The 138594-nt window shown below is 39.8% G+C and overlaps 2 protein-coding genes, 1 long non-coding RNA gene and 1 other non-coding gene across 5 annotated transcripts; 2 read left to right on the forward strand and 2 right to left on the reverse strand.

Annotated features, from left to right (window-relative positions):
- Positions 1-6170: 6170 nt before the first annotated feature.
- Positions 6171-48420, reverse strand: ATP6V0D2 (ATPase H+ transporting V0 subunit d2). 2 transcript variants are annotated; one of them, XM_045806031.2, is made up of 8 exons: positions 48120-48417; positions 36843-37014; positions 18772-18950; positions 17470-17549; positions 15750-15827; positions 9416-9592; positions 8161-8238; positions 6171-6653 (listed from the first exon to the last, which is right to left on the reverse strand). In XM_045806031.2, the coding sequence occupies exons 1-8, from the start codon at positions 48247-48249 to the stop codon at positions 6492-6494; spliced, it is 1056 nt and encodes a 351-aa protein (XP_045661987.2). In that variant the 5' UTR covers positions 48250-48417; the 3' UTR covers positions 6171-6491. The 2 variants fall into 2 exon arrangements, with proteins under 2 accessions (XP_045661987.2, XP_045661988.2); XM_045806032.2 differs by lacking the exon at positions 15750-15827 and having other exon boundaries at positions 48120-48420.
- Positions 34179-34251, reverse strand: TRNAW-CCA (transfer RNA tryptophan (anticodon CCA)). The gene has a single exon. It is a non-coding gene; the product is annotated as a tRNA-Trp (tRNA).
- Positions 48421-56615: 8195 nt separating the features above from the next.
- On the forward strand, positions 56616-65142 carry LOC123797915 (uncharacterized). Its single transcript, XR_015725803.1, has 2 exons — positions 56616-61253; positions 62621-65142. It is a non-coding gene; the product is annotated as an uncharacterized LOC123797915 (long non-coding RNA).
- Positions 65143-68055: 2913 nt separating this feature from the next.
- On the forward strand, positions 68056-99370 carry PSKH2 (protein serine kinase H2). The gene is made up of 3 exons (XM_045806035.2): positions 68056-68586; positions 72760-73426; positions 87020-99370. The coding sequence occupies exons 1-3, from the start codon at positions 68402-68404 to the stop codon at positions 87323-87325; spliced, it is 1158 nt and encodes a 385-aa protein (XP_045661991.1). The 5' UTR covers positions 68056-68401; the 3' UTR covers positions 87326-99370.
- Positions 99371-138594: the final 39224 nt, after the last annotated feature.

Here is a 138594-nt window from a genome sequence, read left to right on the forward strand (position 1 = left end):
GTGACAGCACATGGGGAAGACAAAAGGACAATTCTTAATGAAATCTTTGACGACCTGGGTCTGGTTCCATGAGCAATTCAAATTCCCAATGCCACGAGGCAATATGTTTCCTTTTTGGATTTCAAGCTGGTTTGATAGGATTTCTATCATTTTTTTAAAGTTTATTTATAGTTTTTAGTAATCTCTACACCCAGTGTGGGACTCAGACTCACAACCCCGAGATCAAGAGTTGCATACTCTTCCAACTGAGCCAGCCAGGCACACTGGATTTCTGTTTTCACAAAATGTATTTGGACCAGACAAGGACCTTAGTCTTAAACTGAAGGCTATAACTTAAGGAGAAAATAAAAAATGAAACCACCACAAAGAAAGTAGATTACACACACACACACACACACACACACACACACACACATGAAATGGAAGAGTCAGGACACTTGAAATCTAGTTTTGATTCATTTCCTCTTAGCCCTTCTGATTATGGTGCCCTTATTTGGAAAACTAGTGTCCATTCTGTTTCTGAAATTCTGTTTCTTGGTACCGATTTTAGTATTTCAGTATCCAGCTTAAATCATCTATCTTATTTCTTGGTCTTTTTTAGGATAGACACATCAGTGAGGAAATAAAAATGTGTTCCTTAGATGGCTGTATTGAATAAGGAAGGAAACAAAAGAATATTCACCCTAATGTACTAAAGTGGTCAGATTAGGATATAACCATTAAAGTAGAGAATTTACTGTAAAAAATTAGTGTATCATACATATATGTCAATTTTTTTATGGAAATGTGTTGATATATAGTTTGAATTTGTGCTGTAAGACAAAGACTCAGCTGCAGAGAATGGAGAATGCTAATCTCTTGGAAACATATAAATCAAATTGTGCTGACCAGGGGTTCTCAGGCCCATAAACGGTATCATAAAAATATAAAAATGGGCTCTGCTAGTCTTGCTTCTATCTCTTCGGAGGTACCACGGGTTACTCATCTGTTATCTTACTTGGTTTCTTTTCATATCATTGTGTACACATAAAATGATAGCATTTGTTTGGCATTTGGGGCAAGCAGCAAAGACTGCTGTGGATCAGAGGAGACTGGAGACCATGGGCACCCCAAGGCTACTGGAATCACCATCTCTACGCCATCACCCATGCGAGGCATAGCTGTGTGCTTTGACATCCTGGCTGAGAAACTCTGGTTTAAAAAATATATGTGACTTGGGGTGCCTGGGTGGCACAGCGGTTAAGCGTCTGCCTTCGGCTCAGGGCGTGATCCCGGCGTTCCGGGATTGAGTCCCTCATCAGGCTCCTCCGCTATGAGCCTGCTTCTTCCTCTCCCACTCCCCCTGCTTGTGTTCCCTCTCTCGCTGGCTGTCTCTATCTCTGTCGAATAAATAAATAAAATCTTAAAAAAAAAAAAAATATATATATATATATATATATGTGACTTAACATGTCCCCACTGTTACTACTTTTCTTAATAAGTGTTCAAGGACCTCTTTTCTTAAATTCTTGCTCTGGGCTTACATCAGGTATAGTATCAGGGGTCCCTAAAACAGTTTAACGGGGATGTTAGCACTTCACAATCTTGAAAAGAAAGACCCTCAGTTTGCATCAGATTTATACAATAAGCAGACTCTATTGTAACGTCTGCTTAATAAAAAGGGAGCTTTTCCTTTATATCTACAACCACATTCACAGAATGCCAGAGGCGGGGGGGGGGGTCACTTTCTATTAACCACTTGCTGATTTTGAGATAAGCCTTCATAAGCTGTGTGTAGAGCACTTAAGTAGCTATTAGGGAGGTCCTTTGGATGCTCAACAAAAGATGTCATACTGACTTACCTTGGTCTCTGAGAGGTTAAGCCCTCTTGTTTCCATTGTGCCTGTGAGTTATATTTGAAATCAGCACTTATTTTCTTGTTCTGAGCCTATGATTTCCTAATTAATTTAGTGTTTATAATCGTTCTATCTTACTGGGAAAATATGTAGGGAAAATCTAAAAGGACTAAGGGGGAAAAAAGGTTAAAGCAGAATTTGACTTAAAAAGTATAAGCTCCTCATTCAATATTCACGACATTTACTTTTACTTATTTTTCCTCGGTTAAGTTATCTCTCAAAGGAGTCTATTCTCATGGCTTCAATGGAGAACTGATTTTGAAAGAAGTCATTTCTCTGGGGGCACCTGGGTGTCTCAGTTGTTAAGCGTCTGTCTTCGGCTCAGGGCGTGATCCCGGCGTTCTGGGATCGAGCCCCACGTCAGGCTCTCCCGCTATGAGCCTGCTTCTTCCTCTCCCACTCCCCCTGCTTGTGTTCCCTCTCTCGCTGGCTGTCTCTCTCTCTGTCAAATAAATAAATAAAATCTTTAAAAAAAAAAAAAAAAGAAGTCATTTCTCTGAATTGAGTGCTGACCTTTGCTTTATTTTTACAGAGGCATCCCTACTCTCCTTGCTACTGCCTTTCTGTATTTTACAATTACTCCTGTCTTAAGTCGATTTATGCTTTCCATGTGGCTCAGGAGGGGATAAGCCCATGCCCAGCTGTTTTGGATTTATATACAACCCGTGTCTCTGAAGTCTCATCAATGCAGGATAGTGCAGGCTACTTCCTGAACATAAAGATATACATTTCCTTCTAGGAAATACAACGATTTAAATTACCCCCAGGTCTTCCCGGATTTATAATACTTACCAAGGAGGTTATGCATCTATCCTGCCCACTCCTTACTATTCCACTTGATTTACTTTTATTTGGTTTTAAGCAATAAAAGGTGACTGAGAAGATAGAAATTATTCATTCCTAGGTGCCGTGAGGAAATGTGAGAGCACAATTTTCTTCTATTTCACCAAAGATGAAGGCTTAAAAGTAATTTTTCCCATTTGATCATTCAATCCTGAGGATAAGCTTCAGGAAATATCAGCTGGTCAGAATTTATTTTTGAAGACTTTAGAGCAGTTTTAGGTTTACAATAAAATTGAGAAGGAGGTACAGAGATTTCCAATTTACCCCCTGCTCCCACTCATGCATGGATGGCCTCCCGGCTATCAGCATCGCTCACCAGAGTGGTACATTTTTTTTCCTTTTTAACCAACGGTGAACTTATACTAACACATCATATCCCCCAATTCCATAGTTCACCTTGAAATTTATTCTTGGTGTTGTATATGACAGGCGTGGGGACAAATGTGTAATTGGCATGTATCTATTATTATAATATCATACGGAGTATTTCCACTGCCCTGAAAAGCCTCTGTTTTGCCTATTCATCTCCTCCCCCAATCCCCTCCACCTCTGGTAACCACTAATTTTTTTATTGTCTCGATATTTTTTTTCAAAATGTCATATAGTTGAAATTAGACAATATGTGGCCTTTTCAGATTGTCTTATTTCACTTAGCAATACACATTTAAGGTTTCTCTATGTCTTTTAATGGCTGGATAGCTCTTTTCCTTTTAGCGCTGAATAATATTCCATTGTCTGGATGTACCACTGTTTATCCATTTATCTAGTAAAGGACTTTTAGTTGCTTCTAAGTTTTGGCAATTATGAAAAAAGATGCTATAAAGATTCATGTGCAGGTTTTTGTGTGGACCTAAGTTTCAACTCCTTCCTACCAACAATGAGTAAGAGTTCCTGTTGCTTCATATCCTTACCAGCTTTGGGAGTTGCCCATGTTCTGAACTTTGGCCATTCTAATAGGTGTGTAATAGTACCTTATTGCTGTTTTAATTTGTATTTCCCTGATGACACATGACATGGAACATTTTTTCATATGTTTCTTTGCTACCTGTATATCTTCATTGTTGCGGTGTCTGTTAAGGTCTTTGGCTCATTTATTAATCAGGTTGCTTGCTTTCTTACTATTGAATTTTAAGAGTTTTTTAAAAATATTTTTTGGATAACATTGTTTTATCAAATGTTTCTTTTGCAAATATTTTCTCCTAGTCTATAGCTTGTCTTGTAATTCTCTTGATATTGTCTTTTGCACAGCAGAAAAATTTAATTTTAACAAAGTCTAGCTTATTCTTTCTTTCCTGGATTGTGTCTTTGGTGTTGTATCAAAAAAGGCATCACCATACCCAAGGGCATTTAAGTTTTCTCTTATGTTATCTTCTAGGAGCATTATAGTTCCATGTTTTATACTTAGGTCATTATATAGGTCATATTTCTAAATCATAAGCCATTTGAGTTATTTTTGTGATGGGTGTAAGGTGTCTAGTGTCTTTTTTTTTTTTTTTTGCATATGGATGCCCAGTTGTTCCAGTACCATTTGCTGAAGGGGCTATCTTTGGTCTATTGTATTGCTTTTGCTTCTTTGTCAAAGATCGGTTGACTATATTTATAGATCAGCATTTATTTTTAACCAATCCACAAAGTTTTCACCTACTCTTCTTGCAAAAAATAGTAACATTGGTTAATGTGTTGGAAGGATATGAACATCAGTAGTTTCAAAAAGTAGAGCTGGATGCTTTGGGGTGCCTGGGTGGCTCAGCCGTTAAGCGTCTGCCTTTGGTTCAGGTCATGATCCCAGGGTCCTCGAATCGAGCCCTGGATCGGGCTCCCTGCTTGGCGGGAAGCCTGCTTCTCCCTCTCACAATCCCCTTGCTTGTGTTCCCTCTCTTGCTGTCTCTGTCAAATAAATAAATAAAATCTTAAAAAAAAAAAAAAAAAGTGCCTGGGTGGCTCAGTCGTTAAGCCTCTGCCTTCAGCTCAGGGCATGATCCCGGGCGTTATGGGATTGAGCCCCGCATCAGGCTCCTCCCCTGGGAACCTGCTTCTTCCTCTCCCACTCCCCTTGCTTGTGTTCCCTCTCTCACTGGCTGTCTCTCTGTCAAATAAATAAATAAAATCTTAAAAAAAAAAAAGGTAGAGTTGTATGCTTGGGATCATAATTTCAATTTAGTATGACAGCAAACTGATTGTGACCTCTGTCCCTCCATCACCTCCATGATTGACATGACTGACCTCACTGGCCAGGTGAAGAGGCCTTTCTACCAAAGCCATCCTGAAAATGCTTGCTCAGCTCAACAGGGTGCCTTTCCAAGAGATGGAAGGGTATATGAGTACTTATATTTTATTTCTTAAATCCTTTCTCATCCATGGCTTTCTACCATGTTGTTTTTTTTTTTTTATTCCTTGGCCTATGCAATGGAGGTTTTTAACCTGGAGTCTGTGGACCTCTAGGTTGAACATGAATGAATTTTAGAGGATCCACAGTCTTTTCAAAAACTATGCAAAATTTTGGATGAATGTGCAGATGTCTATTTTCCTGAGGGAAGGTGACCATAGTGCTCATCAGATTCTTAAAAAGTATATGAAACCAAATGATTAAAGCCACTGTTAACCACTCCAGTTAAATTCTACGGCTTAGATAATCTTGATATCTCACAGAATCATATCTAGCACAAGGAACAATTAAGCTGTGAAGTATTAATTCTCTATAATATGATTTATGTTCACGTATTTGCATGTGTGGATATTACATAACTTTCCTCTGATCATTCTACTGAAAAGCCTTTGAGGCTTTGAAAGTTTTATTCGATATAAATCACTGTCATCACACCACCAAGGTGAATCCTTGTGTACAACCGCATGATCTGGACACTGAGAGCTGAGAATCATGATCATCTACTCTTCCATGCCTCCATAAATCGTAAGAAAAATATTATTGAATTTAAAACATCTAATTATAAAGATTATTAAAATCTTAGCTACACATTTCCCTTTTAATGTTCACTTATATGTGGAATCTCAAAAAAGGAAAAAAATTTAACTCCTAGAAGCAGCTAGTAGAAAAGTGGTTGCCAGAGGCTGGGGGAATGGGGAAATATGGTGGGGTTAGTAAAAGAGGACAAACTTTCAGTTATAAGATAAATAAGGTTTGAGGATCTAATGTATAACATGGTGACTATAGTTGATAACGCTACTGAATAACTGAAATTTGCCAAGAGAGTAGAACTTAAACGTTCTCATGGGGGGTGGGGAGGAAAGGCAACTATGTGAAGTGATGGATGACTTGATGGGGGGAATCTTTTCACAATGTATAAGCATATCAAATCATCACACTGTATACTTTAAATATCTTTGGTCTCACACAACCCCAGGTTCTTGTGGACCTAGAAGAGGGAAAAGTAAAGCAGACAGTATTTGGACCTGTGGAGAACCAAGGGAAAGTGAGAGTAAAACACTTTAATTAGATCTGATTGTTAATACAACCAAACAAGAATAGGAAAAGTACCATAGGGTTAATTAGACTTAATATCTAAGGTCTGGGAAAAGAGTGAGGCATAAATGCGGAAACAAAATTTAAGGCTGCTAGAAAAAAAATCACTTTGTTTCTGTTGGTTTACTATGTTCTAGTGGGTCTGCAACTCGTGAAGGTGCGGGGTAAATTATTTTTGTGTAACCCAGATAATATAACACAATTCTTTTTATTTTCCTTGGAACCTCTTCTTCATATTTAAAGATGTTCCACATCGGAGGCCCCATACTGGGTTATACAATTGGAATGTAACTGTTAATTTTAGTTCGATGTCTTTGTGAAATGCATTCTGCTATCCACACAATATTTCTCATTTCTTGTTCCTTCAGCTTTGTGTATGCGTAAAACACGCCATAGTGGAATTGCCTGTTGAATGCCAGCACGTTCATTTGTACCTGAGGAAGGAAAAAAAACCAATACAGACCATCACTTATCGGGAATGTACTACATCTATGAGATAATATTAAACTACAGACTGGTTTGTGTTTGTACAGTGCTTATTTGTATTTATATAAGCAATGTCCAAATTGGGCCAAATAGAGGAAAACGGTAGCAACTCATCAAGTTCTAAAGGGAACTTTAGTGTCACTCTACAGATAAAGACAGAAAATAGTAGTTTAAAAAGTAAGCTTATTAAAAAATAAATAAAATAAAGTAGGTTTATAGAATCACTGGACAAACTCCAAATCTTCTCAGCACTGCTAGCACAAAGATTCCTGGGAAAATCTTGGTGTTTGGGTGTGTATATGTATGTGCGGAACTTTGTAGTAGTACATATAGCTGGCTTCTAGATAGCGGGCTTGTCTCATTTAGGTAAACTAAATTTTTAAAAAATTGTTTAACTGAGGTAAAGTCTGAAATGGAACAATTCTTTTATTCTTTTCCACTTTGAAAAAAGGATGAGAGGTACTGAGTCCCTCACGCAGTTCTGAAAATGTCAAGCTAAGTGTTCAGGAAGTGGAGGTCCTTGTTTTCAGGAACAGACGCTTCTTTTTCCTGCCAAGGGCAGCTTTCTTAATAGCCTTCTTTGAAGCAGTTGTGCAATAGTGTGGAATTTTAAAAACATCCCTAATATATGGGATAACTTGCATTGTTTTTACTTCTTTCTGTGACAGGCACTAGAGAGCTGTTGGGAAATGTCTGGAGTATAGGAAGGGGCCCGAACTGCTTTCTGGTGCCAGTCCTACCCTAAAATTTGGATAAATTTCAGGGCTGTCTGTCAATCAATTGAAAGGGAAGGGCCAGTGGTCTTAGAGAAATGAATAAAATACACTAGAAAAATTCTCTAGATTTGAGAGACCTTATCTGGTATCCCCATCCCCCTCAAAAAAAGCCCTTTCGTTGAATAGTTCAGTAGCCCAAGAATTGACTATAAATGGATTAAGTACTCTTCTGTTTTTCAGGGAAAGAGAATAATCTAGATTCTCCAGATAGATGTCCATACAAATAATTCCTATGTGTTATAATTGTGTTCTTAAATTATATTATAACCATAGACATATCCTTCTTAAGAAAGGGATGGTTTAGAGAGTGAGATGCACTTAACAGAGTGTACACCATGAGGATAGTCAATATATGATCATGAGAATGTCCGAGCTCTGATTCTCTAGTTAATTGTGCAATAGCTGCCCTCTTTCCAGAGCTTCACTATGTGTACTGGATAGAAAACACTGTGTTTCTGGATAGGAAAATTCAATGGGAATCCATCATATGTGAACCACTGGGCCTCTAAGGCGGAGATACTAATACCCATCTGGTTGTCAAATTGTGAATACGCTTCATCAACTGAACTGATCAACTGTAAAAAGAAGGCCCCCAAAAGAAAACCGAAAGTAAGAAAAAGTCTAAAACTGAGAGAGAAAAAGCATACATAAGCTAATAGCATTTCCATTTATATCATACCTCACGCTCATAAAACACATCCTCCAATGTCTTTCCTCCACTGCCATCACCCACAGCCTCAAACAAAGGCTTGTATACCTAAAAAACAGAGGCTATTTTTAAACATTATTTCTTATAAATATGTATGAAGATATTTTCCTAGCAATACAGAAATGATGTATCTGTTCTAAAAAATCTATCCAGAAAGACTGAATGTTTTTTGTAGGACCTTTGGCCTCCCGAAAAAATACCAAAAAATCCACATAAAAAGAATATGGATGGATTTCTAGCCTATTGGCTTATTAAGGCCTACAGGGCAAGAGCAATTCTACCCTCAATATACCTTGAATGAGCTAATCTCTGCATTAGGTTCTTAGGGCTAGTTGGACACATTATAGAGGATAAATAAATGCTTGTGGTTTAACCAGCGTGGATTCATGGGTTCTTTGAAATGACAGGTGATAAAATTCACATGGAATTTCAAGTGTGGAAGGGGTGGAAACTGGGGAGAAGCTCAAAATTTAATATTATGCTAAAAAGCCTCCTGTGATGACATGAGCTACTATAAAGGTTTATTGCAGTTTGCTGACTTCTCTTTCCTGGAATGTTTCAGAAACGGTAAGAGCGTCATTCCAGTTCTGGAAAAGTTAACTAGAGGGCATTATGTTACCATAAGTCAGAAGGAATGGAATCGGGATGAGCTGAAAAGCTGCAGGCTCTTAAGGAACATTTGGATGTGGAGTAAGGGAAGGACATAGCAGCCCTCCTTCCATTCCCTATTTCTGGCCACTGATTAAAGGGAATGGCAGAAACCAATATGTTCATATTCTCCCCTGTATTTCAAGTAGACATTCTGTACCTAAGCCTGTTTACCCAATGGTAAAGGACTGCTGGGTCAGGCTATTGTATATAACTTGGACATAAGCTCGCATATCCAGAACACTGCACCAGTCCCTTGGGGAACTCGCTTTATCAAGCACTTCAAAAGACATGCTCAAATGACTGCTCCTTGGAGATTTAAACAAGTACTTGCTTGGCAGGAACCTCAAAAAAACAACAACGACAACAACAACAAACCAACCCACCCAAAACAAAAAACAACCCACGTGGCTTAGAAACTTGAAGTACTTCTTTGAGAGTGACAGTTCTAGAATGACATTGCTTTCTACCTTACAAACATAACTGCTTTAGAGAAGACATGTAAATTTGACGTGTGAACTTCTAAGTACAGGTGGTGACATGTAAGACATTCAGGGTGCCTGGTGTGGTTACGTACTCCATAATGGTCCGCTACCCTCCTCATCTGCTCGAAGTCTTCCGCTTGAGCCAACAGGCACAATCCTTCTGGATAGAGCTTGCCACAAGTCGGGTAGAGGGTCTCCCGGTCGTCTTTGCTCAGTTCCGTGCCAAAGGAGTTAAGAGTGATGATAAAAGCACGTCTGTCAGCCTCAAACTGAATTTGCAAAACACAAAATCAGTGAATTCTAACCATGTTCTAAATGCTATAAACAGAACCCTAAGTAGACAAATTCATTTCCAGAATGATCTGCTTTCCTTTCCAGATTTATGTCTAATTATAATACAAACACGTGTTATTAATGTTCCCTTAGCCTCTTTTTTTTTGAAGATTTTATTTATTTTGACAGAGAGAGAAAGTATGAGGAGGAGCAGCAGCAGAGGGAGGAGAAGCAGGCTCTCCCACTGAGCAGGGAGCCCAACGTGGGGCTTGATACCAGGACCCTGGGATCATGACTTGAGCCGAAGGCTGATGCTTAACCGACTGAGACACCCAAATGCCCTAACCCTTAGCCTCTTCTTATAATGGAGTAATTTTGCTTGCCAGAGAAGGATCACACAGTGATAAGGGCCCATGACTCTTGAGACCCCACTGAACTTTGGTTTCCAGGCACTCTGAAATTAGTTACTCGTCTCTGTCACATAGGTCACTAAGGTCTCAAATGTCTCTTCCACAAAAATGGGAATAGTACCTACTTGTTGGGGTCTGTTCAGGGATAGGACAAAATAACGTAAAGGGAAATGCCTGGCAGGGTGTTTGGAACAAAGAGTGTGTGTCGTAAATGTTAACATCTCTTTCTGGTTCTTGATGTCAGTGTGATTTTCTTTTTACCTAATGAAACTTTATGCTTACCATTGGTTTGTACTTGGATGGTTTGGGTTTTCTTCTTGAAAAGTCCTAGGTTGGATATCAATCAGTCTAACTGTGTAGCTCAGGATTACGTGGCTCAAGACAAGTTACCTTCCTCTCAGGCCTGTTTCCTCACTTACAAGATGATAGGGTTAGACCTCATGATCTTTCGGGTGGGTCACATATTCTCATGTCCTGTCTTTGTGCTGAACACCACCAGGCACCTAAGCAAACAGCTTCGAGTCAGGCCAATCTCTTCCAACCTCTCAGTGTTTCTTGAAATTTACTATTCCTTTGGTTTCCATGTTTCTTCTATCTCTTGGTTCTCCTGCTACCTCCTCCAAACATTCTGTCTCAGCCTGTCCTTCATGGGATCCTCTCTGCCTACCGTGGGAGTTTGTCATAGTGTCCTTGAGCTGAGAAACTCTTCTCTATACACCTGAAATACCCTGCACTTACATTATTTTAAAATCTGAAAACTATTTTTCTCCCTACTACACTGTAAAATCTTTAAGGGAAATCATGTCGCTCTTGTTTCTTGTCTATTTTTTAATAACCAGTGCCTGACACGTAGGAAGATAAAAACTGTTTACTGAATCCAACAGAATGGTCTGTGATTCTACTACTTTCAAAATTCTCCAATATTCTCTACAGTGTTGCTACTCTAAGTGTGTTTCTTGGGTCAGTAGTTTTGATGTGACCTAGAAGCTTATTAGAAACACAGAGTCTTGGGGCGCCTACGTGGCTTAGTTGGTTAAGCATCCTACTCTTGTTTTCGGCTCAGGTCATGAAAAAAATGCAGAGTCTCAGGGAATAGTCCAGCCCTACTAAAACAGGGCTTGCATTTTAACAAGATTTCAAGGTTATTTGTATGCTCACAATAGCTGAAATAATTGCTCTACAATATCCTTTGATCAGCTTACTTTTGACGAATTAACAAATCCAGACTTGCAATAGATTTTACTGGAACTCTTTTGTTAGAACAGGTGTTTCCTACCAGGAGGGTGAGAGTTAGTTCCTTCTGATCCTTTTGACTGACCTCACGGAAAGTATGGGTGACCCAGAAGCAGGGAGTGGCCTCATTTGGAAGCAAAGGCAGCTGCCTCTGGCTACTGAATGTAATTGTCAGGAATTTTAGACCTTCCATGGACAGAAGAAACGCAAGAGGGAGATTTCATGGCCATCAGAAACCTTGAAATAAAAATGAGAGCAGGAGGAGCAACAATAGAGTTAATTGTCCCACATGCCCTTGAATGTGCTTTCTAGTTCTAAGATGTTAGAAGGGGTTTTTTTTTTTTCACTTTTTTCCCCCAGTTTTATACAGAAATAATTGACATAGATTGCTGTAGAAGATGTTAGGATTTTCAGGAGAGAAGTAAGGTGGGATAAGCAGCCTTGCAGACATGCCTGGCAGCAGAGGCCGTTCTGGAGGAGGAAGATGCATGAAGTTATAAAGCACGACAGTTTGGAGGAATGGTCATGGCTCAAGCGCTGGGAAAGAAGGTGAAGTAGTAGGCTGGACAGGCAGCTGGGAAGAGAACAGGAAAGGCTTCACAGGCCATGCCAAGAGAGGATTTGATTGATACAATAGGTTCTCTGAACACTCCAACTTATTGTTCTTGTAAATATCTCTTCCCTTTGCCTACAGTGTGTGTACTTCATTCCAGAATGCTCCACGTTGAAATCTTACCTGCATTGGAGGGTCCCATCAGATGCTATTTTTTTTTTTACAAGAAGGCCGCTATTTCCTCCCCAATTGGATATGATTTCCTTTGATTCCCTATTATACTTTAATTTCCCTTTTATTATAACTGCTTGTATATCTACCTTAGTGCCTTTTTCTAGTCTAGAGTTTCTTTGTGTGTGAGTGTGAGTATTGTTAGTGAAAAGAACTATAATCTTGAAATTGTAAAAGGGCTTTCTTGTGTTTGACCATCCCTAAGCAGACAGTTTGACACAACATCTGATTATGGAGGAGAGTAAATGGGGTGGTATTAGATTTCACTTAAGTCCTCTCTATCATTTATGGATGGTTGGCTTCTTGTGTGGCACAGAAGACACCAGATGTCCTATGTCCTTTCACTCTTCCTTACGCGCATTTTAAAGTCATACCTTATTATTTGTTGTTATTGCAAAAGTATACCGTTGACTTATTCAAAATCATTATCAGTTGCACATGACAGAGTTGGGCTGATCAGGTCACACATTCTTGCTGGTTCATTATCAGAGGACAGGAATACCTTGTGGGGGCAGTGGATCGAGGGGTCGATGGCAGTGGAAAAGGGTTACATGTACTGGAATCGAGCCCAGCCTTGCGAGCTTGGGAAGATGAAACACACTTATTCTGTGCTTGTTTTTCATTGTCTTATTAAACATATAGGTTGTCAGAAGAGCAACGACAAATAATAAAAGGCATAAAGGCAAACAATATGCTGCAGTACATTTGCCTTGAAAATAAGTTCAGTTCTTTTTTTTTTCCCATATGAAGTCACAATCTCGTAATTAGGTCAAATTTTTGCATGCAAGGCCAGGTTAATGCTCTCTTTTACCACATTAAGTCTTTTGAAGTCTCCTGTCAAATGAGATTAAATAAGAACATATATGGAAGAACTTTATAACTGGAAGTGCTCTGTTGTTGCACAAATAAAATGGGGGGTAATTACATGAACTGACATATTTATATATCAATTTATATAAATCTGACAAATCTCTTCTGATCATATCATTAGAAGCGTTATAATTGCATGCTATGTATAACTAATACTTCTACGTAATGTATAAAGATAGTTAAATGGACTTTTATTTTTAACACAGCTTGAAAAAACCTAATCTAATGTGGTAGTATCATGGGAATAGGAAAGGGATAATGGGAACACTGGGTATATAGTAGTCTGATCAAACCCTTACAGAGATAAGGATTCTTGTAATACTATGCTGTCCTTTCTGCATTACTGAGGACTACAGAGACATAATTCTTATCTATTTCCGATTTTTATAGCACACGCAATATGATCTTGATTATGAATTAGCACTTACTTTTTTAAAAAAAGATTTTATTTATTTATTTGAGAGAGAGCACAAGCAGGGGGAGTGGCAGAGGGAGAGGGAGAAGCAGGCTTCCCACTGAGCCAGGGCCCAACTCAGGGCTGGATCCCAGAATCCCGGGATCCTGACCGGAGGGGAAGGCAGACGCTTAACGGCCACCGGGTGCCCTGAATTAGCACTTACTTTTATATAAGAATTGCGGATGGTGAATTTAATGTAGAGGTAATATAGTGGATAAACACAGAGGATCCAGAACTAGGCTACCCGGCTTCAAATTCTGACGTTGCCACTTATTATCTGTGTGTCATCAGGCAAGTTACAGTTGCCCGTTCTGAAAAATAGATAGTAAACTCCCATGTTGTTGTGCTGTAGTTTTATTTTCATTGTGCTCGTTTTGTTTTTTGTTTTTTGTTTTAGATTTTTTATTTATTCATTTCAGAGCGAGAGCATGGAGGGGGAGGGCAGGGAGGGTCAGAAGGAGAGGGAGAAGCAGACTCCCCACTGACAGGGGGCTTGATCCCAGGACCCCGGGGATCGTGACCTGAGCCGAAGGCAGACGCTTAACCAACTGAGCCACCCAGGCGCCCCTCACTGTGCTGTTTTGAAGTTCAAGTGAATTCAAGTATATAAAGCACTTAGGGTAGTTATCTGGTGCATTATAAATGTTAACTATTAGTAGTGTCATTGCATATCTTTTGTAAGGTTATGAGTTTTGCCATAGCTCTTATTTCACATATTTTGTGGGTATAAAGCACACAAGCCATTTCTTTACGCCAGTAGAAATTACACTTTCGAGCCACAGATAATGTGGCTTCTTATAGTGTGGCTAGTAGTTAAAAATTTATGACAAGAAAGGGGAGTGCTTCATAGGGCCAGCAGGTTACTTATGTTATGTGATCAGAATGTCTGAAAGAGACTAGCTTACTTTCTGACATTTAGTATACCATAAAAAAATGTTATTTTATTTACCAATGCCTATTTCTTGTGTAACATAGCTAAAGGCAAAAGAGATTTCTTGGCATTGTCCAGGAATAAATTTTGCTTCAAGGACTGGTTTTGCTTGAGGAGTTTCAACAGGGGATAGCAAAATATCTTTAACTGTAAAATTTTAATTTTAGATGTTTTGAGGGGAACTAATTTATCATATGCAGTTTCAGAACATTAGGTTAAAATACATGTGGATGAAGTTATTCAGGTTTTTTGTTTTTTCCCTTTTTTGCCTAAAGGGCAGTTCTTATCAAGCTTTTCTTGAAATCAGAAGTCATCGAACTATTTAATCTACCTACCAATGAAGTTACTGTGACAGATAATCTAATGATTAAAGATATTCTTTAGACAAAACTTAGTTTCACCAGGCAAAGCAAAGGGCTTTTCTAAGTCTAGAATGGTATCTGCCCACCCCCCTCTTATTCAAGTGAAACCAGGAAAAGAGATCTATATGAAACACAATACAAACTATGCCCAGGATATCCCCAGATCCTTCTGATCTTTGGCCTGAATCTCTGAGATCAACACATGCACGCAAGATGATCTCTAAACACAGATGAAAACTGTGATGATAAAGAGGAATTAAAAGGATTAAAGCATCAATTAGAGAGGTAGAAAGCAGTGGTGACATTTGACACATAATTTAGTGAGCACACCAACTGTGAATCACTGAACCCAGAGTCTTCCTACCCAGAGCTGGAATGTTTGTGGATTGTTTGAGTGTCCTTTATTTTAGGATTTATATAAGGAACAAGGCCCATTGTGGACTTTGGTTCCACATTGTGAGAATTCCCAGCTTGCCCAATATTCCTTGTTGGAGGGAAGTTGGGTTATTATTACAAGTATTCATAGTCTACCAATTCCTCATAGTATACCAAATTTTTAACTAATTATAATCTACTTTGTTCATATTACATCAAAATGAATCATGACCAAACTTTTATAGGCATTATTCTTTTCTAATTCCAAAATAACTCTGCTATGTAGAAAACTTGGAAAATACCACTCCTTTCTAATTCCAAAATAATTCATCTATGTAGAAAACTTGGAAAATACCACTCTTAACTGAAGACATCAAATGATATATATGATAAAATACGTTGTTCATATTATTTTTAGATAAAGGAGTTTTTTTTTAAGTTTTTATTTATTTGAGAGAGAGAGAGACAGAGAACATGAGAGCGAGTGAGCATGAGCACGGGGGTGGAGGGAGAGGGAGAATTTGGTTTCCTGCTGAGCAAGGAGCCCAATGTGGGGCTTAATCCCAGGACCCAGAATCATGACCTGAGCTGAAGGCAGATGCTTAACTGACAGCCACCCAGGCACCTGGAGATAAAGTAGCTTCTAACATAAATAAATGTAAATAGGATTATATAAATGAAAAGTGTGTAAGCACATTATCTGGCATAAAGAAATTCAAGGATTTTCTTACCTCAAGAATGGGACACATGATTTCTGCTGTGACATCACCATGATTCTTACAGAATTTATAGAATGCCTCGAGGTAAGACTTAAAAAAGAAGAAAGATCATAAAGCAATAAAATGAAGATATTTTCCTCTGGAAATTTCTAGATCAGCTTTTCATGGCTTATTAAATACTTTAATGGAGGTTGAATTACTTGTCCCGTAGGGCGATATTTTATTAAAAACTTGATACAAATGTTCACAATGAAGCATGTTGCACAACTTTAAAAAAAAAAACAAAATTGTACCTATCGTACCTTATGATTCCTTAACAAGCACTTTTTTTGCATGGTTCTTGGGTTTAGTTCACATGGTTAAATTTTGGTACTCTAATAAGAGCGCCAAACTCTTTTTTTTTTTTAAAGATTTTATTTATTTATTCGACAGAGATAGAGACAGCCAGGGAGAGAGGGAACACAAGCAGGGGGAGTGGGAGAGGAAGAAGCAGGCTTCTAGCAGAGGAGCCTGATGTGGGGCTCGATCCCATAACGCCAGGATCACGCCCTGAGCCGAAGGCAGACGCTTAACCGCTGTGCCACCCAGGCGCCCCAAGAGTGCCAAACTCTTTGATGAGCTCAACAAATAGTTCTAAATTTGGTCATGTGCTGACATTTAATCACTCTTGGTGCTCAGGAGACATGTCTGGATGGCTTGTGTCATGGAGGACACATTGGGAAGGCAGAGTCTGGCTGAATAGTTAGACTGACTGTGTTTGCATCCCAACTCAATTACTTACTAGCTAACTGACTTTTGCCAAGTAAATCTTACCTCTCCATGTCTCCGTTTTCTCATCTGAGAAATGGGGATAGCACATAGTTTTGCTGGCTAGATTAAGTGAATTAATGCCTATAATTTGCTTAGAACAGTGCCTGCTGTTAGCTATAGTTCAAGGATGCCTCCTCTAAGTCCATACATTTCTTTCTAAAGAGGAAATGGCCTGCAACACAGTGCTTTTGAAGGGACCATATGTTTTAGCATAACCAGCTGTATATATGGCATGACAGCATATACTCCTTCAGTTACTGTGTGAGATTGTCCAAAGATGCTATGGTTGTATGAGTGAAAATGGACAGATTTTGCTCAGTCCATAGGACATAAACCACTCAAATGATGGCAGCATAGTCCAGACAGACAGCTGGCCAGGTTATGCAAGGTAAGACTCAAGGACAGAGATGGATACTACATAACACAAGGATCACTATGTATGCTGGTTGTTTAATTTTTTTAAAACTTTTATTAAGATTTTTAAGTAATCTCTACACCCAACACAGTTCTTCAACCTACAACCCTGAGATCAAGGGTTGCAGGCTCCACCAACTGAACCAGCCAGGCACCCCTGTATGCTGGTCGTTTTAAAGTGGATATGGTTCACTTTACTCATCCGTCCACCCACCCACCATCCATCAATCCAATCGCTACTTTTTATGTCCCAGGCACACCAGGCAAGGAGCTAGGAATGCAGAGACGAAGGGGGTGTGTAACTTCCTCTCAAGAACCTCGCTGCTTCACAGGAAGCTGACATGTATGCATTGAACCAGAAGACCAGAACTGTAAAAGCTGTATTACAAGTATGCAAAGCTTCCTAATTGCAAAAGTTGGCTAATGGGCAAAGTAACCTTTAATAAAGAACTCTGGTTAAGATGTATTATGTCGTAAGGAAAAACATAGTATTTTGGGAAACACTTACTTTGTATAGTTTATTGCGCAGTAATTCAATATTCAGTTCATCAAGGGTATTTTCAGACATGCAGTCTTGAAAGAATGGAGCTGAAAGCAGAAATTACCACACAAAATAAATTAATCCAAAGCATGATTATAAACTGTAGAAAAGATTTCCTGAGCACATCACCTTGGGCTCACTCCTGACTAGGACACTGTGCAGTGACAAGCCACAGACTGGATCAAACTACCAGTAATGACGGCAGTAAGAGTGATTACTTACTAAGTGTTCACTGCGTGCAAGCTGTTCACTAAACACTGCATATATTTTACCTTATCTGATCTTCACGACACCTTGGGGCAAGTCACTTTACGGCTTACTTTCTGAAGCCCCCCTCACCCCTATCTTATAGTAGTATTTATCACTTGCAACCTTACTATGTGCTAAGCATTGAGTTGTACTAAACTGTGTTGTATTTAGTTTTCAAAGCTCTGTTATACTAAGATACTATTATTTTTAAAATGAGGAAACTGAGGGGAACTGCACTGCCCCAAGTCACCGAGATGGGACCAGGCAGAGACTGGAATCAAATATCCATGATTATGGACTTACCCTCTTTCCACCACGCTCCCTTAGCATCACACATTTAATCATGGCCCATTTTTTTGTCTTTTTGAAATTTCTGTTTTCAACAGCAACTATTTTGACACACGATCAACAGCAAATTGCTATGAATTGCTACTCTCCAGTTTTCCTGACACTAACGTATATAAAATTATCCCATTAGCATTTTGAATGCTAGAACTATTATCAGTGCTAAATTATGATGAAATTAGCATTTATTTCATCATTGCTTCAGGTCATTTGACAGGCGCCCCTGAGCATCTCAGAAAAATGGCATTCCTAAACTTCCTAAAACAAAATGCTGCCTAGATACAGCCTTATTTAGACAGAAGTTTAAAACAAAAAGATGAGGAATTAATCATATAACACCCGGCTAGAAAATTAATTTTTTTAAAAAAATTACAAGTTCTATCATTTATTTACTATGATCTGGTACAACGTACAAAGTTTTGGAGGTTGGGTGATGAGCCCCAGCTCCTACTTGGCTACAAATGGTTCTTATGTGACTCTGGGACGGTTACTTTCAATTGTTGTCATCTGAAGAATGAGGGAGCTGGACTAAACGATTTCTTAATGTCCCTTCCACATCTAGGAATCGTATAGCATGACACTGGATTCATGGAGAAAACTATGACTTGAACGTACATTTTCTGATGACTATGGTAACATGCACAGGGAGCAATAGGATTGCTTACACATTCCTACCTAATGGTGTTTCCACCAGAACAGCATTAAAGAGATCAGAAGGTGTCTCCGCAATGTTGACTGCTTCCATTTCCGTGAAACGGCCCAATGGGTGGCACTTGACCAGAATTTCTTTCACAGATTTTTTTTGCAATGCACCGTTCATCAGTAGAATCACATTGTCTATCATGTAACTGCATCTGGTTTAGAAGAAGGCTCAATCATTAGGAAAGGAACTGTATGAGAATAAGCAGCATACCATAAGTAAGAAAGAAAAATATAGTTCAGGCACAAACTCTTGCATTAAAGAAATATAGAAGTCTTTTTTTTATTTTAAACTCTGGGGTTTGAGAGATGTGAGTGGGGTAAAATATCTGACTCTCTCGGGATATCACAGTTTGAAAATCAATGTCGTAATAACTAAATAAAGCTAAATAAAACGTAGGCTGGTGGGAATAGGCAGAAAACGACCCCAACATTGTAATTGTCAAATGTGGTAGGGTGAGGATGAGTGTGAAATTGTGTGGTTTCTCAGAACAGACTATGGGCTTAAAAAGTTGAGAAACACAGACCTGGAGCATTTCACTCTACCTTAAAAACTGACTTTTTAAATCTGCAATATAAAGCCCATCGTTGATTCAAAATTTAAAATATTTTAAAATAAATAAAATACTTACTAAATTTAATATTAAAATATTTAATATTTTATTTATTAAAAAGTTAAAATATTCTGTATTCTTTTCTTCCTATGAGACCAGGTGGTGAACTTTCTAGCTGTTTTCTTCCCAGGTCTCCAAGAGTCCCTAGGTTCACATTTTATATGATTATGTTGCTCAATATCAGCTCTGCCCGGGATATCCTGGGTGCATATGCTTGTTCACTCATGTGCTCAGCACCCAGGATATTCCAAGCAATGAGGCTGAGATGTAAGAGAGAGTTCCTCACTTCACAGAGAATATAGTGTGAGGGCGGAACTGGACAAAGAATCCATTACAGTAAATTGTAACAAAGCATGGATGCTAGGCAAATTACAGGGCGGTGTGGAGATTCAGAGCAGGGCACCAAAGCAGTCTGGGATCAGACTTCCTAGGGAGCAATATTCAGGCTGAAACTTGCAGAATGAGTAGGAGCTGTCCAGGCAAAAGTGGCTGGGAACTGAGGGAGCAAAGTCTTCAAGGCAGAAGGAAGAGCATGCAAAAAAAGCCCCAGAGAAGAAAATACAAGGATTTTTTTTCTGCCCAGCACTGGGCAGTGGAGGTAGGGCCAAGGCTGAGCATGCAGGGTTTTGACAGACAAAATAGGAATTTGGGGTGGAGGGCGATGGAAGATACCGAATGCCTTTAAGCAGAAGCGGGTGTTATGATCCAAGCAGAATGATGATTAAAACAGGAGAAGGGGTAAACAGACAGATAGTGAGGTGCTTTACAAAAGTTATTTTAATTAATCGGGATAACAACACTGTGATGATAGTAGGTGCCGCTCTTCTCTCCACTTTATAGACGAGGAACCAGAGGGACCCAGAGAGGTGAAAATCTCACTCATGATGACACAGCTAACAAATGAGACAGCTGAGACACTCAAACAGTCTGCTTCTGGAGTCTCTTAGCCCTTATACTATGCTGTGTTTAACTGTCAAGGATGATACACAGGTTTCTAGGTTTAACAGACTGTGGAGCCACTGGTTGAGACGAGAGCATTGGAGGAAGAGCAGGTTGTAGTGGGAGAGGATGCTTTGGACAGAAGGAGTTTAGATGCCTGGGAGATATCCTAGAGGAGATGCTAAGTAGTCTTCAGAAGTCCGAGTCCTGAAGACAGTCAGGACCAGACATTTGGGGGGTTTAGTGGAGGAAGTTTAATGGTGGAAGCAGAAGTCTTGGGGATGACTGGGATCACGTCCTAGAGTGCACATCAAGAGTTCTGCCCTGAGAACCCTGGAGAACCTCAACATTTGAGGACCTTTTTGTAACCTGAGAAGGAATGACCGGATAGTAGGAGGAAAACCGGGGAGGGGGGAGTTCTAGAAGTTCTAGGAAGAAGGGGTCAGAGCATCAAAGGCCACGAGAAAGTCAAGAAAGACACTGAAGTGTCCATAAAAGGCAGCAACTAACAGGTCATATGACAACAGTGAAAACACTTCCAGGTGAGTTTATTAGTGGAAGGGAAAGGGGAGAAAGTGGCAGAAATGTGACCTCGTGTGTTTAAAGTGAGTGGAAATAAAGAGATCTAAAAAGAAAAAAGAGTTCAAACTACAAGTTGACCTTAAAAGAAGGGGAAGATAGCTCTATGGAGACCCAGGGGCCAAGGGGCTGTGGACTTCAGTCTTTGTTTTTTTTTTTAAGATGGGAGAGAAGAGAACATTTTCTAGGGCTGAGAAGGAGGGAGCTGAGAGGGCGAGGTTTCAGATCAGGACAGTGAAGGGGCAGCCAACTGAAGAGCTGAGGTCCCCCAGGTCTGACAGTGATGGGACAAACCGCGGCCACAATTCAGGCTTGAAAAACAACTGGATAAGAATTAGCCAAGCCACTTAGAAGCAGTGTCACTGGAGTCTGGCTGCATGGGTCACAAACGTCATGTGCAAGAGAGCATTTCCAGCTGCAAGAGTCTCCTTCACTGTGGACCTTCTACAATTTACTCCAATAAAAATTCTATCTGAAGAAGTTTAGAAGCAGGCAATTATCCTTTATAAAAGGCACATGACTCTAAAGTTTCTTCACCTCCCAAACAGCAGTACCAAATTTAGACATTATAGAATTTTAGACTCCTTTTTATCTCTTGAAAATGATATTAAAATGGAAGTGCTTATTTAACTGTCCCTTTATGGCTCAAAATCTATTACCTGAGAGGGGAATAGCTAGCACTTAATAATCCTTAGCAGGCTCCAGACATTTAATTGTTCCCCACAGCACCTCTGTAATGTAAAAGCATATGAGCTGCCAACACTCCCAACTTGCAGAGGACTATTAGACCAATGCGGACGGGCAACCAATGTCAATGCTTAAGGATTTAGCCCACATGTCACACTCAAGCCTATGTCCGTGCAGCGTGTGCATGTGGGTGTGCACATGTCTGTATTGAGTTAAAAATTCTTTTTAGGGGCGTCTGGCTCAGTTGGTAGGGCATGAGACTCTGATCTCAGGGTCTTGAATCACGTTGGGGGTAGAGTTTACTTAAAGAATAAAAGAAAATAAAATTAAAAAAAAATTTTTTTTTACTAATAGTCTGGGCCCTATAGTATAAAAAGCAAGGACCAAAGCAACTGGATTCTCTATTAGTTCAACTCACTATTTAACTGCTCTGTTTTTAAGATGGCGCAATAACACCAGTTCTAATAGTGTGTTCAGGAAATGGAGTGAAGACCCAGGGCTTAGCCCATGGCAGGAGGCAGAAGGGAGGGTGTCTCTTTCCTGTCCCCTCCCTCATCCCTATCACACACATGCACTGGGTGTATAATTATCGTTGGCTTTCTGGGGTGGCAGGGGGATGACGTGCCCAGAAACAGTTTCCTTTCTTCAGCCTATAATCTTTATAGATCCTCAGGGCCACACATAGAGTGGTTAGGAATAAAATCACTGCTGATATTGCTTGACTAATTTTTGAGCTCAAAGACACCAGGGTGTTCATCGAGTTCAAAGTGCTCATGTTTTAGATAATTGTGTTCATATGTAGTGACAGAGCTAGGTTGAGCTAGGTTAACTTTTCTCTAGTGGTCCAGCAAACATTCTCATGTATAGCCCCTGCTAAATATTTTATTCTATAACTCTAATACTGGCACCTGTGAAAATCATGAAGTCACCTAAAATTGTAATAGAGTGAGTGACTTAATTTTCAAAATTTTAGGTTGTAAAAATTATAATCTTTAAAACACCAGACCTCTTTGAGGTTTTTCCTGTGTGTCGGGCATTACATGCGTGTTCTCACTCAAGCCTCACGATTCAATGCTGTAAGGACCATTATTACCACTTTACTTAAATACCGCGTCCAAGGTCACACTGCTAGGAAGAGGCAGAGTTGGCACCCCAAAGCCAAAACTCTGGCTCCTATTAGATTTGGAGAAAAAACAGCTTGAGGCAGATGATATTTTTAACATTTCCTTTTGGTCTTAGTGCTAGTCTTTCTCTTTTTGCTCCCGAACGTATTTAAGGATCTTGAAGCTAACTAAAATCCATTTCCTGTACGTTAACTATTCAGTTCTGGGCTGATACAACAGCTGCCGAATGGTCAGACAACGCAGAGCCATCATTTGGTGAGTTGGAGGAATCATTCTGCAGTTCGAGTCAAAATCTCTCTGCCCAGCCTCAGACCCTCACTCTTTTACCCCCTTTTTGTGGCTATGATTGCCTGGTTTTCTCATAGACGCCTCAGTCACATTATCTCAAAACCTGAATGCCCCCAGGGTTTCTCCTTCTTCTATAATCTCTATCTCTGTCAGCAACATCACAACTCTTATTCCTAAAAATCTGTCAATGCCTTCCCTTTGCCTCTAGAATAAAGCAGAAATTTCTCATCATTGTATGCAAAGCTCTTTATTACCTGGCTTTTCTGATTACTTCTCCAGCTATGGATGTAAATAATATCATAAAAAAAAAGTATGCATTTTAGAAAAGTGAATAGAACAGACCCCCCCACACACACACCGCAAAAAGCTCTTAAGGGGCAAGATTTTGCAAGGCAGGCTGAGGAAGGGCCAGAATGGGGAAAGGAGCACAAAGAGAAAGTGTCCTCACAGAATGCATGGGCCAAAACCATCAACAACTGAATACCACAGCAAGCTGTGAAAGGGCTGAAAATATATCCCTTGGATCTAGCAACTAGAATGGTTTGGGGGGCACAATGAGGTAGGAACCAAGACTGAAGTGGTTTGAGTACACAAGTGAGAAAACAGATGAGTATAGACCATCCTTTTTAAGAAGTTTAGCATCAAGGTGTGGGAAAGGGTAGAACACCACTTTCTTCATACGGTCATTGTGTAAACTAAATCAAATCATACATGTAACAACATTTTATAAATTGTGAAGTTGTCACAGTAGAAGAGGCCCAGGCTTTGAAACAGAGAAGCCTAACTCTAAGCCTAACTCTGTCACGTAAAAACCAGTTTAGCAAGAGCTCCATTTTCTCAGGCTTAAAATGGAAGTACTTGTTCGGCTTTGAATGGTTGGCATTTGGATTAGTGACACATATGAAAGCACCAGTAGTGCCTTGGATAAAGAAAGAGGATGTGATCACACACTCTCAGGAGATCATAAACCAGACTTTGGAGGAAGGGGAACAGGAAATTATAAGCCACATAATTTTTGATATAAAAAACTTACAATGTTTTAATTCTTCTATTGTCTGAGATTTCTACATCTCTAGTTTTACACTTAGTTCTAGCCAACAGAATCTTTTCTAAATTTACCCATTGCTTTTATTTTATTTTTTTAAAGATTTTATTTATTTATTTGACAGAGAGGGAGACAGCCAGCGAGAGAGAGGGAACACAAGCAGGGGGAGTGGGAGAGGAAGAAGCAGGCTCCTAGCGGAGAAGCCTGATGTGGGGCTCGATCCCAGAACACCGGGATCACAGACGCTTAACGACTGCGCCACCCAGGCGCCCCTACCCATTGCTTTCAAAAGATAAGAGGTTATCAACCCTTTTGTGGTGTAGAGACAAGGAACTGAGTGGAAGATTGGATCATCTACAAGACCATAAATTATGTTATTTGCTGGGATATTAAATATTAAATCTGGCTTATACCTATTTTAGAAAACCTGTTATCATCCTGTTCTGCATCACATTACCCTAGAATGACCCTTGTGTGGTCATTACTTCATGATGTTTCCTTTAAGATACCGGAACTTCAGTTTCATGTTTATCTTTTGGGAATGTAATCATTAATCTCAAAACAATGCCTGTTAACTAGTTGTCATAAATGATAACTGCTTTTATATATTAAAAGGCCTGAATTCCTTTGTTAGATGGAGGCTCTTCAAGAATCAGCCTGAACTACTCCACTTGGGTGCGACTGGATGGTAACTAACTTGGTGAACTTGTGATTATAGGAGATTCCGTATCTGAAAGCACTGTGACTTCAGTGTGGCTTCATTGCAAGAGCCCCCTCCTGATATCAGGACTTGATTTGCTACAGGTTCCTTTCTACCAAGAGGCTGGGTCAGCATCCTTTCATCTGCAACACATAATACATAGCATTGTTGATGACGACGATTCTGTTTTAGGTGACCAGAACTGTGATATGTTTGCTAGGCCACATTTGTACATGAGGAATATACAGGGACATGAAATGCATAAAGAGTGATTGTTCACGGCAAGGATTGGGCTGTGTGTGAAATACACTTGGTGTACTCTAAGTTATTTCACTCTCATGAAAGGTGCTGATCCACCCTGAGGAGGCCCAACATATTTATCATGACATGAACGATAGGGCCATGCTGGAAGTATTTTCCAATATATTAATTTTCAAATGAAAGTTTCCTCGATCACATTGGTAAACATTTCTGTGACTGCAGATTCATGTAATCCGATGCTAACTCTAACTCCTCACAGGGGGGCAGTTCTGTTTAGTCTGACTTGTTAAGTAGACTGCTGAGATTTAGAATATCCCCCATAAACATCTGCTCCCTCTTGAAATTTGACTTTTTTGGGTAGCATTTCTTACTTCCCTAAAGTTTCCCTTTTTTAAATAGAAGAAGTGAAAATTAAAATAATTTTAAAAAGCAATTAATTTTGCTGTCACACTCATTTTTCCTTCTCACAAAACAAAATGCTGAAAAATTGCTCAGAAGTCAGCATTGCCTATAATAGCATATTTTAGAACAAGAATGCTGATCACTATGCATTTCCCAAACCCTTGGTAGCTCTGGAATCTTTAGAAAACTCTTTCTCCAGTACTTCTCTAGTATCTTGGTTTAACCCATCTGTTCGGATTTAAAAATTCCTCAAACTTATTTGTCCTTTTCTACATCAGTGTCTTTGTTCTTATTATTCTCTAGATATATAAAACCTTCCTTCCCCACCAACTGCTAGAAAGCAAAATCCTTCCCATTCTTTAAGGTCATATTCAAATACCACATTTTTCATTAAGCTTTTAAAATATCTCCAGCTAGAAGTGATATTTTTTTCCTCTCTCTAAATTTTTGTATTTATATTTATCCTGGGGTAAAATTAATTTTCAATATATATTGGTAGTATCACTGGTGAACATGATTAGTTAACTCATTCATTCACAAATATTTATTGCATATCTGAGGAAATAAGACCTGGACTGTAATACTAATTTTGCCACTATTCAACTGTGTGCTTTTAAGTAAGTCATTTTACATATTCATTTCAAATATAGTTATTTGCAGATATTCTTACCAATCTTTATTAGTTATAGGAATTTGTTCATTACATTTTTTTGTGGCCTCCAAGAAGCCTGAACCTCATACTTGTACAGAATAGGGACACGATAATGATTTTTTAAGATCAAATCAATGAGTAAATTTTTCTTTATGTTCATTTAATTACATTAACTCTGATACCGGGGAAATAGAAGTGAAGGAGATAACTGGCTACCTGGTATCTTAGCCTGAGCTCCCTTTCTAGGGGTCATAGCTGCCTATTCCTTGCTTTTTCTATACTTTTCCATTGAGGAGAATTATAATACTAGGGAAATTACTCCACTGTCACCCCTTTGTTGGCCATGCATGTAAATATTATGGTCATTCACAAGAAAACACCAGTGGAGTGATTTTTCTTGCCAGTTAGATGGGTTTAAATAAGCTGTGTCTATCATAGCCTGTTTTTGTTTGTTTGTATTTTGGGGTTTTTTGGTCAAGAACAGTTAACAGGTGGATCTCATCTTTATTATATTCAAAACACCAGTTACAATAGATGTTGGGGAATCTCATATCTTCTGATGACGAAAGAAAAGAAAAATAGCAGAGAGACTAAGAAAGGAAGAAAACGTTCATATATTGTTGAAGTATGAGAGAGCAATCTGCTAATGTGTATCACAATCTAAGACCTGCACATCTATTGACAATTTCACTTCTGGGAATCCATGTTAAAGAAATTCTGGCGTAAGAAAGCACAGATATGTACAATGATGTTTGTTGCAGCATTACTTGGGATAGCAAAGAAATGAAACAACGTAGATGAAAAAAAGGGGAATGGTTAAATAAATGACAGTGGATGCAACACAATGGGATACAATATGTGCTTTAAATAAGGTAGACTTTGTGTGCTTATGTAGAAAATTGACTAGATTATGTTAAAAAAGGCAAAGTATAGATAATACATGTAATATGATCTTACTGTTCTAAAACAAACAATAAAACCAACTATGTATATTTATATTTGTTTACATATAAACATTTGCATACATATAAAACTTTTTTCACATAGAAAAAAATTATGCATCAAACTAATGAGGGCTGGGGCTCCTGGCTGGCTCAGTCAGTAGAGCATGCAACTCCTGATCTTAGGGTTGAAGGCTGGAGCCCCACCTTGGGTGTAGAGATTACTTAAAAATAAAATCTAAAAAAAAAAAAAAGAAGAAAGAAAGAAAAATAATAAAAATAAAAACAAGAACAAGAAACACTTATGAGGGTATGTCTGGGCTTTGGGAAATGCATTCGGAAATAGTCTCTACTTAATGTTTCCTTATTTCTAAAACGCAAATATTAGTGCTACCCATGCGGATGTCATGAGAATTAAATGAATTTAATACATGCAAAGTAATTATAGAAGTGCTGGCTTTCAGTGAGCACTAAATAAAATTTAATAAAAAACACAGGCACGAGCTTTTTTTTCAATTAAAACGAAGAAGAAGAAGAAGAAGAAGAAGAAGAAGAAGAAGAAGAAGAAGAAGAAGAAAAATAAACACGATAAAATACAACTAAGGCAGTGGATATCTGGATCAGTACCAGGGTGGATTTCAGTCCTTCCAGGTTATGAGGCAGTCTCAAATTTATTTTACCGAACAACTGTTGGGGAAGGAGCAATAGAACAGGCTACCGGGATCAATCATGCCCCCTGGTGGTTGATTATTACCCCACCTGGAATGTAGACGAAGAACGAAGGAAAAAAACACGTCTACCTTTGCCCTGATTTGTTTCCCCTTCAGGGAGAACTGTTGTAGGGATGGTATCCTAAGGTCTTTTATCTCCATTACCTTAACATCCCTAACGGTCAGACGCTAATTTTGCGGGTGGCACGTGGCACGGGCAACGCAACAGTAGTACTGAGGAAGCCGGCCACGTTTCTGCGCGCGCTGCCTCCTCCCAGCCACATCCGCGTGCAAGCACGGTCTCACCCTTCACGTCTTCAGCTTTGGCATCACCTCCTCTCTGCGGTCTTTTCTCGTTTTCACCCGTGATTATAACTCTAATGCAAAAAATTAGCTGCATTTGTTTTTGAGTATGTGCATGTGGATATGGTGTAAGTGTGGATATATTCATATATTGTGTAGGGACACTCAGGCAGTTACGTGGGCGTGCAACCCGTGTAGTCACACAGGGCCCAACACTTGGTTTAATTCTCTGCTGTTGCTCTCTTGAAATTACTATATATGTATGTTTTATTTCTTTATTTATTTTTAACAAGGGCCTTGTATGTTCATTTGCACCAGGCCTCGCAAAATACACAGCTGGCCCTGTTTTCAGATTACACTCACAATTCTAAATTGAATATGATTATTACTATTCTAGATGAGGAAACCAAGGCTTTGAATGACAAAGGAACTTTTTTTTCAAGATCCCACAACTGGCGTATTGTAGACTCAGGTTAGAGTCTACCAAATGGTTCCAAGAATTTCTCTCTTGCAACAGGGTCACCTAGACGGCTGATTAGAAGCGCAGATTCACAGGACGCATTCCAGGACCTAATAAAACATAATTTTTAGAGGCATGGTCTTGGAATCTGCACCTTAAGTAACTACTCCACTGACTTAGAGAACAAGTTTACGTTCAATTCACCTCTAATTTTAGAACCTAGGGCCTTCACTGCTGGCAGTCACTTAGTATATGGTACGCTGATTAAGTGAATGTCATTCAGTTCCAGACAGATCAAGTACTGCTATTGCAGGATAGCAGAAGGGTTTTGCAATTCTCAAAGTGCTGAGAGTTTTAAATGCTGGAGGCCTTATCAGCAGCTACAGTTGAGACATTTTTGCCCCATGGAACATCCCCATGGGATCGCTGGATATAAAATCTTTAAGATGTTGCAGTCCTTAAGATTTCAGAAGGACTTTTCCGGCCAGAGATTCAGAATTACAAATGCAAAGTGGTGTCAAATGGTCAATCTCATAATGTTATTGGGAACTTGATTACTGAAATCAAAATTTAATAAATTAAATACGGTGGGGACTTGGAGGTAAGACACAGAACTCAGCCCTTTAAAACGTTCATGATCAGATGGAAGGCTATATAATCATTTACAAGTATTAGAAAAAATTTTGACATAGAAAAAAATGCTGATAGTATATATAGAAAAGTTAAGATTCAAAATTGTATTTCGAGTGATTTTAGTTCTTTTAAAATGTATGAAAAAAAAAGAATATGAAAGTAATGCCAAATGATGGTGAGGTTAAGGGTATTTTATTTGTATAATTGTCTCTAATTTACAGTGGGCTTCCTATTCTTTTTGATTAGAAATAAAACCAAAATCCTTTATCTCACTTGCAGATTCTCTTTCCTTAGCTTAGAATTCGCAGGAATTATTGCCTGTTTTCTCTCACTGATCATAAATCAAGATGCTAAATTCTGTTATGTCTATCTCCCAAATGTATCTAAGCACTGTCCCCTCCTTTCTATCTCAGCTGCTATTTCTAGTCTAAACTTTTAAAATATCTCCCTCTTTCTTCTCTAATTCCAGTTCCATCCCTTCAGTGCATCTTTCGCAATTCCAACAGAATCATCTTTCTAAAATACACGTAAGATCAGTCCCCTCACTTTTCAAGGCAGTGTTAAGTGTTGTGTAAAGTAAAAACAAATGAACAAACAAAGAAGAGAAAGTAGCACCTTTAGAATGCTATCAGGAGTGACCTGATGTCACATCTCAGCTTCTCTACTACCCGCCACAAGGGCCTTACGTATCCCCAGGAAATGGGCATAATAATAACAATTACCAATTACTGAACAAACACTAAGTACACAATAAGAACAGAGACTTTCCCATTGGTTAGAGGAGAAAACTAATGCCATGTTATATTGCCTTAGGCAGGGGAGCTGTAAGTGTTCAAAGGCTCTTCCAAATGGCTTCCCAGCAGAATACACCCCACCTTACAAGGTGGTGACCATTCAGTGAGGGTACAGTCAATAGCACATAGGAAGCATGCCAATAGTGGAACCCTTTCTGAAAAGCCTTCCTTTATTGACTTTTACTCATAGACACTTAGGGTCGGAGCCCTTAATCTGGCCAGACTCTTCATTCTCTTTTCCCAGCCCATGCTCCTGCTCTTGTCTAGGCTCCAGCCACATCCGAGATGACTGTCATTTCCAAATACAAAATTTTCTCATGCCTCACTAATACATAAGTTATTCCTTCAACTTAATGCCCATTTCAAATTTTGGTTCAAATTCGATTTTTTTCTGCAAATCTTTTTTTTAATACAGATTTTATTTACTTATTTGGGAGAGAATGAGAAAGAGCACGAGCAAGGGGAAGAGGGAGAAAGAGGCTCCCTGCTGAGCTGGGAGCCCGATGTGGGGCTCCATCCCAGGACCCTGAGATTATGACCTGAGCTGAAGGCAGATGCTTAACCAACTGAGCCACCCAGGCATCCCAAATCTTTTAAAATCATAATAAGTTATTCCATCCCCTAGCCTCCTCCAACTGAATGTTCAGGCCTCTATTATAGCCGTTGCTTAATTCTGTCTTACTTTTTCACCATTTGCGAATACATCAGGTGCTCCGTTAGAATGTAAGAATGTAAGTGACCTAGCATTATATTATTTGTTTTGTGACTAACAAGTGATAGGGCAACCAATTCATCCGGTTGGCTAAGGACTTTCCTGGTTTTAGCAGGAAGCCTTAGAAAACCCTGAGAAACCCCTCCAGGCAAACGAAGGTGTATAGCCTCCTAACGTATAGTGCAGTGAAAAGCCTGTAGAAGGTTTATAATACATCATCAGAATAGTCAAGAACTTTGATTAGCCTTTATGAATAAATCTTTAAAGATTTTTTTCAATGTGTGGTCCTTAGCCTACAGTTCTTGGCTAATAATAGTCCAAGTACTTAAAACTACATTTGATCTTGCTCTTCCTTGTTCCTCCTATATTCAGAAAATGTATATCCCCTGAGGTGGAGTATTTTGAACATTAAAGATTATTTTTAAAAGATGGCTAATCTCAAAAGGGATGAGAAGTTGAAATGCTGCCAGAAAGTTGAGTAGGAGGAAAGAAAAATAAAACAATCCAGTCCTATATTAAATAGTCTCTTCATTAAAATGCTATGGATTCATTCCTTTGTTTCACACAACTGTGTATAATTATAGTATACAAAACCCCCAGATCTTCCTGCTATTAAGCATTTAAAAATATCCATTCCAGATTTTCAAAATAAGTTTCACATATACAGTAATTATATCACACAAATGTGCAATGCTTAGATTGTATTTATGATAACAACTTAAATTTAGACCATCTCTATTAGGGTTGACTTCACATTTTCAAAAGAATGCCCTGGGCACTTCCTGACAAAACAGGAAGTAATCCTGTTTGATGGAAGTTCGTGGGTGCTAGACACCTGACTTCACAAAACATTCTAGAAGAGAAATAAGAAAAGTAGTTTTATAACTCTTTTTCATATGTACACCTTTTTTTATAGTAACACATGTCAGGTTCTGCACAGGGCAGCTGGATGCTGCCTGGGCTGGCACTCACAGGATTTGGTGGGATAAATCATGGACCGAGATTTAGAAGACCTAGGTTGTGGTGCAGTTGAGCTATCTGGTCTCTGACAAGGAGATAATGCTGTCTGTGCAGATAACTATGAAGAGAAACTCATGAGAGTAATTGTGAAAGTGACTTCCAGGTCATAAAGTTGAGGCACCAAGATGAGACATATTTAATCAGAGGTCCACATCAGAATAACCTAGGTGTCTTCCAAAAGGGTGTCTGCCCCACTCCAAGGCCAACAAGCTCAGAACTTCCTAGAATAGGGATCAGGAATAGACTTACTGGGGCGCCTGGGTGGCACAGCGGTTAAGCGTCTGCCTTCAGCTCAGGGCGTGATCCTGGCATTCTGGGATCGAGCCCCACATCGGGCTCCTCTGCTATGAGCCTGCTTCTTCCTCTCCCACTCCCCCTGCTTGTGTTCCCTCTCTCGCTGGCTGTCTCTCTGTCACATAAATAAATAAAATCTTTAAAAAAAAAAAAAAAAAAAGGAATAGACTTACTTTTTAAAGGCCCACAGATAATTCTGAATTACTTGCCTTTTTATACTACCAGGGCAGTGCAAGATCTTTACCTTTCCAGACTGATGGACCTGGAATCAAATCCCTTCCAATCTCTTAATAATGTTGTGACTTTAGAAAATTTATTAATTTATTGACCTTCAGTTTCTCTAGCTTAAAAAAATGGAGATATAAACAGCTTCTTTACAGGGCTCTTGAGTGGAGATGTAAATAAACATTTAAGTGAGAATAAATATCTTCAGGGATCTAATAAGCAACCTAAGATCACAAGACACAAGGCAGATCAGAGAGAATGTTAGAGACTGTGGCTAATTGAAGAACGTAAGCCTCAACTAAATATACATTTTTTAAATTATTTTAAACACTGACCTTGTCATACAAAATGTATCTGCTGGCATGACATTTGGTTTTTACCCTAACATATTGGCCAATAAATAACCAATATTCAAGTGTTACATAAAATATAAAATCCTGAGTAGTCTGCAAGTATTTTCTAGCTCTGTGAAAGGTGCTGATAAATACAAGATTTTCTATTGATTCAACAAATATTCAGTGCCCATTACATACTAGCAAGTACAGATAGGGATACTAAAAGAACTAATTCAAAGAATTTACAGCCGAGAGAGAGAGAGAGAGAGAGAGTAGATAAATTAAAACATGTCCATCACTAATACCACTAACAATACTGATACTGCCCAACTACTTTTCCACTTTCAATTTTGCATTAATATTCTATGCAGGGCTTTGTGACCACCTGTATTCTTATATGTAATTTTTAAACATTGTTCATGACTAGAAATATTTGGAATTTTAAGTAATTTTGTTTTAGAAACAGAGTACATTTTGCTTTTTAAATTGTATTTATTTTTTCTAAGTGGAGTACAATACGGGGCCTGAACTCACGACGCTGAGATCAAGACCTGAGCTGAAATCAAGAGTTGGATTCTTAGGGGGTGCGGGGTGACTTAGCACCTTCCTGCTCAGCAGGAAGCCTCCTTCTCCCTCTCCCACTCCCCCTGCTTGTGTTCCCTCTCTCTCTGTCAAATAAATAAAATCTTAAAAAAAAAAAAAAAAAGAGTTGGATGCTTACTGGAGTGAGCCACCAGGAGCCCCTAGAAACAGAGTACGTTTTCACTAGATCAACATGGTTGTTTTCTGTGAAATAAGTATGCTCGCTTAATTAATGCTAAGGCTTCTCCCAGGTTTAAGATTCTGCAGTTAGGAAACACTAAAGTGTGGAGTCATCACATAAGAGGAAACATTGACCAAGTGACTCAGAGTCATTCTTAGAGCAAAAGTACTTCCTAATATATATTGAACAAGTTTCTGTCATGTGAGACCTGTCTCTCAACGCAAAAAGTACAAAACCTAGCAGCTTTCTGACTCCATTAAAATTGGTCTGTCCTCTGTCACTATCATGGGTCAGATTTTCTGAACTCATCTAAAACCTAAACAAAATATGTTTATAAAACCTACTGCCAACATTTACCTTATTTTTACTTTAAAGCATGACTTCTCCATTTGTTGATCCGTGACCCGGGCAAGTTACTGCACTTAACTTTTAGTTTCCTCATCCTTAAGATGGTGAGGGTAAGAACTAAGATTTGTCAGGTTTAAAGAAGACAATGGTTGCAAAGCACTTGGCAGAGCCCTGACATACAGTAATATTCCATAAATATTGTGAAGCTTTTTGACTGTCATTTCTACTTCCACACAGATAGGACCATTTTGTCTTTCTGCTGAGAAATCTTTAATGATGTCTCCATAACTACCCTGGTCAGACATATTTGCTGGAGGCATCGCTGCTTGGAAAGCCTCTCTCCCAAGCAGCTACTGAAGATTAGGTATGAACCTGGAGCTGACTCAGTCCAAGCCCAAGCACTTTGTTCTTCACCCCAACCATGATGAGGAAGTAGGAGTCCTAAGAGCAAACCTGGCCTTTTCTTTGGTCTCTTTTACATTTTTGGTTTCTGCTTTGGCTTTTTATTTCTTTATTTTTTTAAATGCTTTATTTTATATTTTGAGTAGGCACCACACCCAACATGGGGCTTGAACTCATGACCCCAAGATCTGGAGTCACAAGCTCTACCGACTGAGCCAGCCAGGCACCCCTTCAGATTTTTATTTTTAAGGAAGGGTCTTGCAGATACCAACACACACACGAAAAATACTCTCCAATGTGATAAAGCCCAACTTTCTTAGCCTGCCATTGAAGATAGGGCATAATCCAGCTGAATTTACTTTTCTAACCTTCCTTCTCCATTGCTCCCCCCCGCCTTTTGGCACAACCCACTCCTGCCCAAACTGTCCCCTTATTCATCATGCATGCTGTGTCCTTCCCATCTACATGCTTCAATCCTAGATGCTCAGCCTTCTCCCTCATCTCCAAATTCCACCCTATTTCCAGGTTCAGCAGCAATGTCAGATCTCCGGAAGGCTTCCCAAAATCCTTCTCAGAGAAAGTGCTTGGGCTTTGGACTGAGTCAGACCCAAGTTCACACATAATTTTCATCTCTAACTAGCAGTGTATTTGTGGATTCTTTAAAAAATCAGCACCTGGGATCTTGCCTATAAATAAAATCTTAACCTATAGCACTGATAAGAGATCTAATTCCACAAACAAGGTATATAGGCACTAATCACATATCTCAGGTATACCGACGATTACTTCCTGCCTCAAACCGTGGTCATCTCTTCTACTTGCTTATTTTTGGACATGGTGTAAGAACAACTGGATAGTGATTGGGGGAAAACAATTTGAGCTGCATCCCTAGTCTCATTCCCTATACAAAAATAAATTCTAGAAGAACCAAGGTTTTAAATGTAAAAAATGAAACATTAAAAAAAAAGGAAAGAAAAAGAAAAAAGAAACATCAACAATAAAGAATGAATGAAATAAGAGGTAAATTTACCATAACTTTGGAGTGGAGAAGAAATTTCTAAGCAGGATACAACAATCAGAAGTCAACAAATGAAAGGATTGATGGTTATAGCTAATGAAAAAAAGTCAATGTTTCTACAGGGGAAAAAAGCTATAAAAATGAAATTATATCCCGCTGAGAAAATAATTTTGCAACATATATTACGAAGGCTAAATTTCTTAATTTACAAAGAGTCCTTCCATATCAAGAAAAACTGCTGAATACTCCAATAAAAAAAAAAAGACAAAGTATTTGGTCAGGTAGCAAACACACATGATTAATAAATGCACAATGATGTTCAAATTTGCTAATAAAGAAATATAAATGAAAGCAAAAGATACAGTTTTTAACCTATCGATAGGCAAAAACTGAAAAGATAATAGTCAATGTTGGTAACGGTGTAAGGACACAGGCCTTCTCATGCACTGTTCTGAGGGTGCAAATTGGTCTACTTTTGTTGAGTACAACTCAGCAAAATTCACAAAAATGAAAAGGACATTCCTTTGATTCACTACTGCCATTGCTAAAAATTTATCTTAAAAATAAATTCAAGACCTACACAGTAATAAACTAGTTGCAAAACTTTTTGCACTGGAAAAAAAATTAGTTATTTGTTAATAGATGCCCCTGGTAAACTGAGTCATGATACATATAAAACATGGAATCCTAGGCAGTTATAAAAAGAATGATGTTGACAAGGATATTTCTAAGAAATATTAGGTGGGAAAAAAGTACAGAAGGAATATGATTCCATTTGCACAAATCTGAAGTGTGGAAGTGGGGTAGGTTGAGTGTGCATCAATAAACATACTCAACTCTAATTATTTTTCTAGAAAATACATATGAAATGGAGAAGCATTTACTTTTGGGAAAAGGAACCGAGTGGGGAAGAAGGGGACACACAGAATAGAGGAATATTTTTATTTTATGCCTTTCTAATCCAGTCTAGGGCCTGGGTTTAGTATTCATTATTGTGTATATTACACTGAAATGGTATATACATAATAATCAGCTCATCTACTGTGGACGTTTGTTCCCAGCTTATCTGTTAGAACAACTGGAGAAGCCCAAAGTTTTGAGCACTGGATAGGATTTATTAACTGGATTAACAAAAGTATAATTTATTATCATGTGGAAATTCGAGCATTTTTTAGAATGAAAGTCCTTCACAGTGAAAGACTGGAACTACCGGTGATGGAAAGGGATAAAAATAAGACATATATGACTACGATGGGAACGACTTCTGCTGTTGCAAGGAGAATCAGGAAAGGGTAGACGGGCCTTTACCAACAACTTGGGATGTTATAGCTCCAGCCTGACAAGTGATCCAAAAATGTCACATAGTATTTACCCTCAGTATCAGCAGCCACAACCCTTTAAACATCAGCCACTTACCATTTTTCTTAAAATGAAAACTGAAAACACAGCTTTTTTCCTTTCTTTTCTTTTTTAAGCTAAACTTTACGCCCGATGTGGGGCTTGAACTCATGACCCTGAGATCAAAGCGAGCCAGGCAGCCCTGAAAACATGACTTTATGTGGAGGCTGCCACCACCTACATAATCATGTTTATAAATAAATGAAATCTATCTTCTAACAGTGAATACGTGGCTCTGTAAGCTTATCAGTTGCTAAAATTTGAATACAGTCAAACTTACAAACAAGAGATAAAGGTTTTTAAGCTTCATGCCGCCTAATGCCCCCCCCCCCCCCGCAACTATTAGGGATCATTTGCACAATCACATGGGGGACTAACAGGGCTTCCTGCTACCACTTACGTCATGTATGTAAAAAATGTGCTCAGGGGTTCCAGGGAATGATTCCGGAAATATTCAAATTCTCTGCATAGCTTTTTCCTCATCTCCGTGTCAATTTTGGAAACAGTAAGAGGATTTGTTTGATTAGCCAAGAAGTTGCCATAATCAGTGGTCTGGAGATGAATTTTCACATCTGAAAATGGAATGAAACCTCAAATCAGATTAAAGTTTGAACATGCATAAATAGCTTTTACAACATTAATTGAATTTATTGTGACTTTACAATAAACGCATATTAAATTATTATTACCTTATTAGATATGTATGTCTAGGTATGATTTAGCCTTGAGTGTTACTCTCTAAAGCAATAAAAAATTCAATGTTAGGACAGATATTCTAGTACAACAACAAAAAATTCAATGATCTAAACACTCTAGAATTATTTAACACAGATGAAAAGAACATTAACAACCACCTGGTCCTAAGTTTACCTGAGCCAGTTATAGTCATTTGGAAATAGCTGCTCAGAAAACTGTTGAGCAGGATACTAAAGCTTCATTTAAGCTTGATGAAAACGAGAAATTTATTAGTAATATTTAGCGTGGGTATGGGAGGTGGAATGGGCAGTCATCAATAATAATCCTTTTATTATAGAGGAAGAAATTGAGTCTCAATGGGGCTAAGCGGTGGAGTTCTAGAGTAGTAAGGCTCGAATTAGGAGATGGATCTCCCTACTCTTTTTTTTTTTTTTAAAGATTTTATTTATTTATTCGACAGAGAGAGACAGCCAGCGAGAGAGGGAACACAAGCAGGGGGAGTGGGAGAGGAAGAAGCAGACTCCTAGCGGAAGAGCCTGATGTGGGACTCGATCCCGTAACACCGGGATCACGCCCTGGGCCGAAGGCAGACACTTAACCGCTGTGCAACCCAGGCGCCCCTGGATCTCCCTACTCTTTTTATTTTTTTAAAGATTTTATTTATTTATTTGACAGAGATAGAGACAGCCAGCGAGAGAGGGAACACAAGCAGGGGGAGTGGGAGAGGAAGAAGCAGGCTCATAGCAGAGGAGCCCGATGTGGGGCTCGATCCCATAACGCCGGGATCACGCCCTGAGCCAAAGGCAGACGCCCAACCGCTTGCACTGGAAATATTCTTTATCTAACTGCAGAATTTATTTGCTCAATTACCTATTTAATTAACTTAATTTTTTAAAATTATACTTTTTTTTGGCCATATCTTATTTGGCTTTTATTTTGGCAGTTCCGATTTTTATACAATTTGACAGTTTGCATCCTCAGCACTGAGGAATATTTGCCAACAGAAGAAACACAAATGTTATTTCTTTCAAAACCATGATATTTTGCTCAGGCGGCATATGTTTCTCTTAAGCAAAATAACTTCCAAACCTTTCAGCTGCCAGCGAGATCCTGAAATTCAACGTCTCAAGTGTTTCAGACCCCACAGGAATCGTGTAATACTGTAGTCAATGGAGAGGCAAATGAAATAGAAGGAACTTTTTTTCCCAGCACCAAAACAATCCAAAGGACACCTGCACTGAGGGTCTAAGAAAATCTCAAAATCTGAAATGTTTGCTCTGCAATGATAATAGACTGCTAATAATATCAACAGTGCTTATAGTTTGATACTTTTCAAAACGGGCTCACATAATTTTTCCTCTGCATTTCCCCAAGTGCTTATTTAAATAGGTATGTAATAAAAAGGACTTTGTGGTCAAATAAATTTGGAATAAACAGGCTTCTTAGCTGTAGGAATTGAAAGCCTTTAACACATTACTTTGAGTGATTTTTGCAAAGAGTATGGTTCAGAACCTCCCAAGCCACTAGAAAACAACAGAGCCACCCACAGAGCACGCTTCAGAAAATTACACTGCTTCTTCATCCAGTGAAGTGACTTTTTTTTTTTTTTTAATTCAAATGAGGAAATGGAATGTTTTCCAAACTGGGATCACTACCAACTAAATCAATTTAATAGGTCCCAACAGCAAAGAATAAAAGTATTAGATTAGGCTATTGTAACAAATATGAGCATATAAGGCAGAGTAGCATATACACATGTGTGCACACAGGGGCATCACGTAAAAATGTGGCTTCCATGGGTGGCAGTCACTGGGATCAGTGAATTTTCAGATCACTTGGCTAGTGAGGCAGGATGATGATCTGGGACACCCCAATTATCTTCTATTAATTTGTTGGTCAGATCAGTTTTAGAAAATGATAATTTTTTTTTCCTGTGCAGCTTCCTGTTTGGGGCTCTCTGTAAAAGTGAATGTCCACAACTTTCACATTCCAGGTAGGTTTTATGCAAAGGAAGCACTTTCAAGAGGTACCCACAGAGAGTGCTTTCCTTGAGCCATGGCCCTTTTCCCTACACTCTGCTGGCGCTGAACTTAAGAAGTTATCTGACTTTTCTTTTTTTTCTTTTTAAAAAGATTTTATTTATTTATTTGACAGAGAGACAGCCAGCGAGAGAGGGAACACAAGCAGGGGGAGTGGGAGAGGAAGAAGCAGGCTCCCAGCGAAGCAGGAAGCCCGATGCGGGGCTCGATCCCAGAATGCTGGGATCACGCCCTGAGCCGAAGGCAGATGCTTACCGACTGAGCCACCGAGGTGCCCCAGTTATCTGACTTTTCTGAACTCAGTTTCTTCACCTACAGAATGGATATAGAATCCATGCTTTCGGGTGGTTGTGGGGATTAAACAAGAGGATGGAGGTGAACAGCCAGCAATACTCCACAATATATATATTTTTTTCTCCTCACTGGTACCCACCTACTTCAGCGATAATTTGATTCAGTTGACTAAAGACTTCGATACTTATTCTCTAAATCAGAATATTCTCAGCCAATATATTGGCATTGACCATCAGGTCTTAAAATTACTCAGATTTTAATACATATACCAGTATCTATAAACCTGGAACTTCTCCCTCCAGTTTTACTAATTTACTGCCATTCTTACGGCGATAAAACTTCAAGTCCTTTCTGGTGCTTTCTTACTCCAAATCCCTTGCACTGTTCGTTAGTGTCTTCTCTGGTACTCCGAGTACCCCTGGTTTAGAGTGGCCACCTGACAGCAAGATTACTGCTCTGAGCTCTTAAAATGATTCTCCCAAGCTCATTTCTCCTCATGGACTCCCTGCCTCAAATTTAATCTTTCTTAAGAATTATTTTGAGTTTGTAAGGACCCTATAAGAATCTTGGAAACACTGACAGTTGTAGGCAAATTAAATAGGACTTTCCTAATATTTGTAGTGTTTTACCACTGACGGAATGGCTCTAATGGACATCATCTCTCAACCTTACCAAATATTCCCATTTCATAGATGAGGAAACTGAAGCTCAGAGAAATAACATGTTCATGTTTTCTATGCTTGCAAGTATTTGACCAAAGATTCAGACATGCATCTTGTCCTCATTCATTTTCCTAAAGCTCCATAATCAGATCTCCAAGGTCCTTCAAGATTTTTCTCAGTCTAAATTCCAGCCTTATCCCAGCTATTGTAGTATTGCGGTCAAACTGGTTTACTCCTCACCCAGACACTTTTATTTAAATACAGGAATCTGTAGTTCATTAATTTTCCCTCCTGGCCCAGAACACCCAGCCACCTCAACACTGCTTGCTCCCATCTCACGGGCATTCTCCTAGCCTATAGCCCTGCAGATCTGCTCTGCTTTTGAATATATCTGTGATCTATAGGTTTAACTTGTTCTTGTAATTTAAAATTTGGTTGTTTTTACTTATTTGTGATATCTTCTCAACTAGAGAACCGTTTAGGGAGTGAATAATATCTTACTGTTTATCATATTCTCTACATCACCTAATACAATTTTTATCACATAGATGAGCTTCAAATATTAGTAGATTTAATTTCTGATTAAAACCTAGGACCTCAGGGCGCCTGAGTGGCTCAGTCGGTAAGCATCTGCCTTCAGCTCAGGTTCATGATCCCAGGGTCCTGGGATGCAGCCTCAAGTAGGGCTCTCTGCTCAGCAGGGAGTCTGCTTCTCCCTCTCCTTTGCCCCTCCCCCTGCTTGTGCTCTGTCTCTCTCTCACTCTCTCTCAAATCAATAAATAAAATCTTAAACAACAACAACAACAAAACACCTAGGGCCATACAGCACTTCATTATGTAATTCCATGCATGTTACCAGGACTGAAACTTCTCATTTTGGTTCTTACTCACCAAACTGGTGCTCTCCGAAGAACACAATCAGCTACATAGAACCACATACAAAACACCATTGATCCTAACCACGAGATGGGAAGAATTATTTCAGGAATTCAAAAGTCCAGCAAAAGAGGGAAAACTAGTTCTTGTTGTATACACACTGTCGTTCAGAGAGGTGCTTATGATTTCTCAGGAATTCTTATGATTAACAGTTTACAAAACATTTTCAGAAATTTCTGATGCTCCTGATAACTGGGAGTTAGGCCAGGGGCAGATTATCTAAGTGTCAGATAAGAAAGCCCCATGTTAAAAGTTAAGCAGTCTGGCTTAATATCCTAGAGCCAGAGAGTGGAAGTGCCAGGACTTGAACCCAAACACGCACACATTTCTAACGTGAATTTTCAGATTCTTACTATGTGCAAAACACAGCCTTAGGCTAGGGAACTAGGACAGTAAAGTATATAGTCTCTACCCCTTTGTAAAAAAATGGATATTTCTTTTTAAAATTTCGGCTTTATTGACGTGCAACTGACAAAACTAAGGTATTTAAAGAGCACATTCGATACACATTATAAAAGTATCTCCCCCATCTGACACCTCAGTGGTCTCACATATTGATACTTTGTGCCCTGAAGAAGCTTAGGGTATAGGAGGAGATAGACTCATTTATTCGTTGATGAGTTAAGCCCTTAACTGTCCTCATGTTAATTCACGGGGATAGTCAAGCGAGACAAAAGTCCGCCCCTGGCGTGATTCATCGATGCAAATGTCACAGAATTAGGTGCATTACAAGGTACAATCGAATACAAAGTTAAGGCTTGTCCATTGTACCCCAACACGGCTGCAGCAGGAAAAGATTTACAGAGGAAGTACCTTGAGTGGAGTCTTGAAAGAGCGATGAGTGTTCTCCGGGCAAACATGACAGAGAATGGAATTTGTGACTGAAGGAATAACTTTACAAAAGATAAGAGGGTTTTGAGGAAATGGTTGCAAGGTCAAAGATCAGCAAGACGGCTCCAGCCTTTTGAACCAAGTGTGAAGTTGATCTTCCCTGATAAAAGCCATTGAAGTATTTTTTTTATAAGATTTTATTTATTTATGTGACAGAGAGACAGCCAGCGAGAGAGGGAGCACAGCAGGGGGAGTGGGAGAGGAAGAAGCAGCCTCATAGCAGAGGAGCCCAATGTGGGACTCGATCCCGGAACGCCAGGATCATGCCCTGAGCCAAAGGCAGACGCTCAATGACTGCGCCACCCAGGCGCCCCACCATTGAAGTATTTTTGAACAGGAGAGTGATGGCATTGGTTATGCATTTTTAATACAAGGTGGAAAAAGTTAGTGCTATAATTAGAGGTACAAGTAGTATTGAAGGGAGCATGAAGAAAGCCCTTTGAACTAAGTCTTCCTCCCAGAAATATATTTTTTTCATTTAAAAATAGGTAGTAGGTATAAATATAGGTAAAAAGTGAAAGGTCACCTAAACTTGTCATCCACCACCGCCGCCCAGCCACTCCTAGATGCAGGTAACAACTATTTTTAGTTTCTGTTAGATCCTTTCAGTCTCTTTGGATCTAGACCATCATATAGAAAATATATTTTTAAACTTACCTGCCTTTTTACTAAAGAGTACTATGCCACACATAGTTCTTCCCGTTGCTTTCCTCCCTTAATAGATCTTGGTGATCTTTCCATATCTGTCCTCTGAAAGGGGTGTCCTCATGCCTTTTTTTTTTTTTTTAATAGCTGCAGAATATTCTGTTATGTGAATGTTACATAGTTTGTTTAATCAGCTCCCTGCAGATGGACATTTGATTTGCTTCCATCTTTTGCTATTCTAAACAATGCACATGAAGTCCCAGGCCAAGTATCGACGCATTTGGAATTTTGATAGGTACTGCCCAGTTGCTCCCATTAAAAGTTCTTATTTTTCTATATTTTTATTCTCCAGACTGGGAGCCCTTTTAGGGCAGGGACTATATTTTATTTAGTTTTACTTTCTTGACTCTAGCCAGAAATGCTTAATATGTTGTTGTTAAATTAATTCCTATTGGAAAGGAAAGATGGTCATGTCCCCTAAAAGGGACATAATTGTTAGTAATATAGAATCAGATTTCCTCATTCCCTTTTAAAAAAATATGGCAGGGAGGACAAAGGAAAGGTTCAATGCACAGAGGCAGTGGACGCTGCTCACCATATATTTTAGAAAAGATCAAGTATTAAATTCTAGAGCTCTAAAGTATTAATTATTATCAATTATTAATTAATTATTAAAGTATTAATTTTACCACCTTGTCTTTTTTGAAGAGGAAAGAATATTTACAAATTTGTAATTTAAAAAATTCTAATGAAAATAGCAGTTTTGCCATGAAAAGAAATGGAGAAAACTTAAATGCATGTTATTAAGTGAGAGAAGCCAATCTGGAAAGGCTGCATACTGTACAATTCTAACTACATTACATTCTGGAAAAGGCAAAACTATGAGAGACCAAAAAGATTGGTGATTGCCAGAAGTGGAGCTGGGGGGAGAGGAATGCACAGGTCCAACGGAGGATTTTTAAGGCAGTGAAATGACTTTGTATGATACCTTAATGATGGATACATGTCATGATGTATCTGTCCAAACCCGCAGTGTACAACACCAAGAGTGAACCCTAATGTAAACTATGGACTCCGGGTGTTAAGATGTGTCAGTGTAGGTTCATCAACTGTAACACGTACACCACAGGCTGTGCTGGGGAATGCTGACAATGGTGAGGCTGTGTGTGTGTGTGGAAGCAGGGGGTATATGTGAAATCTCTGTACTTTCTCAATTTTGCTGTTAACTTAAAAGCTGCTCTAAAAAAAAAAACAGTCTTAATTTTTAAAAAGTGTTAATTCTTTAAAAGAACATTTCCTGTCCCTTTAGCATCACTATTTTGTGGCAAAGTCACTTTTAAAGGTTTTAAAGTTTCCATGTGGTACAGCCTTCCAGCACTACCAGTGGGACAGGCCATGTGAACCAGCTTCGCTCCTTTGTCCCTGGGAAGGACTGAGTCACAGAGCGTCCTAGCAAGTGACTCAGGTCACTGTTAGTCAGGGGCAGACCTTGGAACAGATGAGTATTTCTGATCACACTGGCACAATTACATACGCAGTTAAGGACAAGTATGAATTCTAGGACGTTTCAAAGCTTTTCTAGACAATCTTCATTTTCTCTTCTAAATTTACCTGAAATCTCATGTGTTCCTTCTAAGTAATTCTAAAATAATTCGTTGGTCTCAGAACACTTGAAGTCTAGAGAACTTGAAAAGACTAAAGGAAAATTTAATCTTTGCCAAGTTAGCTTTTCTTTTACAGAAAGTGTCTGTGTCAACACGGACTACCACAATGACAGTTTCACCTACTCTTCTTCATCCAGTATTGGGACAGGGCATATTTTGTGCAAATGTAAACAGAAATCCCAAAGTCCTTAACATCTATCCCAACAGATAACCTTGATTTCTTCTCTTCAACTCTTTTTTTTTTTAAGATTTTATTTTTAAGTGATCTCTACATCCAACATGGGGCTCGAACTTGCAACCCCAAGATCAAGAGTCACATGCTGTAGTGATTTAGCCGGTCCGGCGCCCCTCTTCTCAACTCTTAATCCAGCTCAGAAGATGGCTGGGTTTCTCTCAGTGCATTTGCAGGTGCGACAGTTGCATTGCTTTTCACAAGTTATTTCCCAACGTCCTATGGAATAATCAGATAGGGCAGACCTTGTGATTTTCTGTATCAACATGGAGCTGGGGTGCCTGGGTGGCTTAGTCAGATAAGCGTCTGTCTTTGGCTCAGGTCATGATCCCGGGGTCTTGGGCTCCCCGTTCAGCGGGGAGTCTGCTTCTCCCTGTCCCTCTGCCTGCTACTCCCCCTGCCTGTGCTCTCTCTGTCAAATAAATAAATAAAATCTTAAAAAACAAATGGAGCTGGCAGCAACATGGACAGTAATCATTTATCTTCAATTCATGCTCAGCAGGCACGGACATTTCAACGGAAAAAGAGATGTGGATATGCCTATACTCCCTGACTAGAATGTCAGCTCAGACACAGCCAGGGAAGCCTCAGTATCCTCAACTGTTACCTGCAGACATGAAATCCTTATTTAGATTTACTTTTCTCAGCATCCATTATAACCCGCAGCTAATGACTCACACTTGATATTCCTGGGAGTCTCCAAACAGATTGGCACACAGATTCAAACACAGTTGTGAAATGAATGGTTGAAAAAATATATATATTATTAGGAGGAAAGAAAGATAGAAAGCTGAGGTAGGACGACAATAAAGCAATGGTGCGTGTGCCAGGGTTTCTTAAGCAGGATGCAGGGATGGCTTTGGGTGGCCCATGACCCCTGATATTACATAGAAAATTCTGTACCTATGCACCTGTATTTTTCTAAGATTCTTCATTCAGGTCTTCAAAAGGGTCTGAAACCCTTTTTCTCTCTCCCAAATTGAAGCCGAGAGTGGTTTCTCTCTGAATTCTTTAGTGAGCTGGCTAAACCTGATTTCGTATCACATTTTAGGCATTTTATGTATTGTTTGTGTTAAAATTTGCACTGCTTAGCTCATTGAAAAGCTTGGCTGGGGACGCCTAACTGGCTCAGTAGGAGCATGGACTCTTGACCTTGGGGTTGTGAGTTCAAGCCCCACATTGGGTGTAGAGATCAGGTAAATAACCTTTAAAAAATAAAAAAAAATAAAAAAAGCTTGACTGAAAACTAAGTACAATTCATTCAAGTGGCTTCTGTTAAAAACACCCATTCTTGGGGCACCTGGGTGGCTCAGTCGTTAAGCGTCTGCCTTTGGCTCAGGGCGTGATCCCAGCGTTCTGGGATCGAGTCCCGCATCAGGCTCCTCCGCTATGAGCCTGCTTCTTCCTCTCCCACTCCCCCTGCTTGTGTTCCCTCTCTCGCTGGCTGTCTCTCTCTCTGTCAAATAAATAAATAAAATCTTTAAAAATAATAAAAATTAAAAAAAACACCCATTCTTCCCTGCGTTCGTTCACTTTTTCTACTTCAATTTAAGTACATTTTCTCTTTGTATTCAAGTATAGTGGACATATATTAGTTTCAGGTATATGACACACTGATTCACCAATGATACACCTTACGTAATGTTCACCACAGTAAATGTAGTTAGCACCTATCACTCTACAAACTTATCCCGATATTTGTGCAGATGTTCTGTACACGATTAACACTCTCCAGTCACCTAACTCCTCATTTAATATGCTGACGTGATTTAGTATTTGGGATTATATTGTGATTATTTGTAGCTCACAGAATTGTTTATCATCTGAAAGATTTTTCCAGTTGTCCTCATTGCTAAGGAAAGGAAAGCATCTATCTCAAATCGACCAGCTCCGCCTTAACTCTGCTTTAACTAGTCAGAACCACAAACAAGTGACCCAGGACCCTCAGCCTCAGCCAAGTCACCTTCAGGTTTTTTGTCTTGTTTTTGCTTTCAACACCTTTCCTAGCAGTTTCGATCCTATTGCTTTCCTATTTTTTCTAGAATAATCTGGAGGTTTTAAAGCACCTTATTATTGACATGTTGATTTTATAAGGACATTTCAAAATGAACTAGCGTAGTTGTTTTTATAATAAAAATACTGTATTATAGATGTGAAATCTTTGGTAAAGTTTTGAAAATATTGTAGCTTAAAGATAATTTCCAGAGTAAAGGGAGAAATGGGGATGTGTAAGTCAATGGGTACAAAGTTTTAGAAACACAAGATAAATAAGTCCTAGAGATCTCCTGTACGGCATGGATAAAGTAGTTAAAACACACACACGAATAATAATAGAGGGCAGGAAGAAACTTTTGGAGGTAATGGATAGATCTATGGCATAGATTATGGTGATGATTTCACGGAGTCATACTTACCTCTAATCTCATCCAGGTGTATGCATGAAATATATACAGTTTTATGTATGTCAATCATACCTCAATGAAGTGCTTTAAAAAAAGGTATTTTCCATTTCCACAGTGCTTCATGGTTTCTCATGTACCTCCCAGGTGTTACTTCATTTATTTCTCCAAACAAAGCAGGCAAAGCAGGCATTACCATTGCATTTTACAAATGGGGACTCTGAGGCTCAGAGGCAGTGAGGCTTAGGCCACCTACCTAGGCCTGGCAGAGGTCAAAGTTAGCACTTTTGAATCCAGGGCTGGCCTCACCACCCAGCCATCTCTTGGCTTTTTTCTTAAGCTTCAGTTAAAGGTAAACCTCAAATAAATCTCGTATCAATACATACTGAGAAACTGGGTATAGACTAAAATTCTCTAGACCAAGTTTCTTAGCATTTGACGGGGGGCGGGGGGTGGAGGGGACGGGGGGTGGAGGGGTGCATTCATCCCTGGGCAGTTTGATGAAGTCCTTCTCCAAATATTATTTATAAATACATAAAATGAAAATACATAGGATTACAGAGTAAACAAAATATGTTAAAGTATAGTTATCAAGATGTTTTAAAATGTGTAACACTGTGGGGTGCCTGGGTGGCTCAGTGGTTTGAGCGTCCCACTCTTATTTCGGCTCAGGTCCTGATCTCAGGGTGGTGAAATCGAGCCCTACCCAGAGTCTGCTTAAGATGCTCTCCCTCTCCCTCTGTCCCTCCCCTACTCTTGCACACGTGCTCGCTCTCAAAAAAATTTTAAAAATAAAAAAAAGTGTAAATCTGTACTTCTGTATTAAGACATTAAACACCAAGATTAAAGAATAAGTGCAAAACCTAGTATACTTGTGTAATCATGAAAATATAAAAGATATTTCAAAGTATCTGCAAGAATTGTATAGGGATATGAAAATATTGAATTTTTATGGTTTGTTGACAAAGTGCTAACCACTGTGATTTGTTGCCTACATTCATGGATACCAGGAAATGCTAAATTTTACTTAGAGAAAACTGAAAAGAAAGATGTAATTTTTTTCCTCATCCAAGTTCGTGGACCCCTGAAATCCGGACCCTGGGAATAAGAACCTGTCCTGGACTCTCGGGCCCCGGGAACACAGTCCCTTCTCCACGCTTCCAGTGGGCAGCATCACTTCCTTTTTCCCTTTGTAAATGGTGAGAAGAGCAGCACCTACCTTCCAGGGTCTCGCACTGGACCAGGTTGATGTAGTCCTGCTGGGTCAGGAGGCTGGCCTTGCACCCTCGCACCAGGCCTTCCAGGTAGCCATGGTCCACGTTAAAGTAGAACTCGGCGCCCTCAAGCATGGGGAAAGAGATCACAGCCAATTTGGGCTGAAACAGCTCCGGATCCTTGTCCGCTCCTGAAGATTGGCTCTAGTCTGGAAAAAAGCACTAACAGTTATCAGGAAGAAATCTATCAGCTGATAGTCAGGGTTTTCATGACTAGTTTCCTCTGGTTTCTGTGGCTTTCAACAGCATGCTCAGCCTTGTTTTCACAGCAACAGTGAATCAGCGAGATAAGCCAAGTAAACCCAGGAGCAAACCGCCAGCGGGAGAAGCGGAGTAGGAGAAAGGGAGGGTCAGGCCTCTGCTCTTTCCCTCCCAGGGCGACTGGCCCCCTCCCAGCTTTTGCCTTTGGAAGTCCTGAAACGCCTGAAGGTTTTGTGAACATTCCTCCCTCCATGTGAGCTTCTGAGCTCTCCATTGTGAATTGCATTTGTCCTAAATTTCTTGAGGACTATTAATATGAAAAAACGGAGGGCTTTTTTCTTTTTTAAAAATATATGTTTTGTAAATAGATCAGTTGGGAGCAGGCAGTTTGAAGAATCCTGAGAAGCTAATTCAGCAATGCAGTGGTTTGTAAAACAAATGATTAGAAATGTCTTAACACTGCAAAGACTGATAGCTGTTTACCCCCACGCCTCCACCCTCCCTGCCCCCTGCCCCCTTACCCCCCTGCCCCCAGCCCCAAGTCTGGGAGCAGAGCCCAGAAAGCAATCCTGGAGGCAAATACATAGAGCTGTGATTCTGTAATAAGCCACTACCTTTTTTAAATTGGACCGTTTATAAGGCATTCTTTATTTTCTTTTTCCCATTTAAATCTCACAATCACTGGAACACATATCTGGGCAGATAGTATTATTACCCAAATCACAGATAAGAAACCAGATCTCAGAAACTGTGAGATAGCTCAAAATGCACAGGTGGTAATACAGCACGTACTTAATTAAGCCAGGGCTTAATTATTGAGTTTCATGCTCCAAAAAGGAGTGCTTGTTCTCTCCTATACTTAGCTCAAAAATTGTGTCAAATACCCTGAAAACTACTTTACCTATGTAGTATTTCACTTTCATATATATTGTGTCCAATTCTTAACTGAATTTAAAGTGTCAGAAATTCTCCAGTCTCTGTCTCAGTATTTTCAAGCTGGGAGAAAGAGTGAATCACAAGAAACTCTGCTTTAGTTGTTGAAAATCAGAGAGAGCCACACTTGGTTTAGCCCAGTGTCCAGCACTTTGAAAGCATTTAATAAAAAGTAGAGGTTCTTTTGATTATTGATGAGGGAACAGAAGGCTGGCTGAGGACAAAGCAGAAACTGACACCCCGCAACCCCCCCCCCCCCCCCCCCCCGCCATGGGATGTACGTGACCTTCCTCAGGCGCTCCTGGCTGCCCTTAAGGGCAAAGAAATAGTTAACCTATAGATACCACAATCCTGCAAGACTTAAGTCTCCCTCAGTTTACAAATGTCTTAGCAGTTTACAAGTACGAAGCATTTCTATCAATAACCCAGCTTCCGGAAGGGAACAGTAGATACAATTAAACGTCCTTATAATCTGCAGCCTCCAGGAAGTTCCCAACCATCTTAATGTTAACGCCTTGCTAGAGGGAAAAACAACCTTAACTTGACAATGGCAAGGCCTCCGGTATCCTGTGAATCTTCTTTAACATATGAAAGTATTTTCTCAACCTCCCTTTTTCCTTACCTCCCCCAACCCCATGGTATATAACAGCCACCTCTCAGAATCCGGGGGCAGCAGTTCTTTCTACCCATGGGTCATGTCCCTGTGCTTTAATAAACCACCAGTTTTGCACCAAAGACGCCTCAAGAATTCTTTCTTGGTCGTCAGCTCTGGGCTTCCACCCCAGTGAACCTCACCTATATTCCCCAACCTCATCAATTATCATCATTATTATCCAACCCTCCCCAATAATTCCACCATCTCCAAACTCCCTGAGGATCTTTTAGGTTGAATCATATGAACTTACAACTTTTGTAGACCAAAAAATGGTTGCCTATCAGTAATTTTATACAGTTCAATTTAATACAAGCCTACAATTAAATAAATTATAAAACAAATTCATCATTCCCTAATCATTTTAGTATATTACTATTACTTATGCACTTGAGGTTACGTCTACTGTACATACAGGATAGATATTCTGTATAATGGCTTGTTACCACACATCTCTTTTCAAGTAAGGGTTTAATGATTTCATTATTGTAGCTTGAAGTTGACCATGGTGGGAGTGCTTAAAATGGGGAAGTAGGCAAATGGTACAAATCAGGGCTTGATCTATTAGTTGGTTGTTTGTCCAGACTTGAGAAAACGTTAATAATGCAAATTAAACTTAAAAGTATGTGGTATCTCTAGCCATTACATTGTAAATTGCAAATTTTGGAGAAATAGTCTTTCCACACTCAAAAACCACGATCTGATTCAGCAAAGATAGCATTCACTAATAAGGGACAAGTGAAGTTCTGATAGATATCTTTATTGTTTCAATTTCATTCTACTCTTTAGTGTAAATAAAAATATCAACCACCGTTCATCTTGGAACTACATTTATTTGTTGTTTGAAACAAAATTTGGCTATAGATACTAGAGTTGAACAAAGATTAATGAAAGATTTCTGTTAAAATTGATGAACTATGTGGAATTTACAATATGGAGTATTATTTTGTTGTTATTTGTAAATTGGATGGTACATATCTTTTATAATAGTAAAATTTACAATAAACCTATGCACACATATTCTGGGGGGAGAGCCAGTTGTGAAACACTTACAGCACAACACGCAATCCTCAGTTTTGCCCAGAGCAGGCTTTCCATGTCAACAGGCTCAGAAAAGAATTTTGTGTATGTGTGTGCAAAAAGACTCTTTAATATCCCATCTTTTACATTTCTATGCAGAGCCAAGTTCCAATATTTCTTTAAAATAATAGATACGGGGGCTCCTGGCTGGCTCAGCCTGTAGAGCATCGGACTCTTGATCTCAGGGTCGTGAGTTCAAGCCCCATGTTGGGTGTAGAGGTTACTTAAAAATTTTTTCTTAAAAGACTACAAAATAATAATAATAAAAAAAAGATAGATACCAACTTCCTCTGCGATTATAAAAATTCATGAAAGAGGCAGGCCAAGTACTTCTCTTCACATAATCCTTCAAACTTGGCACAAACAAAAATGTCTCATTCCTGCTAAAGGTACTTGTCAGAGATGAGACCCAACTCGTGAGAGATGAGAGGAAATCCAGTGCATTGACATGTATCTGGAGCTTCTTTCTAAATGCGTCCTCAGGGTGCCAGCAAAAGAAAAATGTTCATTTCAGTGTTTAAACTACCAACGATGTTTAGGAGAGCAGATTGGACTATGGCAGAGTATGGGTTTAAGTCACTTCCTCTCTAAGCACCGGTGGCTTCCATGTGTAAAATGAGGATAATAATGCTTACCTTATAGTTGATTTAAAGATTAAGTGAGGTAAAATCCTCAGAATGGTTAACTCATGTAGGCCTGTGTACTAAGTCCGTAATAAAAGAAAACTGCTGCCATGGCTTCTTCTCTTCCTCCTGTGAGCACCACCCACTGCAGTCCTAATCCTCTCACACTAGATCGTTCGGGCCAGAGCAGGGTCTCACTCATCTTTCTGTCTCTCAGCTGCTTAGTAGCTCACCTTGAGGGGAGCTGTTTGTTGGAGGAACCAGACTGGACTTCTAAAACGACCTAACTTGCATTTACAATCCTTAGCTCTGCATTTGTCTAGGAAACCCTGTATTTGGTAAGTGCATTTGAGGAATGAGGTTATTTTGGGGGTTTTGCAGCATGATACATACATGTGTGTATGTATAAGATATGTATCTATAAGATATATAGGCTGTATGGTAACTTTGTCTCAATTCTGAGAGCTTTCAAGTGTCATTAGCTTCATAGTATTAGAGGATCAACTTATTTTCCCAAGAAATAGAGCTACAGTGTCTGTTATCCTGTTATTCTAGACATGGTAGGCTCTTCAAAGGACAGTGCAGAAGCAGAGGAGATCCAGAATGCTTCCTGCGAACAGTCTTCTGGACGTTTTTGTTTTTGTTTTGTTTTTAAAGATCTTATTTATTTATTTGTCAGAGAGAGCTGGAGCATAAGCAGGGAGAGCAGCAGGCAGAACAAGAAGACGGAGAAGCAGGCTCCCTGCTGAGCAGGGAGCTCGAGGCGGGGCTCAATCCCAGGATCCTGGGATCATGACCTGAGCCGAAGGCAGATGCTTAACAGACGAGCCACCCAGGTGTCCCTGAAGGTTTTGATGCAGCGGACTAAGGCAGGCCAAGGCCTTGCTAAGCTCTGAGGTAGTTCTCAAGGTGGACAGCCACACCACTTTTGAACAGTCCCTGGGAGTGTCTTTAGAGGTAGAGTATTGGGTAGGAATCACCTTGGAGTGGAACGAGGATGCCATCCTCAATGATAAAGTCAAAGCCTTTTCCTAAAGCTGTACCTACTGGTTGGTTGGTTTAGATTTTAAAACATTACATGTCCCATAACACTATCTATAACCGCCATGTAAGCATCACCCAGCTTCACTCACAATCCACTCATAGCCAATTTTGATTTAGCTGTACCAGGTGTCAGCAAGCTTTCTCTGCATAGGGCAAGATAGCAAATATTTTAGACATTGTGGGCCATATTGTTTCTGCCACAACTACTCAACTCTGCCATTGTTGCAGGAAAGCAGCCATAGACCACACATCAATAAAGGAGCATGACTGGCTTCTGATAAACTTCATTTGCAAAAACAGGAGATGGGCCGGTTTTGGCCTCTGGGCCATAGTTTGTCACCCCCTGATCTGTAATGTTGCCCACTTGCTCCTCACCCTGAATTATTTTCAAGTAAACCCGATTTATCATTTTATTTTACGCACAAATTTCAGTATCTTATCTAGAAGATAAGGACCCTTTTACAATATAATTCTATTATGTACCAAAGTTATTTGTTAATATTAAATATCCAGTGCTCAAATTTTCTGAGCATTTTTTTTTTAATTTGGTTTGTTTGAATGACAAACCAAGTGGTTTATATGTCTCTTGACTTTCTTGTAGGTATACTTTCCCTCCCACTAGTGCTATTTTTTTGTTTAAGAAACTGGGTCACATGTTCTATAGAGGTTTCCACCGTTTGGAATTTGGTGATTGCTCCTGAGGTGTCATTTAACTTGTTGCTCTGTCTCCTGTAATTCCTATAAATTGGCAGTTAGATCTGGAAGCTAGATCACTCTTACTTTAGATTGTTTTGTAAGAACACTTCATGGCGGTATTGAATATTTCCATGAGGATAAAGGTAACATCTCTCCCTTCTTTTTTTTAAAGATTTTTTCTTCTTTTTAAGTAATCTTTATGCCCAACGTGGGACTTGAACTTAAAACCCTGAGGTTAAGCATTGCATGCTCTACCAGCTGAGCCAGCCAGGCACCCCATGTCTCACTTTAAAAAATGTCAGCAGCTATTTGTGATTACCACCTAGGTCCACTATTTCATTTGGAGTAACAAAATGATTATTTTTTAGTTTATCATTCTGTCTTCATTTATTAGCTGGAATACTTCTATTTAAAAAAAAAAACTTGTACTATCAATTATTGGTTACCATAACTTATAGTTCTTTTTTTTTTTTTTTTTAAGATTTTATTTATTTGACAGAGAGCCAGGGAGAGAGAGAACACAAGCAGGGGGAGTGGGAGAGGAAGAAGCAGGCTCCCAGCGGAGGAGCCCGATGCGGGGCTCAATCCCAGAACGCCCGGGATCATGCCCTGAGCCAAAGGCAGACGCTTAACCGCTGTGCCACCCAGGCGCCCCTTACAGTTCTTTTTTTAAAAAGATTTTATTTATTTATTTTAGAGAGAGAGTGCTCAAGTGGGGAGAGGGGCAAAGGGAAAGGGGCAGAGGGAGAGGGGCAAAGGGAGAGGAGGAGAGGGAGAGAGAGAAAATCTCAACCAGACTCCCCGCTGAGTGCAGAGCCCTAAGCAGGGCTCAATCTCAGGACCCTGAGATCATGACCTGAGCTGAAATCAGGAGTTGGGTGCTTAGCAGACTGGGTCACCCAGGTGCCCCTAACTTACAGTTCTTATATAGAAAGGCAGGATAAATGCTTAATTAACTACTTTGTTCCACTTTTCCAAGTAATGAGTTTGTTCCCTAGCATCCTCCAAAAGTCACCAATAAGAGTTTTATTTTTATTAAAAAAATAGTATTTTTAATTTATGGATTTAAATATAGCATGTTCTTTTGCCATAACGCTGGTCATCTTTGACAGCTTCCTTGCTTTCTGTAATGACAGGACGTTCCATGCTCATTTTGTACAGTTTTTGCCCAGACCTGGAATCAGCCCTTTCTCCCAAAGCTCAGGTTTAACGTTGCGTCCAGAAAAAGGCAAGAGTCTGCAGTGTAGTGGGTGGGACAGCAGGTGGTGTGATGACCCCACGCTGTTCACTGGAAGCTAAGGTCAGTAACCAGGGGTGGAGGATTTCGCAGAGCACATGTGCTCCGTAGAGACAGTGCTTTTGTAGATGGGTTTGCTATTACCTTTCCTTAACATTCCCCCTGCAGTACTTCAGCTGTTCTAATTAGAACTTGTCAAAACAAAGCAAACCTCCCATGTCAGCCCAAGAAAAATACCATCCTGAAAAAAATGAGTTTTAAAGGCACATGAACTGAACTCCTGTGTATGTTCTTCAAAAATCTCAACATGATTACCGTGGATTATGGTGAGAAAAAAAAATAGAGAGCATGTGACTGAATTCTGAATTCAGCGCAGGAACACTGCAGGCAAACCAAGATTGCTCCGAGGGCGTTGATTCAGAACAGCCGTGGTGTTACCAAGCGCGAGCGCACTTCGGGCTTCACTTGCCTCTTATAAACAGGAGAATTTGCGAACTGTCATCAGAACCATTGACTTCTCTGAGCTATTTTATGTTTGAGATTAGAAGTGGAACTATGGGGGCGCCTGGGTGGCTCAATCCTTTGGGAGTCTGCCTTCCCAGGATCGAACCCGGCATCAGGCTCCCTGCTTGGCGGGGAGTCTGCTTCTCCCTGTCTTCCCCGGTTGCACTCTCTGTCGCTATCTCTGTCTCTCTCTCTCAAATAAGTAAAATCTTAAAAAAAGGATTAGAAGAAGAAGAAGAAGAAAAGAAGAAGAAGAAGGAGAAGAAGAAGAAGAAGAAGAAGAAGAAGAAGAAGAAGAAGAAGAAGAAGAAGAAGAAGAAGAAGAGGAAGAAGGGAAACTATCTACACTTTGTTGATTTGGGATAATCCAAAGTGTTGTTTTTTTTTTTAAAAGATTTTATTTATTTATTCGACAGAGATAGAGACAGCCAGCGAGAGAGGGAACACAAGCAGGGGAAGTGGGAGAGGAAGAAGCAGGCTCATAGCGGAGGAGCCTGATGTGGGGCTCAATCCCATATCGCTGGGATCACGCCCTGAGCTGAAGGCAGATGCTTAACCGCTGTGCCACCCAGGCGCCCCTAAGGGTATTTTAATACTTTCTTCTTCCTGAAGAGAAAACTACAAGTATTTCAGGTGTCGGCTGGCTGGCTATGGAACCTGTTCTGTCAGTGGTTCGCAATGTGCTGTCTGCCCTAATGATTCACTTTTTGTACTTTAACAAAATAATATTTTTGCTTTCATATATTAATTAAACCTGGCCCTAATACAGTATATGCCTTCCTTCATAATATCTCATTGTTCTTCAGTGGTCCTATTTCATTTCTTATTATAAAATCTGCTCTATGGCAAAAATTCTTAATCTGATTAGAAAAGAACAAAAATCAATCATCACTCATAATAATACCCAGATGCAATATTTACACAGGTATAACTATGCAAAGTTAAAAAGTTCAAAATCTTAGAATGGCTGCTTGTTTCCAAAGTTCGTGGACCTTAACTAGTACTTTAATCCAAATTCTATATTCTGAATGATTACCTGAGAAAAATGATTGTTTCCTCTTATATTTTATATGTTGTTCTTTTTGTTTTCTTTTCTGTTCAGCAAAGCAATGCGTACTTTTTGCCAAACTTCAATCATTACAGAAATACATGAGATGAAATTTCCTCAAACACCACTCTGAAGAGATAACCACTGCAGACAGTTTGGGTGGACGTGGGAAAATGTTATTTAAGCTCCAAAATGCTTTCTGCTGCGGCGCCAGACTTAATTTTTCAAGGAGAGGGTCATTTTGGTTTTGAACCACAAGAGGTCACCATAACATTATAGTAAGCCTCTTTTCATTTGATTGACCTTACCTGTAAATCATTTCATTTGAAAAATGTCACATCAAAGTCTAAACAAGAGACTTCCAGTTGTTCATGTTAAAAGATTGCTTTTAGGGGCGCCTGGATGGCACAGCGGTTGAGCGTCTGCCTTCGGCTCAGGGCGTGATCCCGGCGATCTGGGATCGAGCCCCACATCAGGCTCCTCTGCTGTGAGCCTGCTTCTTCCTCTCCCACTCCCCCTGCTTGTGTTCCCTCTCTCGCTGGCTGTCTCTATATCTGTCGAATAAATAAATTAAATCTTTAAAAAAAAAAAAAAGATTGCTTTTAGACATCTCACTAAGTTCAAGGAATCCTGTCATGACCTGTCTCTTATTCCATTACCCAAGCCATCATTGGTCTTCATAAATGCAAGCCCTTCTTTTCTTCTTTCTAGACTACAAATTATTATTATTATTTTTTTTACCTTTTCATCTGTTATTTCACAAACTGGTTTTATTTACCCTTTATGTTCACCACAATTTATTTTGTTTTCTTTTTCTTTTTTTTTTTTTTTAAGATTTTATTTATTTATTCGACAGAGATAGAGACAGCAAGCGAGAGAGGGAACACAAGCAGGGGGAGTGGGAGAGGAAGAAGCAGGCACATAGCCAAGGAGCCTGATGTGGGGCTTGATCCCATAACGCCGGGATCACGCCCTGAGCTGAAGGCAGACGCTTAACGACTGCACCACCCAGGCGCCCCTATTTTGTTTTCAGCATCCCTGAGAGATGTTCTGGGGGAGGGAGGGGAAGGAAATCTCTGTGGACAAGTGGGTTTGAGAAATGCAATAGATAAGTATATCCCACCTTGGACAAAGTGCATATTGACATAAAAAGTCTCTGAGAAGTGCTTTGGTGATTAAAGCTGCTTAACTTGAAAACATCATTTTTCAAACAATTGGTTGGACAAGGGCTCCCTTTCTTCAGGTAATTTATGCCTTTAACAACCAGAAGTAGTATTCTTTGGAACATTTGGGAAATCCTGATTTATAACATTAATTATTTTTAAATGTTATAAAACTCATATTGTACTATTGTATAAACAATCTGTAACTTGAAGAAATTATATATTTTTTTGAATTCACATGCATTTTAAAATGTAACAACCTTGCAATGTTTTCTTCTCTCCTATAAGTATTTACCATTTTTAAATTTTTTCTATCTTGATGGCAGAAATCCCAGGACCTGTCTTGCTTCAGCAGTAAGCTCATATGGTAATTACATGAATTAATGATGGAAAATTCACCACTAGGTATAATAAATGGCATTATTATGCCAAGAACACTATTTCTATGAGAAAGTATGAACTAAGAAAAATAAATTATTATAGATAGAAAGGTCATTATTTTACGTTATTATAAGGCTAGAAAAATGTCAGAGAAGAAAGATTTATAATCAGAAAAGATTTTGTACTAATAAACCTTACAATCAGAATAGGATGGAACCTTGGATGTCATTTGACATAATGTCACACCAACTGCAGAAATAGGGAGGAACTAATGGTTTTTTGAGGCTAATCATTAAATTTTCAGATATTTCCTAGTATTAAAAAAATCAATTTCCTAGTAAAGAAAAGCATGCTTCCATAGAACTCCACTACACTAGTTCTATTTCAGCAAGATAGATTTTTTATTTTTAAAGATTATTTGGTTCACCAAATTCTCTTAAAAATTATTACAAAATGGCTTTTAAAAAACATTTGAAATAATTTTTTTTTCTGGAAAAGAAACCTCTTGACGTAAGAGTGCTTGAAATGCCACGTGGAATAGAAGTATAAAACATATAGGGAAATGACAGAGAAGTTGGGAACATAAAAAACATCCTTCTCATCTTCAAGAAAGGGAAACAGCTTCAAAAGATTTGAGGATTGTTTTTTAAACAGACACGAGAAATCAATAACGGCAGAGAACTGGGGATAGAACAAAGATATTCTGGCTCCGGGTTTATGATTCATTCCACTATTTTAAAAGTGATTTATAAACCGTTCATAATTTTACACAAATATGAGTTTATTATTCAGGTGTCCTTAGAGCTATATTCTGAAATGGAGTTACTGTTCTGGGGGGAAAATCTTATACTTCTCTATTTACACCACTAGATGGCAGGTTACTGAACGACCCACAATACGCACAGGACCTCCTATAGGTTAGGGTGGTAAGTAGGGTCATTGAAGAGTGGTGAATCGCAAAGTCACAAAAGATAGGAAGTCGTAAAGATTTAGGTGAATGGGATTTGCTTGCAGAGTAAGGTCATCATTTCCCCCACTTCACTTTCCTGGGAAAGCAGTGAGAGCCAGTTCCAATGACTCTTGAGCTCTGAGATACAATTTGCTTTGGTGATCTCACATCTGTGTGGTGAGTAGAAAATGAGAAAGTTTAATCGAAAATACTGAGACTGATTACACAGTGCATTTTAGCATCAGAATGTTTCCACCGTAGAAGACCTTTCTGAGTACAATGCAAAAGGCAGAAACAATAAAGGAAAAAACTGAAAAGACTTCTACGCAAATATTTAATATACCTATGTAATGGGGCGCCTGGCTGGCTCAGTCCCTAGAGCAGGAGACTTTTGATCTCAGGCTTAGTACTTACCCGCCCCCCCCAAAACCCAAAAACAGAAATCCTGTGTGTTGAAGGGGATGATGGTAGCACATTCCAGTGTCCTCTACAAAGTGGGACTAAATATCCAATAACAAAGGAATGCTTAATAACATTGTGGAGTATGTACATGATGGAATGCTGGTCAGCCATTTGAAATCATCCTTTAGAGGCACTCCTGGGTGTCTCAGCCGGTTAAGCATCTGCCTTCAGCTCAGATCATGATCCCAGGGTCCTGGGATCACACCCCGCAGTTAGGGAGCCTGCTTCTCCCTCTCCTCCCCGCTCGTGCTTTCTGTCGCTATTTTTGTCTCTCTCTCCAAATAAATAAATAAAATCTTTAAAATAAATGAATAATTTAAATAAATAAATTTAAATTAAATTAAAAAATTATCCTTTAGGTAAACGTGTATTTTTTTGACATGGGAAAATAAGGGTACTGATAAGAGAAAAATGTTACTTTACATGATATTTTTAATAAATAATAAGATACAAACATGGAAATGAATGACGTTCGTATACATCTATAAGTTAAAGTTGTTTCTCTCTCCCCACTCTTCTCCACCCCCATCCTGTGGCGGCTGCCTCATATCCCCATTTCCCTAGATAGAAGGCATTTGGGGTCTAGGAATTAACTGTTTAGATGGCCAGTTCTGCCATTTAAGAGTTATAACACTGAGTATGGCTGCGCATCTTTTTTTGGGGCCATGAATCTTTGGTTTACATTTTAATGACTTTCAAATTTGAATGTCTAAAATAGTATTTTCAAATTGTGGTTTGTAGAGCATTTGCATTGGGTTAAAAATGCAGATTCTTGGGCTCTTTCCCAGGGTCAATGAATCTGAAATTTGGGGAATGGCATTCTGGAATTTGCATTTTAAACTAGCTCCCTGAGTTATTTTTATGCACAATGAAGTTTGAGAACCATTGGTAATGGCTAGGATCAAGGGTGAGAAAAATGAGAGCAAAAATATTTGAACTAATGAATGATTTTAAACACTGTATTTTATTTATTAGACTTCTCGTCTGAACTATTTTTCTGGCAAGTGGTTATATACTCAACATTTTAAAAGGCACAAACATACAGGGACAAACCAGTGATGTAATTTTAATAACCTGAGATCTTCCCACCACCCACCCCAGAAATTTACTACTTCATTAAAGCACCAGCATGATTTGGAAATTGAAGTGAATAAACCATGAAAGAATGTCTTGAAAAACAAAATAAAACAAAACAGCATTTCAGAAATAAAGCTTCATATAATGGAGGAATAAAATCTGAACTTAAACATTCTCTGCTATTCCTGCAACCCAGCAGCACCTGACACATTTGGACACCAGAAGAGTTGATAATAGAGTGAAGAAAATTAGTCTTGAAAGCTTTCACAGCTGGCTTCAGCTTGACCAGGGCTCCTCTTGGGCAGAAGGTCTTTGTCCTACATTCTGAGACTAATGTTTGGAAGGAAACTGTGACCTCCAATTTCAATCCACAGCAGGTTTCTCCAAAATGTTGGCGTGAAAACATTGGTCACAGACTAACAGTTGGAAAGAAAAGTATTGCCAAGAATGCAGTGGATGATGTTCTAGGAAGAGAAAGCTATTTCCCTGGAGAGAAAGGCTTGTGTGAGAATTGTATCTTGTACTTGTGGAAATGCCTCGAAACCACAAGTCAATCAAGAACCAAGGTTCTTTTCCCTGTTAACTTCTTTTAAAGAGTTTGGTTTGGCTTAAATATTACAGCAAGGAAATCCAGGGCATGTTTCAGTACATAGTAACAAAACGTTGGTTTATTTAAGTTAGAAATCAGTCTCTAAGCGACTGGTGTTTGAAATATTTATGAAAACTTTACAAAAATTCTTTGAATACAAGTTTTGATTTTTGTTAAAATGCTCATCTGAAAATAGGTCGTCTGGGTAATTCAAACACTGCTTTCTTTTCCTAATAATTGTATTGATAGTTGTTGGTATCTAAGGCAGCAGTGAGAACTGCACCTTGAGAACCTCTCACTTCCGGGAACGTGACTGAGGTCCCGCCTCTGCGCTTTGAAATCCACAGCTGCATCTGTGCAGAGGCCACCTGCTCCCCCAACATCAGCGTGGCAGGAATACTAAGACCTGTTTCCGGCAGATGGGGGACTCTTTTTCTCAGGTGACTCTGGCTCAAGGACTCCCTGATGACACTCTGCATGGCACTTTAGGACTCAACCTTTTTTAATGGCTCTTTTAGTCTTTTTGGGCTGCCTCCCTCTTTCCTTCACACAAGCATTTCACTGAATAAAATTCTTGCACATTTAGGGGCGCCTGGGTGGCTCAGTCGTTAAGCATCTGCCTTTGGCTCAGGGCGTGATCCCGGGCGTTCTGGGATCGAGCCCCGCATCGGGCTCCTCTGCTGGGAGCCTGCTTCTTCCTCTCCCACTCCCCCTGCTTGTGTTCCCTCTCCCGCTGGCTGTCTCTCTGTCACATAAATAAATAAAATCTTAAAAAAAAAAAAAAAAGAATTGCATTCTGATGGGAGGTTAAAGTGGTTGAATTTGAAGTGTAGGCGTACACGTGCATTTTTTTTTTCATAAAGGAAGAACATGGAGCTAGAGTCTAGACCTCAGGGATGGAAAATTACAAAATGTCATACTCTGCTGAGATGCCACTGGTAGTCATTTATCCCCTTTGTATTTCCATTCTCCTCTTAAATATCTTTGATCCTTTTTGACATTTTTATTTTTTAAAAATATTTTATTTATTTATTTATTTGAAAGAGAGAGAGTGAGAGAGAGAGAGAGCATGAGCACGGAGAGGGGGAGAAGCAGACTCCCCTGCTGAGCAGGGAGCCTGATGTGGGCTTGATCTCAGGACCCTGAGATCATGACCTGAGCTGAAGGCAGTTGCTTAACCGACTAAGCCACTCGGACGCCCCTGAAATTTTTATTTCTCTATCTCCTAGCAACTGCACATTTTCCTTGCAAGGGGTTTTATTTGAAATTATGTGAGTTTGTAGTTATCCCAGCTTAATTTTTTTATTATTGCCATAGTTATCTCAGACCTTTGAAAAGTTTATAAAATGGAGTCCTAGAGAAATGCAACAGTAGTGAATATAAAGGGGTGCTTGGGTGGCTCAGTTGGTTAAGCGTCTGCCTTAGGCTCAGGTCGTGATCTTGGGGTCCTGGGATCCAGCACAGCGTTGGCTCCCTGCTCAGCAGGGAGTCTGCTTCTCCCTCTCCTTTGGTCCCTCCCCCTTTGCTCATGTTCTCTCTCTCTCTCACTCTCTCTCTCTCTCTCCCCCTCTCAAATAAATAAATAAATAAATCTTAAAAAAAAAAAAAAGAAGTGACTATAAAGGATTTACCATGGCAAAATCAAAGCATTTGATTACAAAGGTATGGATATAAATATATATTAAAATGTATAAACATACAGATGTGCATACATTCATTTTGATTCAGTCTGTTAACAGTTTTAATGTCTATTTGCTACGGACTGACTTAACAAGAATTTATAAAGATCTTCTCTTTTTTTCAACAGCTGGATGGACACAGTGGTCCTGGTCCTCAAGAGACTTATTATCTAGTTATGATTAGACTTGACCACATGGAAGATCACAGAAACCCAGGCTTGGAAGAGGTTTGAATATTCATCAAGTCCAATCACTTTGAATATTCTCTTCCCCAACAAGGCCAAGTGCTTGCAAGACTAACTCCAGTGAGGGAAAGAACCTGCAATTTCATCTCTACCTATTTTTGACTTTCAAAATTCCTCTTTATAATGAAGTTTCCCTCTCTGGTCTGAGTTCTACCTCTGAGGAAGCCAGTTTTCAAGATGGCCCCCTCAAATGCCCACCTCCTGGTAGTCATAGCCTTGCATGGCTCCTGCCCACACGATACCAGAGTTGCTGTGTGACCAAGAACAAATGGCAAAGGTGATGGGATGTCACTTCTGAGATGGAGTTATAAGAGAATGCAGCTTCTGTTTTGAGTGCTCTCTTCCTCCTTCACTTGTGCATGCTTGCTTGTTCTCTTTCCCTGTTGTTGGGGAAGCTAGCTGCTGTGTGGAGAGGACATTCAGGCAACCTGTGGAGAAGTGCGTGTGATGAGGCTCTTTGTCCAACAGCCAGCAGGAAACTGAGACCTGCTAATAGTTACAGACATAAAATTGGAAGGGCATTCAGGCTCAGTGTAGCCATGAGATGCCTGCAGCCTCATTAGACAGCTTGACGGTAACTTCCTGAGACCCTGAGCCAGATGCACCCAGCTAGGGCGCACCCCTCCTAGATACCCCGTCTTCAGAGCTGGGAAAAAATAAATGCTTGTTGTTTGAAAGCTGCTAAATTTGGGGGAAACTTGTTACATAATAATAGATAACTCATATCCCTTGAAGTCATTTGCTTATATTTGTTTTTAATGTAACGTAGAGTAATTATATATAATATGTAACAATAATGATATTTATTGCGCATCTATACTCTTCCAGGTACTAAGTGCTTTACATGAGTTAAGTTATTCACAACGACCCTATGACATTTATATTTTTATTATTTCAGGTTCCTAGATGAGAAAAATTGCGGGGGGTGCCTCAAAGGTTAAGTAACCTTCCTAAGGTCACCGAGCTGGTAGAGAGTGTCACTGGGACTTGAACGTGGGAGTTCTATTTTCTGAGCCAAGCTCTCAGGAGGTGGCCTTAAGCTGTAGGCTGGGGCTCTAGCCATCTCAAGGCTCAGTGGGGGTTGCAGAATCTGTTCCCAAGTTCGCTCACATGGTTGTCAGCAGGCCTAATTCCTTACTGTTTATCAGCCAGAGGCTTCCGTCCTCGCCACAGGAATTTATCTCATTAGTGAGTTTAAAAATGAGATCACACCATATAGGGCTTTCTTTTTTTCTGCCCACCAACATATTGTAAATATTTTTCGATGTAACTCAACATTTCTAACCATCATTTTTTAAAGACTTTGGATTCAAATTGCCACCTTGAAAAGACAGAATTTCTTTAGGCAACTCAGAAGAGTGAAAGACTCCCCACTTCAGCTGATGCACTAAAACAGGGAAACTTCATTCACCGTGACGGCTGTCCACCTCTCTGGTTCACTACCATAAAAAAGCTGAAATTTGTGTTTTTACTTGGGCGGAAGAGCTCTTACCTACAGTATAATACTATATATACTAATAATTTGTCTTCTTTTTTGTAATTATAAGATGAAGAATGTTTAAAATTAGAAATTCTACAAAAGCTAAGTACTCTTTATTTAGTGCCAAATGCAGAGATATTCAAGTTAGCATGAATAATTCATTACTGTAGTGAAGGAAAAACATTTTCAGTCATTGAAAATTTCTCCTGACTTGTCCGGATTCTGGTCTTTTTTTTTTTCTTCTTCTTTCTTTTTTGGTAAGGTGTCGTGAGAGTGAGAAAGGGTCTGCCAAGGGAAGCAGGAAAGTTTCTCCCGGCTCTGACTTTCACACAAAGGCATCCTACTTTGAGACTCTTTTATTATTTGTTCATGGGAACAAAGCTCAGCGAGCAGCTTGGCGCTCTTGCCATCATGCAGTCGCGTCGCTGTGTCTGTGAAATTGGCTTAGAAGAGCCCCATGCGAGTTGTCATTACCAACACAAATCCTACACCTTGGGAAAAAGGAAGTCAATCAGATGAGCACCTTCAAACTGATGTTTCAGGCGTGAGATCACTTGAGGGAAAATGGATCCCAGCAGGAAGGCTCTAAAGAGAAGTAAGACTTGAGACACAACCACAACCAAATTGCAGTTGTTCCAGGAGGATCTAATTCTAAATGAAACAAATTCTTCATGTTATCTGTTTAAAATGCCTTTTGTTTTTATATATATATAGATATTGTTTTTAAGATACAGGAGGGTATAGAATTGTAGGGCTTCCCAGTGTTTTGCTCCTTGCAATACCCCTAATTTCTTGTTTTGCTCTCCTTTACTGAAATGTCCTGAAGATCGACAGTAGACTAGAATACAAAATGTTTATAATTTTTTTCATGGTTTCCACCAATCTTGCTCATGTAAGAGTTAAATAAATTCTCTCTAAATGATAATCTGAGTCTTTAATGGGTTTTGATTTGGCATAATTCCTTCCATGCTCTCAGTGGACTACTCTTTAAGAGTTGGATTATAACTCATGGGGTATAGCTCTCACGGGTCAAGTTACATAAATCCATTTATGAAATATAAGCCAGAGGGTTATTTTAGAAAGTTTCTATGGGTTCGGAATCTGTATTGCCCAGAACAGTTTTTAGGATTTATCCCCATTTTTCAGGATTTAACTTCTAACTCTGATTTTTTTTTTAAGATTTTATTTATATATTCGACCGAGAGAGAGGCAGCGAGAGAAGGAACACAAGCAGGGGGAGTGGGAGAGGGAGAAGCAGGCTTCCTGCTGAGCAGGGAGCCCAATGCGGGGCTCAATCCCATGACCCTGGGATCATGACGTGAGCTGAAGGCAGACGCTTAACAACTGAGGCATTCAGGCACCCCTCTAACTCTGATTTTTAAAAAACTAGTTATAGGATGGAACCTGGCACAGTGATTGGAGCAATATTTACATATTGTTATAAATGTTATGGCTGACCATTTCATAAGAATTTGTGACTTTTGGGCAATGAAGGGAAGTTGAGAATGAGGTAAGATTTTTTTCTTCGGAAGCTGGAGGTTCAATTCATTTAACACTCTTCAGAAAACAGCACTGGAGTAAAGTTTAGCCCAGAACCAGATGCTAAACACCATTTCCATTTATTCAGCTGGTATGAGTGTTATAGGGAGCCACTCATAGGTGTGAAACACTTGATATAAAAATAAAAATTCATTTAAAACTGGCCTTAAGTCTAAAGCTCATTTTAACAATTTTATTACTTCAACTAAGATAAAATGTGTAATTTAAATAACTATAAATAGTTAATTCATGTATAAGTAGCACGTATCCCAAGCAATGTTTGAGAGGTCTCCCAAATAATGAAGCAATTATGCACAATAAAGAGTAAGACACGTAGGAGCTTGTGTAGTAGGTAAGGTATTACTCCACATGTTACTCTAGGTATCACCCTGTCTCGAGGGTTACTTGGGCTAAAAGAACATACTTAACGATGTGACTTTGACATTTCAACATTTCAAAACTTGGTGAAAGCTTTAAAAGTAACAGTGTGAATGCATTAAGTAGTTAATTTTTTCTCCAGGCACGAGATTTATTTTACCAGTAACACTTCTAGTTAATAGTTGGTGCTTTCCCCAAAGAGAACGAATCAATGGTTTCTATTACTGTTTTCATTTTAAAAGGCTTTAAAATCAGTGACTGTATTAGCCAATTTTCAAGGAATGTGGTTCAGGCTGAGTGAGAGGCTCTTGACAAAGCTTTTCCTGCTGTGCAGCCAGCTGTGGCCAGGACACCAGAGCTCTGTGCAGCCTGGGGAACCCAGACACACAGAAGGGCTGCCTCCTAACTCCTGGATGCCTTCCCTGCTGCCCAGGCTCAGGATTTAGAGGGCATGCGTCCCAGTTGCTGGGCCACAGGTATCCAAACCACCCATTCACTAGGGCTTTCTGAGTAATAAACATTGTTCTTTGAGCAGCACCTTGACAGTTTATTTCTGTCCCTTTGTGTCCCCCCCCCCAGCCTTTTTTTCTTTTCCATTTTGCTTTATATTGTTTACTCTGCGAATTATTTCAAAAGCTTGAGACACCAGCACCAGCTTACAACCTGCTTAAAACCGATCTCCTCTCTTTGTTCCTAGCACTCGGAGGATTCTGGGGGCTCTTTATCAGGAAAAGTTCATTACTTAGTGATTCAGCTCCCTTTGCAGGATAAGCTCATTTTTCTCTCAGCGACCCCCAAGTCCTATTTCAAATTTTCCTTCAAAATACAGTTCTTCTGGGCAAATCCATGACTAATTGACTCATCACAGGTATTGTGTTAAATCAAACCAAGAATTAAATTAAATTATAAAAGAAATGGCACAACTGAAAGCACACCCCCCTGGACGTTTCCAGACTGGCCTCCAGTTCTGCTTCTGCAACTTGCTAGGGGTGCCTAATCTTGATTTGCTTTGGTCTTGACGGAATTTCACTTTCCACACATCATTTACTTAAAATTTAGCAATGTAAATTATATATAATCAATATATTGATATCTAATCAATACATAAAATACAACTTATCAAAAAGAAATATTTATCAGATATATAAAATATGCATATTCAGACATATATGGATACGGTGAATGCAAAGATGAAATATATAAAGCATAAGATTATATATGTATAATTATAATTAATATAATAATGATATATTATATATTATCTGATAAGATTACACAATCTCTATATAATAGAGATTATGTAATTTTCTTATTATTTTCTTCTTCTTCTTCTTTCTTATTCTTCTTCTTATTATTTTTACATATTTTATTCTTGTAACTGCATAGCCTGTTAAGCTGGGTTCTAGACATCTGGTTTTCTCCCAGTCTTTCTTTTTTTTTTTTTTTTTAACTTTTAAAAAAGATTTTATTTATTTATTTGAGAGAGAGAGAGTGAGAGAAAGAGCAAGAGAAGAGCACAAGCCAACGGGAAAGGCAGAGGGAGAAGCAGACTCCCCGCCAAGCAGGGGGCTTGATGTGGAGCTGGATCCCAGGACCCTGGGATCATGACCTGAGCAGAAGGCAGACCCTTACCCGACTGAACCACCCAGGCGCACCTCTCCTAGTCTTTCTATTTCAGGTGAATCATCCAGAGGCAAGGCTCTTCCAGCTGTAGGAGAGTTAGTGGAGTACCAGAAACAGACTAGTGTGTTTAATTAATGCAATAGAGTACAATAATATTACATACTTTAAATAGTATAAGCTCTTAGAGTTTAAAATATATATATATATATATATATATATATATATATATATATATATATATATATATATATATATATAATGTTTATGTCATCTGGATATGAGCTCAGCTTTGGAGACATAAAGATCGTTTACAGAGATGATATCCTTTATTGACTCATAATTTTTTATGATCACATCTTCACTTTTCAGATGAGAAAACTGAGGCCCAGAGAATTAAGCCGAGGCTCCTGTCCCCTTTGCTTTTACCCTGTCAAACATTACATACAGATAAGTGGTCAGTGACCATCAAGGCAGCCTCAGGGCTGCGGGACCTTTTGAAAGTTATTTTCCTAACAAAGACCCGCAGCGGGGGTTTCTTTCCAAGCCGGCCCTGAGGGCGGACCTGTCCCGCCCCCGCTCGACTGCTCTGGGGATAAACGCGCAGCCCCACCTAGAGCTCCCGGCCTCTCTGCAGCCCGAGAGGCATGGGTTGCGGCGCGAGCACCAAGGTGGTCCCAGAGCCACTTGTGCTGGCCCCGGTCAAGCAGGAGGGTCAAGCCCAGGGCAGCTCCAGAGGCATAGGTCCCGGGCCCGAGGAGGTGGCCGAGGCGGCTCGGAGGATGCAGGTGGCCCGCTTCCGCGCCAGGTTCGACGCCCGGGTCCTTGCCAGGTAAAGAGCCAGGGGAAGCACTGGCAGAGGGGCTGGCCTGGGACTGCGTTGAGGAGGATAAACCAAGCACCCATCAAGATGGCCTTAACGTTCCCTTCAGCTTGATTAAACCTTAGACAGCCTTCTTTCAGATGACAGGCCTCTGAGGTCCCTAAATTCTTTCTCTGCCTCTTTGAGATGTAAGTCTTCCAGAACCCAAGAATGTCTTTCTCAGGGACAAAGGTGCCATCCCTTTGAAGTGTCATCAGGAGGCCACTTTCTCCCAGTCTCTGTGGGAAGGCAGGAGCCCAACTTCAGTAAGCACCAATTAGCAAACACAGGTGGCCCAGTCACGTGGACACCCCCCCCCCCACTAAGGTCCTCTAGGACTTTTCTACTAGCTTGCCTGCCCAGTGTTGGAGACGCTCTTGCCTTTTGTTTCAACAGAGTTGAAGTCAGTCTCTCTCCCCTACTGCAATAGTTGTGACTCCAGTGGTAATAGTCTGGAATAAAATCTTCACTGTTTTTAACAAGTGTCTGGGGCAAATTCTCTTTGGCACCTCTGAGCAGGGAGGGCAGAGGATTGGGAAAATTCCAGACTGAAAGTAGAGGAGGAACAGGAGCAAGGAAAGGGAGGGAATCCCTGACCTCAGAGCTGGGGAAGGAGGAAGGCCTCCTAACCCCTGCAGGGCTGATGGGGGGGCCTTGCCACAAATGTGCTGGGGCTGGGTCCAGAAAGGCCTGTTTGTGAAGGATCTTTACCACATTCTGGAAGAGGAGACCATAGATCATGGAATAGAAACAAGTCTTTGAATCAGCGAGGCTTGAGATCTACTCTTGTGTCTTTTATCATGTGTGACTGAGAATGTTCCTTAGCCTTGCTCCTTCTTCAGTTTTTGCCTCAGTAAAGTGGGGATAATAATAATATCTACCCCATACGAATGTTGTCAGGATAACTAAAGTAATATATGCAAATTGTGGTGTGCAGTGCATGACACAAGTCTTCATTGAGATATTAGTGCAGTGCTTAGTATTGCCTTCATAAAGCACCATAAGACCTAGCTGACTCCCTGCAAGAAATGAGCAAGGATGACAGGTTGGCTGGACCTGAAAAATAACTTCTTCAGAGTGTACCATGTTGGACATATAGAGGAAGAAAATCCTGAAATCCTCGTCCACTCTGCAGAGGTTGGTGGGACACAGTGGTGTGTGGCTTGTCTGGCTTCTCAGGGACATTTCTAGCCCTCTAATTGTATGCTCACTCATTGCAGTGCTGTGAACAGTCTATGCAGAGCCACTTCCTGGCTTACTTGGGAACTTCTTTTTTTTTTTTTTTTTTAAGATTTTATTTATTTATTCGACAGAGATAGAGACAGTCAGCGAGAGAGGGAACACAAGCAGGGGGAGTGGGAGAGGAAGAAGCAGGCTCATAGCGGAGGAGCCTGATGTGGGGCTCGATCCCGTAACGCCGGGATCACACCCTGAGCCGAAGGCAGACGCTTAACCGCTGTGCCACCCTTGCACCCCTACTTGGGAACTTCTAATACAAGGAACCTTGTGGATTAGTCCAGTAGCTGCTAAGCTCAGACACCAAGTTCACTGATCCAATGGAACTTGAATCAGAATGGACATGGGATCTTATCATGCCCGAATTGGTTAGATGGCATCTCGGTCATCTGTAGCCAGAGAAATGAGGCTGCTGTGGGCCAGTCTTACCCACTCTCATAGCCTCCACCTGCAGGGTAGTCCCAGTCCTTCAGAGTGTGAAGGGGTCATAGAGATGGAGGGTCACAACATTGTAAGGGCTCTAGTGACTAACTCAAGGCTCTTTCCCTGATGAGGAGTTAAGCCCCAGAAGATTAAGTGACTTGTCCAAGTTAGTGGCAGAACTGAGTCTAGAATACAGTTGTCTTTCTTCTGCATTGTGATTCCACTTATAACTCTTGCAGAATAGAGACGACAGAATTTAAATCTGACTCTATGCACTTTCTCAATTGCTTCTATCAAATAAGTTGTGATGGTATTATTGTTTCTGGGTTTCATTTTTTAATACATATTAAAAAAATTCCCAGTTTGTAGCAGCTGAAGTGAAAGTAATCATTTCAGTTTCGAGGATGATGTAAAATTGCACCACCTACAAAATTAACTTTGAGGCTGCTCTGTTGGGCGGTGGGTAGGAGTGGAGGAGTGGAAGGATACGAAATGGAATGGCCTTGTAAATACCTTCTCCGATGCTTGATTCGATCCTTAATGTTTTCAGAATATATGCGATCATTTGGAAATAATATGTATTCAGTGAATGATTCTTTCATTCAACATTTATTGCTGTACCCTCTGTGCCAGGCACTGCAGAAGACATAGCCACTCAAGTCATAAAAATAGTCACCATTCATGGCCATCAAGGGCTCACAAGCAAGGCTGCTGTTACAGGAATTTGTTATGGGACATTTGTTATTCAATCTGAAGCCATTTATCTCCACTACTCTACATTTTGGCTTAAAGCCTACTGTTCCCTTCACTGCCAAATTAGTAGCATTTTTTTTTTTCAAATATTTGGTATATGAAGGCCCCTTAGCAGTATTGAATAAAGCTCCTTTTCTTTAAACAAAAGAGTGTAGTTCCTCAGAGATGGTAAATCATCTGATATCTGATGATTAATTCCGTGAGCAAATGAATTTGCCTGCAGTTTTGAAGGCATAGTGATAAATTAGTATTTGCAAAGTGCTTTCATCCACATTAGAGGTAAATGTAAATTTTGGTTGGTCTGCAAAGCAATAGAGTTTGAAATGCCTGTGATTATCTTCAAAATCAACCTGGAAGTGCATGTGAATAAAAAAGCAAAGTTGGAAAGAGAAGAGGCGACAGAATCTATTTAAGATGAGTAAATTGCTATCTGTTTTGATAAAGTAATTGGCCAGAAAATTAAATGCACTGCAGAGAACAAAGGTGATTTCTGTAAGCTGGTACAGCCAAGTGCCATTTTTCTTCAGGAAGCACAGGAATACAAGGAACAGATAGGTACGGGGACAATTACTGGAAGAATAAACTCAGCAAAAAGAAGTAAGGCTATTTAGAGCCCAGATTGACATTTGCATTTGAATCTCTGTTACTGAGTACGCAACTGAAAGCATTACTTTTCCCTACATACTCCCTGAGCACATTCCATCCGCCGGCATCCTTTCCTGGGAGAAGTTTTAGTAATTTGGAAGAGCAGCAAATTACAATAAAAGTAAGGCAACCTGGGTTCTCATCCTCACTCTAGAACTTAAACAACCAATCTGCTAACCTGATCTTCAAATTTCCTCATTTGTAAAATGAGGGGTTGGATTAAGTCATTCTCTAATATTCTTTCCAGCTGTAAAACCATGATTCTAAGTGGAGCACCTTCTCAACATTTCTTAAACAGAGGTTTAAACTTGATAGAATTCTTAAATTGACATAGACTAAGTTTACACAGATAATTCAAGTTTAAGATCGCCAGGCTTTGAAATCCTAGCTGACTTCTTGGTCTTTCCCAGAGAAAGAGAGAAAGAGAGAGAGAGAGAGAGAGAGAATATAACTTTATGCATTAACATATATGCCATGTTAAAATTCTGTTTCTTGTGTAGAAATTGCAAGTGTGGGGAGTAGCTGGGAGGAAACTGTGGCTGTATCACCGTCTGCACCAGATGTGTTTATTTGATCAGTGTTCATCTATCAGGGTGCTGTCCGGGGCCAAGATGGGGCATGTGTGCTCACTAGGTCAAATGCATTTGAAGGGGTTGGATTTAAATCCTATCCATTTCAACTACAATCTGTGTGGCCTTGGGAAATCACTTAACTTTTGTGATTCTTAATTTCCTTATCTGAAAAAGGGGGATAGTATTATGTTAGCCAATAAGGATATTGCAAGAATTTTTTTCAAAAAACAAATTTTCTGGCACACAATAAATGTATAATAAATGGTAGCTGCTGTTATTAAGACTGTTGTCTTAACAGTCATCTTGCCACCAACTAATTACTTTTATGTCACTTACCTCCATTTTAAAGAAGAATCTGGGGAGGCTTTCAAAAATAAATACAATTAAGCAACAACAAGCAAGGGGATTGGATGGGGGATGTAAAGATAAAAAGAGATGATATAAAACCCCAACCTAGATAATTTTAAGAATCTTCAGTTCAGAGGATAACAGATTTGGCTTTTCTTCCCGATAGATACGACATCAAGGCTCTTATTGGGACAGGAAGTTTCAGCAAGGTTGTCAGGGTGGAGCAGAAGACCACCAAGAAACCTTTTGCAATGAAAGTGATGGAAACCAGAGTGAGGGAAGGCCGGGAAGCGTGTGAATCCGAGCTCACCATCCTGAGGCGGGTTAGCCACCGCTACATTGTTCAGCTCGTGGAGATCTTTGAGGCCCAGGATCGAGTTTACATGGTGATGGAGTTGGCTACAGGAGGAGAGCTCTTTGACCGACTCATGACTCAGGGATCCTTTACAGAGCAGGACGCTGTCAGAATTCTGCAGATGGTTGCTGATGGCATCAGGTATCTGCATGCATTGCGAATAACCCACAGGGACCTAAAGCCTGAAAATCTCTTGTATTATCATCCAGGTGCTGAGTCGAAAATTTTAATCACAGATTTTGGTTTGGCACACTCTGGGAACAAACGTGGAGACTGGACAATGAGGACACTTTGTGGGACCCCAGAGTACATAGCCCCTGAGATCTTGCTAAGGAAACCTTATACCAGTGCAGTGGACATGTGGGCTCTTGGCGTAATCACATATGTTTTACTTAGCGGAGTCCTGCCTTTTGATGATGAAAGCCATACAAGACTTTACAGGAAGATTCTGAAGGGCAGATATAATTATACAGGAGAGGTAAGAAATAATTTTACTCCTATTGAGTGTAGTTTCTCAACCTCAGCACTATTGACATTAAGGGTTGGATGATTCTTTTTTTTTTTTTTTTTAACTTTGAACAAAAATGAGATTTATTAATTTATTACTCTCAAGTCCTGGAGGATACGTGGCATGCCCAGAGTCACACAGCGAGGTTGTGTGGGGGGCAGGAGAGACAGGGCTGGATGATTCTTTATGGGGCGTGGGGAGGAAGGGGATGGGAGTGGGGCTGTCCTGTGCCTTGCAGGATGCTCAGCAGCACGCTTGGCCTCTACTCCACCCTCCATACGCTCCTGGTAGATACTGGCAGGTACTGGACATCTAGTAAACACGTTAGATTCAACACCTTCCTCAAGTTGTGACAACAAAAGTTGTCTCCAGACATTGTTAAATGTCCCCTGCGGGGCAGAATCACCCCTGGCTGAGAGCCATTGGTCTCAAGGTAGCAAGGGCCTGATTACTGACTTCTCTGTGGTTAGCACATGACATTGATAATTAAGTAGGCAAGTGAGTTTGTAGTTTTTCTTTCATCAGCTGAGAGGGCTAATGTGTACTCAGAGGCTCGGCGTGACGCTTGGGTGTTTGGTGAGATTTTCTGCCTTGAATCTAGGTGATTCAAGCCTTTTTTGTAATACAGTGTTTCCTCAGTGAAATGTTTAATCTCATAGCTTGTGTAAAATATTTATCCACCGCTTAAACTTGGAACTCCCAGCGTTTCCGAATGTGTTCACTTGTTATTTCTGGATAGAGAAGGAAAGTTGCCAGTGCTTGCGTGTAGGAAGCCTGACAAAAGGGGAAATCCATTTCATGTTCAGCAAGTGATCAAATATATGTTTAACTATGAAAGGGTTCTTTTTCTCATGAAGAAAAATATTGATAGTTTGATTTTTATCTACCTAAGGCATAACATCTATATGTATATCATCTTAAGCAAAAATCAAAAGCTAAACAACTAATTTTAATATTATATTTTCTATTCTTTGACAAAGCTTTAATATTTTATTGTACATGTGTACATTTTTAAAAAACTCATCCAAACTGGTAATTGAGAACTAAGACTTACATGGGAAAGTAGGAAAAGATGGGGACAGTTCACAGAAAATATGATACCATTGATTATTTAAAGTTTAAAAGATGTCCAGCCTCACTAATAACCAAAAAATACAAATGAAAACAAAGTCTTTTTTTTTTCAATTTTTCAAATCAATAAAGATTAAAAAAAACCCACTTCAACTCTACTCATTGCTGTTGAGAGTACTAAGAGATCAACCATCTCATTCACTGCTGGTAGAGGGCAAATTTTACAGATTTCTTGGGATGCAGTTTGAAAATATGCGTCTAGAACTTATGGAAGTTTTTAAATTTTGATCTGGTAATTCCACTTCTAATAATCTAAGGAACTAATACCAGATGCAGCAAAGTTTTCAGTATAAAGATGCTCATCTGAGCTATAGTTATAGAAGTGGAAAATTGAAAAAAACCCTAAAAGAAAGTTTGAATAAATTATGGGACATCCATATGATAGAGTATGCTAGTCCCTAAATTATGAATGCTTAAAAATTGCACGGACGTTGGCAAATGTTCACAGCATGCTACCAAGTGAAAAGAAAAAGGCGGAATGCAAACTGTGTACAGCATGATCACGATCATGTGGAAAAATGTATTCATAGAGAAAAGGCTTAAAAGAAATACGGTATGTTAACAGAACTTATTCCCTGTTTGGGGATTATGGCTTGTTTTGGATTTTTTTCTTTATAATTTGATATCTTTCTGTTTCTGCTGTTCTTTTGTTTACAAAGAATACATATTTCTGTTTTGGTTGTAGCTCGGTGACTCTTCTGTCCTACATGATGTTGGGAGGAACTGCCATCATGGGGGCTTGACTGGGATGGAATGTCCATGATGGTCCCTCAAATGTCTGACATTGTAGTGGGGATGGCGGGAAATCTGGGGTCAGCTAGGTCACTAGAACCATGAGGCCTTATTCACCTTCCTCTCTCAATGCTTCATAGGGCCTTCTCTTCATGGGGCATTCTCCATGGCATCTTCCCAGCAGGGTAGTCAGACTTTTTACATGGTAGTTTAGGCCTTCCCAAAAGGAGTATTCCAAGAGGGAGACAGTGGAATTTGCCAGTGCTTTTCAAGCCTGGGCTTGGAAATGACACAGCATTACCTCTCCCTCATTCTATTGAGTTCTGTGAGTCTTAGGCTAGCCCAGATTCAATGTGGAAAGAGTCCACATACAGTCTGATTACTGGGGGTGTGGTTTATTGGGCCATGTTTAGACTAGATATCACTATTACTTTTTTAATGTGCAAAAATAATAAGCAATATATTGTTTAAAAAGTCTTTTTGTCAGATTTAATTCAGAGGGTTTCTAGGGTTGGATTCCCCAAAAAGCTAAGAAACCCCTGAGAAGACAATTCATGTTCAAGTGACTAAGTAAGGGAAGACTTCCAAGAAGACAGCTAAGGGAGTGGGACAAAGAGGGGAGAGAAGATGAGGAGGCCAGAGCCATAAGGGTCAGCCTCATCTTGCAGGGAAGACTTCTTCAGCATTCTTCCAACCTGAGGCAGGCTAGCTGGGTTTCCACACCTACCGCTCTCTGTTAGCCAATAGGGGTGATGGTGGTGGGGAGCTAGTGGTAAATTTTTACATTCTCTGGGGACCAAAGACAAGTGGCTCCAGGAGCCCCAGGCTAGTCACTGAGGAAAAACAACAACAAGGTGTTGGCTTTTAGAAGGAAAGCACTCCAAAGGAAGGGGGTGTGTGTACGTACAGAAAAAAGGGGCTCAGGGGCACTGACATTGTCTGCATGGTGGCACTCTCTACTTCTTGAGGAAATGCCTGTTTGTAGCTTCAGACAACATGCAACACAGAGTAGGATTGTGGCTGCTTGTAATACTGGGTTTATATCCCCTTGGCTTTCTTTCCTGTGTTTGTCAGGCACCCATGTCCATCATATTCACATTCTCTTATAATATTACCAAGTGTCTTAGTCATCTCAAGCTGCCGTAACATAATACCACAGAATGGATGACTTAAACAATAGAAACTTATTCCTCACAGTTCTAGGGGCTGAGAAGTCCAAGATCACGATGCCAACAAGGTAGGTTTCATTATGAGGACTCTTATCTTGGCTTGTAGGCAGCTGCCTCTCGTGGGGTGCTCACGTGACCTCTTCTTTGTGTGTGTGGCCAGAGAGATGGCGTAGGGAGAAGCAGAGAGGGAGAGAGGGAGAGAGGGAGAGAGGGAGGGAACTCTGGTGTCTCTTCTTTTTTTTTTTTTTTAAGATTTTATTTATTTATTTGACAGAGATAGAGACAGCCAGCGAGAGAGGGAACACAAGCAGGGGGAGTGGGAGAGGAAGAAGCAGGCTCATAGCAGAGGAGCCTGATGTGGGGCTCGATCCCAGGACTCCAGGATCACGCCCTGAGCCGAAGGCAGACGCTTAACCGCTGTGCCACCCAGGAGCCCCTCTGGTGTCTCTTCTTAAAAGGCCACTAATGAATCATGGAACATTGCATCAAAAACTGGGGATGTACTGTATGGTGACTAATATAACAAAATAAAAATTATATAAAAAAAATAAAAAATAAAAGGCCACTAATCCTATCAGATCAGGACCCCACCCTTATGACCTCATGTAAAATTTTAATTACCTCCTTGGAGGCCTCATCTCTAAATATAACAATACTAGGGATTAGGGTTTCAACAGGTGAATTTCAGAGGGACACAAACATTCATTCCATAATATCAAGGAAACACAGATTGATAGCCCTAGAAAAGCGTGTCATCATGTTTTCTCTGTCATCATATTATTGTATACCTGCCATTTATCAGCAAGCATAGTAATTTCTAAATGCACCAATTTTATTTAAATACGAGGGTGACCATCAATTCTGGAAGCATAGGTGCTTCCCCAAAGAATAACTCCCCAAAGATGTCCCTACTCGAATACCCAGAATCTGTAGATGTGCCATCTTATGTGGCAAAAAAGAATTTGCAGACGTGACTAAATTAAGGATCTTGAGATGGGGAGATTACCCTGGATTATCTGGGTGAACTCAATGTGATCACAAGGGTCCTTACAGTAGGAAGGTGGGAGGGTCAAAGGTAGAGGAGACGTGAGGAAGGAGGAAGGAGTCGTGCACCAGGGAACGTGTGCGGTCTCTAGAACGGGAAAAGGCAAGGAAGGAACTCTCCCCTGCAGCAGCTCTGCTGATACCTTGATTTTAGGGTTTAAGACCCATTTGGACCTGCAGAACTGTAAGATAATAAATGTGGAAATGTGGGTTGTTTTTTACTTTAAATTTTTTTAAAAGATTTTATTTATTTATTTGTCAGAGAATGAGCACAAGCAGGGGGAGTGACAGGCAGAGGGAGAGCAGGCTCCCACTGAGCAAGGAGCCCAGTGCAGGACTCTGATCTCAGGACCTGGGATTATGACCTGAGCTGAACGCAGATGCTTAACAGACTGATCCACCCAGGGATCTCAGTGTGGGTTGTTTTATAAAGTCCTTTTGTCTATGACAAAAATTCCAAGTATGACACATTGTGTGAATCACTTCTTTTCTCTAGAAGTCAGGTGGAGAAGTGCAATAAATAGGACAAATACCAGAGATTAAAGTGTTGTATCTCTTATGATGAAGATGAATGATGTGCTTAATATTTATACCAAGTATTTTGTAGACACCTGGCAGATATATAATCTGACTCCATCCATGTATAAGCAAAAAATTGGCTATAATATTAATGTTTAATTCTTCTTGATTTTGATGTGAAATATATTCCTTTTCATGGAGCTTTGATGACCATTCCACTAGTGTTATTCTTTCCTTTTTCTGAATAGTGTTTAGGATTATAATAAATTTCTTATTTTTTTTTTTTAAAGATTTTATTTATTCATTTGACAGAGAGAGAGACAGCCAGCGAGAGAGGGAACACAGGCAGGGGGAGTGGGAGAGGAAGAAGCAGGCTCCCAGTGGAGGAGCCTGATGTGGGGCTCGATCCCAGGACTCCAGGATCACGCCCTGAGCCGAAAGCAGACGCTTAACTACCGAGCCACTCAGGCGCCCCGAAATTTCTTATGTTTTGACATTTAATCTGTATGTCTTCTTTCTAAGACATTGTTGGTTCTTTGAAGGTTGGGACTGTACCATATTCCCCCCCTTTTTTATTTTTTTAAAGATTTTATTTACTTATTTGACAGAGATAGAGACAGCCAGCAAGAGAGGGAACACAAGCAGGGGGAGTGGGAGAGGAAGAAGCAGGCTCACAACGGATGAGCCCGATGTGGGGCTCGATCCACAACGCTGGGATCACGCCCTGAGCCGAAGGCAGACGCCCAACCGCTGTGCCACCCAGGCGCCCCACCCCCCCTTTTGTCCAATAAGATCGCATGAAGAGTTAAGCATAGAGAATGCATTTAGTAAAAATAATTGCTTTTTAAAAATTATTAAGAGATTCTGATTTATAACTGCATGAGTAAATGTATCTCAACTATAACTGCATTGAGCATAGAATACAAATTTTAATTTATGGTAAGGTGGATTTTATTTATTTATTTTTAATTTTTATTTTATTTTTTTAATTTAAATTCAATTAATTAACATATAATGTATTATTTGTTTCAGAGGTAGAGGTCAGTGATTCATCAGCCTTATATAATACCCAGTGCTCATTACACCACGTGCCCTCCTTAATGTCCGTCACCCAGTTACCCCATCCCTCAGCAACCCTTAGTTTGTTTCCTATGATTAAGGGGTTCTTATCATTTGTCTGCCTCTCTGACTTCATCTTGTTTTATTTTTTTCTCTTCTCCCCTATGGCCCTCTATTTTGTTTCTTAAATTCCACATATCAGTGAGATCATGTGATAATTGTCTTTCTCTGATTGGCTTATTTCGCTCAGCATAATACTCTCTAGTTCCATCCATATCCTTGCAAAATGTGTGTGTGTGTATATATATGTATATATATATATACTATATCTTCTTTATCCATTCATCTGTCGACGGACATCTGGGTTCTTTCCATAGTTTGGCTGTTGTGGACATTGCTGCTACAAACATTGGGGTACAGGTTCCCCTTCAGATCAGTACATATGTATCTTTGGGGAGTAAGGTGGATTTTAGATAACTAATACCTTTAGTTGCTAAATTTGTTAGATTCATTCTGGAATGTTAGGGTGGTTTAGAAGGGTACATTTACTCCATTCACTGGGCTTTGCAGAGTGGGGGTAGGAGTTCCCCTTTCCAGTTGCTTCCTGCAATGCCTGAGAGACAACCAGGAGAGAAAGACACAGCACATGGTGAAAAAAAAAAGAAATCCTGTCTACTGTGTGAGGGGGGATTTTACTTATCTACTTGATTACCAACACCATCATGATGGCTTTCAGCTTGGTGGCAGGGCTCATGCTGGAGATAGTAAGTAAAAGACTCATCCATCATTTCTCCCAGAGACTGTTGGAAAGCATCCTTGTGTGGTCTCCACCCTCCGTCTTGTCAGGCCTTCCTCCGGCCAGGGATCATGTTCAGCTCTGGGAATACCCACATGAAAATGCTCAGTGTCCCTGCTCTGTGGAATCAAGTGGTCTTGTCTGAGAGACCAGATCTTCTCCTTCTCCTCCTTCTTCTTCTCCTCCTCCTCCTCCTCCTCCTCCTCCTCCTCCTCCTTCTTCTTCTTTTAAGATTTATTTATTTATTTGAATGAGAGAGAGAGTGAACAGGGGCGAGAGGCCGAGGGAGACAGAGAATCTCAAGCAGACTCCCTGCTGAGCATGGAGCCCAACGCAGGGCTCGATCTCACACCCCTGAGATCATGATCTGAGCCAAATCAAGAGTCGGATGCTTAAGCCACCCAGGTGCCTGAGAGACCATGTATTCTTTTGTATCTCTTTAAATGTAAGTGCTCTGATACATATAGGAACAAAGCTCAAAGTCCATGGAACAAGGGAAGACAGCCTCTTACTGCTTAGGAAATTTGAGTCAGATTTCATGAAGGAGAGGACATTTGTGCTGTGTCTTGGAGGAAAGGTAGGAGTTTCTGAAAGGGAGATTGGCACGTTCCAAGTAGACAGAACAGCATATGCAAAAGCACATAAAAGGGACTATGTTTTGTAGTAGTAAAAAATAAGAACTTTAGAGCATCGTGTGCAGGTGAGCGTATATTCACGTGGGTGTTTTGTAAAGCAGTGCAGTGTCACGGTCAAGGGCACGGTCTGGAGCAATGCTGGCTGGAACCATTCCCAGCTCTGCCATTTGCTAACTGTGTAACTTTGGGCATGTTTCTTAACTTCTCTGCATCTCAGTTTCTTCATTTGTAAAACAGAAATAATGATAGTGTTTACCTAACAGGGTTTTTGTGAAGATCAAATGAGCTAAAACGTGTCAAGTGCTTAGAATAGTTTCACATATTAGTACGTGGCACTATATACATGTTAGCTGTTTCTGTTACTATTACTATTGATGCGGGGAACAGTGGGACCACAAGTTTGAACTTTGCTTGAATAAGTTACTAGATATATATATATATATCCGTAAAATATATATATATAATATATATATCTGTAATATATATATTTTATATATATCTGTAATATATATATTTTATATTTATTTTATATATTTATATATTTATATATATTTTATATATTAAATATATATTATATATATTTATATATATTATATATTATATATATTTATATATATCATATATATATTTATATATATATTTATATTATATATATATATATATATTTTACAGTGCCAAGTACACCTTTTTCATCTTTTAAATGGAATAGAGAGAAAAGTGAGGTGTTAACATTTTAATGCTAGTGAAGAGCTACACACTCTTGCCAGTGAGTTGGAAATCATGTATTATTGTCTAATTATATTGCACTATATCACAGTAATCTTTTTTGATGTGAAAAAATCGATAATAAAATGAGTCTTATAACCATATTAGCCAGCTGGCAAAGACAAACACTGGTATTAAAAAATCCCACATGGATATTGATAGAAAATGTACTGAGATTCGCCTATGACTGCCGTCCTGGTAGGAGAAAGTTTACTGATGCACTCCTTTAGAAGTAACAGAGCTGATGGATTTTGCTCAACAGCCATGACCCCGATTTTCTTTCTGTATCCTCATCTCCATTAATTTCTCGTATTTTTTCTTTGCTATATTTCTTTTCCATTCAGGTTATGAAGTAGGAAAAAGGGGAAGGAGAGCAGAAGATTTGACTCTTTATTTCCCTTTTATTCTCTTTCCATCATGACTAGAATTTCAATAATGAGATGAACCACATTTCAGTTAGGTCATAATTCTTGTAATTTGGTTCCCATTCCTGTGATTTAGTTCTTAAAAACTTACGCTCACGAAAATGTGGTGCTCAACTTTGTAAGTGATATTTTTACTTTAGAAGTTTTACAGAACATAATTTTAATGTTTATAAAATCTCTCATAATGCACTTCCTCTTCTACTCATCACTTTCTTCATCTCTTCTCTGACTGCAATTGTACAGGTATATATCTTCTTCCCTTAACCTCAATCACAGTGGGTGTTTCTTGGAATTGAAATCATGTGCATTTCACTTTGGCTGCGTAGATGTTACCTTTGGTATAAGGAGTAGTGATGAGAGTGGAAGGTAGTTATCTGTTTCCTTGATTACGTTGCACTTCTTTTTTTTTAATATTTTTATTTATTTATTTGACAGAGAGAGAGAGAGAGACAGCCAGCGAGAGAGGGAACACAAGCAGCGGGAGTGGGAGAGGAAGAAGCAGGCTCATAGCGGAGGAGCCTGATGTGGGGCTCGATCCCAGAACGCCGGGATCACGCCCTGAGCTGAAGGCAGCCGCCTAACGACTGCACTACCCAGGCTCCCCAGAATCTCCTGCTTTCTGATACGAGGAAGAGTTATTTTCCTGGTCTACAAGTAATAAAGTTATGGAGAGTTAATTGGTACTTTGGGGGCACATTTACATATAATTTAATTGCAAAACTTAAGTGAAATCCTACCAGTGCCCTACACTAAAGTTCAAAGGAAGGGAAATGCTAGTCAGAGAATTGTCATCAGTAGAAGTTTTGTTTTGTTTTTTAAAGATTTGATTTATTTATTTTAAAGAGAGAGGGCGAGCAGGGGGAGGAGCAGGGGGAGAGGGAGAGGGAGATAATCTCCAGCAGACACTGTGCTGAGTGCAGAGCCCTACAAGGGCTTTATCCCAGGACCCTGAGATCATGACCTGAGCTGAAACCAAGAATTGGACACTTAACCAACTGAGCCACCCAGGTGCCCCCAGTAGAAGTTTTTAATAAATACTACTATTTAAAAATTTTTCTAAATTATTTATTTATTTAATTTTTTAGTAGTCTCTACACCCAATGGGGGGCTTAACTCACCACACCAAGAGCAAGAGTCACATACTCTTCTGACAGAGCTGCCACGTGCCCCTAAAAGCTATTTTTAAGGAGATAAATGCTACTTTGAGTGCTCTTAGCACTCATTTGAGTGGTGGTTTATCCATCTACTTAAAAATAGATACTTGTAGTTGTCTGAAAACTCTGTAATTAAATCCATCAATAATTGTTACCCTGTACTTCAGTAAGGTCTATATTTAGCAAATTTTAACATTAATTACAATCCTTAAAATTCGAGATGTTGCATATAGAATTTTAGGAACTGTGTATATTGTGTATGTGCTTGTGTGTGTGTGTGCATGTGTGTGTGCGTGTTTGTAGTGTCTAGACTCTAATAATGACTTTTACTACTGATTCTCTATGGGCATTTCTGTGAAGGAACTACATTAGGAGAAATCATTCATCAAAAAGTTGGAAAACAAAAAACTAAAATCACTCCTTATTTCTCTGTTTAAAGGTGAAGGAATCAAGACTTCAATAGAATATAAGATACCATTCCTCTAAATTCCCTTTATTCTTTCAAAGAGAGTAAATAGTGCAATTGCTAGTATTAAATTTCAGTTTTGTACCTTCTTTTTGTTATTATTGTTTTATACCATTCGACCAATTTCTATTGGAGAGGATAGACAAATAGGCAAAGAACCAGATGAGGAAAGGAAGAAAGAGCAAAGGGAATAAAAAGGACTGAATTGTTCACAAATATTACAATTTACTTGTTGCTAAATTAATTGAATGACCTCAGAATAAAATAAAGAGCTACCTTTCTTTCTTTTTTTGTAGTTTCAAGTTTTTATTTAAATTCCAGTTAAAATATAGTGTCATCTTAGTTTCAGGAGTAGAATTTAGTGATACATCATTTACATATAACAACCAGTGTTCATCACAAGTGCCCTCCTTAATGCTCATCACCCATTTAGCCCATCCCCCTCCCTCCATCAACCCTCAGTTTGTTCTCTATAGGTGAGTCTGTTTTATGATTTGCCTCTCTCTTTTTTCTCCCCTGATGTTCATCTGTTTTTTTCCTTAAATTTCACATATGAATGAAATTATATGGTATTGTCTTTGTTTGACTGATTTGTTTTGCTTAGCATAATACACTCTAGCTCCATCAACATCATTGCAAATGGCAAGATTTTATTCTTTTTGATGACTGAGTAATATTCCATTGTATACATATACTATCTCTTCTTTATCCATTCATCAGTCGATGGACACTTGGGCTCTTTCCATAATTTGGTTATTCTTGATAATGCTGCTATAAACATCAGGATGCATGTATCCTTTTGGATCAGTATTTTTGTATCCCTTGGGTAAATACCTAGTAGTGCATTTGCCGGATTGGAGGGTAGTTCTATTTTTAACTTTTTGAGGAAACTCCATACTGTTTTCCAGAGTGGCTGCACCAGTTTGCATTCCCACCAACAGTGTAAGAGGGGTTCCCTTCTCCACATCCTTGCCAACATCTGCTGTTTCCTGTGCTGTTAATTTTAGCCATTCTGACAGGTGTGAGGTGATATCTTATTGTGGTTTTGATTTGTATTCTCCTGATGATGAGTGATGTTGAGCATCTTTTCATGTGTCTGTTAGCCATTTGTATGTCTTGCTATCTTTCTTTTTATTTGATTCATTACCTCTTAATGCAGAACATTGTTTTGCGGACACACATTTGTCATGCTAATAGTAAGTGGACTCGGTACGAGAAGTTTTGGATAATTTTCTTCTTCCAGTTCTCTGTGTGTAGTAGGTGGGTGTGTCCACAAAAGAACTGAAGAAGGAGTAAAATAATGATTTAATAGTAACAAGAACAAGAGCAACAAAAACTTACATGATATTTTATATTTTGAAAACCATACTTGATCTAATTTGTTTCTAATAGCAATCTTGTGAAAGAGATATGATCCACATTTTTTTGATGAGGAAACTGAGACCCTGTGTTTAGAGCTGTATAGGGCTGGGCAGCCTGCATAGTCCAGATCCACTTGCCTCCCTCCCAGGCTCTTCCACTTTAAGATGGGTTAACAGGCTGACTGATGGCAGTGTCTCTTCGAGAATGCTGAGAAAAGCCAAATAGGAATTTTCAAGGCAAAGAGAGGAAATGGCAAGATGGATGTCCAGACTGGTGAAGGGACTGAATGATGTCATCAAATGAGAGTTGGTCCACGATATGAATTTGATTCAATGTGTGGTCTCCAAATCGTTTTTTTATTTTTTAAGTAATCTCTGTGCTCGGTGTGGGACTCAAACTCACAACCCCGAGATCAAGAATTGCATACTGTACCGACTGAGTCAGCCAGACGCCCCTCTAAATAGTTTTTGGTCATATTATAACACTATTAGTCCAAAAGTTGTGAGCATGCACACTCAATTTTTATTCATTTATAGAATATATACATATATGCATATTATTTATTTTATACTTCATACAACATAGACAAAAATAAATTTTTGATTAAGAAGATAAAAATAAAATAGTTCTGACATTTTTTTCTACACCTGTCATTTTCTACTGTGTAATATGTGATTGATGGCTAGGTACTCTCCAGTTGTTCTTCATGGCTCAGGAATCCTGTAATTTCTAACCTGTGTTTGAATAATGCACTTCAGCTGAAGAACTTTCTATGTTACCTTATTTTCTGCAACTGCGTTTTAAGTGTATGCTCATTTGGGGTCATATTAATGAGCTCTCCATAAATCTCACTACATATATTTTATATTTTCCAGAAAGATTCAGTTGCTTGTCTTATAATGTTCCATTGGAGACATCTAATTTAACCTTGAGCCTAGATAAATGTGTCTGGATTCAGAGCCAAATAGATGTCTAGCCAAAGCAGAGGATATGCCATTGTGAGTGTCAGCCACTGACGTACTTTGTCTAGACATGCAGTGTTTACATTTTATTTTCCCTGTCTTTGAGTATTTGGCAAATGTGTTCATTTATTTCATGCATTTTATTTTGGGGATAAATATTTCTCATATCTCATTTACCTAAATAAGCTAAAGGAAAAAAAAGAGCAATTCCTTTCCTGGTTTCTTTTGATTCAAATTCTAGGTTAATAGAGTGTTAAGAGATTGGAGAGTGTGATGTCTGAATTGAGTCTGATTTTTCCTCACACAAGGACAAAGACAATAGGTTGTAAGGATTTCCTTATCTTGGGAGATTCAACTTTTTAAAAACACATGTCAACCAGAAATTGTTGTTTGAGATGCAGCAGATGTACTGGCAACTTTCTCAGTGTTTCTCCTTTGTAGATGACAAAGGATACAACACTGTAGTTTTTTTCCTAGGTCTATGATATGTGTTGGTAGATAACGCAGAACACAAGTGGAAGCAACAGCTCTCGTCTCCATCCTCGCAAAAGTCACTGTGAATTACAGCTATTGTACTTAAAGTATGTGCGAAAGCAGAAAATACTGTGAGAACAAATCCCCGAGACAGTGAATAGCTGGTTGTACACATCGCAGCCTGCAGTATCTCTGCTACATGCAGAATCCTGCTTGTAGCCAACTGATGGGGGGCCATGCGGGCCCTGAGTGTGTGGAGGAAATGTCCCGGGGGAGGAGTTTTCACCCAGGTGCCCTTTTCGTCCTGCCCTTTCTCTCTGGGGGCTGTGCAGATGGAGGACTCCTAAGTCTGGAGTAAGCTTTCAAAGGGAGAGAAAGTTGATGATTTCTCAATCCATCCCACTTTCCACTCTAGCTGATTCTTGGAGTCATGGAAGCTCTATGAGATGACCAGAGAGTGGTAAATACTAACTGGGTGCTGGTGTACTTCATGGACGACAGCTGCTTTTCCTTTCCAGCCCACACAAATGTGATGTGGGAACTCACATTGCTAATTGACGCACACTGGACAGATTTCTGGAAAGGAACTCTCCTTCACTGAACAGAGAGTTTGGAAGACAATTTGTGTTTGTCTTTTCCTTTCACCAAATAGATGTTTGTTTGTTTGTTTGTTTGTTTTGTGCCTCTTTTGAAAGTGGGTTTTCAGGTTCCCTACATATTTAATGATATAGTATTTAACTTGCTTACTTGAAAAGGTCTTTCGGGTTTGATATGCGTTCATCTATGTAATTAAGAAGATGATACTCTATGTGTGTTTGTGTATTTTGATTTTATTTATTTTATTCTATTTTATTTATTTTTCCTTTCTAGCCTTGGCCAAATATTTCCCACTTGGCAAAGGACTTTATAGACAAACTACTTATGTTGGAGGCTAGTCATCGCATGTCAGCTGGGCAGGCCCTGGATCATCCCTGGGTCATCACCAGGGCTGCCGGGTCTTCCCTGAAGAATCTTCAGAGGGTCATATCCAGGAACCTCAGGCGGAAGGCGTCTCCCCACTCTCAGAGTCCTGAATCTGCGCCGTCTTCTAGGTCACGTTCTTATCACAAATCAAAGCATATGTGGAGCATGAGAAACTTAAGGGTCGAAGAATCCCCGCTGTCTGCACTTTTGTGAACAGATAACCTTCAAAACCACTTTAACCGATTTTAAGGCAGATCTATTAACTTCATTAATAGCATTAGGTCAATAGGGACCATTTGATCATGATTAAAGCGCCTAAAAAAAGCTCCACGGACATGGGAGCATGTGGCTGTTGTTGGAAAATGTTGACCTTCACTTTAAACATTTTTGGCCTTAATGTTTCCTATGTCTATATTTATACCCCAAAATATACTTCTGTAAAAGATAAGCAGTATAGTAAATACTAAATATGTTTATATAATTAGAAATAGGTGAGGAAAATCTCTTGAGAATTGATGGATTCAATAAAATATGAGATAAAGGAATAAGGGATATGTATATGAAGAAATGATGAGTCAGAGACATAGCACGCATAGCTAGAAATGGGGAATAAGTGTATTGATACTGAAATTACTGATTTAGATTTAAGACCATTGTATGGTTTAATAACCACTAGCTAAGACTCAAGATAATTACAAATACCTGTTAAGTTTATAGTTAGTCTGCAAATATTAATGGAAATTGCTAATTATGGGGTGTATAGAGAAACTTACTTGGCAACAAAACATAAAAGTAAAAAAAGTGGAACTATCTCAGACTAAAAATCTTCTGCACAGCAAAGGAAACAATTAGCAAAACGAAAAGTCAACATGTGGAATGGGAAAATATATTTGCAAACCACATATCTGATAAGAGGTTAATCTCCAAAATATGTCAAAAGCTCCTAAGACTCATTAGTAAAAACACTCATAGGCTGACTCAAAAAATGGGCTAGGGACTTGAATAGACATTTCTCCAAAGAAGAGATCAAATGGCCAATGATACCTCCTTGCACCTGTCAGGGTGGCTATTATCAAAAAAACAAAAGACTACCGGTGTTGGTGAGAATGTGGATGAAGGGAACCCGTATACATTATGGGTGGGAATGCAAAATGGGGCAGCCACCAGGGAAAACAATATACAGGATACTCAAAAAATTAAAAATAGAAGTACCACATGATCTAGCAATCCCACTTCAGGGTATTTGTCTAAAATAATTGAAATCATGATCTGGAAGAGATATTCACAAGGCTATGCTCACTGCAGCACTATTCACAAAAGTGGAAATAAGCTAAATGTCTATCAGCAGATGAATAAAGAACATGTGGCATCTACTTGTGATGGAATACTATTCAGACTTTAAAAATAAGGAAATTCTGCCATATGTGACAACACAGATGGGCTGGAGGATATTATGCTAAGTTTAATAAGCCATTACAGAAAGGCAAACACCACATGATCCACTTGTATGAGGTATCTAAAATAGTCAAACTCAGAATCAAAAAGGGGAATGGTGACTGCCAGGGGCTAAGGAGAACGGAATGGCGAGTTACTAATGAATGAGTATGTTTTCATTAAACAAGATGAATAAGCTCTAGAGATCTGCCGTACAACTTTGTACTTAGAGTCACTGATAATGTACGGGACACTTAGAAGTTTGTTAAGAAGGTAGGTTTCATCTTACCACAATAAAATTTTTAAAAAAGAATCTTAAGATACTTTTTCTTTCTTTTCTTTCTTTTTTCTTTTTAAAGATTTTATTTATTTGACAGAGACAGCCAGTGAGAGAGGGAACACAGCAGAGGGAGTGGGAGAGGAAGAAGCAGGCTCCTAGTGGAGGAGCCTGATGTGAGACTCGATCCCAGGACTCTGGGATCACGCCCTGAGCCGAAGGCAGACGCTTAACGACTGCACCACCCAGGCGCCCCTTAAGATACTTAAGAGCATTATTCACTGGAAAATGGGAGTTTTGTGGATTCAGTTTTGTGGGTTAGCCTTTATCACCCACTATAGTTTACAAAATGGTATGTGATCATCTTGCTTCATTCTTCTGTCAACTCTTTCTGGTTAGCACAGGTTTCTTCTAGAACCATTTAACCAAATATCTTGATGGCTCAAAATACCTACCATGGAATAATTATAACTGGTGTATTAAAAGGAGTAAGTGCTAAAAGTCTGTTCTTCAGGCAAGGCACATATGGTCTGATCCTTAGTACGGTAAATTTTTGTAAAGTGATACAAAGACTGAAATACTACTATACATATATCTGTGGGACACTTGTATGAATGGATACAGTAAATAATGGTTCATCAGTTGACATCACTTAATTTGTTTAATGAAGTACAATAATAAAATGTGAGAGTGACATTTCCTGTAACTATAAAATCAGTCTTAATTTTCTATTTTATTTTTCTTTATTAGGTTTCATAAGTGGAACATTTATATGTGATATATAAATATATCACATATATATATCATGTATAATTAATGACAGCAGTATTTTCACTATAAATTGTAATGCTGCACCATGTACGGTGAACAATGGGTTAGTTCCTTTACTATAGAAAGAACTTAGAGTCATTAAAAAAATAGGAAAATGAGCAAGTATTTTGACAGGTAATTTATAAAAATACAAATGGCTAAGGAGTATGTGAAAAATGCTCAATTTCACTCCTAATTAAAAAGAAGAACATTAAAACAACAAAGAGATAATAATTTTTCATCTATCAGATTAATGCAGTTTAAAACTTGGATAATACATTTGGTGAAAGGTTACAGGAAAGCAGATAGTGTCATGCTCCATTCTAATGCTAGTACTTCCAGATTTCCTAAATAGCGAGAAAAAAGCTTTAACATGCAGCCATGTTATTCTGTCCTAGCATTTATTGAACACTCACTCTGTGCCAAGTGCTATGCCCAATACCCTTAACATATATTATCTCATTTGCTCCTCACAACAAACCTATGAAGTCAATATTATTCTTAATTTGATTTTACAGATGAGGAAGCCTAGGCTCAGAGATGTGTGGTAACTTCTGCATGGTCACACAGCAGCTAATTAGCACATCTGGAATTAGAAGCTCAGAACTCCTCCTTCCATCTCTATGTTGGATCAATTCCAGGAGATAGGAATGCAAAAGGCAGGCCCTGATGCCTCCAATTTTGTCCACATCGACATAAAGAAATAGTGAGATACACTGTTGCCTGAAGTTATGATGTAAATATTTGTCATTTCCGCGAATAATTTACTTTCATGTTCTTTGCTTATGCAGGTTACCCTGAGGTGTTTTCTATCAACGCCAGAATTAAGGAGCCCCCCTGCAGGCATCCTCTGGTCCAAAGTCAGGACTAGGTTACTGCGGCCAACAGAGGATACTGATTGCAAGGTGCAGAGCCAGGTTTAGGAGAGGCAGGGCTGGCCTAGAAGATGGGTCAAGTCTCAGAGATGGGCAAAGACAGGGAGTTATCCAGGGAGGCTGTCTGCAGCAGCAGGGACCAGACAAGAAGGGTCAGGAATGTGGTGCCTAAATGGGATACCTCTCGATTGGATGGGGCCCCCAAATGCGGGGCAGTGATCGGATGGACCTGAGCCAACGGCAGATGCGTAATCGACTGAGCCACCCAGGTGCCCCAAGTCTCAACATTTTTAACTTCTCAAGGTCAGGGACCAGACCTTATTTATCTTTGAAACTCCAGAATGTGGTAGTCTGCAGCTAGCAGGACCTCAGTAACTGTTTGGAAAGAAAATTTACTGCCTGCCCTTGCCCGCAAGTGTTCCCCCCACTCAGCAGCGAAAGTTCCTGTTGAAGATCAAAATCTCTTGATCTTTTGGTAGAAGTTGGGTGGATGAGATGGGAAGAGCATAAGAGGCCTAGTGGGGAGCACACTGGGAATTTTCATGAGTAAGAAAAACCACCTTCTCTTTCGTGCTGGCTACTCCTGGACGCTCCCAGGGTGTCCCCAAAACCCTTTAAGGGTTTTGAGTGGAAGATTGTGGTTGGGTAATAAGTTCCCTTATCTCCAACTTTTGCAAAGTTCTTGCAAATCAACTCAGTTTGTTTATAACCATCTCTTTGAAAAATGTTCTTTCATGAGCTTAATTTCTTGCTGATTTGATGTGACAAGGAAGTTGTAGGTGGTATTTTAACGTCCCAGGGTGAAATTTTCCCCACCCTTCTCCTCCTACTCCAGATGAAACAGGCTAACAAGCAAATCAACCAAACTAACAACCAACAGTATGTATTATCTACCTATTTTTTTTAATTTTAAAGTAATCTCCGCACCCAACGTGGGGGTCGAACTCACAAACTTGATATCAAGGGTCACACACTCCACCGACTGACTGAGCCAGCCAGGCGCCTGCTAATATTCGTTTTTGAATAAAAAGATTTGGACAGTTCTACAAGTTAGATATATTATATGACTTTGTTGTGAGAACTGGGAGAAAAATATTAAGTACACTTTTTCATATGTTTTGACCCTATTCTACCATCCTCTGGTGAAATTAGGTATTGCAAACTAATTTCTAAATATTTGGATATTTTTTCTTTACTCCACCAAGCTTAATATGAATAGAGTAAAAAGAACACCCAGATTATTTTGTAAAAAAAAAAAAAAAATACAAGAAACCTCATATTTCCTTCTCTCATTACTTTTATGAAATCATTACTATCTTTTTCTAAAATAGGAAAAATAAGTTTATCCTCAACAATAGTATTAACTGGTCTTTCATCACTGTCTAATATCCATTTAGATTTTGTCTTGTATTATTATATGTCCTGAGTTTTCTTGTCTTAGTAAATTCCCTCTTACCCTTTCTCCTTGTCTCTTGGTGGTTATGTAAGGACTTACTATTCTCTTTGCTTGCATATTTTAAAAATGTTTGTCAAGAAGATCTACATTCTGTGATATAAGCACAATGCTGACAACCATATTTTGAGGAATTCTATATTTGATTGGCATAATCTGAATAATAGAAATCATGCACACACAAGTTGTATTTTCTTCATTCTATTGCATCTCACACCATTGTCTATTAAAATACAAATGTGATGATGAATAGTCGTTAGGTGCATAAACTTCTGGGAAGTTAAAATATTTAGGCTAAAGTATGAACATCTTCAACTTAATATGACAAATAATTACTGATTTATATTTAGAATATTTTTTCCAAATATTTAAGCTTCTTCACTTTGAGAAAGTCATTTTAACCAACAGTTTAATTCACAGATAAGGGTTTTAAAACCTAAACCTTGAATTAGTGTGATATTTACTTATATATTTGTTTATTGAGAGAGGGAGTATGTGTGGCGGCAGGGAGAGGCAGAGGGAGTGGTAGAGAGAATCTTGAGTAGGCTCCATGCCCAGCGCGAAGCCCAATGCAGGGCTTGGCACAGGGGCCCAATCTCAGGACACTGAGATCATGACCTGGGTCACCCAGGCGCCCCAAATTAGTGTGAATTTTAATCTGGAGACTTAAGATGGTGCATTAGTTTCCCAGGGCTGCTGTAGTAAGTTACCACAAACAGCATGGCTTAAAACAACGGATATTTATTCTCTCGTCGAGGTCAGAAATAAAAAATGGCCGTATGGACAGGTTTGATTCCTTCTCGAGGATGTGAGGGAGAATCTGCTTTATGCCTGTCTCCTATCTTCCGGTGGTTGCTGGCAGTCCTTGGCTTTCCTTAGCTGGTGGCTGCCCTCTGATTGCTGCTTCCGTTTTCGTACAGCTCTCCCCTCTGTGTCTTCCCCTTCTGTCTTTTACAGGGAGGCCTGCCATTGGCGTAGGGCCCACCTTAGTTTAGGAAGATCTCCTCACTAGATCCTTTCCTTCATTACATTTTAAAACACCCTTATCCCAAAAGTTCAGGAAAAAACAGATGTAAAGCCAATAAATCACTGAAGTAGTAATTAGTAAAAAATTTATTGTGCGCCCACCAGAAAGACAGTTTGCAAACCTGGAGCCCCGAAACCAAAACATGGAATGATGCTTGGAGGTGTATCGTTATAAAGCAGTTCACGTGATATGGAGGCAGTGACCGTCGATTCTTCACAGAGACTGGTTTCAGTATTAGAAATGAAAGGGAATTGGTTAGTGGTTACCTCGTATCAATTCTGGGGAACATCTGAGTGTTACTTATGATCCTCCCAGGCACAGGCAGGAAGTGACGCAGGTCAAGTTAGCTTTGCTTGTCTTGCAAAATAAGCTAAATTAAGCTTTGCTTGTATGACTAAGCTGGCTTGGTCTGCTCAGGGAATTTTCAAGTCTGGTCTCCATTTGCATTTCATTTGAACACAAACAAGGTCACATTCTGGGGTTCTGCTTGGACATATCTTTTAGGGGTCACTATTCAACCCACTACTGATAGGAATTAACCCATGTGTTTGTGACTCTGGAGGTAATGCTGGGTATCTTCCCTTAGACCTGGCTTCCGAAACCATTGTCTTCCTCTTTCTGTTGCATTTGCTTCTGGCTTTGGGTCCCCCTTCAATCCCTCATGAACTGGTGCTTTGGCTATTTACTAGTGGGTTTGTTTGGAACAATATATTATTCCAACTTTATAAAATTCTATAATTGCATTCTGTTTCCTGGTATAGCAATTCAGGAAAAAAGATGTTTTATTTGCCCCTGGGAAACAACAGGGTATTCCAGTCTTTATTCATTCTTCTCCGTGTTTCAAAGGTTTTTAGTTATCTTATATAAAAAGATAAAACTGAGGTAAAAATTAATCTGAATTGAATGGAAGAGAAAAGCAGGAAAAATTAAAATGAAAGTGGAAGGAATAGGAAAAAGCTAGAAGGTAATATTATTATATAAAAATTATAAATAAAAATATGAAAAATATTAACATTTTTATTACTTTATTTTCATCATGATAAGTGTAATTTTTAAACCCCATCACCTATTTCGCCCATCCCTCACCCACCTCCCCTCTGGTAACCATCAGTTTGTTCTCTATAGTTAAGAGCCTGTTTCTTGGTCTCTCTCTCGCTTGTTTTTCTTTTGTTTGTTTGTTATATTTCTTAAATTCCTTATTAGTGAGGTCGTATGGTGTTTGTCTTTCTCTGACTTATTTCACTTAGCATTATACTGTCTAGCTCCATCCATGTTGTTGCAAATGGCAAGATTTCATTCTTTTTGTGGCTGAGTAATATTCCATTACATACATACCACATCTTCTTTATCCATTCATCTATTGACAGGCATTTGGGCTGCTTTCATAGTTTGGCTATTGTAAATAATGTTGCGATAGACATAGGGGTGCATGTATCCCTTTGATTGAGTGTTTTTGTATTTTTGGGGTAAATACTCAGTAGTGTGATTCCTGGATCATAAGATAGTTCTATTTTCAATTTTTTGAGGAACCTCTGTACTGTTTTCCACAGTGGCTGCACCGGTTTGCATTCCCACTAGCAGTGCAAGAGGGTTTCTTTTTCGCCACATCCTCACCACCACTTACTTCTTGTGTTTTGGATTTTAGCCATTCTGACAGGTGTGAGGTGATATCTCACTTAGGTGTTTTTCATTATAGTTTTGATTTGTATTTCCCTGATGATGAGTGATGTTGAGCATCTTTTCATGTGTCTGTTGGCATCTGTATGTCTTCTTTGGAAAAATGACTGTTAACGTCTTCTGCTTATCTTTTAATTGGATTATTTGGGTTTTGGCTGTTGAGTTGTATCAGTTCCTTATATATTTTTTATACTAACCCTTTATTGAGTATGTCATTTGCAAACCTCGTCTCCCATTCAGCCTCTCAGTTCTGTTGATTGTTTCCTTCACTGTGCAGAAAATATTTAAAAAATTTTAAACCGTATATTGTAGAAGGTGGCTTGCTAAGGATAAACTTCAAAAGAAGCTGACTCTCTGCTTTCGAGCAGTCCATTCAAAGAAGAAAGATAACATGTTTCAAAATAACAATAAAATTAAAAGAAATTAATTTTAATTAGTTACATAGAGGAAACATACTTTGAGTCTGAGACTCAAAGTAAAATTTCTTGTGGGATCTCCTGGAGAGGATGTGCAATGTAATTAGCAAATGCAATGAAATTAGCAACCTCTTTACAGTAAACACACTGAGAGACTCAACAAGTTTCTTGTTCATGATATCCCTCAATGTAGGCCAATGAGTAATTTGTGAAAATAGCTCCAGCTAGCTCAAAAGCCTGTGGTAACAGGTACAGAGCTTGTTGGTTTGATTTGCTGGAGAAAGGGATTTTTAGAAAATCTAAAGGAATGGGTATACCAAAATGTTGTTTTTCAACATGATTTTGATTTATGTTGCACAGAAGTGATTCCAGACTGTACTAGTGACAAGAAGCTGGAGGGTGACTGTCCTCAAGTGCCAGCTCAGGGCACTGTCATATGCTCCATCTAGCAGCCAGAGGGGCTGGACCGCCAGGCTATGGCGCATACATGCCATAGAGAAGCTGCCCCCCACAGGCAGACAGGATGAAGGCACAGGAAAGGCCACCGGGACTTTTTCCAGAAACTGGAGCCCGCTACTCTGCCCTGAGGAAAGGGCAACAGGACCACCAAAACTCTACAGCACACGGTGTGGATACTTTTATATTTGAAAAATCTTTAAATGTCTTTGGAAAATATTTACTTCAGATGTAAAAAAATGTCAACCTGTTTCATAGAATCTTTACTTAGCGTCTCCACTAAGAGGGGATGGTAGTGTTCCTTCTCAGTGTCCCTTCTTCTGAAGTAAAATGTCAGCAAGAACTATTTGTAAAGTAACTGAATACATTAGCATGTTGTATAGAATTAGTATCTTTACGTAGTTAAAAGTTGAGGATCATCTGACAAAAATGATGACTTTGATTTTAAATGATCACTAGCTCTTCTTTCCACTAGACATCAGGTAGTAGAGTCAGTTATCTATTAAAATCATACCTAGTTTGTGACAATAGAGCCTTTCAAGTTACATTTAAAAAAGTGACTACGGATGACTTTGTTTTATTTATTTATTCTTAAGGTTTTATTTTAATGTACTCTCCACACCCAACATGGGGCTCAAACTCACAACCCTGAGATCAAGGGCTGCATGTTCCTCCAACTGAGCCAGCCAGGCACCCCTGATTTTATTTCATGTTGGATTTCTTACAAATTATTAACACATTTTCTTAATAAAATAAGCGATCTAGCTATAGATAGGAGATAATTCTTTATTGACAAGGGAGAATCCTTGTTTTAGCAAAAGAGCAAGACCCTTCTTCTTGGATACTTTAGGCCATAGCAGGTGCACAGAAAAGCCAATTCCATTTGCTTGCCATGATGCTGCAAAGGTTTGGGATGAGTGGAAGGATCATCGATTTTTACGTTGGGCCCTTGACCACTCACGTCTCATGCCCACTTCACTACCAGTATATCTGGTATTAAAACAATGGAGCAGAGAGCCTGGAGGTGGCTGCTTCACGTTTGTGGGCTGTCCAGGGGATTAGCTTGCAGGCTTGCGTTGGGTAGCTCTCCTTTAGATCTAGAGGCACAGTTCTGCTTGTTCTCGCAAACTACCCCTAGCTAGCTTCATGCCCCAGGTAGTTCTCGTGCTATGAGAGCTTTGAGTGCCGGCTCCGGCCACAGTTTAGAGTAACTTCTGAAGAGCTTGCTTCATGCTGTGCCAGAGCTGGCCTCGGTTTTAAAGTGATCGGTGAAGCTCAGTGCTAGACGCTTTGCATTCACATCACTTCACTGCTAAGAACATTCCCTGCTGTAATAAATACCACCTATCCATACCCACCAGTGTGGGTTAGGGACAAGCAGAATGGTGAGAAGGGTGTGGATGGTGTGTGAGAGTGCATTTCATGGCCTTTCAGGAGAGATTTATGCTCAGAATGGAAACAGGAAATTAAAGGGAAGAAAGTCAAGGACATGGCCCCTTCCTAGCGTATACTCCGATGTTGTTAAAGAAACAAAGGGACTCTTCTTTCCCAGCCAGAGTCAGGCTGAAGCAAAGCCTCTCTCCAAAGTGGAGTAGCTGTCCTCGAGTGATTTGGGAATTCCAGCTCGGGTTGGAGGTTTTCACTTATCCAGGGTCCTGCCAAGACAAAGGATCCGGGACTGGCATCTTTCCAAGGGAGGTCTTGTCTGAACTGGTGTTTGCAGACAAAGCAGGAGACACTGACAGCGGAGGGGCCACACTCATGGGTCTTTGGTGGGAAAGCCAGGGAGGAAGGCGGCAGTTTGGAAACGTGACTGTGCACAAATGCCCGCTGAGAAGTCCTGTGCCCCCACAAGCCAGTGCAGAGAGCGCTCTTCTTGGTGGAACGTGGGTTGTCCCTGTGGGAACTGTTTTCCATGGAAGACAGTGTGGCAGAGCGACTGTTTTCTATGTTCAAATAGGGGTGATCCTGGAAATAGGGCTTTCTTTAAAGTCTTGAAAGAGTACTTTATGTCTGCTGGATGGAAAAAGAAAGAAAAATCAGTCAAGAACTGAGTCCTCAAAATTTCTACCCATTCAAACCTTTGAAGTAGGGGGAACCAATGAACACAACTTTATTAACATTTATCAAGAAGAGAAAATGGAAGGTGGCATTATTTTCTTTGTAACACCTAATAAACCAATAGTTTTCTACTTAGAAAATGGATTGCTTTCTTATAAATGGGGACGACCACCTCTAGCTGTAGAGAGAAGGGACCAACTTGTAGATGTTATGAAGATGATGAAAGAGGTAAGGGCAGAAGCCTGTTTCCTCCAGTAGTTCTGGGAGCAGAATATCACCTTGTTAGTCAATTAGTATCATTTTTTTTTTTTTTAGTCTTCTCCATATACAAAGCACTATTATTTTAAGACTTTATCTTAAAAAGTTTTGTTTTGCTCAAACCAACTTTAAATCTTTAAGAATAATATAACTGTATGCTTACCAGTTCTATTTCTAAATCTTCATTGGATTATGGTAACATTTCCAAGTAATGATAAATATTATACTTTCAAAAAATATGCCAGTTCTTTTTTTTTGAGATATAATTGACAAATAACATCATAATAGTTTCAAGAGTACAACATAGTGAGTCAGTATGTGTATATATTGAGAAATGATCACCACAATAAGTCTAGTTCATGGCCATCATCACACACCGTTGTAAATTTTTTTTTTTTATGATGAGAACTTTTAAGATCTACTCTCAGCAACTTTCAAATATGCATTACAGTATGATTGACTATGGTCACCATGTCCAGGACTTATTTATTTTACAACTGAAAGTTTGTACCTTCTGACCACCTTCACCCATTTCATATAACCCTACATGCTACATCTGGCAACCACCAATCTGTGCTCTGAAAGTATGCCAGTTCTGGAATTTGTTTCAGCCAGTGAACATTTCCATTGTAAACCGACAAGAGGAACATGAGAAAGGAGATGTGGCCTGTAAAAGTCAATGACAATACACACTCTGCTTAGAGGTTTGGTTGCCATTTCACACGAAGCCAGTGAGGCAGACCTCTGACTCCTGGTCACTTGTGGCTTATCTACTGGATAAGTCTGCACCTGAATGAGAGATGATGTGAGGCTCAGAGAAGAGCTGAGAATGTCTGCTTCACACACCACTTAACAGTAAAACAACAGCAGCAGTAGCAACAACAACAACAAAAAACTGTAAATATAAATATAATGAATTATTTTTTGGGGGGCTAGGTCAAAATTTGCTTCTTTATAAACATACCCATATTCTAAAACTGTATTTTAAAAACATATTGTTTTAAATTATCCATACCACTGCTCTTCTAACCTGGGTCTTAATGCAGAGGTTGCTAGACTACATAGTACATATATGGTAACACATATAGTATAATATACATAGTGACATCTATAATAACATATTGTAACAAATGCCATGTCCTCCAAGGTTGGAAGGGGCTCTTTGTAGCTGTAATAAACTAGGAGTGGAGTGGCACATTATCACTTGTTAAAGGGGAACAGACTAGTGGAAGTTGTCTGTTCGGACAGACAGTAATGATAAAAACATCCAAGGTTTGTGCCAGCTGCACCATCACAGCCCGAGCAGCCACCTTCCAAGTGTCTCCTCAGTCACTTTCTGCTTCCACTTGATCATCAAGCCCTGCTCCTTCTATGTCTACGATGCCTAATATGTTTCCTCCTTCCCATTTCTGTTGTCCTAGCACGGTTTCAGGAATTTTCCTTTATTTTTCTAAATTCTAACTGCAGTAGCTTTCATACTGGTAGCTTTGTCTCTGGTTTCTTTGCTTTCAATTAATCATCCATATTACACACACACACACACACACACACACACACACACATTTCTGAAACACAGATCTTAATTGTGACATCAGTGTGCTTAAAATGCTGGGGAAAACATCCTGCCAATAATCTATTGGGCGTATGCAGACTCTAAAATCCTTGCACACCATCTTTCTAGTCTTCCAAGACATTTGAAGTCATCTTTCCGATCTCCTCCCCCTTCCCTGCTTGTACTTCTTACCACGTGTTGTGGTCATGCTGTAGTTTTTGGGTCACTGAAACACACCCCTCACACTGCAACTTCTTCCAGCCCCTCCAGTTGTGAGGTTTTGCACCATTGTGTGAACCCCTTTCTTGTCTCAGCATAGATGTTATACATGCGCATGGCTTCATATAGTCCTGCCATAGGACCACAGTGGTAGAAGTTATGCAAATGAAATCTGAAGTAGATTCCTGGAATCTCTTCCCATAAATTATGGAGAGCAGTGACACTTGGCTGGCCCCTGTGACAGTTGCTGAGTTGCAATTACAGACTCATGATTATTTTGGAGGAACAATGGATATTTTTGTTTCTTCTTTCAGGCTTGTGACTCTATCCAACACATGACTCTCCTTCTTTGGGATTTTTTTATATGTAACTTGTTTATTTTTCAGATTATAGTAGGCAATCATACTTATTGGACAAATATGTAAACCCCAGAAAGAAAATCAAATTACCCATACCGATGCCTGGAGATACCTACTGCTCATATTACCATATTTCATAAATATGTACACACTGTTTGGTAGTATGTTTTTCTCCTTCCATTTTTTTTTTTTTTAAAGATTTTATTTATTTATTTGACAGAGATAGAGACAGCCAGCGAGAGAGGGAACACAAGCAGGGGGAGTGGGAGAGGAAGAAGCAGGCTCATAGCAGAGGAGCCTGATGTGGGGCTCGATCCCATAACGCCAGGATCACGCCCTGAGCCAAAGGCAGACGCTTAACCGCTGTGCCACCCAGGCACCCCTTCTCCTTCCATTTTTATATTGTGAAATTTTTCTATCCCTTTAAATAATCTTCCATATACTTTTTAAATGATTACATGGTGCTTTACCATATAGCAATATCATAACTTAGTTAACCATTATCCTACTTTTGAGGATTCAAGTTGTTTCCAAAGCTTTTCTATTATAAATAAATAGTTTAATAAAAATTCTGGTAGTGTTCTTCTTTCCATGTTTGTTTTTGGGATAAAGCCCCAAATGGAATTGTTGGGTCAAAGGGCATGCGCTTTTTACTCTCTAGAAAGCTCGTGTAAATTCATACCTCCTACACCCTTGCCAAAATATTGGGTATTGGTAATTGAAAAATAATCCTACTCAAATAGATGAAAAATTACATCTTGATTTAATTTGGATTCCTTTCCTTTCCACTTGCAAATGATCCCGAAGATGGATCAGAGGGTAGAGAACAGAGCATGTGTGCAAGGATAATGTGTTGTTTTGACAAGCTTTTAAAATTCAACCTCTGCCCCCTTTAGCCTACCAGAATTAAGACAAACAAATCCAGACCCATAACAGCTTGTTCTATAATTTATTGACAAATAGTACAAAATAGTTTATTTTCAAGAAGTATTCTTGGTAAGACCCTGCCCTGCCCTTTGAGGTCCACCTCCGAGCCTAGAGCGGGCTAAGGAGGCACTTCCTAGGTGAGGTGGAGGCCTGTCTGAACTCAGGCCTGGAGGGACATTAGCAAAGGTTTATGACCTTCACTTTGAGGCAGGCACAGGATTAGCCTGTTCATTGCTTCCACGTTTCTGTGAGCTGAAAGGAATTGGCTTTATTGTTACTCCAGAGTGTTTGCCACTGTTCTCGCTAAGTTTTGTAGATCTGACAATTTGTTTATGATTTCAGGTAAGCTTCGGTCAAGTGGCTTCACTCAGTTTGGGAAGTTATCAGTCTCTCACAGGCACTTGCTTATGAAAGAAATGGAAAACATAAAATCCTTATTACCAGTAGCTGGCAACTTCTCACAAGAGATGAAAATACTAATTTTTTACTGTATTTTGTTGAAATATCTGAGACAGTTCAATTTATAATGGGGAAACCAATTCCTACCCCTGAAAAACAAATAAGCAAACACAGGCAAACAAAGAAAATGGGTTTATTCTTCACTGGAATTGGGCATGCCGTCCCTAAGGATGTGGGTCATGTGCTTCTCTGATTAGGCAAATGCTGTCCTTGACCTTGGTTCGTCCCTCTAGAGTGCCATACAAATGTGAGGCATTTTCTGTGAATAAGGAAGGATCCCTGACAACACAATCAAGCTATCAAGTTCAAAATGCTGAAAGCCTCAATTAAACAATTTACGGAAGAAATTATCGTGTATAGCTTTACCGTAAGAGACTATTGCCATTCTCTGTAAAGATACACCTTTTTCTTATCCAGATTGACTTAGCTCCTGGTTTGTTCCAGGTACTGTATACGGAATGGCAGCCACAGGCATGAGTGAGAATGGATTCCGACATGTCCAGACAGTGGAAATGGGCATGTTGGGGGGGCAGCAAAAACACATGGACTCCACAGGTAAAATGTACAGAAGGTGATTTAACAGAGATAAAGAACAGCTAAACTAAACTTGCAGGCATTCATGGTCCTTCCAAACAATGGTTCATGAAATCTCTAGATACCTATGATAGAGATGCTATTGTTTTTAAAAAATTTTTATTTAAATTTTAGTTAATATACAGTACAATATTGGTTTCGGGAGTAGAATTCAGTGACTCATCACTTCGATGCTTATTCTTAGTAGAGCAGATTGGCTATATAACCCTTAGACACTAGATGGCGCCATAAGATAGTCATATGTTAGTATTTTGGCGCTCTGGCGTGATACTTGTTCAAACCCAAGCTTGAGGTTGAAAAATTTTATTAAGGAAAAGGCACAGTTTATAAAATCAACCTTTTTTTTCTTTTACTTTCATAAAGTCTTCCTATATTCTCCAAAACTAAGTGGATTAGAGACATACAAGTTACATAGGCATTTTAGATGTCCCACCTGTGCACTGGGCTGTGAAAGGGCCCTTAAGGGATAGATTCACATTTGCCTGTGCAAGTCTATGCTGCCTCTAATCCCACACTCTTGTAGGGTGGAGGCTTGATGTCTGATTCCTTAAGAGTGAGTCTTCTTCCACCCAACGCCCTTTCACACCATGTCCCTGAGCCCCAAAAGGTGAGTAGGTCAGTTTCTAGTCTTAGCTCTTGGGACTGGGTGGCCTTGCATGGCTCCTGGATTTGCACTGGAAAATCCCTCAGTCAAGCAGCCCATCCCCTCCATACTGAGGGGACTATCATCTCACAGAAGCTCAAAGCTCACATCCAACCTGAGGCGTTAGTTTAGCTCAAAGACCCAATGGCCTCTCTGGCTTTGCTTCTGCTCACTGCTCTGGCAGCCACTTTTGGTTTTGATTAAAATGTGCCTGAGAAGTGTTTCATACCCTTTGCACTCAGGAGTGCATTCTAAACACTCCATTTTTATGTATTATCCAGAATTTTCAGGTTTTCAGAAGAGTGATTTTTCCCCCACTGCTCAATTCACCATTTAGACTGGAAGTCCATTTTTACCATTGAAAAAGAAATTCTCCACTGAGAAAGATAAATGAGAAGGAAGTGAAGGAAATGATGGTGTTCTCAGGTGATGTGAGCTCTGGTTTCCAGGGCCTCGCCAGCCTGGCTTCTCACAATTGGAAGGTTGTCAGCTGTGAGGGATGGCCCTGCAGCTACTTTGCACTTTCTTTTCTTGCAGTTGGAACAATTTCCCTGGAATTCCCGCCCTGTCTAAGGATACAGGTTGGCAGAAAAGGCAGGATTTGTGCCTTCCTCAAACACTCTCCTCCTATGATTCTGCTTCCCATCCTTAGTGATATGACCACTTAGGTTAGACAGTCTTACTTGTGAGTCCTCAGAGTGTGGTCCTTGTGGCTGCCAAGCCTGCAAGAGGCTTACATAGAACGTGTCCCAGACAATGCCAACATACTCTCCATTATTGCCACTCACTCAGGGACCCATGGCAGAAGGGACCACCAGCACCCTCTTTTCAATAGTTTCTCCTTTCCCCAGCCCAGTCCCCACATTCCACCTTACAGCACTCTGATCCCCATGTCCTGACCTCCTGGTCTCCAAAAGTTACAACCTAAGATAAAAATTGTTTTACGAGAAAAGAGAGAGGAAAGGAAACTTCGAGAGATGATGCTTATGTTTATGATAGCGTTTATGGTGGTGGTTTCACAGGTGCATACTCATGCTCAAACTCATCAAGATGTATACATCAAGTGTGGACAGTTTCTCTTGCCTGTCAATGATAATCTCAATTTAAAAAAAAGATTGTATTCTTTGGGAATTCACTAGTAGGAGAATTATTTTAATGAAGTTCTCTTTAATCCAATGACATAAATTTGTATTTTAAAACTATCCTTTAGAAATAGTCTTCCCCTTCCCAATTCATGTAGACATTCCCCAGGATGCTATAGGCAACATCAGAGTTACCAAAGCACTGAAAGCTGCCGAGAGCAGGGACTCCCCATAATTCAGTGCTAGAGTCGTTCGGCTCCCGTGTATCTGTTTTTGTACTGAACTTGCTCTCTTCCTGCTTTTGTTTAATAGAAGTGTAGTTGGCACACAATGTTGCATTCGTTTCGGGTGTAGAGCATGGCGATTGGACGACTCCATACTTTATCTGTGTACTTCCTGCTTTCTTAATATGATCACCGTCCTCCATTTTGACCTCGGTAAATGTTGAAGTGCAGTTTCCATGGGAGCCCAGGAGCAGGGCCCACACACATGAAAAGTTGAAAATCGGGGCGCCTGGGTGGCTCAGTAGGTTAAGCGCCTGACTCTTGATTTCGACTCAGGCCGTGGTCTCAGGGTTGTGAGATGGAGCTCTGTGTCAGGCTCTGTGCTGGGTGTGGAATGTGCTTAAGATTCTCTCTCTCCCTCTGACCCTCCTCGCTACTCTCTCTCTCTCTCTCTCTCCCAAAAACAAAGAGAAAAAAAGTTGAAAATTTTTCTTTTATTTTATCACCTCTGCAGTCACTTTTCCTACATTTCTTTCTCACATTTCTTTTATGTGTAACTATCTTTTACCTTGAATAATCACCTAATCAAGGAGTGATTAAATGTAACAAACATTTTCTTTAAATAAAAATAGAAAAAGATGAGTTATGTTCAGTATCTTTGAAATACCTCTTTGCATTTTAGTGGCCATGCCAATATGCAGAGCTAAATATATATGTGAGTACAATTAGCATCTTTGAGCCACTGCTGGTCCCTTTTTCCTGGGACATTCTCCCCACTCTTGCCTGGTTAACTACTGCTCACTTTTCCCGGCCTCAATTTAAATGTCCTTTTCTGAGAGAGACCTGATGAGAATCCCTGCTGCTCTTTTTCAGAGAACTTATATTACTTGTTATTGTGCTTGCACAATTGGAAATACATGTTTGAGTGATTGCTTATTAAACCTTTCTTTTCCTCCAGACTGTGAACTATGAGGCTCTTGTTTCCCCAGGATCTCACACAGGGCTTGGCACATGGCAGACACTCTAAACATTTATTATATGAAGGCATTAATGAATCTTGTTCCTTTAAATAAATTGTTCTGCTAGCTAACGGCTGTGGTTATCTTCAAAAAGCAATGATTCTTTGAGAATAGGGAAATATTTGAAAATATTTATTTGGCTCCACTCAAACCCACACAGCTCAGGACAAATTTTCTTATTGGCCAAGAGAATGGCTTTCCGAGTTCTAATTATTAAATTGCAAGTGAACTGTCTACCCATTGGAGGCTGGTGATGAACTTGAAGGTGAAAAATTGATGTTCAAAAGCAATAGACTGGGTGAACCTGGGATAGGGAAAAAGGGCATCTGTTATGTTGCGGATATAAGACTTATGTTTCACAGGCATAAAAAATAGAGAGGCACATGTTGGCAAGGGGGAAACTGAAATGCAGAACGCAACAATCGTAATCATGGTTTGCTCTTGTGGGGCTTACAATATTGGCAGTATTTACTGACAAGCTTTTGGGACAAGAGATAACTGAAAGAATAGTTATAATAAAGCAAATAAGGGCAACTATTGTGATATTCAGAGAAATGCATGCTAGGAAGAGGAGTGATTAGTCCTGCACTGTGGAGTCGAGGAAGGGTGGACAGAGCAGGTGTTATGGTAGCAGGTCCCGAAGGATGAATAGGGGGCTTGCACCCTGGCAACAAGAAGGAAGGGAATTCCTGGAAGAAGAAACGTATACATGATGGCATGGAGGTATTAGGGACCACCACTTACCCGAATGCGAGAGAGACCTGGCATGTGGATGGGGTAGAGGCAGCCAGCGGGTAGTGAGACGTGAGCCTGGGAGACAAGGCTGTGGTTGAATTGTGAAGAACCCTGTAAGCCATAGTGAGAAATGTGTGAATTAGCGTTGAGGGTTGGCAGTGGGAAAAATAGTTTACTTTGCCCATTTAAAAATAGCATGGCAATTAATGACTTTCAGGGAGATACATTTCTTGGCTGGCATATCTCTGGTGGAATCTTCCCTTTGGAGGTTCTCACACTAGAAAATACAGCAGGAAAACTATTTGGTGTAAATGTGACTGCATTTGTTACTTTGGCAATTAAAAGTGTCTTGAATGCAGTAACAGGCTTTCTGGTCCCTCAGCGGAGTTCTTCTAGGAAAAGACAGGTAGCAGTAGACCATAGCGGTTCAGAGCAAAAAGTATGCCTTCAAATTGTCTAGGTTTGAGTCCTGGCTCCACCTTGAGGAAGCTCCTAACCCCTTAAAACCTCAGTTTTCTCATCTGTGAAATGGATATAAAGGTAATATTACTTATCTCATGGAGCTGCCTAAGGATTAAGATAATGCACGTAGAGCTCCTAGCTCAGTACGTCTAGTACAGGGAAATGCTCAATAAATATTTGCTAGTGAAAGATGCAGCTATTATCCAAGATGGATTCAGTGCAAATCAGAATCCAGTCCCTTGTCCATGAAGCCTGAATTAGTCATCGTTCAGCTCCAGAGCGACTCATTAGACATCTTCTAAAGTTAGGAATGAGTCTTGTTTTCAGGAGCCTTATTAAATAGTCCTTCCCAGGCTTTACATGAAATCCCAATGGATGACTCACAACAGCTGTTGTGCATGTCTGTCACCCTGAGACTTTGAATTCATTAAGACATAAATCTGAATACAAGTAGTTTTGTCTCGATTATTTTGGGGAACAGTTAAGAGCTTTGAAAATCACATTTTTGGTCACTGTAAAGCAGAAAGATTGGAGTCACTTTGGAGCAGTCATTCCTCTTGTCATTATAATACCGAAAGAATAAAATGAGCTAGGACATGCAAGTAAACAGAGAATCCTATGCAAATGCTTGTACAATGTGGCTTAGAAAATTCAAGGAAAAGTTGTAGTTAGGTGAGGAGAAGGTCATGGATAAGAAAATCTGTGATAGAAGAACTTTGAAAGAAAAGGCTGGTAAGAACAGATGTTAATCTCGGTCTCCTCCTTCCTTGGAAGGAGTGGAGGGTGAGCCGGCGTGGGGAGAAACTGCTTAAGAAGCTGGTTTAGCATAGCCAAAGAAATGCTAACTCTAGGAAAAAGTCCTGGAGATCCCCAACGTCTACCAAAGAAGAGAAAACCAAACAAAATATGCAGGAAGGATTTTTGGCAAAAGGAGTGAAAGGCATTTCCTCCCATTTTATCCTGAAGGAATGAATCATTTTCACGTAGCCCGTCTGCGCTCACTGCAGGGGTGAACACAGAAAACTGGAAGGAGGCAATTCTGTGCCGAATCCACAAAGAACTGAGGAATTCCAAGAAAAAGAATGGTTGTTAATCTAGAAAATCACCTCAGACCAGAACTCTGATGGGACTCTGAGGATTATGAAAATGAATTCTTCTCCTGTGTGATGATTACGTGAGGAACCTGACAGGCTTGTACTTCTGTTTCTAGGTCTGTTGAGGATTGCATTGCCCCCACTACCAGTTCTCCTTCTCTCTCTTTCTCTCTCTCTCTCAATCCTCCATTGGATCATTTGAGTTAATATTTCAAGGGGAAAACAACATTAGAAACAAAACCGATGAATGACTGAGTCAACATACACATGTTTTAGATTTTACCTACTAAATTTTAAAGTTGTTAAGGGAAAGACATGTCATGGTGTCCCCACAACATCCTATATTTACTGCTGATGTGACCTTGGCTGTAAGCTGTCTGTGCACAGTTTTATTAGCTGTGAGATACAGATATTAGTACTTCCAGCCTCATTTGGTTGTTGTGATAATTTAATGAAATGATCTGAGTGTGTATCACAGTTTCTGACATTAGTGCTGTATTTGCTCACTGTTTCTAAATGTACTGCTGGACCCTTCAGTCAGAGTGCCCAACCTCTCAACATTGTTATCATTCTACTTCTAAAGCTTCTGTAATGGAACCCCACAAACTGGGTAGCCTAAAACGACAGAGACTTATTGTCTCACAGTTCTAAGGCTGGAAGTCCAAGATCTAGGTCACAGTCCCTGTGAAATCCACAGGAGAGAAGCCTTCCTTGCTTCTTCTTAGCTTCTAATGGTTTCTTGTCAATCCTTGGCCTTCCTTGGCATGTGGCTGCAGCACCTCAGTCTCTGCCTCCATCATCGCATGGTGTTGTCCTTGTGCTTCTGTTTCTCATCTTGCTATAAGGGCACCAGCCATATTGCAGTAAGGGTCCACGCTATGCCAGCATGACATGAGCACAACTAATGACATCTCCAATGACCCTATTTCAAAATAATGTCACATTCTCAGATACCAGAGGTTAGGATTTGAACCTATCTTGTTGGGGAACACAATTCAGCTCATCACACTCCTTCATTTTCTTTATTATTTTTTTAATTTAAATTCAGTTAATTAGCATATAATATATTATTTGTTTCAGAGGAACAGGTCTGTGATTCATCAGTCTTATAGAATACCCAGTGCTCATTATATCATGTGCTCATTACAGTGCTCATTACATCCTTTATGTCAACTACCCAGTTACCCCATCCCCCCAACCCCCGACACTCCAGCAACCCTCAGTCTGTTTCCTATGATTAAAAGTCTCTTATGGTTTGTCTCCCTCTCTGGTTTCATCTTGTTTCATTTTTTTCCTCTTTTCTCCTATGATCCTCTGCCTTGTTTCTTAAATTCCACGTATCAGTGAGATCATATGATAATTGTCTTTCTCAGATTGATTTATTTCACTTAGCATAATACCCTCTAGTTCCACACATGTCGTTGCAAATGGCAAGATTTCTTATCTTGATGGCTGTGTAATATTCCATGGCATATATATACCACAACTTCTTTATCCATTCATCTGTTGATGGACATCTGGGCTTTTTCCATAGTTTGGCTATTGTGGACATTGCTGCTATAAACATTGGGGTGCAGGTGCCCCTTCAGATCATTGCATCTGTATCTTTGGAGTAAATACCCAGTACATACCCCTTCATTTTACATTCATTACAACTGTGACTACATATGATCATCAGGCATTAGCTCACAATCAAAATGAACTATGAGGGACCCCGGGGTGCTCAGTCGGTTAAGTGTCTGCTTTCGGCTCAGGTCAGGATCCCACAGTCCTGGGATCAAGTGCTGCATCAGGCTCCCTACTCAGCGGGGAGCCTGCTTCTCCTTCTGCCTGCTGCTCCCCCTGCTTATGTGTGTGCATCTCTCTCTGACAAATAAATAAATAAATAAAATCTTAAAAAAAAAAAAAAAGAACTATGAAAGGGAAGGTTGTTTAAGTTACCCGAGATGAAAACAAACCGGAAATCAAACTTTCTGGTTCATAGCCCTTTCCCTAATACAAAAACTTATCTGCAGTCACAGGGCTGTAGATTAATGGCTAGCAAATGAAATGTCAGCTGTTTTGGTAAGTGATTGCTTGACTTACATGTATTTGCACACGTTGTGGTGATTCTAATATTGAACCAGTTAGGATTGTGCTTTCATTCCTGGTTCTGTTGTAACTTTACAGAAAGCAATCACAAAGCAAACGATCTAGAAATAGAGTAAATGGTATCGTGAACACAGCCTGGTACAGATGAGGGAGACAAATATGAAGTTGAAGGCCTTTGCTGTTTTGTTTGTCTGAGATTTTTTGCTTCATTTGTTCGTTCAATCAAAAGCAAAGATAGTTTTCTAAGAAAAAGACTACAGAGGGAATCCAGCAAGAAGAGTACTTTTTGGGATTTAAAAAAATATATAGATATAGATTTATTTTAAGAAGTTGGCTCATGTGATTCTGGGGGCTGGCAAATCCTAGATCTGCAGGGCAGGCCATGAGTCGGAAGCTGAGGCAAAAGTTGATGTTGCAGGTTTGAGCTGGAAGCGTGTAGAGCTGACTGGCAGGCTGGAAACCCAGGTAGGATGTCTCTGTTGCAATCTTGAGGGAGAATTCCTTCTTTTCTGGGAATTCTCAGAGTTTGCTCAAAAGGCCTTCAACGGATTGGATGAGTCCCACCCACAGTCTCAAGGGCAATCTTTCTTTCTCTTTTTTTTGCTTTTTGGAATCTCAATGACGTCAGAACCAAGTTGCCATGTTATGCAAATTTCATGGAGCGTATGTATAGGAGAGTGATATAAATGTTTGATTCATAAATAACCTGAGCCGTTCAAACCCCTCATTAAGGATGAGGAGACGGAAGTGCATGAAGTCACTTTCCTGAGGTTACCGGACAGGGCACAGCTAGAAAGCTGGGCTCCAGACCCCTTACTCAGTTCAGGTCTGGCACAGCTCCAGTCTCAAATATTGCACAGCCTCCTCCCCGGGCTCCCTGCCTCTACATCCAACCTCATGAAGTGGTCTCCAATCCAGAGCTGGTACTTGGGCCTCTTGATGCTCACCTGCTCAGAGAAAACGTCATTGATCAACAATTATTTCCATTGCATTACCCTTCTTTCATGTTTTCATCATATTTATTACAGAATATCTAATTTCGATTGATTGTATTTTCTAGGCATGAGCTTGAGTATTTGAAATTCAGTTTGAAAACCTGCATCACAGCAAGAAAAATTAAGGAACATTGGTTAAGCCATGTCATACATCACTGACCCCAGTCCTTCCCCCCTTATCTTTGATCCTCAGAACTCCCAGAGGTTAGAAAAAAGTCAGTGAGGTTGGTGCTCTGTCCACGGACCCCAGAAGTAAACAACTCAGTTGGAAGTGATCTTAGGATCATCTTGGTTCTTAAATGCCTCTCTTCTCTTCTGGAAGCTAAGGCTCAGGCTAATTATGTTTTTTGTATGTTTAAGTCCAGCACATGGCCATCACTCCAGAATGTGTCTTAGATAATTTAAAATATATCTCAGGTGCAATTAAAGTGCTGGTCCCCCTCAGAGTGACAGAGCATCTCTGCAAGGCTGTCTCCAAAGAAGTGTCACATTTGCAGACGGTCAGCTCCACAGTGCACCAGGCTGGCTGTTCTAAATCTCTGCATCTTCGGGCTGTTTCATCCAGGAATGTGTTAAGAAAATGCAATGCAAACGGAGTGTTTTGGAAAAGTAAACATTTTTGCAAAGATGATGTTTTTCAGGGTGTGTGTGTCCCTGGCTGCAATTCTTTGGAAGGTAATATTTATGCTGACTGACGGTTAGCAAAGAACATCAAGGCTCTCACAATCTCATCTCCTCCCTCAAGTCTGTGTTTCTATCGAATTATAAATACGGCTTGCAGATTCTCAAATGATTTTTGTCTTTCTGGCATTTGCCCGAAAGAGTAAGTTCCACTGCTCATTTTAATCATCTCTTTCTCTTTGGCATATTATTATTCAGATTTTCCTCTGTCCATGAAGATGAGCATTTCTCCTGTGATGAGCTCACAGCCGTTTCGGAGATTGAAGGAAGGCAGTCGCATGTAGAGATTCAGTGTGTGAACTTGGGCCAGACGGAAGGTCAGAATCCCAGCTCCGATTCTTTATGGAAAATTACTTGCTCAAGTCTTACTTTCCTCCTCAGTAAAATAAGAGTGGTCATCACTGTACCCAGTTCTTAGGGGTTTAGTAGTGAGGAGAGGAGAGTATGCTCTCAAACTGCTCAGCACAACGCCTGGCACACAGTGAATCTGGACTACACAGCGTCTGAAGGGATTTTCCCAGTCATTCGTATCAATCCAGAGGCTGCAGGGTTTGCACCCTCCGCTCTTTATAATTATTTACTGAGAACTTGCGCACATATGGATGTCTTGAGAAATCAAAACAGCTTTGTGAGTTCATCTCTAATGTGAATCAGTGAACACCTGGCGTCTGTTTCTAGGACACCAGGCACTCCTCTTGCTGCCGAGAGTACAAAGGTGACTCATCATGAACCCTGCTCTCAGGTAGCCCGCAGCCCGTGGGGAGACAGTTATAGGAACACGTGGTTGCCCAGTGCCTGTGCAGTGATGCGGGGATGTGGCAGGTGCATGGGGAGCTCAGAGGAGGCACCGGGGAGCTCCAAGCGGCCTCCCAGGGAGAGGTCACATACGTGGTGAAGGCGTGCAGGCAACATGCAGACTCTTCCTTCTCTCTAGAAGCATCTAGAGTTCAGTTTGTCTGGAGCACCACCAGTTTCCACTAGGTTCACCTCATAACCGTTTCTTGCTGCTCCATACCACTTCAGTGTCCCAGTTCAGATGCCCCAACCTTGGTCTGGACTGTTGCAGTGGTGCCATGTGGTCTCCACCTTGTTCCTGCCCAGTCCACACAAATCTGGATTTAGTAAGGAGAGCTTTTATTTAAAAGGATTATGGTAAGGCGTGGGGTGTGAAATGGATTATTGCCACAGGGCGAATGCTCTGACCACGAGATCGAGATCGCAAGCATCAAAAGGGTTTTTCTTTCAGGGGAGGAGTAAATCAGGCTAGAGAGAGCTGGATGTGGGCAAGTGGGACGAGCAGGAGAGGCATGATTGGAAAATATCCCCCAGGACGCTTTGAGGCCACTCGGCTTTCGGAGGGGCTGTCAGGGAGGGGCTGCATGCTGGGTCAAGCTGATAAGGGCCAAAGTTCACTTTACCAAAATTTGATTAACAAGCATTTTGTTCTCATTCATCAATGGGGGACAAAGCAGTTTAGCTAATTATTTATGAAGCAAAGAATGGGAATTTGGAGGGTCTGTGTCTGGCCTTGTCATAGGTAAACAAGGGGGCCTCCATGAGTCTTATCTAAGGATATGGGGACTTACTTCTTTGTAAGTATTTTTGATGAGGGAACCGAGGGCAAGCTGAGGGCAAAGCAGAAGCTGACACCCCACAACCCTCCCACCCCCGTGTCATATGTGTGACATTCCTCAGGCACTCCTGGCTGCCCTAAAGGAAAAACAAATAGTCAACTTGCAGAAATCACAATCCTGCAAGACCTGAGTCTCCCTCAGTTTACAAATGTCCTAGTGATTTACAAGGAAGAAGCTTTCTTATCAGTAGCCTAACTTCCGGAGACCCATAGCTCAGTTTCCTGAAGCCCCAACATCACCTTCCCCTCTTAAAATTGAGGAAAGCTGAGGCAGAAGGGAATGTAAATACAATTAAATGTCCTGATAACTTGCAACCTATTGACAGGTAATTGAAGCAGGCAGAGTGTAATGTTCCTCCAGGAAGCTCCCAACTATCTTCATGTTAACGCCTTACTAGAGGGGTAAACAACTTTAGCTTGACAATAACAAGGCCTCTGGTATCCTGTGAGTCTTCTCTAACATATGAAAGTTCTTTCTCGAAACATCCCTTTTTCCTTACCCCCCCCCAACCCCACAGTATATAATCAGCCACCCCTCCCAACCCCGGTGCAGCGGCTCTTTCTGCCCACGGGTCCTGTCCCTGCACTTTAATAAACCACCATTTTGCACCAAAGATGTCTCAAGAATTCTTTCTTGGTCATTGCCTCCGGACTCCACCCCACTGAACCTCACCTATATTTCAAAACTACATCATTTTCAGAGCCCAAAGGGACTTCTTTTTTTTTTTTTTTTAAAGATTTTATTTATTTATTTGACAGAGATAGAGACAGCCAGCGAGAGAGGGAACACAAGCAGGGGGAGTGGGAGAGGAAGAAGCAGACTCATAGCAGAGGAGCCTGACGTGGGGCTCGATCCCATAACGCCGGGATCATGCCCTGAGCCAAAGGCAGACGCTTAACCACTGTGCCACCCAGGCGCCCCCCCAAAGGGACTTCTTAAGCTTCACCATTTTCTAGAGCGTGGGGCTCAGGTAAAGTTCAACATTGTCACCATTCTCTCCTCAGCTACAATCACTTTCTGAATGATGGATATGGCCAAATGGCTTCTTGCTTAACATAGTTCAATGGCTCTCCTCCTGATGGCACTTGATTACCTCTTCTGCCGTATCTTCGGTTTTGGACTCCAGAAACACCAAAGAGCTCTGGTTTCCTGTCTATGTGCCATGTGGTGTCTAATCTCTGTGTCTTTGTTCAGACTGTCCTGATGCCTGCAATGCCATCTCCTGCCCCCTCCCCCATTTACTCGATGACACCCAAACTCCTAATTATCCTCAAAGTCTCAGAAGAGGTGACATCTTCAGGAGAACTTCCTCAGTCCTGTACTAGATTGAGGTTGGTATTTTCTTTGTGTTTCTGTAACAATGTGAACTTACATCTCTTGTTGCACTTAGCACATTGTGATAATTGTTCTTTGTGTGTTTAGTATCAGGGACTATGTTATAAACCCTCTCAGTCAATATTTGTTTAGTGTGTGTCTGGTTCTCTGGCAAATACTATAAACTCACTTATTTGTGTGTCTGTGTGTGTTTAAGATTTATTTATTTATTTTAGAGGGTGGGGTAGGGGTAGAGGGAGAGAGGGAGAGAGAGAATCCTGAAAGAGACTCCTCACTGAGTGCAGAGCCCACATGGGGCTCCATCCTACGACCCTGAGATTGTGACCTGAGCTGAAATCAAGAGTCAGACTTTAATGGACTGAGCCACCCAGACGCCCCAAATTCACTTCTTTGTTAATCTCCATTTTTCAGGTAAGAACACTGAGATTAGGAAGCTAAGCAATTTACCAGTTACCCGCACAGACTTTGAATTGAATAGAATGGATATGCTGATTGTATCTCTAGAGTTCTCTTATCATTTGCTCTGGTAGTGATAGAATGTTCGAGCTTAGTGGGTTCGCGGTGTTCACCCAGTTCATTGCCAGCAATGTGCAAGTTTTTAAGCTCTGGGAGGTAAAAGACACAGAACTCCTTGTGCTTGAACAATATTGGCTCCTCTTAGGTCCTGTTGAGGTCTGGAACAGTGAGCATATGTTCCTCAGTAGTGTAACATTCAAGGTAAGTAGCACGTACGGTCAACACAGCCCTAGAAAGCTGATATCTTTATTCAGAGTTCTGAGTAATGTGTTCAGAAGTTGCTTAGCTTTCAGTCCCTGAGAAAGTTTTCTGATGTTTCAGAGATTCCTCCCTGGTCTCATTCTCTGATACTGTAACAGTGGCAAAATGTGGGCTCCGTGGCCTTACTTATGGCAAAGACCTGCTGAGAACTCCAGTGGTCGTTCATTCTTTCATTTATGCAATTAACTATTCACTCACTCATTAGATAACTTGACCAATATTTCTTTTTTTTTTTAAGTGATGATGTTTTTATTTTTTAAAAAAGATTAAAAAAAAATTTATTTGACACAGAGAGAGAGACCACAAGCAGAGGGAGTGGCAGGCAGAGGCAGAGGGAGAAGCAGGCCCCCCACTGAGCAGGGAGCCCAATGCTGGGCTCCATCCCAGGACCTGGGATCATGACCTGAGCCGAAGGCAGACGCTTAAAACCAACTGAGCCACCCAGGCGCCCCTTGACCAATGTTTCTTAAACACTTAATTTGTGTCAGATACTATACTAGGCTCTGGGGATAAAGAGAAAACCGGGGTGTGTTTCCTATCTTTAAGGAAATGATAAGTTTCTAAAAGAATTAGTCAGGTAGGCAAATAAGCAATAAAAAGATATCAGTGCTAAGTCAGAAATACCGCTGCGCGGGAGAAAGGAAAAATGAAGCTGTGATCTTTAAAGTATTATTTATGGTAATTGCGGTCTTTCTATTTCAGGTTTTATGTCACTCAAATAATTATAAGTATTGAAGCCAAATCACCAACCAGATTCCATCGAGAGGCAACTTGACTCCATCAAAACACATTATTATGATTTTGGAGACTTAAGTCTGTGTGCATAGATTGCACATATGGCAAAAACATGAGTACACTTTGAATTCGTAATAAAACATGAGACCCCGGGTTGGACAGAGAACATGGGTGCTGATCTCTGAGTCTGACAAATAGTAAATGTCAGAGTATCAGCACTGAAGTTGCCAGTCACACTCGATAAAAATATCATCATAGAAATCAAAGGGTTTTTATTTTTATTTTTTGTTTTTTTCCCCCTGTCTCCTGTAGGTGGTTGACAGGATAAAACTCTGAAAGGCATTCTTAGGAGATTTTTGTTTCTCGTATTTGTTTCCTTTCTATTCCTGTCCTTCCACACTCTTGTCAGAGCTCTGGTGCCCCCTGCCTCTCTCCGAAGAGCACACAGGAAGGCCAGGCTTTTTGCTAGAAGGTCTCTGGGGCATATTGAATTACAAAGGAAATAGCTTATGAAACAAAAGTGCATACAAACCCAGGAAATGTCTCTCTTTCCTCATGTAGTTCTTATTCAAATGAGAACAAAATATGGTAACTTATTCTGACTGCCAGTGTTGTTTGCAAGATGGCCTCATCTTCTTCGCTGAGCTAGTGAATCTTTGCTGGACTCCTCCTGAGACCTGGCTGAGGTCCCAACACCACGTATTGGAGCCTCTTCCTATTCTCATCAAGTGAGGACAGTAGTTTTCTTCCCCTGGGGAGGCTGCTTATATTTACAAAATTCAGCAGAATTAGAAATGGTCCAATTTGGGGAAAATGAAGAAAAAAGAATATATACAATACCAACATTTGATTTTTTTTTAGTTGATTTTTTATATTTCTTTTCAGAAGGGAATCATAGTGGAAAGTGGGTAGTATCTAGAAGCCAGAGAGACCTGGGATTGATGGCTCTTATACTCACTAGCTGAGTGACTTGGATTAATTTCCAAACATCATTTTCTTTCTAGATGAAAGAACATGTTTAATAGTTATATGGTTAAATGTAGGTTGAGACCAAGCCTGCCGCTAAACAATATAGATGCCAGTAGCATATCCCTCCCAGACCCAGGTGTGACAATAAACAATGTCTCCAGCCGTGGCCTGGGTGTCAGTATCATCTCGGGCTGAGAACCATAGCTGGAGAAAAGGTGCTTTGTGTTCAGAGAGGGAAGAGGGGGTTGTACTTCTGGTTATTCTACCCACTAATTCTAAATTTCACTTTTCTCACCTTAAAAAAAGTAGGGGTTGGCCAGATGATTTTAAGGTGCCTTCTATCGCTAACCAGCTGTGATTCCATGGAAGGAAAAAACAAAGATAATGAAGACATAGGAAGACTTGGAAGTGAAGGCCAGGGAAATTGACTAAGATATGGAGTAGCCCTGTAAGTTCTGTATTTCTGAACAAAGTTGAGCTTCCAAACCACTGATTAGAAAGAGTTGCTAATCTAAGCTAACTAGCTAGGAAACAAAGGATCAGAAATCCAGACAAGGAATTGGGACTTTTCAGATGATGGTGAAGATGATGATGATGAAGAAGAAGAAGTAGAAGATGAGGATGATGATGATGATGATGATGGCGGCGGCGGGGGTGGTAATGACAGAGCAGCTAATATTTATTAAGTGCTAACTGTGGACCTGGCTCTCAGGCGCGTGGGTGGCAAAAGCTCAGCATTTAGGCTCTGGTGGGTTGTAATGGTAGGAGTCACAAAGAAAAGCTGCAAGAGCCAGACTGCTCTCAGATTTGGGGTAAATCAGAGCCAAAGAAAGTGAAGAAACATGGGATTTTAGCACATGTTTTGTAGAAGGAAACAATCAACAAGGTCAGCTGAGAATATGTACTTGCTGATGAAAGTATTAATACTTCATTATTAAAATCCAAGTGGGGGTCATTTTCAATGGAAATAGAAGAAAGGGAACAGCAGGGCACCTGGGTGGCTCAGTCGGTTGAGCGTCCGACTCTTGGATTTGGCCCAGATCGTGATCTCATGGGCTGCGGGGTACAGCCCCGAGTTGGGCGCCTTGCTCAGTGGGAGTCTGCTTGAAAGATTCTCTCCCTTTGCCTCTCTCCCACTCACCTGCATGCTCTTGCTCTCTCTCTGTAAATAAATAATCTTAGAAGAAGAAGAAGGAGGAGGAGGAGGAGGGTGGCCAAATAGCAAATTAGTCTCATTAATGAAAATATTTCTTAACTCTTATTCTTTTTCTCTTAGGTATATCGTTTTGTTTATTGCATTTTACTGATTCATGTTATACTAGAACTTAATAGGTCAGGGCAGGTGGTTGTGGTGGTGGTTGTTTTGATTTTAGGATCAGTCTGTGGTTATTTGTCAGAGATTTAATATGCTCTTGGAGATGTGCACGCATTTTACACCATCCTTTGTGAAGGCACTCCAATTTCTCTTGGGTGTTTGGTGCTGAGCAAATTAATTCTATTCTTAACTTTTTCCTTCATCAGATCCTTTTTGTTTGGCTTTTAAAAGGGTCAGTGTGTTAGACTGGGTTTCTAGTCAGTTACCAAGGAGGAACTTTGAGATGCTAAATTCTCAGTGTACTAAAACTTGTCCTTTGGATAATGGCCCATTCTGTGCATCGCAACCCAATAACTTAAGTACAATAGTAGCCTAGTTTAAGTAAGTAAAGGGGTGGGGTGGGGGATTAAAAATTCAATAGAATAAGATAAGAATGATTTTTTTTTTCCTGTAGTAGGAGAGAAATTGGAATATTTCCAAGGGCAATGGCAAGGTTGTATGCAGTAATGTAGTTGACATACTAATGTGTGGATGGGTGGGGCATTAAGAATTAGAGTTTTGGGAAAATAATTAAAACTAAAGTGAGTTAAGAACAATGATATTCAACATAGCTCTTGGCCTTTTCCCTGAGAAGGCTATTGGTGATATTTAGTATCATGATTCCCTCATATTCTTTTATTCTATATTACCAGAATAATAGACAAGATGCCCAATTTTGAGGGGTGAGTGTGGCAGGGTAATGGGGGAAATTATATGTCTCTGGCTATGCTGAGCTTATTATAATTGAGAAAAAAAATCTATTTATCATCTTTCTCTGTCTCTATTTCTCTAAAATATCTATAGATTCCACTTCCTACTTATGGTAACTTATTTTTACAAATTAAGGATTTTGAAAGCAATTTTATTCTTGAAAATAAGAATAATCTTTGGATAAAATTTTGCAGTGAGGTGTCACTTCTCCATAGTCCTGTTAAAATATTCAGTGGACGTTCACCTGATGCATTTATAAGTCTTTCAATCATTGTGCAGTAACTCAAGCAGAAAAAGGAGTTTTATTATGAATCTTATGCTAGGTGTGCTTGTAAATGCTAATCCATCAGCACTACTTTCATGAAGACATAATAATGAGTTAGTTCTGCAAGTGGTGGAGAAAAGAAGCCATCACTATTAATGGTATAATCCAAACACAAACAAATAGGACATATGTACATTTCTCCCGCTTACATTTTTAAAAATGCAATCTAAAAAACCAATTATGTTAGTCAAAAGTATGTAGGCTTGCATTTTGATTCGACAGTGTGACCAACCAAAGAAAAACACATACTAAATGCATAGAGAAAATCAGATAGTTCTAAGCATATTTCAATCACCTTAGCATTTCTCCTATAATTCCCTAATCAGACCAAAAAATAGATTTGGAAAAAGTTGTCTTTCTCGTAGGAATACTAAGTAACTGAAAATAACATTAGTGCTTTACTATCAGTATTTACGAAGTGCCTCATTTCTTTAAGGCAATTCACTAAATGAATGGTTCCACTTGTCACCTATCAGCAACAAAATCATTTCAAATAAAAAGAGGAAAAGAGTATTTGCCTAGGCCTGGTTGGATTATGACACCTGCAGGAGATTTCAGTGTCTTCCCACCGTCTAATGATAAAGCCTGTCATTTAGGGCTCTCCATGCTTTGTCCCACACCTGTCATTCTGATCTGCTACTTTTCCCAGAATGGGATCCAACTACATATTTTTTATTTTATCTTCCATTTTCTCTTCCTTCCTGTAATGCTGTAGCCAAGCTGAGGGATTTTCTTGCCTCTATCTCTTTGCTAGTGTATTCCCTCTTGCTTAGAATTTCCATTCCTTTATCTCCATCTGTGAAATTCTTTGCAACCATGAGGCCCCATCCAACATTACATCTTTTTTTGAGGTCTCTCATGATCCCTCCTGTTGGGCATGTTTTCCACTCTCTTCTAAGCAAGCAAGGCTGGTATCAATTCCCGTACCATGCCTAGCCCAGGGTGTTGTATAACACACACACACACACACACACACACACACACACACACACACACACACACATTAAATGTCAACTGAATGGCTGTATGTGGAATGACTGTAACAGAGGCCAGCAGAGATGTTTTCCTTTTTGCATCCATAGGGTGTTTGCATCCCCTGTGGGATAATGTGGGAGAAGAAGGAATAAATCTGTCTTGGCTCAGAGGAACAGTCAGAGTAAAGGCTAAGTCGCTAAAGCAAAATGACCCAGATATACAATATACAGTGCTTGCAACACTCCTACACAGTGGTCTATGTGGTTGACAACGTGGGATAGCTCTGCTCTATATGGTCATTCAGGGACACATTGCTTCCAGCATTTTTCTTCTTTTCCTAGGGCTTGGTTTATCTGGAAGGCTGAGGTTGCCTCTCAGGCATATTTGTGGCTAGTTAGCACAGGAATAACAGCAAGTCATGGGAAAGTAATTTCCTACTGACCAAATGAAGCAGAATTTGTATACATCACTTCTGCTTGCATTCCACCGGTGAAAAATTTAGTCACATGGTCACCCTTAGCTGCAAGTGTGGGTGCCCAGGAAGAAGAGGAAGAATGCATTTAATGAGGACCGCTCGCTACAAGGCTACTTCGGTTAATAACTAGGTGTCCAGCCCAGCGGGAGTGAGGATCTCATTGGACTTATGTGGGTCCAGGCACTCTCAGGGCCTGGATTCCCTGTGAATCAGAAATCCCTGAGAGGAATCAGGAATCCCTGAGAAGAAAGAGAAATGCCGCAATGTACTCCTTGCATTTAGTTTCCAAAGGAGCAAAACATTAAAAAAATAACATCGAGGTATATACTGACACAAAGATAACATTATGGACTGTTTTTTGTCATTTGGAGGTCAGAGTGGGGAAAGGTAGAGAAGCACAAGGCATGGAGGACCAAATGCATTTCTTCCACCACCTAGTGCAACGTGGAGCCAGCTGGTAGAAGCAGAAGATTGATTTAAATAAATCAAAATTTATTGAATCACCAAATGGATTGATCAAAGCCCAGCACCAATCCATGAAAGCTGCTGATTTGGAGACAATAGATGACTAGTTCATAGTTTTCTGGAGAGCCATACAAAATTGAAAAATATTCAAATTCCGAAGCCTTAAACAGACAGTGGCAGTAATAGGGAGAAAGGAAAAATTTAAGGCATTGTGAAGGAGCAAGAGAATCCAAATGAACCTGGGACGACCCATCTGGACGTGTCATTTCCACTGAGCGAGTTAGGATCCGCCATGAAGCTCACAGCAGTTTCCCCCACGGACGTTGACGGCCTACGGTGGAAGGTGAGAGCATTTTCCGAGTGCCATTTCACTAACTTTTTTATAAATTGCAAAAGCAATACCAGAGAATGTTAAGAGCCTTATTTTTTTTTTCCACTGAGTGTAATAAAATCTGTAATAGCTGTGCCCGCATTGTGGCTGCTCAGAGAACATAAAGTGCTCCTATTATTGTGTCTGTGGGAGACCGAGGGAAGAACAGGTGCCCACAGATGAAATTTGGAAAAAGAAGTCGTATTTTCAGAATAGAAAATAAGAGTTTTTATTCCTCTAGAAAAAAAAAGGCTATATAACCAATAAGATACTTATAAATTATAAATAATTCTTATCCTAAAAATGATAGCAGACATGGAACAGAAATTCTGAGACTAGAAGAATCAGTCATGTGCATACTTAAAAACAGTCAAGACTGAGGCTTGAGGAATTGAGACTTTGTTTTCAATATAAAGGAGAAATTAATGGGAGATTGGAGAGGCTGAGTTTAAGACCATGCGAAAACATCACTTTTTAGGGAAATCGATGTACTCTCTCATTGACGAAGTAGTGTCCATTCTCTGACCTGAACTTACAAAGTGAGAGGGAGCAGTTTTATGAAGCAGAAACCTTGTGAGACACGGTGGTGTCTGGAATCACTCCAAGCTTCCGGCTTCTCAGTCTTCTCTCCACTGTTTCTGCATTCTGAAATGGTCCCCTCACATCCTTTCCATGTCTCATTTTGTCCTTTCATCCTCTGTAAATTTATCATAACTTCGTCCATAGAAATTTCAATTTCCTCTGAACTCAGAACACTTACTATCTGTAACATCAGCTTGGCAGTTAGGATTTTCTTCATTGCCTTTTTATTGAGTTTTAGAACTGTTTGTCCAGTGTGCCCTTATTTCCGGTACCTCGTCCCTCCCCGCCATGAAGTCAGGAGCCAGACAGAAGCTGTTTCAGTGATGCATGGGAGAAATCATGAGAGTTGTTAGTGTGGAGAAGGAGAAACTTGTTGGATTTGAGACACTGAGTCTGTCCACCGAGTATAGGTATCCATTTATTTTATTTAACAAACACCGATAGAGAGCTCATTGTGTGACAGGCCCTGTGCTAAGCACTTTACAAACAATAACTCAGTGACCCAAGACACTGTATTTCTGGATAGTCACTATCTTCTCTAAACCCCATTTACGGAAGCCAGTTAGTGTTACCATTTCCCAGATGACATTTGAACTTCGGGGTGTCTTTGCTCCCATCATCAACCTCCTAACATTCTCGAGATTGAATTGCATATACTCAGAGGTGGTCAGGGAACTTGTGCCTCTTCCTGGCCCTGGTTGTCTGAACCAACATCGGCCTTCTTCCCAATGGTAGTGTCATGTTATTTTTGTAAAGTTTGTTTAGTAATAATCACTTTTCTAAATTATTAGAAAAATAAAATGTAAACTAATCAAAGCATAATTATATTTATTGATAAGAATGTTATTCATTTATACCAATCTGCCTTATATAAAATATTTAAAATTAAACTTCTGATGACTCTGGGAAATGAAATGTCTTGAAATGAAAATAGAAATTGTACTTATCTACTTATTGATCAATTCTGCCCTGAGGCAGAGAGGTCCTGAGGTTACAGGCAGAGGTTTGTTCATTGACTGGAAGTGTAGATACCAATAATGTAGCCACCGTTTCTCCCTTATTGGTCTTTTCTTTCTGACTTTAATTTCTTTGATTTAATAGAAATAAATGCAGGGAGGGTGCATGTCCTTAGGAGGATATTAGTTTATTTGTGTTCTTTATGTTGGGAAATAATACCCTTGAGATGACTGCTATTTGCTAATAACAATAATACCATGTCCTAATTTGTCATCATCTCCACCTCCTAGCATTTAGATGTTAAATAAGTGCATTGCCATGAAAAATTTAGCAAGAGTCACAAGAATGCAATGTTGGAATCCAGGGACAGTGAAGACACGAGGAAAGTTCTAAGGACTGCATTGTCCCCACAATTCCTATGTTGAAGCCCAACTCCCAAAGTGACTATAGTTTTGGGGAGGTAATTGAGGTTAAATCAGGTCATAAGGATGGGGCTCTCATCCAATAGGATTAGTGGCCTTATAAGAAGAGGAAGAGAGTATTTTCAGACCAGGGGTTACATGGGGTGATCGCAGCTAACCCTCAGGGAAGATATCCTCATATCCTTGACATGCAATCTGAGGCACTCTGACTAAGTCAGCAGTGGCAAAGCCTCCATCATCATAGCAGTGATGAGGAAGCAGGTGGAGTCATTCTCTGTGAGGTAACAAGAGCACTGACAGGTGCTCCAGCCTTCCGGATCCATAGGACTCCAAAGACATCCATTGTGTGGCTCCAAAAGTAGCTGTTGAAAAGCTGCTCCAACCCTCCTGATCTGGACCAGACTTCAAGGACATGTGTGGTCCCCAAAGCAGCCGTCATCTGCAGCTGATAAAGATTCCTGGCTGTAAAGGACCATGCCAGATTTTGGCCAAACAACTGGTGAGAGCTACCAAAACTGACTGAAAAGACATCTTGGAATCAGGGAAGTGGAGATTCTGAGAAGAGAATAGTCCAGGGGTAGGTGAGAAAGCAGTTTGAGGCTATTTTAATTTGAATAATAAAGGGCACCTGATCTTATTCTGTAGATAATATAGCTTCCACACTGTTGATAATTAATTTTATGTGCCAACTTGGCCAGGCTGTGGTGCCTACTTGTTTGCTCAAACACTAGTCTACATGTAGTTGTGAAGGTATTTTGTAGATATCATTAACGCTTATAATCAATTGACTTTGAGTAAAGGAGATTGCTCTCAAAATGTGGGTGGGACTTACCCAAGCAGTTGAAGGCCTGAAGACCAAAAACTGAGGCTTTCCAGAGAAGGAATTCTCAAGACTGTAATATAGAAATCCTGCCTGGATTTCCAGCCTTCCTGCCTGCCCCACAGGTTTTGGACTTCCAACCATCCACAGTCACATGAGTGAACCCTTAAAATCTCTCTTTCTCTCTCTCTCTATCCTATTGGTTGTGTTTCTATAGAGAATCCTGACTGATATACATACCACTAAGAAAAATCTGTTGATTTATAAGTGTGTTAGAAACGTGGTAAAGAATTGATTAAAATATTTTAAGATATAGTTACCAAGTTCTGTGCTTTTGATATGAGAGATCACATTAATTTAGTGGGAATAAATATTTCACATGCAAAATTATTGGCTGACCAACATGTCTGTTCCAACTCTAACACACAACGATGCCAAACACATTACTGTAACATCACAGGGATCATGATAGTAGGTGGAAAAGTGGAAGACCTTTCCTCTTTTCTCCAAGTTTCAATAGCTAAGCCATATGCAGAATTCCGTGAAATGCAGAATTGCAAGAGATTAATTGGTATTAAGGTGAGGATGTAGGGATGAGTGTGCTGAGGAAATGAAAGTAGGTGAGGTGTTTGAAAAGTTGTCAACAACTTAACAATTGCATCTGATATTATAATTTTATCAAGAAAAACTACACTCATAGCCATATGTTAATTATTCCTGTCCCTGGATCCGGAGATATTCTGAATAGTTACATCATTTATTTGTACATTCCAACCCTGATTTTTGGGTAAATATTTATCAAAGGGAAAATCAGTATCATTTATTCCTAATTTAAATGTGCCAACATACAGTCAAACTGAGTGATTTGTGGAAGTAATTTCGTTGGGTATAATGATAAGTATTAATTTGGCAGGCATTGGCAGGTGCAGCTCTCACTATAAGTCACGTACACTGATGGTCCCAAGGTAACAAAAGTCTCCTAGTGAGGATTGTGATTGAGATCAGCAAGGCATGGGCATTTCTTCTCCAAGGAGATTTCTGAAGAGGGCAATATTCAGATATTTAAATGTCTTTAAACACAACTCCCTTAAACAAGTGACTCTCTTTAGAAGACTGAGATGCCACAATACCGTGTTATTCGTACAAGCGTCAGGAAGTCATTCCATATGACCAGTGTCTGTCCTTTGTGGTGGCATTTTGCTTTCTCCACTCTATGGCAGATCCATGTTGGGGAACCATCTGTACAACTTTCTAATAACATGTGATCAGCTCCTCATTTCTAGGCAGAATTACACATTAACACTTTCTGTGGTCATCTGGCCAGACTGAAGGGCCAGGCTGCTCACCCTTCTGTGGTCATCTGGCCAGACTGCTCATTTGCCAGGACACTTCAGTGTTTAAGGAGAGTAAGAGTTAAATGTTGGGAGGTGACACTGCCAGATTCTCTGAATAGAGGAGACCCAGAACATGTGAGCCCAGCAACAAATGAGAGGGAATGAGGCGGCAGAGTAGATCCAAGCAGCACTTTCTTCCTCTGCTCTCTGTTTCTTTCTATCCCCTCCTCTGGTTCTACTTGCCTTCTTTTTAGGGGCAGTCAGCTGTGGGTGGAGTCAGGCATCTTTTCTGCAGAAGCTGCTGTCTCATGCCCAGAGGATCCACAGTCATGGCTGTTGTGGGCTCTAATCCAAGCTAGTGCCATGTTCAGAGTTCAAAGGCAGGTGACTGGGAATTTCTTGGATTTTATGTCACCCTCCTTGGGAGGACCAGAAGCTAAAATGACCCCTGCAGTGAGGGATGCTGAGAGAAAATGAATGTCATTTGTCTCAGGACTGGACCTATGTAGATGAAACATGAGTAGATGGCAGAGACATCTTCATCCTCTGGAGAAGTCTCTTGTCTGTGGGGACAGTCTGGCCCGCTGATTTAGCTCTTTAGTCTATTGACATAAATTTATACATTCATCTCTATTTTTTTTAAAGACTTGATTGATTGATTGATTGATTGATTGATTTGAGAGGGAGAGAGAGCTAGTGCGGAGGGGAGCAGAGGAAGAGGGAAGAGCGAACTCTGCACCGAGTGCTGAGCTTGACGTGGGGCTCAGTCTCACCACCCTGAGATCATGACCTGAGCAGAAATCAAGAGTTGGTCACTTCACACCGCCAGCCATCAGCCGCCCCTGCACTCCGAAGCTCCGGCCCTTAGACTGGTCGCAAGTGGTCCCCGACACACAGACACATAGACCAATGGAACAGAATAGAGAACCCAGAAATGGTAACTAATTTTTGACAAAGCAGAAAAAACATCCAGTGGAAAAAAGACAGTCTCTTCAATAAATGGTGCTGGGAAAATTGGACAGCTACATGCAAAAGAATGAAACTTGACCACTCTCTCACACCATACACAAAGATAAACTCCAAATGGATGAAAGACCTCGATGTGAGACAGGAATCCATCAAAATTCTAGAGGAGAACATAAGCAGCAACCTCTACGACATCGGCCAAAGCAATATTTCTCAAAGGCAAGAGAAACAAAAGATAAAATGAACTTGTGGGACTTCATCAAGATAAAAAGTTTCTGCACAGCTAAGGAAACAGTCAGAAAAACTAAGAGGCAGCCCATGGAATGGGAGAATATATTTGCAAATGATACTACAGATAAAAGACTGGCATCCAAGATCTACAAAGAACTTCTCAAACTCAATACACAAGAAACAAATAAACAAATCATAAAATGGGCAGAAGATATGAACAGACACTTTTCCAATGAAGACATACAAATGGCTAACAGACACATGAAAAAATGTTCAAAATCATTAGCTATCAGGGAAATTCAAATCAAAACCACACTAAGATACCACCTTACGCCAGTTAGAATGGCAAAAATAGACAAGGCAAGAAACAACAATTGTTGGAGAGGATGTGGAGAAAGGGGATCTCTCCTACATTGTTGGTGGGAATGCAAGTTGGTACAGCCACTCTGGAAAACAGTGTGGAGGTCCCTTAAAAAGTTAAAAATTGAGCTACCCTATGATCCAGCCATTGTACTACTGGGTATTTACCCCAAAGATACAGACGTAGTGAAAAGAAGGGCCATATGCATCCCAATGTTCATAGCAGCATTGTCCACAATAGCTAAATCGTGGAAGGAACCGAGATGCCCTTCAACAGATGACTGGATTGAGAAGCTGTGGTCCATATATACAATGGAATATTATTCAGCTATCAAAAAGAACGATTTCTCAACATTTGCTGCAACGTGGACAACACTGGAGGAGATAATGCTAAGTGAAATAAGTCAAGCAGAGAAAGACAATTATCATATGGTTTCTCTCATCTATGGAACATAAGAGCTAGGAAGATCGGTAGGGGAAGAAAGGGATAAAAAAGGGGGGGTAATCAGAAGGGGGAATGAAGCATGAGGACTATGGACTCTGAGAAACAAACTGAGGGCTTCAGAGGGGAGGGGGTGGGGGAATGGGATAGGCTGGTAATGGGTAGTAAGGAGGGCACGTATTGCATGGTGCACTGGGTGTTATACGCAACTAATGAATCATCGAACTTTACATCAAAAACCAGGGATGTACTGTATGGTGACTAACATAATATTAAAAAAAAAAAAAAAAAGAGTTGGTCACTTAACTGACTGAGCCACCCAGCTGCCCCTACATTCATCTCTTAATCAACAAATATTTCCGGCATGACGACTGTGCTCCAGGAAATGTGGTGTTGCCCCATTTCAAAGGCTTTAGTGAAGTCATTCTGAGTTTAGTTTACTAATCAGACAGGATGCTTTGAAAATAGTGTTACTATCTTATTTACATGAGTGCTTCCGGGCTCTATGAAAATCCACGTCTTTCTTTGTTCCAGATATTTTAAGAACATATTAATGCATAAAATGCTGAAGAAGCTGGTAAAATCCCAATTTCAGATTTGTAATTAATAATTTTTTATTGTTGTTCTCTCCTGAATATTGAAGTGCATCAAAGACAGCAAGTTACCTTGGAGCTGCCTGCTTGGGTTTTGGGAAGATAGGTACAAGTTATGAAGCCATAAAGCAAGGCAGCATTCAATATCCTAGAGGAAGGGGGGAATAGGACATCTTTAAAAACTGACCAACAGGCCCATTTGCTTCTTAATTAGTATGCCTAGGCTTGTGAAACTGGAATTCTGAAGGAGTAGATCATGTGCATAGTTAAGGGAAATCTTAGGCCCCCAAGGAGAAAGGATGGAAACCTCAAACCCTTCCTTTTGGAAGTAAAAATTTATTAGATTATCTGGGTGCATTATGAAGCCTCCAGTTGTACTCTGCTTGCAGAAAAGAACCCAAACCTTCTGGACTTATGAATGCCCACATTTTGTCTTTTCTTGTCAGATGGACTGAATTCATTCAGTGGGATGGAAAATTACATTGGTCAAATCCTATGCTAATCTCTCGGCTTCTAAGTGTTGATTCCATGTAACACATAGTCGCCATATATTGAAGTGGTAGAAAAGTGAGGGAGAGTGGATGAGGGCACTGAGAATGAAGAAGAGCGACACATCTAAAATTTTTCAAAGCGTTAACAATCTCACCTGCTATTTTAATATTTATTAAGAAAAGCCCTAATCAAAGCCATATATTACTTATTTCTGTCCCCAGAACTAGAGATATCCTATATCAATACCTGAATTGTCCACGCCGTTCTGATTTTTACGAACATTTTTATCAAAAGGAATCTGTGTCCCCTGTGCCTAGTTTAAATGTACTGATGTGCTGTCAAACTTGTGTGACTCACGAAGGCCGATTTATTTGGAATATAACGATGACACCAAGCTATGTATTTGGCAAGCATTCTCAGATGCAATACCCATTAGGAAGCATGCATACAGATGGTCACACAGTAACAAAAATTTCCTATTGAATATGTGTAAGGTTTAGGCATTTCATGCTTGATTGCTTTTCTCCAAAGAGAAGTCTGAAGAGGGTATTAGTCATTTACATGTTTTCAGAAATAACTCTCTGTAGGAGGAATAACACGGTACAAAATATTGTGGTCGCTCACACCAGCACCTAGTCTCCTTGTAGCATTTTCCTTCTCTCAATCCCACTACAATTCCTTCTTTGGAACTATCTATACAACCCAAATGATATATGGACAACTCCTTATTTCTAGGTAAAATTACATATTAAAATTTCCTATGATCGTCTGTTTAGATTGAAAAGCATGGAGCTATGTACTCCTTGTCAGGATGCCTCAGTGCTTCTGAGGAGTAAGAGTCAAGTTTGGGGAGATGGCGCTCTTTGATTCACTGAACAGAACATGAGATGCCAACTGGACCTGAGCTGGGAATATGAATATCAGAATAAGACCAAGCAACCCTTTCTTACTTTGTTCTCTGCTTTTTCTTTGCCCATTTTTGCAGCGTGCTGGTTGGGAGGTTGATGGGGTGACCTATGGGCAGCTGCTACTTCATGCCCGCTCAGGGTCGCTGTGTGCTCTTTCAAGCCAGGAATCTTACCGAAGACTGAAAAAATCGTTTGCAAAGGATGCTGTCATGTTATCACTTTCCACACTGAAGGAAATTAAAGCTGAAATGACTACTGAAAAGTGGTTGTCAAGAGAAAACTGGAGAAAAATGCCATCTTGTCAACAGAGTTAGATTTTGCGTAGTCTTTTCGAAGGCACACTTGGTTCTTCATAAGACACTTTACACGCAAACCCGAGCCCACTGATCTAGCTCTGCAGTGGTTCATTCAGTCAATCTACAAACGTTTTTAACTGCCTACTCTCTATAAGGAAATACTGTTTGCCCATTTTTAAAAAGCTTTCATTAAAACCTATCTACCTTCAGTTTCTTGCTTAGGTGGCAAGATAGTTTTGAAATACAGTGTGACTTTTAACATACATAATTTTTGGTTCTAGACTCCATGAACTATCACTTCTTCCCTTATTTCAAATATTTAATTGCATTTTAGTAAACAAACTGGCAAAGTTTCAAGTTCTTTGTATCCAAGGTTGTTTCCAAGTATGCCTGAGTAATAATAGGGTTCATAGTCACATGCAAATGCAACTACTGACCCAATCAGCAAGCCTTTTTCTTTAAGACTGACTTGCCCGTAAAGGAGAAGAGTGTAAGCAAATCATTCATATTCCCAGACCCAATTTCCAGTTCACACATTTTGCTAGAAACCTGGGCAACCAGCCAGGCTAGGGAGGAAGGGAGGAGAGAAATTCCTCACAAGGGAAGCCTAGTGATTCTAAATGGAACTAACTCTTGACTTCAAGAACTGCAGGTTCTAACCAATGGAGATAACTAGATTGGCCCTTGCAGTATTGAATTGGCCTATGTGGAATGAGGCACTGTTGAATGGGAACATTTATCAGCCGTAGTGAACCCTCTTCTAGGTCATGCGACCCTTCCTGTTCAAGTTAAATCATGTTTTCACACGTTCCTATAGTTGCCTGCTTTCCCCCACGTATATCATTCAGCAGTCCGTTGATTACCTATTTAATGTGGTTTCCTTGATTGACTGTGAACTTCAAGGAGGCAAAGACCCCCACATTTGCATCACTGAGGGCCATAATCTCAGCACTTAGCACAAGCACTCAAAATTAGACAGAATTAAATTCTATTTAATGGAATAATGTTAAGTAATTAATATTATTTAGTTAAAAAAATTTTTTGCTTTCTTTATAGAAATAGATGGCTAAAATGTATTTAATATTAATAAAAAGAATTTAAACACTCTGTGTTTATTTTACTATTTACATATTTATAAAAATTTGTTTGGTTCATCAGGATTTTAATTACTACATAGAAAATTAAGAAAAAGATTGTCCATGGAGGGGTGCCTGGCTGGCTCATTTGGTTAAGTGTCTGCCTTCCACTCAAGTCATGACCCCAGTGTCCTGGGATTGAGTCCCATGTCAGGCTCCTTGCTCAATGGGGAGCCTACTTCTCCCTCTGCCTGCTGCTCCCCTTGCTTGTGCTCTCTCTCTCTGACAAATGAATAAATAAAATCTTAAAAAAAAATATTGCCCATGGAGTAGCCTCAGTATCCTTTTATATAAATCTTGATATACAAGCCAAATTATCTTTCAGATGGAGATGTACACTTTTACAAAAAAGAGAACAGTTTCATTTTCAGAGGTAATTCAAGGACATATTTGCCCACAGTCTCCTGCCCTCTATTAGCATTAGCTACAGAACACGACTGTCTAGTGACATTTGTGATATTGTACATGCCCTTCAAGGTGAAAAATCAAAGATTCATGAGTCTTTAATGATTGCCTTATTATTTTATGTAAAGAGAAGGCAGTGATAATTACGTTTGTAGATTTTGATTCTCAGTGTCACACAGAATGAAGTACATAATTCTCACTAATAATTATATAATTATTATATAATAATTTCTGCATTGAAATACCTACACAGCAACCTGCATATTTATCTATTAATACACAGTCTGTAAAACATGAGACTATATGCAATATATTGCTTTGGTTGCTTAATGGCAGTATGTCCAGAATAGAAATGATTTAGCAACAATAGAGATTATGTGTTCTGAGGCATAAGAGCACCTTGAAGATTGTTCCAGAGGATTTTTCTGGAGGCTATCAACATTGCATCAGCTTTTTACTGATGCTTATTACTTCAGCAATGATTAAAATGAGTTAAATATGTTCTAAGAGAGTTTTGATACAGCTATATTGATGCAATAGTCTGAAAGTGAATTAAAATTCTGGATGTCATGGTCATAGCTGCTACTGATGGTGCTGGATTCTGTAATGAACAAAGCATTAGTTACGTTCTTTGTCCGTGGGGCTTACAATCCAAATGGGGCACAGCTAAGGCACAGAGAAAGGATGGGAATCACTTAAGGGCAAGGGGCTGTTACTAGACCAGAAGACAGAAATGTATTATTGGTGGACCCTGGAAACCTTAAGGTGACCACAACTGGCTCAAAAGAAAGGTGAGGTATGAGAAGGAATTAGTATGAGAAAAGGAAAGGAAACAAGCTTGTGAGCTCATTTCCTCCATATTCACGTAAAGAACAAAGCGAAGTAAGACAATGAGAAAAAATAAAGGACCTAATAAAAAGTTGCATTTATCTCAGTTGGATAAAGTGTATGCAGTTAAAGCAAACAAAAAACAAAATGTGTGGGCCAGGGAAGAGGCATGAATTATCTTGAAGAAGAAGGGTTGTTCATATTTGATCTAAATGTCAGGGGAGGCTTCGCTAAAAAAAAAAAAAAATGATCATAGTAGCATGATCACAGAAGGTGAAATTATAGACTCACATTGTAGATATAAAAAAATTTGTATTTAATAATGATAAAACACAATAACCACAGTGGTTTACAAAAGGACATTACGAAGACATCAGTTTCAACTTCTCACTCTGAATATTTGAAAATTGGAGGTAGAACTTGACAGCGACCAGATACCAACGTAAATTGATCTTAAGATATCTATACACATTCGAAATTCTTTTTGCTGTTATACTATTTTTGGAAAAGTTATTAGTATTTACGTCAGAATAAAAGATGATATGGCTTTAAGTTTCAGATCCTAGAAATCCACAAAAATGAAAAAATCCAATGCAAAACCAATAGAAGAAACTCAGAAACATGGTGGGAAATCATTCCTGTCCTCCAGTTCTGAGTCTTTCCCATATATTTCTCACTATTTAAATATGTAAGCTCATATTCAAACAGTTTTTTATTTACTATCCATTGTAGGAAATCAGTTAGGACTATATTCCCCTGCAGCCAGGGAATATAATCCCAGCTCAAAAATTTACTGAGATATCAAGGAGCCTTGAAGCTTGGTTATATATCTTCTAATCTGCCACCCTGCCATCCAACATAAAAGAATAGACGCTGAAATCATTGTAGGTTTGTTTTTATGCATTGATACTTTTGTAAAAACCTGTACTCTAAAGTTGGTGAATCTTGAATTATTCACTATGAAGAACTATGTCAGATTGAATTTAGAGTAGAAAGTGTTTCTCAAGCTCTGATTTGCTCAGGTCCAGGAGAGACATAAGCAGGTGCAGGGAGTCACTTGTGCAGGGACAGTCCCTACTCCCTCTTTGTATTCTGAATCAATGGCTCCCTTGTAGTCAAGGCTACAGTGACGCATTCTGAGGCCAGGGAGAAATACAATCCGAGCCCTGAAGTTGGTGGAAAGAATACAGATATGTAGAACACAAATTAGTCTCTTGGATGTTTTAGGTCATTTGTTTTCACAGATAGCTTTTCAGTTTCTTAATTATTAACCCCCCAAAAATTACCCTGTTGTTTTCCAGTCAAACTGTTTTCTCTCTTAACAGGTCAGTTATTCATGTAAGGACAGCTTTCTAAATAATCACAGAGAGTTCAGGTAGTTTTCAGGGAAGAGTGCAAGGAAAAACTATGGTTTAAAAAATATAAAAAGCTACTGACATATTTCTACCATTATAAATCTCACTGTGAAATTATTTCTTTAATGGGCTGCTAAATGAGTTGAGACAAGGCCAGAAAGAGTAATAGCTGGGAGACCTGTAAGTATTTTGTTTCTATTGACTAAACAGAAGAACTGTAAGGAATATTCCTTTAGGAATACCTGGTTTAGAACTCACAAATGCTCCTTTTAATTGGTTGAGAGATCTCACCCTAAATTGATCTTAGTTAACATTACTTATCTCCACATACTAACTGGAAACTTCCTTTATTAAAAAAAAGATACTGTTACTTCTGTCAGAGAGATCTTTACAAAAGTATTTCGGATTACTTCAGTCCTCATTTTTTTTTTTTTTTTATTAAACCAGACACACACACACACACACACACACACACACACACACACTCAAGAAATCTTTAGGAAATTAATTGACCACAGTCATCTTGTTTGGCGTTTCGGGGACGTGGAAGACACTCAAATGGGAAGAGAATCAAGCAGTGTGAATCCGAGGAAAGAGGAAGAACAAATGAGCACTGTTCACAAAGCATGGAAACAAATTAGCTAATTAACTAGCAAATTTGCAGTTTCTACCCAAGGGGAAGAAGGTCTTTGGCTTCTAAACACGTGAGCGGCTGAAGGGCTTCTGGAGACACAGATGTGAATAAGAACTACAAAGATGGTCGAGTTTTACCAGTAAACAATCTGATATGTGAACGTGATTAATTAGTCTCCACTGATAGGGTAGACGTATGACTTTCCGGTAAACACCAAGAGTTTCATGATGAAAAAAAAATGTACATATATTCTTTTACTTAATAACTTTTTAGCTGAGAAGGGTCTAGTAAAACAAAGGTAGAGATGGTTTTATGGGGATTAGGAATTATGTGTAAGGTGTTACTATTAACGTTGAACAAGGCTGTCATTGTACTTAACTTTGCTATTCTTTATGTGCCATAATATCATATTATTCATTTTTAAGAAGATGATCAAGAATTATTTTAATAACAGTAATACAGAAACATATGATTTTCCCAGAAGTTATGAGAGAAATAGGAGATGAATCCTATTTCAACTATTTCAACTATCTTATAACTTCAACTATTTTTTCCCAAATTCCATCTCTTATAGAAAACAATTTAATAGAACTCAGTGCACATTCTTTTTAAATTTACATACAGAAAACTTTGCTTTTCAGAGTGTGCACTTTCATGTGTCTTGATAAATACATAGAGCCCTGTGACTACCACCACAATCAAGATCTAGAACAGCTCTATCTCCCCAAATTCCATCCTGCTGCCAGTTTATCATCACCCTCTCCCTCCATACTTAATCCTTGGCAACCACTGATCTGTTTTTTGTTCCCATAGTTTTGCTTTTTCCAGAATGTCATATAAATGCAACCAATCAAATACTATTTATTTTTTGTCAGTATCTTCAAAATCTCAAGGAGATCTAGGTGTTTTTTTTTTATTTTTAATTTTTTAAAGAGATTGTATTTATTTATTTGAGAGAGAGAGAAGAGAGAGCATGAGTGGGGGAAGGGGTAAAGGAAGAGGGAGAGGGACAAGCAGACTCCCCACTGAGCAGGGAGCCTGATCCAGGCTCGATCCCTGGACCCTGAGATCATGACCTGAGCCAAAGTCAGATGCTTAACCGACTGAGCCACCCAGGTGCCCCTCTACGTGTCTTTTTTTTTTTTCTGAAAAGAAAAAAATAAATTGAAAATATCATAGCTTCCAGGTATAGTAGACTTATTATATTGGCATTTAATTATTTCATAAAAAATATATATGGGAAGAGTATTAGTCATGATTCACAGACTGTGAATCTCCTGTTAGCCTCTGAAAGATGAGGCAAGTTCAGGTAGATTGAATGAAAATAACAGAACCTTTGATCAAAAGAGGCATTGAGCTGGAGCTACTTCTGAAACAAGAAGGGACACTTACTCTGTGAAGGGCAAGATACCACTTCCTGTCGGCTTCTGGTTGAGCTTATAGGAGAGATAGCACTTGATGAATGAATGGTCTTTGAAACGTTCAAATGTGTGTGTGAGGGTACATTTGTAGATGAAATAAGTCACTCTACTAAGCCTCGGAGCCGAATCTGCCGATATGACTTTCTTGATAGGTTTCTAGGACATGCAAACCTTTGCCAGTGGGGTCTCAGTGAAACATAGGATCTCCCAGGTGGAGGGGAGCTCTTCACCAGTCAGCGGCACAAGGACAGCTGTGTTCTTTTTGGAAAACCTTGAAACACGTTTTGTTAAAAGCCTCACAGTGGGGGTGCCTGGCTGGCTTAGTACAGCATGCACCTCTTGTTCTCTGGGTTGTAAGTTCAAGCCCCATGTTGGGTGTAGAGATGACTTAAAAATAAGAATCTTGAAAAAAAAGTAAAAGTCTCCTAGTAAGCTATTTCTTTACACAGAATAGCTCTTTCCTGTCCTCCGTCAAATCGTCTGATTTGTTGAGGGATTGAAAGTGGTCCCATCAAGGAAAACTAATGGTATTAAAATGGTCCTTGGGATCTCTGCAGGTTCAGTCCAAGTTGGCTGCCCTTGCTCAAAATAGCACAGTGTTACATTTATTTGGTATTTGGTTTTGGATAATAATGATATTGATTTTTTTTTTTTGTAATTTTAAGTTTTACTCTTCTAAAAGGCTGCAAAATGATCTTCTAGTTTAACCTGAATTAAGTAGGCTCCCTGGGGTCAAAAGCCATGCCTTGATGGGTAAATCTTACTGTTATATCGTAGGTATTTCTTAGACTTGGAAATATTTTACTAAATCCATTTAAAAATGTCTCTGAATCCATTAATACTAAGGGATTGCAAGTACACATAAATTATTTAAATATTAGTGTTTGTTTTTTACTGTCCTCTACTTATTTATGCATGACCTTTCTTCCACATTTATTCAAAAAGTAAGATTGTTTTACTGGGAACAAAAGGTGAAGAAATAGTTTGTCCATCTTTAGTTACTGATTTTTTTTTAGTTTTTTTTTTCTTTTTAAAGATTTTATTTTATTTATTTTTTTTGACAGAGAGAGACAGCCAGCGAGAGAGGGAACACAAGCAGGGGGAGTGGGAGAGGAAGAAGGAGGCTTAGTGGAGGAGTCCGATGTGGGGCTCGAACCCAGAACACTGGGATCACGCCCCAAGCTGAGGGCAGATGCTTAACCACTGTGCTACCTGGGCACCCCTGATTTTTTTTGTTTTTTAAGTCGTACTCTTGATGATCATCAGGAAGAAAGACCTGAGGTAAACACATCCCAGATGTTACGGATTAACAATGGATTTGGAAAGAAATAGAAGAACTGATTGCTGTATCCACACTGTCTTCCCATCCCTTTCAATCAGAAGCAAGATTTCCAGGAAAAAGAGAGATTATGGAGGGGCAGCCGGAGTTAGGATCTTCCCTTACCGGAGACTGGAGTGATGGGAGATGAGTGAATGGGAATTGACTGGACCCCTGTGAGGTCCTGGGGGCAGCAAGGAGGCTGCTGAGGGCCTCAGGCACTAAGCAGTCCTGGCAAACCCTGAGAAGCACAGCCTTTGGCTTTGGAAGTCTGCCATTTGTCTCTTCACTGTAGGAGTCTTTGATGATCCCAGTTGATGCCAGGGACCGGGGATTGTCTCAGCAGTCCAGGACATATTTCAACCTCTCTGCAATAGAAGGTAGGCATCCTCCATACTCAGAAAGGAATGGGAATGGTGGGGGAAAGCTCCAACCTGGCTAGTGGTGAAACCAACAAAGAATGAGAGGTAATTATTCAGCTACTGAAAACAGGCAGTCTAATCAGAGTATCCCTATGAGATAGGCTGAGTGTGGTCATCACAGAAGCAACAAATATTCAAATTATTATCTGGTGCTTCCTGCTGCCTCAATGCTCATATTCTTCTCTTGGAGCCTGCGTCCTATGTGTACCAAATCCATAGCTAGCTATTACCCAAACCCTTAACAAAGCTGTCAGCCAACACATTTTGGGGAGACACCTGCATTTTTAAGAGTGACAAGTTTTTTTTTTTCCCCCACTAATGCATTTTCTTTCTCTTTTAAGATTTTATTCATTTATTTGAGAGAGAGAGAGAACACCAGCCAGGGGACGGGCAGAGAAACAGACTCTCTCTGAGCAGGGAGCCCGATGTGGGACTCGATCCCAGGACTCCAGGATCATGACCTGAGCTGAAGGCAGATGCTTAACCAACTATGCCACCCAGGTGTCCTAAGAGTGACAAGTTAAAGACCAAAAAGTTTTCTTGACTCAGAAGGATGCCTCATGGTGAAATTAAAAGTTTTAGGAGGTTGAAGGGGAAAACTTGATGAAGTAATAAAAAGGAATGAGCTATTAAACATGTAACAACACGGATAAATCAAAATAAATTATTAGGGTAAGTGAAAGGAGTTAGACAAAAAGACTATATGCTATCTTATACTATTTATGTAAAACTTTAGAAAGTGCAAATTCAACTATCATAATAGTTGCTTGGGGATGGATGCAGGGGGTGGGAAGGGACAGGAGGGAGAGATTATAAAGGGGCACAAGCAGATTTTGGGGGTGATGGACATGCTTGGTATCCTGACTGTGATGGTGGTTTCATGGTTGTATGCATATGTCAAAACACATCAAAATGCACACTTTATTTATTTATTTATAAAGATTTTATTTATTTATTTGACAGAGAGAGAGACAGCCAGCGAGAGAGGGAACACAAGCAGGGGGAGTGGGAGAGGAAGAAGCAGGCTCCCAGCAGAGGAGCCTGATGCGGGGCTTGATCCCAGAACCCTGGGATCACGCCCTGAGCTGAAGGCAGATGCCTAACAACTGAGCCACCCAGGCACCCCCAAAATGCACACTTTAACTACGTGTAGTTTATTGTATACAAGTTACACTCCTACAAAGTTACTAAACGAACGAACAAAGAAAGCTTGATGCAGTAAGAAGGAGCTGGTTTTGCATTCCTTGAACTAGAGCAGACAGTTGCCCGCTCCACAGACTCAAAGTCACGCTTGAGAACAGTTCCTACTTTTCCTTGGAGCAGAGGAAGCAAAGGGCAGGACCAAGAAGAAGTGACTTATGAACGACCAGATGGTTTGAGTTGCCTGCTCTGCTGTGTTACCACAGAGCCACATGCTGGGAACTACTCAGATTCGAAGTGTCTCAAAGAAGCAAGGTTTCCTGAGCTGTCCTTCCTATCTCCATAGAAGGATTACCTCGCTTTAATTAGAGGTCTCTGACTGCGTGTGTCGTGGGAAAACATACATTTTCATCTC

The sequence above is a fragment of the Ursus americanus genome, chromosome 9, assembly GCF_024610735.1.
Source record: "Ursus americanus isolate L20-20 chromosome 9, mUrsAme1.1.p, whole genome shotgun sequence".
Classification (NCBI taxonomy): Eukaryota; Metazoa; Chordata; class Mammalia; order Carnivora; family Ursidae; genus Ursus; species Ursus americanus.

Excerpts from the sequence above, each read along its gene's own strand:
- ATP6V0D2 (XM_045806031.2), bottom strand. The coding sequence starts at position 48,249 with ATGCTTGAGGGCGCCGAGTTCTACTTTAACGTGGACCATGGCTACCTG. Across the intron at positions 17,550-18,771 it reads TCTGGTGGAAACACCATTAG|CTCCATTCTTTCAAGACTGC; the intron begins GTAGGAATGTGT and ends TTCTGCTTTCAG. Across the intron at positions 15,828-17,469 it reads TGCGCAATAAACTATACAAA|TCTTACCTCGAGGCATTCTA; the intron begins GTAAGTGTTTCC and ends TTCTTTTTTAAG.
- PSKH2 (XM_045806035.2), top strand. The coding sequence starts at position 68,402 with ATGGGTTGCGGCGCGAGCACCAAGGTGGTCCCAGAGCCACTTGTGCTG. Across the intron at positions 68,587-72,759 it reads GACGCCCGGGTCCTTGCCAG|ATACGACATCAAGGCTCTTA; the intron begins GTAAAGAGCCAG and ends TCTTCCCGATAG. Across the intron at positions 73,427-87,019 it reads GATATAATTATACAGGAGAG|CCTTGGCCAAATATTTCCCA; the intron begins GTAAGAAATAAT and ends TTTCCTTTCTAG.